The sequence below is a fragment of the Trematomus bernacchii genome, unplaced genomic scaffold, assembly GCF_902827165.1.
Source record: "Trematomus bernacchii unplaced genomic scaffold, fTreBer1.1, whole genome shotgun sequence".
NCBI classification, from domain to species: domain Eukaryota; kingdom Metazoa; phylum Chordata; class Actinopteri; order Perciformes; family Nototheniidae; genus Trematomus; species Trematomus bernacchii.
Genome location: NW_022987910.1, coordinates 1,433 through 145,611, shown reverse-complemented (window position 1 = coordinate 145,611; position 144,179 = coordinate 1,433). Strand labels below are relative to the sequence as shown.

The window sequence follows — 144,179 nt, the reverse complement described above, 5'->3', positions numbered from 1 at the left end:
TGGGGTCAGAGGATTTAGAGTTGTCTAAAGATATAGTTTTTAGGGGAGAGAGAAGCCTAAACAATGATATTTGGTTGTTTAAATGGTTTGAATTTCTGTGGTAGGGTATGAGAATTGACAATGCCTGTTTGCAAAGGTTGTATAACTGGAGAAGATGTTTTATTGTTCCTTCCAAGAATATGAATTCTCCGCAAACGTCCCGCTCTGGTAAGTGGTTGGATTGATTGTATTTCACTATGGGTCGGAGTGCAGCGAGTGAACAACTTTAGACTGGCAGCCAGGCCGGCCTGAAAGGACTAAAAATGGACCAAGGGGTGGGGGTGGTGGGCCGAGCAAGGTTAAAGGAACAAGTAGAATATCTGACTTGAAATAACACTTGCAGTTGCCGTTTATTTAGTCAAGGGGCTGTCAATCAGCTTTAGAAACTATACTTACAGAATGAAAACACATAAAGCAAGGTTGAATTTCAAATATGGTTAGTACATTCTAACTTCATCTGCATTTCAAACCATTGTGAGAGAAAGTATTCGTACTTTAGAATCAATTTAGAGTTTTGCTTTCTTGCTGAACGTTTTTTCATAAAGGCTAGTGGGAAAACAGCTAGTCTATCAAAGGGTCACAACATCTGCCACTGCTAAAGCTGTAGTTAACAAGTTATATCTCACTTTTTAATCCGACAAAAAAATCTAAAAACACGTTATATCAGAGTTATGTGTATCTCTTGGGTGTAAAACCACAAATTGTCTTTTTCTACTCTTTTTTTATGTTCTTATTAAACTAACTAGATATAACATGTCAATCTGTAAATTCAGAGGTGCTGGTAGGGGTTTGTTGATATCTTTGTGACAAGGCTAGGTTAGCTTTTTCCCTCCTTTTCCTTTCTTTCAGCTTAACAAAGCTGACAGGTTGCTGGCTGTAGTGTTGTATTTAATGTGCAAATGGCAAGAGAACGACTAAGAGTATTTCCCAAAATGTCAATCAGTTTCTTATATGTTTTAAACCCTTGCACATAAACAAGGAAATTGTTTGCATACTCTGCATTGTGCATTGCCTTTTTAAGGAAATCAGATCAAAAGTAACAACATATCAAAGGGTAAAAGTCTAATAAAGAGACAAAAGCTAGTTACATAAAATGTTATAATGAGCAGGCCCTGCACGTTTTGTAATAGTTGTTGGTCAAACTAGTGCTCCGTTTTGGTAAACCATCCGGAGGTGCACAGGTTCAAGTTCAGCCCCCTGCCAGGCCCTCACATTTCACCCTCCTCTCTTTCCCTTCTCTGCTTCTTCTCCGTACCGTCGGAAAACTAATAAAAAACTGAAGGAGGGCGGATCGCTTGCTCTTCTATCGAAAAAACTAAGAGAGAGGGCTATTCCTCACAGCTGTGCAGTCCAGAGGACATATCCAAGGAGCCGCCACCTAAGGGGTCAGCCCTGTCGCGGTCTCACCCTGGCCCTTAAATCAATCACATGTCAAGGCTGTGAATAGCAGGCCAATAAGCTCAATTAACACCAAAATACTCTGAATCCGTGCCCTTCTGCCGCCCGTCACCACCTCCAGGGAGACGCCTCTTAGATCTCGGGACATGAGAAGATACCGACCCATCAGAGCTGCCCGCCCCGCCACGGCCTCGCAGCCACGCACAGCCTCTATCAAGCTATAGCCACATAACTTAAGCCGGCACTCACACACAAACAGCTCGGGGCCTATTTATAAATCACATCCTGGCAACGCACATGGGAAAACAAGACCCCTGCACTATCAGTGTATCCAGTGTTGTCTGCCTCTCACTGTTCTGTCCCTGTCTGATTCCGGGGGTTAGAGACACAAGATAGCTGCTCAGGATAGCTGAAAGATGGCTGCTTTAGATAGCTGGAGATACCAAAACAACTTGATTATGTGTTTGGCAGCGGGGAGCAGTTGTTGATATCCCAGACGATGCATTCCCTGCAGGCATTCCTGCGTGTGTAATTGTCTGCAGTGTCGTGATATCAAGTCATTATGAACATGCGTTAGCTTGAATAAAACAGCGGGACGGCATGATTCAACTCTGCCTGCGGTGCTTCATGCTGCACTGGGAAATAAAAGGCACAAATGATTCTTCAACCTCTGTTCTTTATTTGGATCCAACTGATACCTCGATCAAAGAAAGACTTCACGGTAGGGCTGAACAATTAATCGATTTAAAATTGAAATCGCGATTTGAAATGATCAAATCGCAAAGCCTGCGATTCTTTTTTATTTATTTTTTATTTTATTTTTTAAATGTCTCTTGTGTGTCAGTCATCCACACCAATCAGAAGTGCTGTGCTCCACATGTACCAGCCATTGTTAACCAATCAGAAGTGGCCCATGATAAAAGGTGATTGACAGATTGATCTGCCAAGTATTTTTGAAAGTGCCTGCCCTTTCCAAATGGCTTCCAGTGGAGCTTTCCTAGATGGTTTGGTGAAACAAACCACCTGAGTCAGGTTAGTAATGCTCCATCACATGTGTTACATCCATTACAGGGTGAATCTTAAACTGAAGCTTGACTTTAAAGCAACCCAACGGAAGTTTCATGTAAGTTTAGTTATTTCACTCGTAGCTCGGGCTGCGGGGGTGCTAGAGACGGGAGCACGTTGATACAACCTTCCTAGCCGGAGATATGGCCGCATTTTACAATAAACTTCCATTGGGTCGCTTAAAAACAAATATCCCAAATCGAATCGCAATATCTGTCAGAAAAATCGCAATTAGATTATTTCCCCATCGTGCAGCCCTACTTCACGGCACAAATAGACGAGCAACGTGATGAACATGTGATAGGCAACATATCAGGAACACCTCACAGTACGTTGCTGTTCAATTAACAGCAATATTTCTGCAATACATTAAATGTAATCGTTTTTGTTATGGCTGTGTTTGGGCGGATGTATTGGATTATTATACTGTAACATATTCTTTTATTTTGTCCAACCATTCAGGTGTAAAAGTCAAGTCAATTTAGACTTTGTGTCACAATCATGTTTGTGTTATATCAAGATAACATTTCAATAACAAAACAATAAGCTATAAAGACAGAATCTAAGCACCTAAAAAAATATCATATCAGTTTAATTTTCTTTGCTTTACACAAGAACAACAACACCAACACCAAATTACAAACAAAAATGATTTTTGTATAATGAGTATAATCTCTTTAAGCTGTTAATGCGTCCCTGTACTTGTCACTTTATCACCCAAAAATAATAAAGAAAAATGTATGGAAGGCTTTTGAAATAGGTGCTGCAGCAAAACAAAAACCTTTAACAATGACTGAAGCATTTTTTTATGTTGAGCATGGGTTTGCATTTCACCTTGAGAATACTAATTTCACAAAATAACAAAAATAATAATTAATAAGAAATAATTAGTAACACATGTCCTTTGAAGGTATTGTAACTGTGACTTGTCTGTAAATATATATCATGTCTTTTAGGGTTTGTCAATGATCTGAGTGCCACCAGATGACCCAAGGAAGCACATGTTTATCAGTGTGTTGTGCTAACTGTCAGGACTGGCTGTGGGAGATCAAACCCAGGTCAGCAGCCCAGCATGGGTCCTCTTATCTCCATTACTGTTTTATCTCTGTTTTCTTACCAGAAGAAGCATCCGACATGGCACCAGGAAGTGTAATCCTCCAGGCTTGTTTGGTTTTAGAGCACTTCAGAGGTGGATCAACAGTGATCACACAATGTCAGCCAAAACTTATACGCTTATATAAGACAGGGTTTAAAATCAATTTGTTTTTCTCCCCTCACTTAGACTCTGTATTTAATCTATCTGATCTTCTTTAATCTTGTTAATCTGGATATCCCGTTTCTCAGGGACTCTCTGTTGGGAAATGTGCAGTCCAGAAATAAAAATCATAGTTCATATATTAACCTATTAACACATTCTCCTCTCCAGCCAAGTGTGAATATATGTTCAGGGGGGAGGGGTTAGGGGTCCACTATAATTATGATGATGAAGCAGAAATATCTCGGACCATTTGCCATGTGTCTGAGCAGTTAGATTACAAGCTGTCAGCCCAAAGTGAGAGAGAGAGAAGTCTGCAACCCTGATGATGAAGCACAAATACCGCTTGCCATTTGTCATGTTTTCATGTGTTTGACCATTTCAATTACATGCTGTCAGCTGGAGAGGCAGAGAGAAGGAGACAGAGAGAGAGTGCATGAGGGACAGAGTGCATGCCAGAGAGAGTGCGAGTGACACATGTTACACAGACTGAGTGAGGGGGGACACATGGCGAGATAGGGAGGGAGAGAAAGAAAAGACAGTGAGGGCTGAGTTGCATGTGAGAGAAAGCTGGCAGCAGAGAGAAGGGGGGTTATATACAGAGAGAGAGCGGTTAGAGGACAAGCACAGGGATATCAACTATCTTTGACCCTCCATCGCCTTCCAGAGAACCCCACCCCCCCTCCATCTGCCCACCCTGTAAGCCTCCGCACTGGTACGTCAAACAAGTCCTATTTATAACCTGTGGATGGATGAGGGAATCAGGTGGACTCCTATCTGAAAACAGTACACATTTGAAGGGTCGCTGTGTGTGAGTGTATATAGGTGTGAAAATGTAGCGATGTGTGCATGTAAAGGTGTAGGAGGTTAGCATAATGTGTATTTATCTCAATTAGTGAGCAAAGAAATGTGCTAATATATGTTGTCGGGGTCTAATTTTAAGAATTTGTTTTCTTCTTTTTGATTGGTTTGTTGCAGTAGGATCCCTTATGTCCATATCTCAAGGGTCGGTGTGTGTATCCATCTCAATTAGTGAGCACAGAACTGTATTAAGTCTTCCTTTTTATGGATTTGTTGCAGTGGGATCCCTTATCTGTGTCTTTTTTCCTAGGATATTAAAAAGGTGTTTTTATATTAATCAATGCAGTGAACATCATCTACCAATTTCTGTTTTCAGTGCCGATATGTTTTGAGCTGAGACATTCCCAGAGGTAATACACACTATCAAAAGTCAAAATGGATTCAGAAGACAGTAAATAAAATCAAGTCAACATGTCTGAAGATGTATACGTTGACAGTAGATTTGGTATGTGAGGAACATAGATAATAGTAGCAGGGAAGTTGCATTTGTTTTGTTGCTGTCTGGACATTGGTAGCGTGCCTGCTAGTTTGGTTATAAAATCTGCAGCTGTTTGTTTTGGTTGGTGAGAGCTTTGTGATGTGTGTCTTGGGACAACTTGTTGGCTAGTCAGTCTTTGTTTTAGAGGAACCTTGGGTGGTCTGCTTAGTTTAGCACATTATGTGTTCCAGTTTTGGTTGCAGGAATTTTGTAAAGGCCAACCATCTTAATCTATGTTTTGTCTAACTACAGGACAATACGAAAAAGCATAGATCAACATTTTGATGTGTGCTTTGGGTCAGGGGTTGAACCTCATTTCCTGCTGACCATACATAGCAAAAAAACACTGTGTCTCAAGGTAGCCACAGCTTTACACTTTTGGATGCCACAAAAGTTCAGAAACTCTCATCCCATTCGCTCATGCAACAATTTCATTTTGACCCTTAAATTGCTCCCTTGGATACGTTGGATGTTGGGTGGGCATCTAATCAGGTAAAATGGATGTTGGTGGTTGGAGGCATTTGGTTACTATTCATATAGTCATTTATATATGTCTTTCTACACTTTAAATACATGTGATGCTAATGTTTTTTACTTTTGTTGAGGTAAAAGGTTGAATCCAGGTCATTTAGCCAAAGCCAACAGAGGAACATAAATACAGCATATAGGCACTGATAATCCTCAAGTTCATTCAAAATGAACAACTTCTACAAACAGGTAAATGGAAACATGTGTCAGGTGATTTGACCTCTTCTAATGGATTTGATTGTTTCTTCTTTGACTATTTGTATACAGACTAAAAGCAGGTTTGTAGGTGCAGGAGCTACTTTGTGTTCATTTGATTTAAACATGTCCAAAATGTGATCTCCTCATCTCCTCCTCAGATGGTCCTCCCGCCAAAATGAGCGCGTGTGTGTGTCCCCCAAGGCAGAGGTGTAAGGCTAAACCTGAGCTAACACTCGGGAGCTAATAAGCTCATCCATCATGGAGGAAATGAGACAGGCTCTGCCCCGCACTCTCTCCTCTCTCCCCTTCGCTCAGCCAACTCCTGAGCCCAGACATACTTACAGGCAACATTACTGCAAAGTTCTCCACCACCAGGGTATCCTTTCTTTATTATTCTAAGTGAACAAGGGGGCCCTTTATAGTCAATGTAATTCATCCAGTGTCTCATTTCAGAATAAAAAAGCTCCAAAAATGAAGCGAAAATGAGCGAGAAGGTCGTTGTGGTTAGAAACCTCCAAACCTCAGGCCTTCCTGAGCGGCAAGAACATGGAGACGAGGCCAGGGGGTCATGAGGAGGCCTATTCAGTGCTGGCTCTGTTTTGACATGGGCAAAAACACAGATCCATCAGTAGCACCATTAATAAACCCTCGCATTCCTGCACTTTTTTCCCCTGCTTAATAATTTGCTGGACTGTAATTTCAGAATACTTCAGTTTCAAGGCTTTAAAGAGGCTATGACACTAACAACATCTTGAAGATCTTTCATTTTTTTCAACACAGCGAGATGGGAAATAAAGTATATTCCCAAGCATATTCTTTAGGATGACATCAAAAGCTTTTTCACTGAAACTCATGACACTCAACTTTTATTTGGGCTCAAAAGTTTGCGGCGCCTGAGGAAAGGGTCATAAAACACGATGTTTACAAGGGTGTGAGCCTCATGTGGTATACATAACAAAGTTTTGAAGCAACAGATTGTTTGTGTTGTTCAGCCAAATGCAATTAAGTGTACTATCGAATGTTACATTTTTCCGACATCAGTAACTTAAACTGAAAGGAATTTAAGTTTTAGCATGGGCATTCATATTTTGGTTTGTCAGTTCTGGTATTAGAACTGAATTCAAAAATATTGTATGTTATTTCACTTCAAACAATGTACATGCAACTATTATTGTTGTTTGACCACTTACTACGTTTTCTACTATAGACTGTAGGTTTCTACGTTCGCTAGCAACTCTGTGTTAACTCTTCAACCAAAAGTAACATCTTATAGTAATCAGTACTAACATCAGCAAGCTTTCAGACTGGAAGCTCGTTAGCAAAAGCATTTCTTTGTTCCCTCAAGTCAATATCTATGGTGGCCGACAGGTGCAAACCGCAAACCACAACAACACTTATAAGAAATGTGCTGCATCTTCAGAAGCACATGCAAATTAAGAAACATCTCCACCAATTTAAGAACACATGCGCACAATTTAGGAAAAACATTAATGAAGTTGAAGTAACATGCAGAGTGCTTACTCAAGTGCTGCATAAAAAAAACGCTTCAAATAAAAAAAGCTGCAAATGAAAAACACTGCAAGACGCTCAAATACAACAAAGACACTAAAAACTGATGCACACAGCTGGGACATGAGCACTTGTTGACGTTAGGGGATTATAAAGTAGGCCAACTGTCACTGGAAACCTACCCAAAATGTAAAAAAAAATGATTTTCACAATGTGATCACATGATTATTTCCAATTATTACAGATCTGCTTTAAGCTAGCTAGCTAACCTAGCTAACATGTGCTTACAATTACAGCTGGCCAGCTTAATGATGCCCGAACGTAAACAAGCAGATGAGACAACACTAAACAGACAAATCCACTCCCTGCATATAATTGTACATGACATGTCAGTGTACCAGGGTAAGTATCCTAAAGGAGACACACACAGGACTACAACACGCTGCAGTAAGAATGTGATGCCCCTGTGGGTTCATCTGGAGAGGGTGTGGCTGTGCTGCATCCAGCCGCCTTGATTGCAGTAACTCAGGGCACCTGGGTCTGGTGCCCTGCAGCTATTTAAAGCCTCTCTGCTCCCCTCTGCTTTTTCCTGCAGGCACCCAGTTCTGTTGAGTATGCTATTAGTTATTTCAGTTGCTTCACTTTGTGCACCTCAACACCCTCACACATACATGTCCATGCAACCCTCACCCTGCATTTACACTACTGATACCACTGACGTCCACACCTCATGCTTTACTTACTTTGCACTGAATTAATTTGGTTAATTTGATTTACTTGCTTAAATAAACATATTTTGTTAACCGTTGATATGGTGTGTCTCCTCTTTGTTGTGGCCTTTTGAGCCAGGTCATAACAAATGGGGGCTCGTTCTACGGGTTATTTGTAGAAAGTTTGGTTAAAAGTTTGTGTAGTGCTCAGAGCACATGGTGTCGTTGAGCAGCTGATTAGTTGATGTGGTCCAGCTGTGTGCTGGCTTGGCGCTGCTATTGGGGTGACACATCATGTATTTTGTGTTTCAGGAAGCTTTAGTGTTTGACATGGCATCAGGTTTTGTGTGCCAATCAGAAGGTGCTAGAGGTGGAAAAGATGCGACATAGCAGGGAGAAAATGAAATGGGAGGTGGAACATGCTAGATTACGGCTGATTGGAGAGGGCAAGCTTTCTTCGGTGGGGGCTGGTTCTGATAGTTCGGCATCAGATAGTGGCGATGTTATTTCTAACTTGCGGTTAGTGCCAAAGTTTAATGAGCGTGACCCTGACATTTTTTGCACTCTATTTGAATGCGTAGCTGAGGCAAGAAGCTGGTCAGATTCAGACAGAGTGCTGTTACTTCAGTGTGTACTCACTGGGCGAGCACAGGAGGCCTATTCAGCTATTTGTGGCGAAAATGCTTTGGACTATGCTAAAGTAAAATCAGCGGTGTTAAAATCATACGAACTGGTTCCTGAAGCGTGTCGTCAAAGGTTCAGAAGTTGGGTCAAGGGGGATAAACAGACAAATGTGGAGCTTATCCGTGATTTGACTTCTCATTTTCAGCGGTGGTGCGCGGCAGCAAAGGTTACCAGTTTTGACGGTCTTTGTGAAATGATTGTATTGGAACAGTTTAAAGATGCTATCCCTCAGCACGTGGCCGCTTATGTAAATGAGCAGAAGCCTTCCACCGCACTTAGAGCTGCCGAATTAGCAGATGATTTTGTGTTGATGCATAAGGGTAGTTTTATAGAGAAGTGTTCTAGGGGTGATTGGAGACGTGGAGAAGATGGTGGCTATTCCCGTGGTGGTGCATAGGTTTCACCAGGCTCCTCCCGTAGATTTGCAGGTACAGGGCGACCCGAGGGTGCCAGAGTGGGCCTATGTAATTATTGCAGAGGAGAGGGTCATTGGAAGGATCAGTGTCCGTTGCTGGAACCTAAGGGGAAGCATCGTTTTTCATCACATGCTCCAGCCATGTGTTGTTCTGCCGTTTTGGATAAGAAGCCGTTGGGTGTAGGCTCGGGCATGGTGCCTGATAAGAAGCCGGTTTGTGCCGACCCGGATGTTGGTTCTGGTTTTGAGCCGTTCATCACAGAAGCCGTTGTATCATTACTCGGTAGAGACAAGTATGTTCCGATTAAGGTGTTGCGTGACACAGCAGCTAGATACTAATTTATTGTTGAGTCAGTGTTGCCTTTTTCGTCAGAGACAGAGACGGGGGATTTTGTGCTGATGAGGGGCATGGAGTCACGTCATACAATAGTGCTGGATTGTGAGCTGGTGCAAGGAGTTGTGTCTATCGGCGTGCGTCCCGCATTGCCACTTGATGGTTGCCGGCAGAGAAGGTCAGAGACATAGCCCAGGGTTACTTTGTTCAGGGGGACTTGCTGGTGCGTAAGTGGGTGCCCTGTGTTGGTGACGCTGTGGGGGAGGCAATTTTTCAGGTGGTGGTGCCGAGTAGCTTTCGTGATATGGTATTGCAAACTGTGCATGATAGTGGTGGACATTTAGAGATCAAAAAATCCTATGACCGTGTCCTACGCTATTTTTTTCTGGCCTCGGTTAAAGCACGATGTTGCAAGTTATGTTAAAGCATGCCACATATGCCAGCTCACTGGTAAACCAAGTCAGGTGGTTAAGCCTGCTCCCCTCAGTCCCATTCCAGCCCTTGGCCAACCTTTTGAGCATTTTATCATAGATTGTGTGGGGCCGTTGCCTCCATCTAAGTCTGGTTGTGGGTACATGCTTACCATAATGTGCCAGACTACAAGGTATCCTGCAGCGTTTCCCTTGCGCTCCATTTCAGTGAAGCCAGTAGTTAGGGCTCTAACCCAGTTCATCTCCACATTTGGGATCCCACGTGTGATTAAAAGCGACCAGGGTACCAACTTTAATTCCCATCTGTTCAAACAGATCCTGCAGCAGTTGGGGGTGAGGCATAACCGTGCGTCGGCCTACCATGCCCAAAGCCACGGGGTGCTGGAGCGGTTTCATCAAGGGGGGGAGGGACTTCCATGGCTCATGTTGGCGTCCAGGGAAGTCGTTCAGGAAAGTACAGGGTTCAGCCCTAATGATTTGGTCTTTGGGCATACGGTGCGTGGTCCGTTAGCTGTTCTCCAGGATGGGTTGGTTGAGAGTGAGCCACCTAAGAATTTAGTGGACTATGTACAGGGCTTTCGTCGTCGCCTGTATCTGTAGCGGTGGAAATGGCAAGGAAAAATGTAGCTGGTGCTCAGGCTAATATGAAGAGACTCTGACCGTAAAGCAGAGTATCGTGAATTCAGCCCAGGGGATCAGGTGTTGGCTCTAATGCCACTGCAGGTCTCACCATTCAAAGCCAAGTTTGCCGGCCCGTACACTGTTGAAAGTAAAGTGTCAGATCAAAACTACTTGATTGCTACTCCAAATTGGAAGAAGTCGTCTCAACTGTGTCATGTCAATCTTCTTAAACCATACTATGCTCGTGATACCGTTGGGGATAGTTCCATGGCTCAAAAGTTGATTGTTGGCCCCATAATGATGGTTGATTCTGTGCTTTCAGGTCCAGGGTTGGGGTTGGCTGAGGAGTGTGATGTTAAGGCGCCAGATGAACCTGTCATGTGTGGTAGGCTGAATAATTCTGAGTCGTTATGCCAGTTGGACCTCTTGTTGAGTCACTTACTTGCATCACAGAGAGCCGAGTTGGCGGCTCTAATCGGGAAGTTTGTGGTACTGTTCGGCGATACGCCATCGCGCACGACTCTCTTGGAGCATGATATCGACGTGGGGGACAGTCCTCCAATTAAGCAGCGATTTTATCGTTGCCCTGCGGATAAGCGTAGGGTATTGGAGACTGAGGTCCAGTACATGTTGGACAATCAGATTGCAGTACAGTCGTCCTCCAGTTGGGCGTCGCCTAGCCTACTGGTTGGCAAATCAGATGGGTCTCCGCGGTTTTGTAACGACGATGGGGATTGTATTGACTTGGTGGGCTCTGCTAGATTTGTCAGTAAATTTGACTTGTTAAAAGGGTACAGTCAAGTTTGTTTGGTCTGACCAGTGTCAGGTGGCATTTGAGAATGTGAGGACCCTGTTGTGCTGTGCTCCGGTTCTCGCTGGGCCGCGCCTAGATGAGCCGAGGTTGATGCTAGTCATGTTGGGGCGGGTGCAGTTTTGCTGCAGGAGGTGGAGGGGGTTGATAGGTCAGTTTGTTACTTCTCAAAGAAGTTGAATTCCTACCAACTCAACTATTCGACAATCGAAAAGGAGGCATTGGCCTTAATATGGGCCCTCCAGCACTTTGAGGTGTATGTGGGTTTTAGGAGTAGCCCAGTTGTAGTTTATACCGACCATAACCCCCTTACCTTTCTCTGTTCACTTCAGGCGCGTTCACACCAAGTACTTTTCCCACAGTAGTTCATGAGAACTTTAGTTCATGAGAGTTCTTTTAGTTCTGATGAACTAAAGCATATCGCGTTCACACCAAAATGAGTTCCTGGGGGTGGATTAGGCAAATGAGCCGCTGACGTCACTTCTTCTTCTTCTGCTTTGGGTTTACTGGCAGGCCGCAAACAACTTCACGGCGAGTACAGTAGGTGGCGGTATGCACCTTAAAGTTGCAATCCGCCAAAAAACCGAGAGAAAAAGAAGAAGAAAAACCTCCCGCGCCCACTTGCTGTATATGAGGCGTCTGTTTACCTTCCGACCTCAGACATGAGCTTCGTCTGAGTTATTTAAGCAAACACAAATACAGATCGTCGACCAGTCAAATGCAATAGCAATGCTGATTCGGAAGCGAAGGCGGTTAAGAAGGATTGACAAAAGGATTGGACGGCGACATGCACGCGCTACGCTACGTGTGAAATGAATAAACTGTGCCAGGTGTGTCGTATGCACACTAAATAGGCTCAGCAGCTAACACACCTTTATTATATATCCTCCTGAGAACAACTGCATCCGTCTGCCATGAACCCTACAGAAACCTACGTGTTAGTTTTGGCCCATAGTGGCCTCCATTTGTGTCGTGTAAAATGGGGGAAATCAAAAGTTAGCAAATCCCCATGTCATGTTCATAAAAACATTTAGTTTTAGGTCAAATAATTATTACACTGCTCTGAAACTCACTACACTAACTCCTAAGATGTTCCCTTACTATAATTAATTAAAAATATTGAACTCACAACACTGGTAATAACTTAACCATTTCTCTTTCTATAAATAAATAGTGCTTGTGTTGGACGCCATTTTGAAATACAATGAAATTATCTTTTTGAAAGCCACAATAAATAAAGCTTCGCCAGTTTATAACCGATGAAACCTGATGGTATCAGAATAATCACTTACATGTGATGTATCATGCTACACAGGTCACTGTAAAGATAAAGTGTCAGAGGAGAAATAAGCAAGCTTAGTTACATGAAATGTAATGAAAAATGTAAGATACAGGCTCCGTTTAATCGCCATGTAGGTTCTCTTTTATTGCACACTCAAGACAATATCAATAACAGCATCACGCTGTCCCAGGTGTGTCGTATGCATGTAAATAGAAGTTAACATTTTCAATATCAAATAAAGTGTCAGTAGTATCAAAACATATATATATATATATATAATAACAATAGATAGGCTCAGCAGCAGACACACCTTAGTGCAAAGTGAAGTGTCAGTATTAATAACAGTGACATATATATATATAATCACAATAATACAAAATGAACTGTCCCAGATGTAGGCAATTTGGGGTGAAGTGTCTTGCCCAGGGACACAACGACATGCTGACTGCAGTGGGGTTTGAACCTGTGCTCCCCTGATCCGAACACCAACGCACCAGACCACTGCATCACACGCCTCCCAACAAGTCATTGTACAGTTTATCAACGACGACGAGTTTTTCTTTATTTTTTTTATTGAAGGCCTGTTGGATTTAATCAGCTCGCTTAGCACTGCCAGAAGCCCAGCCTGAAAGGTATTTTGTTGCTCCACCTGGCGCGCCGACACCTCCACCTGGCACGCTGCCGAGTCAGCATGGCGCTGCATCACCATGAGCAGCTGGTCGCCCGATTCCTGGGCCTTGTGTGAATGCAGCAGCCGTTCGTCGTGCATCTCCTTGGCACGCAGGTCCTCATTCTCCTTGCTGACCATGGCACGGCAGTCCATCGCCATTATGGTGTCAAGGAAGCTGTCATCCCGTGCACGCTTTCCTAAGGTGAAATAAGCAAGATACAAGATCAGTTTAATCGCAACAACGACACAACATTGTCCAAATACCGGAAGGGGAGCAGCCCATAACAGAGAGCCCCCCACGTCAGAGTCATCACTGTGGGCGATCTCCACCTCTGAGTCTGTCTCTGCAGGCACACAACAGGAGGAACACCTTTGATTTGACTATTAACATTTTAAATGGTGAAGCCACTAGCAATTGGGGGATGGAGGGCTCTCAGGACATGATAGGGAGGCGTGTGGCGCAGTGGATAAGTGCATTGGTGTTCGGATCAGGGGAGCACAGGTTCAAACCCCACTGCAGTCAGCATGCCGTTGTGTCCCCGAGACACTTCACCCCAAAGTGCTCCTGTGGGGATTGCCCACAGTATTGAGTAGGTAAGCTTTGGATAAAAGCGTCTAACAAGTGACATGTAATGATTCAAAAAGCTTTTGGCGGCCATATTGAATAACAAACCAATGTGGTTTACTTGTTATCCACAGTTTAGCTGCTAAATGTTACCTTTACAAAGCTACGCTGAAAACACAGCAAAGTTCATATAACGGTATTAGGTTAGTTGAACCTAATATTTTTATAGTTAAACTCAACACTTTTCTTTGTGCTCCACATATCTAAATGTATAAAGTGTGTTTTCACCTCCGTTCCCTCCTGTTTGCTGCAGTATGGCAGCAGCGGTCAGGATGGGATCCTCTGTGATCAGATAGTAGTCCTGATGGTGTCCGCTGACCGGGCGCAGGGTGTGGAGCTGCCTACTCTCAGCGGGGGGGAACTGAACGTGGAAACTGTGTTTCTCTGAGGGATCCTCCATGTAGTCTGAGAAGCCTTCTGAGGAAACAAGGTCAAACTATTTAGGATAATACTATGACAAGGAACAATGTTTAGGCAGTAAATAGAATTTCAATTACATTTCTACTTAAATGTGCAAAAATATTAGAACATCAGTCTTTGTGGCATGCAGGTAATCAACTGTTTAAGCTTTTACCATTAACATGTAGAATGAATGTTGCTAATTACTTGAAATTATAGCAACTACAATCTATTGTTTACCTCTATGCATTCAGTGTAGCCACAGAGGTAGCATTATGTCCAGCTAGCATGCTAATTGCTAACGTTATATTATCGTTTTATCCCGGAGGGGAAAACTAGTTTCTAATCCTGAGAGAAACACCTCACCTGAAACACACGATTAGTGCCATGAGTTAGTGAAGCAAATTACAGAACATTGCACACTTATTCACAAGTCAAAACGTGTTCATAGCGGGCATGGCTGTTGTTAGCCAGCTTGGACCTGACGTTAGCAAGTTCTAGCATGGCTAGCTCGATCTACTGAGCAAATAAAAGTACATCTAAGACCAGTATTGTGCAGATTAAAACAGTGCAGTGCATGTATTTTATTTTACCTTCGTAGTCGTCCCGACATGACTTTGCCAGGTCTGCTAACTTTGCTGAGCGACGGAAACTGCATTCAGTAGAAGCTTCTGCCGAAGCGAACAAATACAATGGCCGCTTCCAAAAAAAAATTCAGAGTCAAACGGGCGTGGTTTGCATTCCGCACAGCCAATCAGACGTACAAACTACTTTCTCCCACGACAGTCTCTCCCTGCTCTCTAGCAGGGACTGAAAAGCGGGTCTGACGAACTAAGTTGAGCTAATTTAGTTCCTGGGGCTTTTTGGTGTGAACGCAAATATATCGTAGTTCTGATGAACTATTGTGGGAAAAGTACACCAAAGTACTCCGGTGTGAACGCACCTTTTGAGTGACAGTAATTTAGGAACCTGGAGTCCGTACCGGCGGTTGATGAGGTGGGCCCTGTTTCTGCAGTCCTATAGTTTGGACATCTGACACATTAAGGGCAAGGACAACGTTGTGGCGGATGCTCTCTCTCGTGCCCCGGTGGGGTAGTAAGTCTCTCTGGCTCTGGATGTTTTGTGTTTTTTTTTTTTGGGAATGATGTTGGTTAATTTGATTTACTTGCTTAAATAAACATATTTTGTTAACCGTTGATATGGTGTGTCTTCTCTTTGTTGTGGCCTTTTGAGCCAGGTCATGACAAAGAACTACAGAACTTATCAGTTCATCTCCTGGCAACACCATTGTAATAATTGTTGCCGTGGGAAACGTCCACTCTTAAGGCCAAGGCACAGTATTCAAAATATGAAATTCTCTTTCAAATAATATGATACTGTAGCACCTGCAGCATTATATTAGTTTCCTTACAGGAAAAGTGTTATTAAAATGTTAGGTTCACTGAATTGTTTATTATTGTATTATATTATGTTCATACTGCTGATGCAAGCAAGTGCAGGTTACACACACACACACACACACACACACACACACCTTTTGATCATAAAAGACGTCTTTGATTTGGTCCCAAGTGCTGTACCCAAAAGTCTGTATGTTTTCCCAAAAGCAGAAAAATCATAAAAAACTCATACTGTCACTCAAAGAGTTTCTTTCTCCTCTTCTCTCTCTCCCGTCTCCATTCACCTCTCTTCCCGCCAGCCCCGCAGTCTCCGACCCTTTCCTGCCTCCACCAGCAGCAATGGGGGCTTTCTCTTGTTTCCTGGTGCTGGCGCTGCTGGATAAACACAACCTCCCCCTCGTATAAAGGCTCAATTCTTCTCCATCATGTTTAAATATGGATACAAAGAGAAACTTGTATGATAATTTTTGGCATATGGTGGTGGGGGTCAGCGGGTGGGGTGTGTGTGTGTATAAGAGAGGGGGTGGGGGGGAGCAGGCTAGACAGAGTTCTGCCTTGTTCTGATACTTGTCTAAGATTTCGAGGTTTTTTGTTTTATGCAAGACCAGACCAATGCCATCTGACACAGAGTGAGTGGCTGAGCAGCAGTTTGTGTTTGAGCGTGCCTGAAAATGTAAGCTTTAACAAACTCCTGCCAGTCGTATATGATGATATGATAAGTGCTGGCAGGGTATGTTGCAGCATAATGCAGCTCTGTTTTGTAATTTGGGTGGCATGTGAACACACACAAACAAAGTCTTAATTGGAGAATTCAAATGAAGGGGATCACTTCCCCTCTCCGATGTCCTAGTCTGCTATCTTTCATCTTTGATTTTGCGATGGAGTAATGGAAAGGGAGGCAGAATCTGGCTCCTGGGTTGGAACATGCCGGAGATGACACAGATACCCAGGATGATACAGATGGCCTGCTGATAGCTTGCAGATCACCTTACTGCCCCCGTGCCAACAGCAGCACAGGCTTCTGAGGAGAGGGATGATTCCCTCCATGGATGCTTCAGAGGCTGCAACAGCTTCCAGTTATAGAACATACAAAGCTTGTATAATGACCAGTTGCCTCTCAATAACTCACCCTGTGTAACCTTGAATTGTTAAAAAAAAAATTCAATCAATTTAAGTAAATGGGGGCAGCTTTTAACAACAGCAAAACTAGGAGAAGATGAGTACTTTCATTCAGGTCATGCAATATAATCATTGTCGGTAAACACATGTACTGTAACTACTCTTTGCAGTTTCTTGTTGGATGCAAGCTGCATTTCGTTGTTCACGTACAATGACAATAAAGTTGAATCTAATCTCATGTATGCAGTCATATTTTTAATCCTTCGCAAACACATGCATTGAACCTTATGTAATACACTCCAGTTTCTTCCAGATTTGCACAGATGATAAGTCGGCCTACAGAAGCGTGAGAGTGTTTGAGTAAGTATAGTAAGGATTTAGCATCGAGCATTTAACTGAATTGAATAGACTTGGATTCTACACGAGTTGTGTGATATAGTTTTGCTGTCATTTAAGGAGCTCCTTCTAAATAAATCTAGTCCTAAAAGTGCAAAATCACAAAAGCTACTGAGTTCACAAGTCATCAGATCATCAGATCCATCTCTCACAACTGAGCAAAAGGCTCTCTGCTTCGAAAGACACTGAGATATGCTTGGGTCATTTGGAATGTCAACAAAAATACACTAAATTCTGCTGTGTAGCTATGACGTCGATAAAGTATTTGTGTCATATCAACACTGGAAATTAAAGTTAAAGGAAGTTTATCGACCAAAACCATCAGATAGGAGCTGGCTCCAGGATTCTTTCTGCTGCGATCCTGATGATAAAATGGGATCAGCTGGGATTTGCGTCGGATTGGACGTGGGACACTGGGAATAGGTGGAGTGTGGAGATGGTTGAACTCCTAATAAAGAGGTGAAAAAGATGAGGTGTGGATTATTACTGAGAGATAAAATGACAGCGGTGCATGATAACGTGACACAATCCTCTCTGTACAGGGACCTTATTGTTCAGAGTAGTACTGTATTCACTTTATTAGCAACACGTGGAGTACATGTGCAAATGGAACTATATATCTTAATAAATTCTAGGTTTTTGCTGCAGTGTGAGGGATACCTGTAATGATTGGCAGCCCTGTGCAGAGGTAATAAAGCAGTTCATTCTTCTGTCGGTCAGGACATAGAGCGCACATTCACCAGCGGCCAACGGACACAACCTACTCTATAAAGTATGTATAAAAGTCCTGTTTCTTTTGTAATCGTCCCAAAAGCCTATTTGGTACTTTAATCCAATCTCACCTTTCCCCCGTCTCTCAAAAATAATAACTTCCAACAATCTAGAAAGAAATAACATATTAAATAGAAATTTGGCTAAACTCTTTTCCATTTTTACTTTTTCCAATGAGAATGTTATTATTTTTGTGGAAAAAGTAAAAAATCAAATGGCCTATAATTACTTAATCCCGTTTTTAAAAGGGAACCATTAACAATCACAGCTATAGTTGGATTCTTGCACAATATTTCCATCCAGATTTAGCTCCAGAAAACTTTTATTCATCAGAGCAAGCATTTCCATTTACTGAGTCTCGACTGTTGATTTTTACACACAGTGTAAAAAAACTCACTATCTGCCAGTGACCTTGTTACGTTCGTCTTTCATGCTGGTGGAACAAATAACACCAAACATCAGAGAAGAATGTGACACAGATTACAAACAGTACCGCTACACTGAGAGCCTTTTATTTTGTAAATGTGTCCAAAGTAGCAGAAACATCACAGGTGTCTTTATCTAGGGCGGCTTCTCTGAGCAGTGACCCTTTGTAGCATTTTGAATTCATTCACATTTGATCTGGTGATAATTACGTCGGTTTATACATTTTAACTCAACTACGTGAATGTGTGTGTGTGTGTGTGTGTGTGTGTGTGTGTGTGTGTGTGTGTGTGTGTGTGTGTGTGTGTGTGTGTGTGTGTTGGGTCACCTCGTGCCCTCATCAACACTGAGGCACTGTAGGGAGGATGATGTGAGATAAAGCGCCCCTATGCCAAACTGTACCTCAGAAAACTGATCTCTGAGATAATAAAGATCTAAATAACTGATGTTCAGGTTTCCAGTTGTAACTCTGACTCATAACAACCTCCTCAGAGCAGCAGGCATGAAAGAGAAACCTTGTTTCGTTTTGACATGTAGCGGAGGAGATATGGTCAGTGGAAAAGGCAAAAGGTTTTTTCTTCCAGTGAGATATTAAATGTGTCTGTTTTGTGCATAAAAAAATATAGGTCCCTTTTAAAACTATGTTAAAACTAAATCACTGAAGACTTAACTAATGTGTTTTCTTAATCCACATGCTTTGTTCCAAGCGAAATGTTTTAACCAAATGTCAGATTTCTGGCTTGCTTTGTCGTTTGCATTTCACTGTTGTCTGAAAAAGATCAAGTTTGTTTATACCTACAGAGGGATGTAGACAGTTAAATCATTTGGAAATAACTTAAGATACAGCCTTGGATCAAGACCTATCCAACAGTACAGTGTTTGGCTCAATTCACATGTCTAGTGAATAACAGTATTTAAAACAAAAAAGACTATTTCCCAAAGAGAAAGAAAGCGTCCATGTTTTGAGGGGTCAAAGCTAGCTCAGGTACATCTCTACTCCACAAGTTAGACAGCAGAAGCTTACCTTTAAATAAAAGGGAAAATAGCTTTATAGATATGGACGTAACAATTTTACTATAAAACAAACATCGCTACTGCTGAAATGTTGTTCTGCACTGACAAAGTAATGTTTACATTTGGTCAAATGAGCTGTCCAAATCACCAAGGTTTGAACTTGTTAGAGCACCTGCTGTAGTGGATGCTGATTTGTCAGCAATTTTTAATCAAAAGACAGATGAAAGACATGCTGAATGAGAGATTGCATTAAGTTGCAAAAGCTAGAGAAACAAAGCCTGAATGTGACATATTTAGCTTTCTATTCTGGATGTGGCAACATAATCAATATCTTGAGGCTTGTCTTGCTGGAAGGCTTCCCTGTGTTCTGCAACTCTTCTCATCTCTATAAATCGTGCAGGATGAACTCGCAGTTTATTTTATTGGCTGTCTGAATTTAGGACAAAGTTGTTAATATTCACAAAATGGGTTAATTCAGGCCAGAGCAATACAATATTTGCACTCCCTGAAGCGTATGGGGGAATATATCCTCTCTCCACATATATTGTCTCAGCATGTCAGTGTAGCGATATGATTTTGGGAAAGCTGCCACTGTGCAGGGCATTAATCAGCCAGAGCTTAACCTGTCAACATTCAATAATGTACCTCCCTGTGTTCCTGATCCTATAAAGCTCCAGCCAGCATAGCAAACTCTCTCAGCCTCAACGGTTGAATAAAGGATGACCTCGGATACCGATTTCTCTCACTTCTCCACATAAATCCTGTTAACAACAAAGCTTTGTCTATTGCAGCTGTTGGACAGAGAAGAATTTCTGTCTCCTGGATTGAGAAAAACGATAATATTGTATGTTGATATCTAAAGCATTGCCATGTAATCTGAAAGCAACATATTTCAAATTGCAGGGGGGAGGATGTATAAAATGTTGAGTAAGTGCATATAAGGTAATGTAACTTTTAAGTTTGGCTCAAGATTTTCACCCCTGAGTTGAGCCTTCAGATAAAGTGTTTCTCCGCAGGTTAAGCAGACATGAGTTATGATGCATGTTAACCGACAGGAGAGTTTTAGTTCCTCTGCTATGTTGTTGTTCTGGCCTGTTGATTTACAGAACGTGTCTAAATGGTTTGGCTTGCAGATTTACAGCACGTGTCTGAGTGCGACCTGGCCCATAGCTGGAGGTCTCTCGGCCAATCAGAGGTTAGAGAGGTCCGCTTCACGCTGGGCGACGTGGTTCCATGGGGAAGCATACTGAAGTCTAATAAAGCTCCAGCGTGTCTGAGGAGAGAGGCCCCAATCCATAGGGGGGACTCAATCTGTCATGGCCCATCAGTGAAGCCCTAAAGCAATGGCTATATTCCTAACAACTCACTAGGGCAGGTCTGAGCTGCTACTGCCTCTGCTGCTGTCTCCACAGCCCATCCCACATATATAGATGCAGTATAAAGACCAATACGCCTGCTATGTGATGGCTGACATGGCTTAGCCTCAAATTGTATGAGACAACTGATGTTGACAGACAAACACCGTGCATTGCAGCGCAAGGGCAGCAGCAGAAAGTAGCACATACTGTACAGTAGAACAATACATTTCACACGAACATAAAGTTATTGGACAACAAAATGATGACTTAAAGGTAGGGTAGGTAATTCACTTCAGAAACACTTTTTGTTATATTCCATGGAATGCTCTTAACATCCCGATAACAATGAATAAATAAATACAAATATTTCATCTGTGGAAGCCGTAGCGCTGTAAAAAGCAAGTCCAATGATCTGCCTCAGCCCGCGGCAGATAATTGGATGTCCTACCTGCCTGTCAGCCTTCCATCTCGTGCACAAACTTATTTCGTGCCCTCATTGGTCATGTGCGCGTTCGTGTGTGTTGGAGGAGGGGCTCTGTAAGGAAGTCTGAAGGAAGGAGCAGATTTTTTTCGGTTGTGTACTTTCAAATTCTAGTGCACTCGAGCTGGTTTCTCCATTCTTACCTACCTTACCTTTAAAGGATAAGGCAATCAAAATGTAAACGTTTTTATAATGTCAACAAATACCATTTAAAGGTGGGGTAGGTAAGTTTGAGAAACCGGCTCGAGATACACTTTTTGTTATATTCCATGGAATGCTTTTAACATCCCGATAGCAATGAATATCTTAAGTGCTTTGACAAAAAATCCATAAAAAAACGTCATCTGTGGAAGCCGTAGTACTGTAAAAAGCACAACCAATCATTTTAGCCGGCCCGGCTAAAATAACTGGATGGCCTACCTGCCTGTCAGCCTTCCATCTGTGCACAAACTTATCTCGTGCCCTCATTGGTCATGTGCGCGTTCGTGTGTGTTGGAGGAGGGGCTCCATAAGGAAGTGGCAGATTTTCTCCGGTTGTGTATTTTCAAATTCTAGCGATCTCGAGCCGGTTTCTCAAACTTACCTACCCCACCTTTAAAGTCCCCTCTTTATACTTTATGCTAATTCTCCTATCAAGACTTTTTATGGGAAAGGCTCAATAATTCAATAAATTCTAAAACAGCTGGAAATCAACATTTCCCAACCCGGAGGACATACTGTAGGCTATTTGATGGTGCCTATTTGAGTCAAAATAAACTACAGTGACTATTTTAATCTCAGTGAAGTTACATGTCATAGTGCAATAATGTGTCTCATTTATATGAATGTTTACTTCACAAAAGGAAAAAAATAAAACAAATTCTTAAAAGCTGTAACAAACAATTGTTTAGCATCTTGACTTAAAACAAATATTGAATGACTAATAACAAATTGTTTCTGCTCTTGAGGTTGGTCAGTCCTCAATCTCCTGAAGGATTTTAATGTTCAGCCTTAGCCTTTAGATAATTTAGTCTGAATTAAGCGGCATCTTGAATGCACACTGCTGTTGTGTTTCAATAATCAGAAGCCATATGTCCCAACACCAACAACAGTCTGATAGCTTTGCAGCCCTGAGAAGCTTAATTTAAACGACCACTTGACTGATTTGAACCTCTTTATAAGTCTTAGCGGTAGCAGGTCTGTATATTCCACACTACTTAACAATGTTCTCTGCAGCCAGCTGAAGCAGCCAAGTCTCTTCTGTCATCTCCTAATGAGCTTTGACTTCAATGAATGGTGTACAGAGAGAGTTTGGCTCAGATGTGATTTTTGTTTTCTCTGCCAGGGTCGTCACTACAGCTCTGAGTTGAAAAAGGCATCTTGATCCGCTAAAAAATGACACCCTGCTTCACATTTCCTAGCTTGTTGTGTTCATATGAATGCATGACCTGCAGCCCAGTAGAAAAACAGACACAGGCTGGCACTGCTTTTTCCGGGAAACGGCACCACGATAAGGCCTCCAGGAGCTGACAGGTAGTGTTTGTGCTCCAGCTGCTCACCAGTGCCAACCCAAACCAGGTCACTGTGCTGCAATTTGAAGTAGCCAACAGAAACAAATAGAAAGTAAGGTGAGAGACTGTTTTTCCTGACTAATGCTGGGTTGCTTTATCAGATGCATTTATCTTCTTCAGTTTTTAATTTCTCTCTGAAGCCTATTGTTTAAGATGTATTTTTTTTAAATGTAATATAAATAAAGTCACTTGACTTGACTATTAATCAGTCTGAAATTAAATGCTAGATGTGGCCAGAGTTGATTTACCTTTCCCTTTCTGATCACACTGAGTCATTGTTTGATTGTGTGTACATTGTACATATAAAACGTGTGTGTTTGCTCACTGTTCCAGTAAACGGACACACAGTATCAGCAGGTGTGATAAGGGACTTGTGTAACAGTCAGATAAACAACCCATGAGGTTTATGCTCCTCGCTTTGTACACAATGTCTGCTGTGGACTGTGAGCCGAACAACTTGTAATTCAGTACAATTTAGTGTGTACATTATATAATGCTAATGTATATACAATTGTCATTCTTGCTTCTTCTTTATATTGTAATTCTACCAATGTCACTTTTCCTTCTCTGTTGCCTTTGCTAAGGCGTTTTACTGGTGGGATTTTTTATAATGCAAAGCAAGGTAATTAGACCCCAAAATGTGTTTTGTTTCACATAATTAGCTCAAGTGTCCCTTTGTTTGTCAGTTAATCTTTCTATGTTTATGTTATATACACCATAGAAAACTCACTCCAGCTGCTTTTTCTCAACACTTTCTTTTGGTTTAGATATACAGCTGAACTGGCACTCATTTATTTTTCAGGACCTCCAGCTTAACTGACACATCCAGGTCAGATTTCACCTACAATTCGACTGACATTGAAACTGCTTTCAGTGCTTGAAGTTCATCTAAATCTTCAGTACTTCACTCAGGTCTGTAATTGACACTCAAACTTCACCCAGACACCTTAACGAACACTTCCCCTTCTTTCAAACCTCCACTTCAACTTCTTTCTGTATTTCAACTAATTCAAGTGAAACACTGAAAGAAGTTGAAGTGAAAAAACATTTATAAATTGATGTTGAGATTTCTGCTATATATCGCATTGGATTCGACCAGCTATTAGGAATTTAAAAAATATAAATTAACAATGGTTTGCTCCCAATAATATAACTGTGCTCTACTGTTTTCTTTCACCTCTAACACAAACTGAAACAGATAGATACAAATGTTATCTTCGTTTTTAAGTGAAGGTGAAACCAAGTTCATTTAAATGTTTCCTTAAATTGTCAGAAAACTGATTTTCATGATGTTTACTTCAAATGTATTTGCTTCAGAAACATCACATGGAATGTAAACTGTTATTATGAATGATAAAAAATAGGAAATATTCTGCTCATTTTCAGGTTCATCTTATTATTTTGTTCCTCTACTGTGACGTGTTTAGACGCTTTAATGTTCAAAAAGGTCTTTATTTTTCTGTAACAGCCTGTTCTGCAGCACCTCTTTTCACCCTCTGTCTGAAACCAGAGCCCAGTCTGCTCTGATTGGTTAGCTGGCCGCCTCTGATGTGATTGGTTAATTACTTAGAGATGCCCCGCCACTTAGCCTGTCACGCACAATTTGTAGGAGTGCTAGCCAAAAGAAGAGTTACATAGTGATGTCACTATGTCATGTAAGTAAACCAAGGAGTCCAATGGAGAAGTTTCAGGCAGCGGGGGAGTGTGTGGGAGAGAAACTCCCTCTGGAGGGAACTTTGGGATTTTAGCCTTTGCAGAGCATTTACATGCACACAAACCTATATAACACAATTCAGGAAAAAAACGCTATAGGTCCCCTTTAATATAACTGTAATTTAGGGTAAATGTCTCTCTCTTTAACACAAACAGGTCACTGTCCACTATGTTTTCAATGTAAGGAGGAACTATAGTTTGGCTTCCCTACATCTCACAGAGGACTTCCCTTCCAGTCATAAAGGCCATTTATACAGCTGTACATCTGTGACCCAGCTTGTGGAAATGTCACATTGGGCTGTGTGCGACCTCTGTGCTGGGACACACGCACTGCTGTTACACCCTCTCACCCACATGCCAGTCAAGGATGACCGGGCCTCACTAATACATGCTAATGCATTCAGAATGGAACATGTGCTGCCAACCACACATTTTTCTGGAGCTGAATTCATCCTGTACATCAATACTAATGTTTAAAACATTTGACCTCCAAGTCTTGATATTGGTGCAAAGCAAAACGAGTTAAATCTGGCCTTGGTCGCTGTGACTGGTCAAGTGACGAGACCTCTGCAGCACATGTGCGCAGCGCCAACACGGAGCGTATTTGCGAGGGATTACCTCGATGATCTGTGATAAAGTGCTCAACTGTTTTCCACACACTGCTCGCATGGCCACAAGGGCATTGGAGGCGGATAGAGACAGAGAGCGCGAGGGAAAAGAGGGGAGGGAGACAGAAATAGTAAGCGAGCTAGATGGATGCAGAGACAAAGAGTGACAGAGAGACATTGAGAGGTAGAAACAGAGGAAGACAGAAGGCCGGGCAGAGGGAGAAATGAGAAGTGGCAGAAGTGACAGACTGCGAGTATGAGATGGCAGAGAGGGAGAGTGAGTGAAAGAGGGGAACAAAGAGCATATTGTCAGTGCTGGGCGCTAATCGTCCCCTCTTAGGCTGCCAGAGACAACAGGTGAGAGCAGTTTGACTCCCTGCAGGCTCCATGAAGCTTTCAGGGCTGTGTGTGTGTGTGTGTGTGTGTGTGTGTGTGTGTGTGTGTGTGTGTGTGTGTGTGTGTGTGTGTGTGTGTGTGTGTGTGTGTGTGTGTGTGTGTGTGTGTGTGGTGTGTGTGTGTGTGTGTGTGTGTGTGTGTGTGTGTGTGTGTGTGTGGTGTGTGTGTGTGTGTGTGTGTGTGTGTGTGTGTGTGTGTGTGTGTGTGTGTGTGTGTGTGTGTGTGTGTGGTGTGTGTGTGTGTGTGTGTGTGAGTGAGTGTGTGTGTGACGTGGACCTCAGGAGAACTCTGCCAATGCCAACTCAAACGGCAAATGAGGAGTGAGGGCCGCACCATCAAAGGGCTCTTTTCAGACATGCTTTGGCTGTATATATGTGTGTGTGTGTGAGTGTGTTTTAAGTGCGTATGTGTATTATGTGTGTGTGTGTACCCACATCTTCTAAGAAATGTTCCTCACACCAGCAGAGTAACAATGGTATATGTGTTCAAAGCAACAACAGAGGGGACATTGCATCGACAGTGGAAAAGAATAAAATCGTCACACTTTGATGTTTACAAGAGTGTGTGCGCTTATTATGTGTTAACAATCTCACAAAGCATGTGACCCAGAGCAGCTGTTTGTAGAACTCTCACCTTTGGAGCAAGGAAGTGAATTTCAAACAGGGGAGATTAACAAAGAAACACGAGGAGAGAAGTTGTTATTGATATCATTTTAATAGCAAAATACATTTCTGAAGGTATAGAGGGAGTCTTTTAAGTCTGTATGTTAGACCCCATTGTTAATTAACCTTACCACGATGCCAGAGTGGGGCTATAGTCAATCTGGAGACTTTGGTGAGTAAGAGAACCTTCTTTTGGAGATAAAATTAGATCTACTACAAAGATGGTTAAAGCATGTCAGTCAGGCTCATAAACAGACGATTGTGCAGGCCCACCTTTTAAAAAATAAAAGGTGTAACAGATGTAATTTTATTGTACAATTGTAATTCTAACGTTACCAATAGAACAGGTGCCCCAAAAATAAAACCCAAGTTATAATAAACCACACTAATTACACATGTCTGAGTTGTATCGCAATTTAATTTGCATAGTGGATTTTGTGTAAGCAAGAAGGAACAGATGTACACTGGATTAATACTTTTTTTCAACAAAAATGAAAGCAAAACCTTGAAAATATCCAACATATTAAATTGAGTACAATTGAAGGTAAAATTGATTTGTGATGAATAATTGTTATTCAGTGGTAGATTGGACTGTCAATGTGATTGATAGAGTCATGAGATGCAGGACAGTTGTAATGCTTTTTTATCTAATTTGAATATATATACTTTATTGTAGGACTAGTGAAGTAAGTAATACAAAAAACACCTGTGAGAAAGAGGCTTAAACATACACATAGAGTATAATAAATACCAAGTACACAACAGCACTAGTAAATGTTCCTTTTGATGGCACTTTTGCCACAGCACGTCTGTTAAAGCAGTCATTTAGAAATGCGATGGTTCCCTGGTGGTGTTTCAGGCCAGAGAGCAGATGTGTGACAAGTGACAGGTCAGTGTCACCCTTTAGCAAAGTATTGTGATTTCAGTCTGATTATATGTCTTCCAATTATGATTTTGTATCATTGTGTGCAAGAAAAAGGAGTGATCACTGGTAATAAAGGTGCACTGATTAATATTTCTATCCATTGTGTTATTGTGGTGGACTTGTAAAAGAGTGAGTGGAAAAGAGTTGCAGTGGAAACGTGCATCGCTCTGTTGTTCAGGGGATGGAGAGTTAACTACGCATGCAGAGATAAACAAATGTCCTGGCGTCACAGTGGACCATGTCAAGAAACATCTGGTGGCAGTGTGTGAATGTTTTATGCTGGAAAATGTGTGTGTGCGCCACCACATCCTCATGATCATCACAAGATAAAGCCCATTAATCCATCGTGAGTATTAAACGCCATTCGCTGCAGATAAAAATAAGGAATATAAGGTTACAGTGTGGAGTTTATAGATTTGAGGCGTGTTACCCCTGAAAGCATTCTCAACAGTTAAGTTATGGCCGCCGTTACTTGAGCTCAGTTGGGTTTTAAATGCCAAGAGATGGCCTGCAACGTGAAACAGCCAGAAGTAGTACTGCCTGTCAAAATAAGACGTAGTATCGCTGAGGAAGCCACGTCCAGAGAGTGTTTAAACCGTATTATCTATCTTGGAACCAACATTTAAAATCTTTTCTCATAAACACACATAGTTTTAAGCTTATTAGATACAAGTTTTACCCAGTGTTTAATTAGACTGCAGTACTTGAAGTATGTGTAGCACTGCAGAGCATTGGATCATTGTCATTTGGACCTGATAACATTATCAATATTCTTCAATTCATTTATTGTTGGTGGCAACACATTGTTTGATTTTAGCCATGTAACACTTATTCGATGACACCCTCCAGTTGCAGCAAAGGAGTTTAAATGACGCTCATCTGCCTCTGACTCTCCTCTCTGCTCCATTTACAGAGATACATCAATCTTTCCCTTCCCGTCGGTGTCCAGAGCCTTTGGGAACAGCAGTACTGATACTGCAGGGAAGTGCAACTGACCTAATCGGGGAAAAGACATATTTTCCTTTTTGTAGCTCACAGGCTCAAAACTTCAGGGGATGAGTTCTCTAAGATGTGAGTGTGAATCCACCCTGAGATTAGGATCCGCTCCTGATTTTAGTTGGTTCTTCCTGGCTCATGCTACAGATACACCCTGCACCAAGTTTCATAAAAATCAAACCGGAAGACTTTCCAGTGTCAAACAGACACTCGAATAAAACAAATTGAGAAACAAACTTCCTTGTTGGGGTTTATAATTTGCAAAGAGATTATAAAGTGTTCCCTAACTTTTGTTTTTAACAGTTTTATGTGTCATTGCCTTTGTAAATCACTTTGAATGGCCTTGTGTCTGAATTGTGCTATATAAATAAAGTCACCTTAGCTGCCACGCATTTTCTATAAATATCTCCAAATCTAAAATCTTTTCATTTGTGAGCCAACCAATTGCAACAATTATACTTGTTTTTATACCTATAACATACAACCATTCTTGCATTTCTGCAAACCAGCCCTAGACGTTGATACTACTAGATCCTTTATCAGCAATGGCCTTGTGAGTTCTACCAGGATTATCTTCTTGTTTTCTTCTGTGGAGCACACCATAATGTCTGGAGATATTTGACATAACAAAATGTGAGGTACTGTACCTACATTTCGACACTTGGGGCAGCGGCTTCTCGCCTCAAGTGGGGCACATTTTCCGGCTTGTGAAACCAGGATAATGACATCATCTGAAAAAAGCGGAGATGCCAGGCTGAAAACTCTCCAGACCTTCTGCTAAAAACTGATATTTGGTCCATAATAAATGTAAAAGGGGGCAAGGTGTGTACTTTTTGCCATATGAGTCATTGGTGTGCAGAGTACCTGTGAGGAAATACCACATAGTTTGGTCAGAGTGTGAAGAGAAGTTTTATTTTCTCGTTGCCTACTTCAAACCCAACTTTACTCAATAACAGATTTGTCTGTAATATTTCATCCATTAGCAGCTGTATAGAAACACCCCAGATATCCAGGGATGGTTTGGATTTGGGACACACACACACACACACACACACACACACACACACACACACACACACACACACACACATCTTATGTAGAAGCAGGCATGGGGCTTTAGAGATCAAAGCAGGACAGGGTGTAATTTGGTATCTGCGTTTGTTACATGCCCATGCTCTGGATTCACATCAAAGGCATGTGCCACACTTCAGCACAGCCCTGGCATCCTCAGGATGGTATCACACCAGCAATATCGCTGCTTTTCCCCTTTTTTGGCTGTGAATGTGTGTCTGTATTTGCAAGTAGTGTGTCTGATATGATCTAAACATGAAAATTGATTTGTGTCTATTTGTGTGTGCACAAGGGTGTGTCTGTGAGAGTGTGAGCATTTAGGATAGGTGAGAAAATGGTTAAACAGTCGGAACAGAGAGGCCATTGTGTACTGAGGGAAAGTGAGAGCCAGCCATGTGGGAGAGAGATTGAAGGAGGAAGAGGAGGGTTGTTCCACGCTGTCTCATACCCACTGCTAATGTGTTTTCTTTGTGTTTATAATACGTTTTCAAATTATTTAAATAGTGTTCATTTGCATGCCATTTTATGACACAAAAATTTAGATATATTAGAAGTAAGAAGAGCGATGTTTTACTTAGCTACCAGCGTGACCCCACGACCGCTCAGGAAGTGTTTAGTTTTTGGTTAACGTTCAGTTTTTAAGCTTCATTGCTTGAATTCTTAACATTTCCACAAATAAGTGAATTCCTGCAGAGCCATCCAACAGAAACAGAGTGTGTGTGTGTGTGTGTGTGTGTGTGTGTGTGTGTGTGTGTGTGTGTGTGTGTATGATTTTCTTCCCCACCGAGGCCCAATGGGCAGTTTCCATGGCAGTCAGACCTCAGACCCTTTCCACTGCCAGGGGCTGGACAACGTCATGGATAGAGCCTGATCTCACACACACACACACACACACGCACGCACGCACGCACGCACGCACGCACGCACGCCCGCACGCACGCACGCACGCACGCACACACGCACACACACACACACACACACACACACACACACACACACACACACACACACACACACACACACAAACACATCCATACCTGCATACACAGTACCACAATCTTCGCCCTTGTCGTATCACTGAACCATGTTTTGGTCGCTGCAAAAGTCATTTGTCTATGTCATTCAATCGCATGTTCCGACTTTAATATTTATTTTTCTTTCAACTAAGGAAAGCTGCCAATGAGCCCAAATAGGGAATATATTTCCCTGTACTGTGTAAACCAACTGGGTTTAGGGCTACGAAGGATAACTACACTCCATAAAAAAATAGCACAATATCAACTAAGACAGTCTTATTGCCTTTGTGTTTTGGAGAGAAACTGTGTAAAAATATGGTTTTAAATCTAAATTATATCACTTTATGTTAATTCCATAAAGGTTTCCATAACTGTTCAATGTGCTGTACCAAAATGACACAGAAAAACTAGGGGCAGGTACAATTATTACAGCATACTGAAACCATCATAAGAAATGATAAGCCACCACATGGAGGTAAATAGAAGCACAAAGATATATTTTGGTGCCAATTTCAGCCATTTGTCCATTATTTGTTGGCTAGACTGACTTACTCACTGGACTATTACCTTTTTTAAATTAGTTAAATCACTTTAAAATCTTTCCACATATTCCCTGGCAACTATACACATTGGGACTACACCAAACTTTTAAAACTACCATCCTACTTCCTAACTTTCAGTTTAGCCATTTCCGTGATCAGCACTCTGTCAAATCTCTCCGGTCACCTGTCACAAGAAATAAGATTCTCCCCCACAAGTTGAAAATCCCATGGAAACAGCTTAAAGTTCAAAAAGTTACAGCATCCTGAAACCCGAGTTTGCCGGAGTGTAAAGCTTTCTGATGTTCCTCACCCCTCCACTGCAGGGTGATTGAAGATCAGCACATCAAACGAAGGGAGAGGGATATAATGATACAGAATACTGTATGAGGGAAACTCTCTAAAACCTCTCATCCTGAAGGGAAAAAAACTGTTGTGGTGAATGTGTTAATGTACTTTAATTACAGTACAACATGTTGCCTAAGGGGTGACTGACCGAGCGGGTTTTGGCATCTGGGATTGTGTGGACATCTGCGTGTGTGTGTTTGTATGTCAGTGAATGAGAGAAGTGCTTTAGAAGTCAGTACTAAAGCAAATTATTCCACAGTGTGACACGGAAACTGAAATATAAGCTGTGGGGTGGTGTTAGTTTCTAAGAGTGTACCCAGTTTGATTTAATTAGCTGTTACTTATGGCATTCTTTGTTAGCGGTGTAATATGACTGACAGTTGGCACGGCAGCCCGTCTGGACTGAATCCAAGTCCATATCAGCTCCAAGACTCTGTAACCTGTCCCTTATAGTCTGTCACTACTTTCAAACTCTTGATCTGATCTGAAGTGTGTGTGTGTGTGTGTGTGTGTGTGTGTGTGTGTGTGTGTGTGTGTGTGTGTGTGTGTGTGTGTGTGTGTGTGTGTGTTGCATAGTAGCTCATGCACTCTGTGAATTGGAGGGCAGCAGTTACAGCGTTGACTCTTGGGGAACTAATCCCTGGAAGAGGCTTGTAGGCACCTGGTAAAAACATGTTCCTGGAGACCTTCTCCCGAGTTTGTCTTGTCGTCACGTCGTCCGCAGTGGACTCCCCACTCTGCCTCTCGCAGCCGCCGATGATCAGGTTGCGTCTTGGATTTCCATCTGAACCACCCTCTAATCTCATGACAGTTGAGCGTGAACGGAACCACTTCTCAGCCCTGTAAGGTCACCCCTCGCAGGAATTAGCACAACACATGTTTATGTGTCCCTCATTACTTCAATGTGTCTGAGGTTTTGGATACACTGAGTGACGAATGATGCACTCTGAATCAAATAATGAGGTGGCATTATGTTGTAAATATAAATGTAATGGTTACTATAAGACACTGTTTGGATACATGATGAGAGATGACATGTGTGCCTTGAGATAAGCAACAAGAGGATCAAAATAACTGCATATCTTTGAAAATATCATCCTTTTAAAGACTTATTTGCAACAAAAGTAAAAAAAAAGATTAGAAAGAAATTTGCTTAGTTTTTTTGTCATCACAAATCATGAGAATTGCTGTCAACCTGCTTGAATGTCTAATCAAATGAAGCATGAAACATTGCTAGAAAAACACATGCATGGCTTTAAAAGGTATATAATCATTATTTGACAAAAGGTCACAGAATATTAGAACATTTCAAGTCATCGTTTTAAAATCACAACTAAATATTACAAACTACAATTGGCACTGTTATGCACTGACACGGTACAGCTTCATATAAGACTCAAGGACCGGAACGAAGTAAAACAGAGGTAAAATGTCAAATATACTGTAATTCAGAAAAAGACACCTTGGGCATCCTGGTAGCAGAAGGTCTAGGATATGATATTGAATATGTCCCGCATATTGAGGATTGCCAGGGGATTTAGTCACCCTTTATTTCCTCTCTACGCTCACTATCAAATAAAGGCAAACATACCTGAAAAAACACCTAAAAGTAATATCCTGAGTTTCTCATGTAATCATCAAGGGATTAATACTTTAACAATTAACATCAACATGGAACGAGAAGCTCGCCATGTAGTTGGAAAAACAGTCCACATCACCTACAAGAACTTAGCATGTGTAAAAGCAAAATAAATGTTGTTGCTATGTTTTATGAAGTACGTGTAAACATCTATTTTTCTTAGGTTGTGTGTACTGTAGCTTGTAAACACAGGCTGGGTTTGGGGGGTAATAACGGGGGTTGGTATTGCCTTGTAAAAGACAAAAAATGCAGTGTATTTTTCTGGAGGAAAACAACGACAATGTGTCTCCCTGCATCCCCTTGTAAAAGCTGAACAAGTCATGCAGTGCTTGTAAATACCTCAGCAGCACAGGCAGAATAATGGGGATGATGAACAGTCCCACTTGATGGGTGTCTAGCGGCTCTTAGTGGTGAACTTCTGCAACGGAGAGACTTCACTGAGGTTGCATTACACCGTCCACTCACATGAGCAAAAAGGCATTCATGGAATTTATGTCCGTGTAATATATCTGGCACATTACTGCAAATACTGATAATAATCCTACTGCTATTCAGTGACCAACAACCACTATAAAGCTTGTTTACAGACACATGTAAACACTTAGGACCTGCCAAAATGGCTGAGTGATGTAATGGAAACTATGCATGCACTGCTGACTCATCAAAATAGAGAGCAAATTATAAAGCAGCAGTACAATGTCAGCGTGTGTTTGCATCTGGGCATGAACACAAGAACTGTGGTTTTATTTGACCCATGCAACAGAGGTCCCATCAGGTTTGGCTGTGGCTTCAAAATAACTCCTCTTTAGGAAGAAGAACACAGATTTGTGAAAAAGGCAAGTGTCTGTTATACCTGAGCTACTTTATTTGGTATTAAACCAGGCACTTTGGATTTTTTAAATAAATAAAACTAAAGGACATTTGTGTTTTATAAATATGCTCAGTTGATCAAATTCTCACAAAATATTGCACATGCTGGACTCGTTGTTATAGTCATTACAGTTATTTTCTTTGTCGTTCAGATGATCAAACACACCACTGTTGATCATTTCCTTCTGCCATTGGATGGAGACTGCTCCTGTGCTGAACATCTTGAAGAATTCCTCATCCCTTTGCTCAAACTGAATGTCTTCGACGACGGAGGATTCCAGTAAACGATTTGTGTCCTTGGCGTAGACCACGTTGGATTTTGGCACCCATGGCGGATCAACCAGCCCGGCCTCCAGACGGCTGAAATTGATGCTCTTGAAAAACACATGGTCCCGTGGATCGTCATTGCCATTGCTTAAAAGAAAGAAAAGAAATGTAATGATTAGAGTGGGGAAAGAAGGTTATAAAAGCAGTAGGAAGGCGAAGGTATTAACCTGGGCAATAAAAGTGTTTGGATAGTTCATTTAAAGTGAACAAAACTGCATTATAGAACAATAACATACAGCTTAATATACTGTACATGTCTCTTTTAATTTATTTATACATTTCCATTCTTAACAGAGTTGCAGGACAGACAAATCCACTTAAAACAAACTAGAAAAGAACAATAGAATACAGATTCTAAAAGAGAAGCATTTACTTGGTCAAATACGACATTCTCTGCACTATTAAGCCTATTGCTTTATTTATTTCTGACATGTACACAGTTTACATCATCTGCATTTCTTGCAACATAATCTGTACTATTTTTATTTTTTAATTAGTTTTATTGTTTTATGTCCTATATATATGTTATGTTGCATTGTTGGAGGAGCTCGGGACCTAAGATTTGAATTGCCATTTCTACACTGTTGCATCTGTGCATATGACAATAAAGCCTTTGAATCCTTACCACCCAAGTTACAACCCCACAGGTGTTTTTACTTAACTGGCTTGATTAGACCCTCACTCTAGTCTACTGTTAGTTTAATTAGTTTATTTGTTGCACCTGTTGGATTAGGACAACCTTATACAGGCAGCCCTCAGTCAGACTGGGTGGCCAAAGGGCAAAACAACATCCTGCTAGAAGGGGAAAACTACAAGATGAAACTACGTAAGTATAACAAAATAATATCTTCTTAAATTAAAGGCAGTTCGATTTAACGTTGATGAATACACATAATTACTGAAGAACCAGTGGTACATGGAAATTGACATGTGCCTGATTTCCACACAGTATTCGTAGTAAAGCCTGAAGGCAAGCAATAGCTTCACGATTGGTGGAAATTCTGATTTGTTGGCAAATAAAAAAATAATGAGTATTTTTTGGAAACTATGAGCTTGTTTTTATGTAGCGTACACTTTCTGTGTTTGTATTACAAATTGTTTTATTTAACGAAACATTTTGTTTTTTTATTTACACAGAAAATTAATAAAAGATGATTAATTGTCAATAACTTTTTCATGTTTTACTTAAACGTCCAACATTATAGAAGTGCATTGGCTGCTACGAATCACCTTTTGGTGCCTGGAAGCCAGTTGTTTTTATGAACCTCAACAACACAATAGTTTTCTCTTTTTTCAAGCTTTTTCAGTCTGTAAAAAATATAATTTGCACAGTCAAAAGCACAAAAGCATTTCTAAGCAAACTTAACACTTCAGCTTTCTGAACTGTACAACTTAATTTTTTGATGTCATTTTGAAAACAAAATTCTCCATAAATGTAGAGAAGGGGATATGGGGCTTGTTGTTGTCTGTGCTCTGGCTGCAGTGGTTTGAACTGAGGTACATTCATTTCCTTCTGTATGTTTATTTGTTTCCCTTTTGAATTCATCCAGGGTTGTGACTTGGAGGTTATTACTAGCAATAGGCTACTCTTATTTATTCAAAGACTGTATTGAACCAACAGCGTATGTTTTTACTGCTGCCGAAGAAGTGACATTTTGAATTTCCTTGACTGATGATTTGTTCCATGGCGCCTTATCCAACCTAATATGATAATAAACTAGGGCTTTAGAAATGTGAAGCTTTCACTGACCGGCACCCAAGGCGATGCACCGGCTTCTTCTTAAGAAAGCATCTGATGAGATCTTTGGAGGAATCATTAAAGTTTTTGTGTTCGAACTTGCAGTCATCCTCCAGAGTGCGTCGAGTCACCTCCTCATTCTGCACCTTTTCCCTAAAGTCTTTAAAAGGCAAACGGGCAGCCAGCATCTCATAGATGGTGCAGCCCAGAGACCACCAGTCCACAGATGTGCGATAGGCCTCCCTCTTTAGGATCTCAGGGGCCATGTAACCAGTCGTACCAGCCTGAGAACACAAACAGGGGGGAGAGAAAGTAGGATGAGGGAGATCTCATAAACATAAACCTTTGTTTTCGGGGCGCTGGGGCCTACAGAACATATTTCTACTTGGACTTTTATGTAATCTTTGCATTTTTATTCAAACCTTAAATATTATTTGAAGATAAAACTGGTGATGAGGAGTCTCAGGCAAACTGAGGAACAACTGCTATGACCTGTAGCATTGTATGCACACTGAAAGAGAAATATTTAACAACAGGTTACACAAGTGCCGTGTGCAGATGAAAATTAGCTTTAAAGCTAACTGCGATCCAACACATCAGACGGTAACATTTACATCTGTTTTAGTGACTTTAAAATATGTATCACTCTCCTGCAAAGACATTTTTTGTATTATTCTGTGTAGAGTTTTAGTTTGGAAACAAAACATACAGACAGAATCATACAATGTGAAACAATAAGACACTGTTGCATTAAAAAATGTTGCATAACAGCATCAATCAGATCAGTGGGCATTATTGTTCACTCTGTATCTCCTCTGTTGTGAGTGAAGCCTGCTGAGAATCTCCTGACTCATCTCCTTAGACAGACACGTGGAAGCCATATCTGGTACTAGTAGAGCACAGATTAACCAGCTAATTCTAACAGGCTCTGCTCAGTCCTCCATACATTTGCTGTGATCAGCCAGTGTAGCGTCCAACTGGGAGGAGGTCAGGCCCTTTTAATCAGATTAGGTTGAGTCATGCTGTCTGTCAGACGTCAGAGCAGGAATAGGAATAATCATATCTATTTCCGGTAAACTGCTTGTATTGGTGGGGGAACAATTATGCAGTGAAGTAGTATAGCAAATATTGATAAACGAATGAGAAAACCAAGCAAATATTCTATATATTAACAGTTTGATTAGGATGGAGATTATGTTGTGTCGCACAAACCTAATAAAGGCTTTGTACAGGGCACTACAGTGTCAATGTATGATGGTGAGCACTGCAGGTTAATCTGGGACACGTCACCACACCTACCTTCTGGCAAACCTTTTTGTTCTTTGGTAGCTCCATAGCCAATCCCAGGTCTGACAGCCGACACTGTCCTTTGGCATCCAGAAGCACGTTCTCAGGCTTCATGTCCCGGTACACTATGTCCAAAGTGTGCAGGTGAAGAATCCCAGTGGTTATCTGGGCGACGTAGTAAACAACACGCTCCATACACATACCCCGCTCCCCAAGCTCGTATATGTGGAAATGTAGGTCTCCTCCATTCATAAGGTCCATGACCAGGCACAGGTGGTTCTTGTTGTCGTAGGCGTAAACTAGGTTCACAATGAAGAGGCTGTTGACCTGTTCCAGGATCCGCTTCTCCAGAAGGGCAAGCCTCTCGCAACCTTTCTTCTTCAAGCACCTCTTATCCAGCTTCTTGCAGGCGTACATCTGGCCTGTGTGTTTGACCTGCACTGCACACACCTGCAAGACAGAGGCACATTCAATGTTATAACTGTTACTGTGGCATCCTTAAATTTGTTTCTGATAATTTTACTGGGATTTAAAAAAGTAAGACAATGCAACTTTGACTTAACAATGGCCATTCTATATACATGTTCAAAAATAAGATGCTTGGATTTGTTGAACTTACCTCACCAAAACCACCTTTTCCCAAAGTCCTAAACTCATAAAAGTATCTGTCATTGATTTTCTGCTTCTCGTACTCCTTCCACTGCAAGAACTTATAAAAAAAAGGGCTATCCAGATACTCCACGAACGGTTTGCCCCTCAGCAAGTCTCTTGTGGCTTCTCGTAACTTGTCCAACATCACCTCATCAAATTTTTGGATTGATAAGCCCTTGCATATTCCAGCTGCCTCTCCTGTAAAGTATGAGAGAAAACTCCTGGACCCGGGCTGAAAAAACTTAGCAAGGATTCTCTGTTTGACCTTCTCTCTGGCTTCTTTTTCAGCAAAGCTCCAGTCACTAAGCTCCTGCAGGAACTCAGTGGCGACCATGTACTGCGAGTTAGAGGCCAGGAGAAACTGCTGGAACAACTTCTTCCCAATGGGCTGTTGCTCACACAGTGACTCGTAATTCCTCCCCACTGAAGCCTGGAGATCGGAGGACATCTTTAGTTTGGGCAGCGACAGAGATATCCACTGATCTCTGAGCTTATCATGATTGATATTCTGAGCCTTCAGGTAGGCCGTGTTGGCCACCAAGTTGTCCAGTCCAGGCAGGGTATCCATTTTGGATTGTATGCTGTCACATAGCCTACATGATCAACTACACATGCAGCTCAATCATCTGCAGGTTCCAGGCACAACTAAGCACCTGAAGCACCTTCATGCTGAACATCCTCTACCGCTTGTGCCTATCCTCTTGTAGCATTAAAAGTAGTACTATTCTTGGGGATTTGCCATCAGCTGAGTGTCTTTGCATGCGTATTTGTAGACGCCACTAAGAGAAAGCAACTTATCTGGTCTGAACTTAAGAGGCTTTAGGCCTGTCTATTTTTAGGAGATCCAAAGTAACTGTGTGCAGTAATTGGGCTGCCAGCATGACACGCTGATGTGGCAGATCCTGACCGTAACAAATAATGAGTGATTTTAGCTTGTTATGAGATAAAGAAGCCACTGAGATGAGTATAATATGTGAAGTATGCTCACTTCTTCGCTTATTATAGGTGAAAGGGTGGGGGATTACGGATACTGAATTAGTCCTAATTAGTTAAGTAAGCAGCCTAAGATATTAATTTTCCTCACAGACTTTTAATGTAGCTCTCATGGGAGTGAAAGCTGTACAGCTCTGATGCTCAAAATAACAAATCTTTTCAGCATCAGCAGCATGAAAGGTACACCTTTTTATTTTCCCTCCGCATTCAGCCACATCACTGGCATACACCGCAATTGAATGATGCACTCATCAAGATTTATTGTAGTCATTTTATGTTTAAGATAATTACAAATGACACTATTCTTTCTGTTTCTAACACACTACCGCCTACAGAGGATTTGGACAAAATAACATGAACACCTGCACAAATGGTTGGACATTACAATTGCAAAGCTGACATTTTTCAAGGTTTTCTAAGGTTGTGTCAAATAATGCATTATATGGTCAAATCTACCTCTGCATGCATTCGTCTTATCAATAATTAAATCCACACCTCACAGATTTAGTATTATTTTATATTATGCACTTTAGGAAAGTAGTTATGTAGTGTTTATTGCATAATCAAGCGATTATGGCTGAGTACTTTATTTCTGTTGTATTAAAGCAATGTGTCAATACTAATTACAGCATTTAGTGAATAATTGATTGGTCAATCGTCAGAAAGATAATAAATATGTTTCCTTGTCTAACATTATAGGTAATCATATATATTAGCAGAGGTTTTTAGGTACACCCCCTTGGGCTTTAAGAAATGGTTTTCCTAAGTTTAATAGACTGAGACATTATATAATAAATGGCAGAATATATAATAATGAAAATAATCATTAGTTGCAGCCATAGTACTTTTTGTCAAATCACAATAAGGGTCCTTTATGTGGCATTTTGACAGAAGATGAAAGCGAAGGGAGTGCTTATTTTTCACTTCCTCGAATGATGGTTGTTTGTGGCAATGACCTTCCCCTCATTAGGCTCATGTCTAAGTGAATTATCCTGTTCAGTCTCCCTGTCTAACAATGTTCCTTGACACTGCAACTGCAGAGGGAACACTGATATGTTCCGCATGAGTGTGACTGCAGAAAACAAAACATTTTATCATGTTTGTTTATCATGTGTTTTTGTATTTGCTCAAATAAATATGTAAAATCCTGGCTGGACTTTACAACTGCTTTGTAGTGATGGAAGAGGTATTCATATATATTACTCAAGGAAAACGTTTTTTTTAAAAAGCATGACAAAATATGTTACAAGTTGGCCATTCAAATACACTTGAGGTCAATTGTGCTTGATCGAAGAAATGTGGTAAATGACTCCATTCAAAGTGTTACTTATTATATATAATTTGTATTGCTGATTCATCACCATCTAAGCCGAAAAGTACTTGACTGTCTACGGGAGTTGAGCCTGACTGGAACAAGGCCAACCTCCTTATACATGTTTAACAAGTGTTAGAGTTAGCATGGCCGCCTTCCAGGTAGCTCACTCAGACTGCCAAGGTACTTATAGCAATAAAGGGTTACTTAGGGATTGTATAATCCATTCTTTAACTAGACATTAATGTTTGGGGAATGCTAAATCATTGTGAACTCCAAAGATAATGTTTAAGATATTCATACTTTTAAAGGCCGATTGTTTTATAGCATTGGCACATTTAAATCTAGGTCTGATGGGTCTATAGCTCCAGCACATCAGCTGAGTCTAATATTTTTTTGTGACTGATCATTTGAATCATTCAAGAATATAAATATGTTTTCAATAAGAGGCAAACCATCTAAAATAATAAATGCTTTCTAAAGACAAGCAGTGTTAAATTATCAATAATAATAAATGTAAACTACCATTTACCATGTTTCCACTTGTTTATAGGAATTATTTACCAATCCTGAATTACTGGATGAACAAATACATGTTTACAGCTATACACAGTTATTTTATTTTTTTAAAGTCACATGTTCAGGATGTGCTCGACACCACCACAGACAATAACATAAAGCTAACATGTGACCAAACACTGAAACAAGGTTCATCCACCTCTTCATGATTCCTCCAGCCACATCCACCAATCAGTGACCAAAGAGTCTGCACCATTTTATTTTGTCCATCGTCCTCCTTAGACACTGGGACAACTGGAACATGCATTGATAGGTAGGAGGACAGTCACCAGGGTCAGTGGCTTTCTGCACAGGACGCTGCAGTGATCATTGTCAAGTCTCAAACCACTTTTAGGTGCACACAGGTGTCTCCAGAAGATCCAGACAGCCTGGAGTTATTTGCCAATTCTCTGAACCACCCAGTCCTGCTGGCAGAGGGGACAGCGATTGTTCTGCTTCACCCAAAGGGACATGCAACAGTTATGGAAGGAGTGGTTGCACTCTCCCCATACAACTGAGAGATGAAGAAGATAGAAGAAATTGGGAAAGACAATTAATGAGTTAGTCACACAGAATATAAAAGTACAACTTTTTTATTTATTTAATAGTGAATGGTGAAAACTAACTTCCTTTCAAAGTGCAGGTGCTTACATTTGTGTTTTATCTCAATCTCTTCACAAAAAGGCACAATCTTTGGCATCTAGGTGATGCTTCAGTACAATCAAACAAGTGAACATGACACTAATTAATGGTATATCAATGGTGTATTAATATAGATGTACACTAGTCAATAAGAAAGCATATTAACTGCATTCCTGTGTAGATATAGTTTATTCATTTTCAATAACATCTTACATCTTTGGTTTATACCTTAATTGAACTTGTACTGTTTATTTTCAAATGTTTAGATCTTTGTTTCCTCTTCGTATTAACATATTCAATTATTATAACTATAAATTACAATGATATTAACTGGTCAGCAAATGCTTTTGTAATGTGTGTGCATCTTACATATAGATCTTGAGTTAAATATCTGTTGGCAATATGCCTACTATTATTAACTATATAATGTGCGTCACCCAAACAAAACAATGATAATATATGCAAATTTAGGGTAATGTCAATCATTGAAATGACATGAAACGACCAGCTGCTTTAGTATGTTATTTTTGACAGCTCCGACCAACTAGCTAATGTTAGCTTGTTGGATCGACCTGCCATCTATGGATTTGTTTGGTGATTAAAACACAGCTGTAACATATTTTAAAGCCTATAGTCTTACCAACACAGTCCTCTTGTTTGTTTTCCGCCTGACATCGGAGACAAGCGTCTGTAAACAAAGAAAAAACATGTTACAGAGGCGCTGGTCCTGTTACTTCGGGTACTAATGCTGATATTAGCCACGTTAGCTCCACCAGCCCGGTGTTCGAGGCTAGGCTAGCCGACCAACAGCGTCGGTTCCTCGTACTCACCCATCACTTGTACCCGGCAAATGGCACACGTATCACACTCAACGTCCCAGCTCCACATTGCCACAGCATTCCACTTCTTTAGGGAAAACATTTTGTCCCCTCCCGACTTAGAGCTTAAAGAAGTGTTGTGAGAGAGGACAATCGGCGGCTCGTCACCGTCATCCATCTCTGCTGCACAGTTAAGCTAAACAAGCTAAGCTAAACAAAATGGACGTAACAGTTATAAGCAATGCTAATGCTAGCTGGTCTTCTCTCCATAGCAACAAACGATGGCGCTGTTCTTCCAGTGTGTGAATTACATGGATTTATTTACAGCTTCTCAGTCAACACACAGCAGGTATTGGGGATATTTTAAATGTGTAGCCTTTTTTGTTTTATCCACACTGTTAGACATTATTATTATTATTATTATTATTATTATTATTTTCAGCCTACCTATTTACAGTACCTTAACTTCAATATTACAGTGAATTTGCTTTACAGTAGCCTACGCTATACTGCTCTACTGTAATCTTGGTTTCCAGTAGGCCTATGTTACATTGTTTAATGGTTGATGATTTAATATGTTTGGAAGTATGAAAGCCTACTGTAAACTTTGTACTATACTCTCTCATACAACAAAGTATCATTTACTGTAATAAATATTAGCCTTATGCAAATTCAAACACAGGTTTACTGGATTTAATGGCTCTAAGAATATATAGCATTTAATTTAATCAAAAAGGTAACACTCTGCACAGTGTAAATAGCATGTATTAATGTTAAAAATAGCATTGACTAATTAACATTTTGTGTCTCATTAAATTACAGTAACCAATTATTGTTTGTTAATGCAGTTCATTAAAAAAAAGGTGAAAAAAAGCATTGTTAGTTGACAAATGCCCATATGAACTCAGTTTATAAATAGTGATCATACTTAGAAGCTTGGCACAAATGTGTTTCCCACACACACACTTAGTTTCTTCTAATTTCAGCTAGTAAAAATGACAGAAAATGAGGGGAATTTCTTTGTTTTAACTTAACAAACTAAAGGAGATGGAGATGTAAAGGTTATTAAAGTTTCTCGTCAGAAGCTTCTTTTGGTATTACAAGGATGACCGACTGTCAATGACATCTCTTTTATAATGCTACACTCAGTAGGGCTTTGACTAAACCGCATTAAGACAACTGTTTATACAGTAATAAAGCTTCTCTAAGTATACAGTGGTGATAAACAGCCCCAATAACCTCTTCTGGCTTTGCATGCAACTTCTGTGTAAACCACTCTGGATTATTTACAACTATAGTTGAATACTTACCATATTGGTAAAATCAGTTCTGCTGATGAAGAGCGGTTTGAGCTTCTTGTAACATGAATAACTTAATGGCAAAGGGTGCATATTTCCGACTTCCAAATAAGCTTGATAGTAAAATCCTCTGCTGGGACTGAGCACAGCAGTAACAGTAACAGTAGGTGGTCTCATGAATAATTTACTATGGCTCAGCTACAATGTTTTTGCTTGTCTAGCGCCACCCTGTGTATAAACAGGGCACTGTTTAACTATGTAAATGTATCCTGTAAATATAATGTATGATGTCCTTTATTGTTTTATGTTTCATGTGGAACCTATATGCTGCAGGTCTCCCTTGAAAAAGAGATCTATGATCTCAATGGGACCAATCTGGTTAAATAAAGGTTTGAAATGAAATGAAATGACTGCAGCATCGACCCAAGAACCTTTTCATGCTACTACAACTATACTAGCCGTAGCCTATATCCTGAATTGTTTTGTATTTCATCGTAATAAATGCACATCATTTACTAATATACAATATACTGCAATGCATGCATGTAAATAATGTATGTATTATATGTGAATGGCTCATGCATCATAATACTGCAAAGTATTTATTGAACATAAAAGGCTTCAAGATTTGTAAAAATAAAAAACATAAATTAGTATAGCTATAGAAAAATAATTTTAAACAATAAACACAATAAGCTTAAATGTTGTTATTAAAATATCTGACAATTGACACGCTTTTAACAAAAGCACCACTCCAGTTTACTTTAAGCATATGTAAATATAACAATATCTGACTGTATTTAAGCAAATATAATCAATCCTTTTTTAATCAGTGATTTAATCAGTGATTAAAAACGGTAAGTGTCTTGCAGCATCCATTTATTCTAGATAAAAAGAGCTGTCATAACCATAAAAAGACAAAACCTCCCCCAGGACTGTGGCAGAAAGTGAGCATGTAACAAACAGTAACACCATGTTCTTGTTTCTACCTCCACTCCCTCACATCCCAGTCTTTGTACAGATGCCTGTAGAGAAAACTGGTGGTTTTGTCATCACTGTTTGAATGTGTCTTGTTCAAACTAACGCTTCATGATGGATTTTTCCACAGCGAGGTAGGAAACCTCTCACAGTGATTACAGTGCTGACATGTGGAGCAACATTTTTACTTTAGCAGCACAAGAGTCACTCAGTCAAAAACTCTGCTTGTCTTCACCAGCACCACTACCACTTTGTTAACTTTCAATATGCACGCTCTCTAGTACAACAACAGTTTCACGCTCAATCAGTTTTACAGCATGCTGCATTTTAAAGTGTGGCTGCTCTACAGTGAAACAATGAGCACTGAGTGGATATGTGCTGGAGTAAAAAAGCATATGAGCTACCTCAAAGCCAACTACCAATAAAAGGAAGTTATATTTTCATTGTTACCTTTACCGGTATGTCCTTCATTCAAAAGTGATTTACTCTGAAGTATGCTATATTCTGGATAAGAAGCATCTTAATGCAGATTCTACTGGCCCTCCGCTGTCTGTTCTGTCCACATTGACCCTATGTCAGGCTCAAGTCATATTAGGCTTGCATAATAGGTTTGTGCTGGAAATGAGGGCTACTTCATGGGCATTAGTCAGCGATTCATTAGAGCACTGGACATTAGGCACCATGAACTTTAGATGACATTGAACTGGAGGTTGTTGGAGAGAAAAATAAGATATGTGGACATCTGTATGAACCGGCTACTTGCTATACTGTGCATAGCAGCTTCACTGTTCATTAGGTAGAGTTAGCAACACAGGTTAAGGTATAAGGATGCTTTTTGAGACAGTACATCACTTACTCTAATATTGCTTGAGAATTATGAATTTGAAAGAAAAAAGCTTAGACAGCACCATAGAGTAGACTATAGGGTAAAAATGACTCCAAGTAAATATACTACAAATTCTATATGACATACAAAATAACCTTTGATTACCTTCTTTATTAAATACTTTTATGACTTACTTTACTTTGATATTTTGTTATCACATACTATGCTATTTCCTTTTAATAGCATACACATCTACACATTTTAGGGCCACTGTGTGTTTAGCATATCCTGAATATGTGACATTTAGTTTTACACCACTATGACATGTTCTTATGACATAAGGGGTTTTGTTATTGCTACATTGTCTTTGTTTTGACATCCATTCACTTTTGCAAAAACGTGTAATACCCATTCAAAGAAATAAAGCATCACTAATATGGAGTGATTATAGAGAAAGGCAGTAATGGAGGGAATACATTTATAGAGACAACGTTTTCCTTTGTTCTTTTTATTTGAACAAGCCTGATTTAAGAAGAAAGAAAATCAAGATTGTCAATTTCACTGAAAAAACATTTTTCAAATTGATTGATTATTTCTGGACAATGAGAAATAGCATTCATTCAGAATGTTAAAACTGAGTCCCTCAGTCCCTTTGACAGAAAGTGTATAATTCCTTAGATGCATAAGTGGGTCTTTTTTGACCCGGTGAGGTGGTTTTCTTGAAGTATCTTTGTAATTACATTTTTTTTATCATTTCATATTCCAGCTATTCCTCAAAAAACATGTTTTGGATATCATGCCATTCACATTTTAAATTTACATTTTAAGAAATTGTAGTTTTTGTATTAGTACCCCAAGCTTCCATAAGTGGGTCAAAACTGACCCGCATGCATTTTCTATGGAATCCTATGAGAAAACGTTTTTTTTCAAAATGTAAAAAAAATTTCTAGAATTATAATTATTTCTAGTGTGAACCAAAATATAATACTAAATATTATACAAGTGATTTTTCTTAACCAAAATGACAAAAATGGCATAAAAACACATTATTCTAATACGGGTCCTTTTTGACCCACTTATGGAAGAGTGTAGGGTCCAGTCACTCGTGCATCTAAGGGTTAACAATAATTGTCCAGTCTAGTGCAGGTGCATTCATTAAATATTACTTTCTGAAGCGTTATTACTGTAGCTCAAAAGAGTGCCGTCATTTTTATAAAGACCTCAGAAAAGCCAATCTATCAGTAAACAGGTATGTCCATACATTGGAATGTCTTTAATGTGCTACAAAGTTTATTTTCCTATCAATTTCACCATATTGTAAATACAATTAAGTCAGATGAGCGAGGCTCTGGATTACATTGCCCTGCAATTAGGCACAAATAATCTCATTACACCTTGCACATATGAAGGAAACCCCTAAAACAGACATCAGGGGCTATAGAAATGGGAATCAAGCTTCCCATGAAGGCACACACTGCTGTAGCTCGTGTTCTCTCTACAGTATGTTTTCTCTCTTTCTGTCCAGAGTGTTACAGGCATACACAGAGCTCTCTTTTTCCAACAGTCTTGTTCTCTTTTATACCCCAAAGAGAGAAAGACATGAGAAGAGAAGGATCAGCAGGAGGATAAAACCCCCCCACACTTTCTCTACCTTTCTGAGGGCTTTGCAGGGATGATACAATATATTGAGATGAGGCTGTAGACAGGTTAAGAACCCCTCTAAATAAAAAAAAATGTCTCTCTTAAAATCCCAGTGCATCTTATTTACTTGTTTACAAATTGGTCAAATTGAGAATGGGTTGTGTGCTGTAGGGCTGTGCAAAAAACAAATAAATGAAGGAAGACTACACATGATAACAGCAAAGAGTTCTAGCTCTGCAGAATGGAGAAGAGTTGTATGTCCTTATATCCTACATTTCCAAGAATCACACGTCCAGCTTTCCATTTGGTTTAATGATAGCTAGACTGCTGCAGTAGGGCTATAGAGAAGTTGATCGATGTTGTGCCTCTGGACTGCTGCAGAATCAGTAGATAGAGGAAGGCATATTAGATGGGAAGCTGATCCCGGGCCAGCACTGATAAAACACAAGGGGACCATTTTAAGCTTTGTCTCTCTTCACGCATTAAAACAAGGCTTATTGCAGTTCTGCCGTTTAGTGCTTCATACTCAATCCTCCTTGTTCTCTGGGAGCAGCAGTGCCACGATTCACAGTGTTCTTCGTGGATCATCTGAGGAAGCTCTCCAGGTTAAAAAAGCTCACAGACTGTCCTTGCGGGCGTGGCAGCCTTCACACACTCTGACCGGGTGGTCCCAGCCTCGGGAGGGCACAGGCTTGATGTGTGTGGAGCAGGGGCCGCACACACCCTGCCCACAGGCCCTGCAGTGGTGCTTGGATATGGCCGGAGTAAAGGGTTTGGAGCACTGGTGGCACTGGGTGATGTCCGCATCTGGCACCCAGTAATCCGGCCGAGCCACATCTTTCATAAAACCTAAGGGGAGTGGAAGGAACAATAAATATTTAATTTAAGATTTTGATAATGGCATAAATATCCATATTTGAACAGACAACTCGTGAAAACTGCCTACTATACACTAGGGCTGATACATTGCTCATGGAGCTTTAATAATGTTTATGTAGTGAATGTCCAGCTGCTATCAAATAACTTATGATGTATGGATAGCTTCTAGACCAGTGGTTCTAAACTGGTCAGGCGTCGGGACCCATTTTTTTCCTTTGTCAATAAATCGCGACCCAACATTTTGAACCACTCAAATCTATTCAACAAAAAATCGTGCTGTAATATATACGCTTTTCAGCATACAATATGAATTAAAGTGAAGTACAGTGCATATATCCCTTCACAGAACTAAAGTATGCTTTTAAAATAAAAACAAAAAGGCAGACTTGCAATCCTGCAAATTCACCACACATGAAAAATGTGACATGCTGAAAACCCAACCCCAGAAGGGGGGTCTGGGGGTATTCTCTGAGATTTTTGAAATACTAACATATAAACTACGCATTCTGGTACAACACTCTGAGAAGAAAATAAATAAATACTATTACTATATTAATCATATTTTATGCCATTGTTTGTTTTTTACTTTGTTCTGACAGCTGAACTTACTGCTCCAGACAGAGAGAAGAGTAAAGAGGAGAGAGTCTGTTAATCATCAAACCGGGGGTCATATTTCATTATGTGTTCATTTTGATCTGAAGTTGTACCCATGGATGTATAAAGAATAGTTCTCCGTGGGGACTTCCGGCAACAATCTTGATTCTGATTGGCCAGAAGACTCGAAAAAACATCAGCAAAGATGTTTTATTGAGAAGATGATCACTAGGTGACAGAAGTTTTCAAAACCGTTTATGGTCTCCGGTACTTCCAGTCCAACGCCTACTGCATGCACAGCGTTAGAAAATCGGGCCTTCAAAATAAAAGTTTGACCTTTTCCAAAAAATAAATAAATTGAAAGAATTTTTTATTTTTTATTTATTTATTTTTTCTTCACTCACACATCTGCGACCCACTCGAAAAGGGTCCGCGACCCACTTTTGTGTCGCGACCCACCAGTTGAGAACCACTGTTCTAGACCATCATATTTGTATTTATGCAAAATATTCATTGCAAGGACCAGGGCCCAGTACATACACATATATATATATACATATCAGTGTTGTAGTCAAGTCACCAATTCACGAGTCCAAGTCACTCTCGAGTCACCACTCTTCGAGTCCGAGTCCAAGTCCGAGTCACCAAGGGAGAGTCGTAGTCGAGTCCGAGTCCAAGTCCGAGTCAGCCAAGGAATGTCCGAGTCGAGTCCGAGTCCGAGTCATCATTACCTGTGTTCGAGTCCGAGTCCAAGTCCGAGTCGAGTCCGAGTCCGAGTCATCATTACCTGCGTTCGAGTCCGAGTCCAAGTCCAAGTCAAGTCCGAGTCACAAGTCTTCATGTATTAATCTTCGTGGATATATGTGTTGAAATGTAGCTGCTCCTCTACATTGCTTTTATCCTGTCATGTTATACTAATCTGTCTATTGAACTGCTGTGAAGCCAGTTTGGCTACAAGTCTTGTAATAGGTGCTATACAAATATAAAGCTTATTACTAATATTAATATCATTATTATTATATATAAATAAACTATATTTAAAATGAGTTACCTTTTAGAGAAGTGATTATATTTGTATGCCAATATTTTCCTATGGTAAAGTTTTCGTTTTGCACTTTTATTTTGATAGTAATAAGATCGGGACTCTTATTTTGAAGGAACTTTTACCGGTTAAATCGGTTTACTGATAAAGATTTAGCCCCAGAAAGCACATGGCTACTTAGCATGCAAAATGACTTCATTCTGCATGTTAAGTAGCCATGTGTTTTCGTGTGGCTGAATCTTTATTTATTGATTAGATCACGTTACTCTGATGATAGTGTTCAAGACAGCCTATATGTCTGAACTCGATCCTTAGAGTAATGTGTTACAGAGCCTTCTCTTCAATATTGTTTCCACATAGAGCATTTTGCGCTGCTCTTTTCCAATGTGGAAGCAGAATGTGTGAAAGCATACAGCACGATGCGGGGTGTGTCTCTAGACATCTTTAGACTGGAATAGCGGGGCCCAGTACATGAACTCGCCTCGCAGCCGGTGCACACGCCAGGATAGAGGACATCAGACTCCATAGAAAACTTGCTCGAGTCCGAGTCCGAGTCCAAGTCGGAGCGTCAATGTACAAGTCGAGTCCGAGTCATCATGGGGGGAAAAATTCACGAGACCGAGTCCGAGTCCAAGTCAGCGTACGCGATAATTCACGAGTCCGAGTCCGAGTCCAAGTCATCGTGCGCCAGAATTCACGAGTCCAAGTCTGAGTCGCGTCAATCAGTGCGCGAGTCCGAGTCGAGTCACGAGTCCCGAAAATCGGCACTCGACTCCGAGTCCAGGACTCGAGTACTCCATCTCTGATACATATACATATACATACAGCTCTTTCTTTCCAGAATTGGGATATTTAAGTAGCCAGTCCTTAAATATATTGCAATTTACTTCCATATTCGTCTATCTAACATTATTTAATTTCAATGTATTTATTGATTGTTTTTATTTTAGTTGTGAAATGCAGCTGCACTCACAGATAGGGTAGTCCACAGCTGTGGTGACCATGTCCAGTGTAGACTGCGCCACCTCCGTCACCCTGCGAGCGATCAGACCACGAGGCTCCACCTTACACACTGACGGAAAGACATGTATGAACAGTACACAAAACTAGCAATAACAATATTTATGAAAGCAGCTAGCACATATACAAAGCATATCTTTAACATTACATTCTAAAAAGTAGATTTTATTATATAAGGTGAATGTAATATCCATTTCAAGAGTCAAGGTATGACAACAAATATATACATTTTTAAGAAATAATCTTTGTGAAAAGCTTATTTTTATCGGAATTGCTTGAATTTTTGTTTTGAATCCCTTTAATAATAATATTTAATATCCATATTTAATAATAAAACACATTGTGATTATGTGACTTCAACTGCTATATGCTGTCAGCAAATCAATTAAACACAACTTACAAATAAAGGTGAAGTTAACCTCCATGAGCAGAACAAAGATGCTGGTAAACTAAATGCTGAGTCATGATCATTTTCTTACCCTGGCTGTTGGTGTCAGCCGGCCCTCCCTGCTGGTAGCACTTCTTACAGACCCGGACCGGCCCACTGCCCCAGCCCCTCTCCGGCACCGGCATCCTCTGGCTGGAGCAGGGATGGCAGAAACCCTCGCCACACGATCGGCAGTGGTGCTTCCTCTCCGCCTCCTCAAACACCTTCCTGCAGCCATGACACGCCTGAGGGGCAGAGGAAGATTCAATGAGGACAGACATTTGCAGGGATATAATGAAAAATATCTTCAACAATTTCTTCTTTCTGTTAATCTGTCATAAAGGAAAGATTTCATAACACCTGGGCTTTTTTCGTACAACTTTATCCCTTGTTATATGAATTGTTATTCAGTGTGTCTCATCTCTAGCTGTTCACACTCACAGTGATCTCTGTGTTGGGTCTCCAGTACGGGGGGGCCACCTGGTCAGTGACCCAGGCTGCCACAGCTTTGGTGGGCCCGGTGCTGTACTCCGACACTGACTGGATCACGTAGTTCATCCCGTCCAGGACCCTCTGGGCAGCGTTCTGGTGGGTCGTCAGAAAAGTGTCCGACTGAAAGAAGAGAGAGGGATAAATGAAGGTGGAGAAAAGAAGATTGATCGGAAAAGGTCGGTGAATGATGACGGTACCAATATATATTCATCCCTACTGAAACAATGATAAGGGCTTCAAATGTATCACCTACAGGATCTTCTTTTGAGCAGAAACAGCAAACTTCATGCAAGGTGTTGCCATTATGATGTTGTTATAATAGCAAATGTTATATGTAATTTAAATAAAGTTTATTGATCCCCCAAGACAATCAAATATCATGTGATTAGGTTTCTTAATGTTGTGGTCTGGCCTTGGTGAATGGTGAGTATTAATGATCCCATCTATCAAATGCCTAATCAATAATCTGCAGTTAATTTGTATTGAAACGGAGTAAAAGTGGAGCAAAAGAAGAAAGCTGGAGTGCTCACCCCCTCCCAGACGTGCTTGACCTCGGACCGCACCACGCCGCTCTCAGGGTCCTGGTTCCCCACCCAGTACTGTCTGCTGCGGTAGATTACACCACAGCTAGCACACTCCAACACATAGCTAATGGGAGGCAGGGAGATACAATGAGATAATTGCAGAGAGGCAATACAAATGCTGTGTGTGTGTGTGTGTGTGTGTGTGTGTGTGTGTGTGTGTATATTTACGTACCCTGACCACGCATACTTGGCCAATCCAAACCATGGGTTATCAGAGGAAGCCGACGTCTTGGGCAAAACGATCACCTCTCTGCCTCCCTCATAACACCTCTGGAGACATAAGACAATCAAAAACTGAAATTAATATAGAAGACATATAAACAGTTATATTGTGTGTTATTTTTTGTAAGATAGGATCAAAAATGATTTGAAAAGGGGCCTGGAATTTGGCGCAGCATGCGACATCCAGTACAAAATCTAAATAGCTGACACCACATAGAGAACTAGGTCCCAGTTGGTGCCTGGTCAGTCTTACCTTGCAGATAAGGACTTTGTTGTTGTACTGGTGAACATACTGGCACAGTCCATCTGCCAAGTGGGGGACCCTGTCTCTCAGATGGTTCATTCCATTTCTACAGCGAATGCTAGAGAGGAACAGAAAACCAATAGTTTCAGAACAACATGAAAGACATCAACAGTGCAAACAGGTTTGAGGAAGTCCAATAGTCCAGAACTGAAACCTCATATCTCACACTCAACTTTCCATGAAGAAGGAAACACAAAGAGTAGGGGACTCTCAATTACTTTTTCTCTCTCTTCCAAAAAAGATGGGAAAGACATTACATGTAATGTGTACCACTGGGAAGTCAGTTAGCATGCACAAGAACAACAACAGATTTCTGCTTTTAGGGAAAACATTCAAATTCTGTGAATAAGCCAGCAGCACCTGACACACTTCTGTTTGTGTGTCTGTTTATTTTTCCATCTGGTAATAAGAGCCTTAAACCGGCTGTGTGAAAATACTGAGGAAGATGTGTGTTCTCTAATTCATTTAAAAAGATTTGGAACTGATAACTACATGAAAATACTCGGAATTATACATTTTGTCTGATATCGTTTTTGCAGAAAAAAGTTAAATTTACTGATTCAAATCGACTTTGTTTTACCGGTACAATTCGAAACATTGGAACAATTCTGTTGAACTGAAAAGTGTATGTGGTGGAATGATGCAAAGGATCGATGCTCAGATGTCTGAAACCAAACATAAGGGCCAGACTTCATCAATAACAGAGGGTAAGCAAGGTGATACAGCCATCCCTTTCATTCTTAAATATCTATAATAATGCTTGATAAAAGGTCACAGAATTAGCAAAATAACTATACACTGAACAAAGTAAAAGAAGTGATGCCAACTTTAAATGTGCTCAGGTTTAGAAGATTAGCTCAAAGACTTCATTTAGACCAGGCTTTGAGTCAAAATACTTCCCAGATTTTGTTCGAGTCAAATGTTCCAGCGCAGTTTAATCTCTTGAAATGTTTGTTGATGACTCACTTGCAGCTGAGGCAGACAGCAGAGCAGGTGAAGTACTCGTCTGGGAAGAAGGAGTACGGGATCATCTTGTCGTCTGACAGTTCTCCACAGAAACGCTCACTCAGGGCCTAAGGAAAAGCAATAAAAAAAAAGGTGAAGAGGGACAGGAGAGAGGAATTATGGAAGCAAAATAAGATAAGAGTCACGACTATGAGACAACATATCTTCATCCCTCTGTTAAATGTCTATACATCGAACTTTAAGTTAACAACAAAGGTAATGGTCCACCACTTACCTCCAGAGCGTGAAACATTATCCCGGGCTGGCGGGGGGAGCGTGTGTGAGTGTTCTTCACTTGCTGCTTGACGGCCTCCAGCAGCCGGCTGTAGTCAGTGGGGGGTGTGATGGTCTGGGTGCCAACATACTGCACGGAGCTGAAGGCCTCCGTACCCAGGCCCAGTTCGTGAAAACGCTTCTGGAGCAGCGTGTCGGCATGACCGGACAACTTAGCATCTGCAGCAGAAACAATGAGGCATAAATACTGAGAGTCTTTCTTATATAATTGCTAAGAAGTTAATTGCAATCCCCTGGATGAGGCTGCAGCCCCCCCACAGTGACACAATGGGGGGGACAACGTTAAGATGTTACATGGAAAACGTAACCGCACGATAACAAATTAACAACAGATGCATTCCCGACTAAATAGTACCCAATTATTTTCTTTACCAGGGAGTTGTGTTTAGTCTTGTGTGTGTGTGTGTGTGTATGTGTGTGTGTGCATGTGTGTGTATGTGTGTGTATGTGTGTGTGACATCTCTGTCTTTGTCTCCGGCTAATCTCGCAGACCTCACTACAAACATCAGTGTAATGTTTTGGTGCTCATTTATGAATCTATGCTCAAGGATCTCTCATGGTTGCTGTAATTCACAAGATTTTAATTGTATTCACTGATTGTTATACCATCATTTCTGACTCCTGACTCCTCTCTTCATTTACTTTAGATTTTTTTGACTAAAACAGCAGGTTGTTTTTTAAATAATAACATGGTGCCTCCAAAGAACTTAAACTGTTCAGCCGGGGTTCTCAGCAGGTAAACAGAACACCAAAGAGCTTAACACCCCCCAAAGATATCCTGTTAAAGAGCAAAAGGGTTGCTATCTGATCACATACAGCATTTGCATCAAGTACATTTCCCTCCCCTACCATGAGCGAGCAGCTGGGTGTGCGTAGTCTCCTGGAAGATGATCACAGCAGGCCCAAGAGACGACAGAGGCACATCTAGACCGCAGCGGCTGGAGAGGGCCCGGAGCTCCGGGGTGAAGTGCTTCAGGTAGGCCCCCGACGCGTTGCTCAGGAACTGGAACATGTCGTTGTGGAGGCGCTCTGCCCGTGTACGATAGACCACTATATCAGACACTGCCAGCACCTGGAAGGAAAGGTAGTAGATGTTTAAAATATTGTTTATAGTGCCAGGAAGATAATTAAAATAAAAGGATTGGAAATAAACCTCACATTCTCCTCTTTTAACAGCCAACTACATTGACAGTGACACACACTTGATTTGTTTCCATATCCTTCTCTTGAATCCAGCTATCACAACAACAAGAAGCACTCTCCCATCTGTGTGATACTACCAGCACCGCCCTGTAGCAACACTGAGCTGGGCCAGAAAAAACTGGGAACCTGGAGAAGCTATAATGCAATTTGGGATCTGTCAATAAATAAAAGGAGCTCGCAAATGATTAGCTCCATATCAACAAAAATGGCTAAACACACATTTTCTCCACCTTATATCCAACAAATGCATAAATAAAACTTAAATACATTGGGTGTAGGAGTGAGCAATACATTTAATATACTCAATGTATTGATTTAAAGTGACATTTACATTTCAATTGTGTGCATAATTGGTTAGAATTGTAAATAAAGAATACATTTGCAAAGACTAATTTGACTTTAAAATGACAGAACAGCACCTAATAGTGCTTAGATTTGAATACTAGAATATTCACGCTTGTGATTTTCATACGCATTAAACTAAAATAATGAAACCATTTTGTAATTTCATAGAAAATATCGATATGCATGTTCAAATATCAAATCACTATCTGTAAGGCATATTGCCTAGCTCTAATTGAATAATATAGAGATCAACACTTTTTTTTTTAGTTGTTGCTATAAATACATCCAGTTATTAAGTATTTTCAACAAACCAACCAGTGATCACTAAACGCACCTTTAGCAGCAGCCGCATTCTCTGGTTCTGATTGGCCGCGGCCCCCAACAGGCCTTCAGTATCCAGGGCGACCAGGCCGAGGGTGGGGTCATACGCAGCCCACACTCCCACCGTACAGGAGCTGGGGGACTTGGAGGTGTAGAACACACTCTCCCCGCTGAAGAGGATGTGGTTGAGGGTGTGGGACTTGCCATCGCCGGTGTTTCCAAAGATGGAGAGGACCTTGACTCCTGCCACGTCCCCACAGCCCAGCCTGTCCACAAACTCAGTCTCATCACGGACCTGCAGGGGGGGGGGGGGGGGTAAGGAGAGCACAACGCCAAAAGTCATTTAAGGACGGAGGATGGATTGCAGGGCGGTCTTAACATGATATCATAGGCTCCCCTGCTGACTTAATTGAATCAATGGAAAAAGGTTATTCAATTTGTACAATTCAGTCGTGGTGGATGACAAGAAGTCTAAGACACATCAAGAACAATAACTTCAGTGTTCTCCACTAATGTTACCAACATTGGTGCCCGCAAGAGAGCATCGTAATGTAGGGCTAACAAATGTGATGTGTTCAATGTTAATTTTTCTGATGCAGTAATGATTGGTTTGATTGTTAAAATAAAAATAATGATGGTGTGAGTTAGGAGATTTTTTATTTTACATCAAGCAGAAGGACACACTAACAGGAAGCTATTAATGGTGACTGTATTGCAGTTGTAAAACAATTGCCTAGACACTGATGAAAAACTGTCATGCCGCATAATGGACATTTTAGAAGTGGACAGGTTGGTTATTTCTTAACATTTATTTCTGAAGATTTCTACAACTTTCTGCTTTATTGGCTAGTATTTTCACTGTCTGTAGTTAGAGAGAACAAACTTAGAGTACTAACATTGGGAATATGTCTAGCAAGATTGCAAGACGACAACCACAAGTGTGACACTGCTTTGTGAGTGGTAGATAATATAAGATACACCTTTATTAATCCATGTGGAGAGGGAAATCCTCAGTGAAATGTGAGACACTTTCTATGGTGATATTTGAGTTGTTATCAACCTTTGCTGACTAATTAAGCACAGAGATCATTTCTAGCTGGGTGACATGAATTTGTAAGTACTTAATTCTCAAATCTTGATGTTGTCTGAGGAGAACTTTGTTGACAAGCCTTCAATTGTTTTGTCTTTTTGTGATTGTACCTGTCTGATAAGCTCCCACCTACAAATAGAGAAATAGTTTCTGAATTAACAAATGAACAAACTTTCTAAAAATAAAGAACTTGGTGATCTATAATTCTACTATCGTTGAGAATATATACATACAGTCCAGAATTATGGCCGTATTCATTCAAAAAAGTCCAGCTTGGTTGTAGCTTATACATCTCAGACTGTTAGGATAAATGAACCCGTTATCAATATGCCCTGCACTTTGTACTGCTTTAACAACAATACAGTGAGGGAGCGTCCTGTAGGTCAGCTGCACTCCATGACTCACCAGGGACTTTCCCAATAAGAAACACGTTAGCTGCTCTGCCTCCCTTTTTTGAAGGTAACACAATATATGTATTTGCTTAAAAAACAAACGTCACGGGTAAAGGCTATTCATATAATAGAGAAAGGGAGAGAAAGCTCCTTAAATTGAGATAAAACAATAACATGATGACTTTAGCTCGGTGTTTTGTAAGCCGACATGAGTCATTCATCAGCACTGTAACTGTTAGCATAAGTGACAGTGGCTGGCTTTTATAATAATATGCGTTGTTGTTCTCCTCTTTTTAGCTTTAGCAGCTACATGTTAGCATCCGCTAGCTCAGTTGCTAACTTTACCTGCAGGTTTTCCTGTTCATCCACCAGCAGGAAGCTCCGAGCACCGTCTGGACACTCTTCAGGCTTCGTCGGACTGATCGAGATGCTCTCCATTTCCTTCATCAGTATGTCGGACATAGTTGTTTACTTACTTAAAAACATATTTGTGACGGCCGAAAAGCAAACTGAAAGTTAACATGACTCCCTTCTGTCAATCACAACAACAGCGCGTGTGAGCTGACGCTGCGGGAGGAGCAGCACGCAGCGAGTGACGTCAGACGCATTATGTGTGTTTAAAAAAACAAAACTTTTTTAATGAATGATCATAAAAGGATATACAAAAAATAATTGCAACAACAATAGTAACACGAAGAGGAAAATGTGGCATTGTAGATGGCCATCCTGAAGGCTTTCTTATTTGTTGTTCAGTCCAGAATAATTGGACGATGAAGTGAATTAAATACCGGTAGGTTATCGTTTCAGACCATTTCTATTTTTGGATATTATATCTTTTTTTAAATGGCATAATTTCTTTCCAGATCAGTTTCATGATTAAGAATCTCTTTCTTCGTGAATCCCATAAAACTGTTAAATACATGTTCTACATAACTCGAGAATGATTACACATAAATGTAATCAATTGGTTTGTTTGGTAGATTTTATGTAGACATACAATGTATTAATGACCAAATAAATGTTATAGTAAGTCCACATATTACGCACTGTGTGTTGGTCCGGTCATCGTCTTGTCTGAGTCATTAGCGCCACCCTGTGGACAAAAGGATGAATTACACAGGACCTGCCTATCAACAAAACTTCAAAAATATAAACAGCATACAATTAAATGATATGATGTCTTCAAATAACTTCACGTTTTCTGTGAGATGATTACCAGATTTTTTAATTTCCGAAGATGAATTACGCAAACGAAAAAAATTCAAGTCCATTTATTTGTTTCACTATTTAAAGCTGGGAAATAGCTTACACATCTTTTAAACCAATTCCAAATTACAGCTAGACACATGGGATGAAAGTTTCTATTTCAATGGCAGAGAGTGTTTTATTGGAGCAGTGCTGCCATGTTAGAGCTGCTTGCTAATGTTCATTAAATATTTGTTAGCACAGATCTATAAATATCACATGTCACCGAATGGCTTCAGAGCGGCGCCACTGCTGCCTACAGGACATGGAGAAAGAAATTCCAGCATTGCTACTCCAACAGACCTGGCTGATATCCATCGGACCTTCCTTTTCCTTCTTTCCTTACTGCCTTCCTCGTCCCCTTGCTTCCTTGCTTTCCCCCAAACAAATGGAAAAGCATATACAGATGTAAATAAGGAACGAGAAAGGAAATAATAAAGGAGAGAGGGGTGAGGAGATTGGAGGGGGTCCCAATTTTTTCTCCGGGCTCAACCATGAGAGACAAATGTCTGAAACAATCAATTATGGGCCTACTCCCAACCCATCGCCCCTGATTAATGAATAATTAAAGCTGCTCAGTGCTGGGCTACCTAGCATAGATAATATAAGATTAAGCATGGGTCTAACAGCATGCCACCACTAATGTAAGGTTATGAAGACACAACGTCTCTTAATTTGACTTTAAATAGAGAGAATAAACTTGCCACTGAAGGTTAAGATTCTAATTGAATATATTCTGCAACTTTTCTTTAGGAGAATAGAGTTGACTTCCTTTATAATATCGACTGTATGTATTAAGAAAATGAAATAGCTTTCAACATTTTTTTTTTCTTACAAAATATACAATTTTTGTGTTCTTTTAAATGTGTTCTTTATAATGAGCAATTCAGGTGATAGAAGGCTTAAACCTCACTACCAATATGTGTAGGGACAGATTGGTAGTGAGGTTTAGGCCATGTATGAAAAATATATATAATTGTGTTTTCCTTGCATATATTGCAAAGAAAACACAATTATATAGTTTTTCTTAATATCTTCCCTTCTATATTTAGTGTGAAATGTAGGCCTATCCATCAAGTTGCAACTGACGTGATGCAATTTTGGGACAGTGCAACCTCACCCACCATCACCATCCAGACAAGGCAACAATGCAGGAGAGAATCTGGCATCCTCAGACTGACAGACAGCCCTGCAACCCAACCTTGACATAACTGTAGACGTTTTTTTATTTTTTTTAAATAAATTCGGAACTGGGGGATGGCTTTGCACTTACAAGTCCGAGGCGGGACTGTGGTCCACTTAAGCCGCTATCCCCGCTGGTAAATGTAGTGCAACCCCCCTCAGCATGTTCCATGTTGACATGAGTAAAAACTACACTTCCCCAAAGCTGTCACACAGCGCTCCCGCCTCCCATTGGCTGCTCTCTCCAGCCGCAGCCCCAGAGAATGAATGAAATTGAAATAGCTGCTACATTACATGTACAATACCGGGCTCTGCAGTGTTGCATTCTATCATACTATATCAAAATGGCCACAGCGGTACAGAACCCTCTCAAATCGTAAGTACAACACATTTTCTCAGCGTTTGGGCTTTTGTTTATTTGTGCATGCTGTCAGTGCAATTTTAGAGCCCTTTAATTCCTAGATATTTTTCAGCACGATTACCATCAGATCTATAAATGCAATGCATACAGCAAAGAGATATTTTCAACGGTGGCGAACCAGCCCTAAAGAAAAGTTACATTTGAAGCTGACGGGGGGTTTCTGTTTTTTGGCACCATGGGGTTATTGTGAGCTACGCTGCAATTCATACAATAATTTCCATGAGCGAACAGCAGCGTGTGTACAGGGATATGGAGGAATGCTGGAGGTAGATTTGGGTGACCCGGTGTGTCCCTTGCCACTGTAGCCAGCCAAGATCGCGGTCAAAGCCAGGCTGGAGAGGGAGGCTGACCGGGAGCTTAGCTGGCTTTACCGTACCTGTGTGCACATTTTTGGGCACAGAGGGGGTAAACAGGTAGGCAGAATGGAGATCACTACCCGGTTTTTTGGGCTTCAGCGTTACCTTTACTGCCGGACCTCTCGGCAATAGGCTACATAAGCCGAGGTAAATACGCTGTTGTACGGCTGCAACTCCGAGACTCGCATTCATCTTTAGCGCCTATAATAAAGCCTATAATAACATCTAGCGTTTTACACGTGCATCTTAACCGGCATTTCATTCCACTGATGGGTCTTTAGCCGGGAGGATTTTCCGTGAAGTTTCCGATGTGCTCCCCTTTGTGGGTTTTTTGGGGGTCTTTTTTTTGTTTTTCTGAGACTGGTTTCAGCGGAATGCAGACGCCTCCTGCCCGCCTGGGCTCCCGGCCAAAAACGTAGCTGATGTGCGTCTGTCAACGGGTACTTAAAAAATTGTACCTGTCCTAAAAAATCCCACAACAATAGCTCTAATATAAACATACAACTGAGGAGTGTTTGAGCACACAGCAGATATAGCTTATGCAGTTTGAAACAAAGAAAAGTCGTATATGCAGAAGCAGGGGCTCACATCGGATGCTGCACAGGTTTCACCTGAGCATGGCTATGGGATAAAGACTGCCTGCCAGTGCCTGCCTGCCTGTCTGTCTGTCTGTCTGTCTGTCTGTCTGTCTGTCTGTCTGTCTGTCTGTCTGTCTGTCTGTCTGTCTGTCTCTCTCAGCCTCTCTGAGATGCAGACACAGGCGACATTCTGTGCAATTCCATGAACGACTGCCTTGTACGTGCCTGTTTTGAAGAGCACTTCAGCAGAGAGCGAACTGGAATTGGGCAACTGGGTGCTGCCATGATTGAATGTGATGGTATTTCGCCAGATGTATTTCACTCAAAGTACATACCTCAATTATAGTAAATTAAATATGAAAGATGAATAATTCCAATGTTTAATTATGTTGTAATCAGCTGGTATCCACTTATGTGATGATGGGACGGGAATGGACAGGTGGACTGCATGGAGGCAGTAATGTGGGACCTATGAGCTCCGAGCTTCCTCTCCCCTCCTTTCTAATATGGGATGCTCAGAGAAAGTGTGGACAGATTGCTCCCAGAGGCCCCCACTGACACCATGTAAAGGGGATTACATTGAATGATTTGCATGGAATATATACCAATGTGGTACCAGGATGAGGTTGGTGTCAGAAAGAGAATAGGAAAGAGTGAAAGTAGAAAGACTGACTAATAAACAAAGTTTCAGTTTTCATTGATTGTCTTATAAATTGATTTTAAACCCACAGAAAAGAGGAATAATAAGCTAGAGATCAAAGCAGCAAAGTTGTCAGGCAGCTGTAGACCTGCAGGGATGCTGGCACACTGCTCCACTACAGCATTTGTCTCTATGTGCAATAATAAAGCTGAATGTATTTATAACACAAGGCCACAGCAATCAACACTGCCTTAACACCTCTCCGACTGTATAAATGCCATCGTTACGCAGTATGGGTTTAACTGCGTTCCAGTTACCACACTGCGATCAGCTTTTAAACAAGCCCTAGTAATTAACATGTCTACAAACAAACTTGCTATTAAGAGTCTTATAAATGAAAGGCTTATCCAGCAAAATGGGGAAAACAACTAGCAACATTTGGTTCAATGTCAGTACTAACGGGGTGGCTGGCTGTGGGCCGGAGACCATGCCATGTTGTGTCCCTAAATGTCCTTAAACTTTGTTGAATCTCTGGAATAATTAATTCAGTGGATGTAAATTCTGCAGGAAGTGTTCATCCATGTGTGAATGAAGTATGCATGCAGGGGTAGCCATGTGTGTGTGTGTGGAAGTACAGTGGAGGGTTCATTTGTGTGTGAAGGCAAATCAGTGGAGGAGAGCAGCTCCAATATACTGGGCATTTCCCCACCAGCCCCCTCTCTGTCTATCTCTCTGCTGGATTAGAGACTCTTTTAATCTCCCTTTCTCTCCTCTTCCTCTCCATCTCTCTGCCTCTCGTTCCCTCCCTGTCCTCTTATCACCCCTGCTACCCCCTTCCTTCCACGTCCCCTTCCTCCTTCTTCATCACTCTCTTTCCATCCATCACTCTTTTTTCGGCCATCTCCCTTTTGTTCAGCCATTTCCCCTCTCTCTGTCTTGCTGGCTCTCTCTTTTCCATTTTCATTCTTTTTCGGCCTCAAACCATCTGATTCCTCCAAGTCGCTTCCCCTCCACCCCCACCCGCCACCATGGTGCTTTACATTGTGAACCAAGGCATGTCACTATGTTAATATTCAGCAAAAAGGACTGAAGGAAAATTCTTTCAGCATTTTGTCGGATCCCTTTAAATCTTACTGGCTTCCTTTTTGGAGTTCCTTTAGAGGGATTTACAGTGGATTTGGACTATCTACTCGCAAAAAGTGTTTATAGTCCAATGTTTATACCCAATTCAACAATCTTTTCGTATCACTGTGTTATGTTGGTCAGAATGAAATACATTTAGCAGTAGAACATTGATTTTACAGCAATCATTGCAGTGTCACAGGTGTCCAAAACTAACAAATGATATTTCAGCAATATTGCTTCTTTGTGCTGGTTAGAGGGGGAGATGCAGATAATAGTGTGTGGGGTATTGGCTGTGTTTGTGGCAGGGCCTATGTAATATTATTTCTGCCCTGCCTGACTGAGCCGAGCTAAATGAGTTCCATGTAATAACCGGCTCTGTGTACAAACAGCCCCGCGTGATGACTGAAACCACAGCCTGAGCATCCATTTCTAGATCTTTCTTTCTCTTTCAATCTCTCCCTTTCATTCCCTCACTTGCTCATTTGTGCGGTATCACCCGTGTGGATGGAGACACACACACTCACATACATGCACACACACATACACACACACACAAAATGGGAAACACACACACAGTTGCAATCTCTCATTCCCTTTCTTGCTCTCAGTTTTTTCTACATTCGTATAGGAGTAAGCCTGAGGTCTGATGTTTTTAAGGGTATTTCTTTTTCAGAGTTATTCCTTTCATCATCCCCTTATTTAGACTTTCTATCTGTTTGACTTTGTGTTTTTTACACAGGATAGGGAGAGACTAAGAGATACAGATAGAAAGAGAGAGACATAGATAAGTATTTTTAGCTCTATGACCTATTTCTCCAGTGCTACCTAACTGACTGTCAGTCAGCTTCACTGCTTTGGGACCCTGTGTGATTTCCAGCCAGGCAATTTGGAATTTGTAGTTTTGTCTTGTTGCAATTTGTAGGCTAAATGCAGAAGGTGTGGTGTGAGGAGGAGATCATTATTCAGGCCAAATCTCTCTTCTCTTCTCTTCTCTCCTCTCATCTCATCTCCTCTCCTCTCCTCTCCTCTCCTTTCCTCTCATCAGCATTATTTCTTCTCTCTTGTCATTCCCAATTTATATTATTCCCAGCCTGTGCGTGTCCAGTGGATCCCTATCAGGAGTTGTTGAGGGTGGAGTCAACACAAACCAATGGCTGCTATACCCACTGCAGCACTTTAATAAGGATACAGACTCATGGGGGGGGGGCTACGAAAACACACACAAAAACGCACACACACATGCACACCAAGATACAGAGGTAGGGAATCCATCGCCATAATAAGAGGCCAAGTGCAGTGGTGATAAATCTCACCTGAAGGAGCTGTTCAGAGGCAGATTGCCTTACCCTGATGTAGTGCCCTCAATACACCACAGCTAGCTACAGGCTATATGTCCACACAGATTATAGAGAATGCATGCAAACACATATACAAATGCTCAGCATGCAGAAATAGATATGCACGACTGAGAATGTGCATGCATATGTGGACTGAAACACGCAAATCCACGACCGGGAAAGGTGCACAGAGACAGGGTCCATGATTCACAGTTTTATAGTGACTCCAAGAGAACCACACCCAGTGGACAACCAGGGAGATACACACAGGAAATGAAATGCAACTCTTCATTAAAATCACACAAAGCAGGTAACACAAACCTCTGACAAAAATGACATGATCTGGTCCGTGGCTCTGTCTCTGACTACCTTTTTGTCTGTCAAATCTCTCGTCATGTTTAAATATGCAAACAGTCAGTTGCAGACACACACACACACACACACACACACACACACACACACACACACACACACACACACACACACACACACACACACACACACACACACACACACACACACACACACACACACACACACACACACACACACACACATGCAGTGCTGTGACAGCAATTTGAGCAGACTGACGTTTTCCAGCTGGTAGTGTGGCAGACGTCCACTTGCACATACACTGCCACACACACATTTACACACCCACTGTCACTTTTAAACCAAGTGTGTGGCCTCTTTGTCTTTGTGACTGACATGCACTCTGTCAATGCACACACACACACACACACACACACACACACACACACACACACACACACACACACACACACACACACACACACACACACACACACACACACACACACACACACACACACACACACACACACACACACACACATATCCTAATGTTTAATTTCCTATATTTTGGTAGAACTACATTTTTTAGACAGCTCTTCTTCCTACTGCATTAGTTTGTATGTGTGTGTATGTGCATGTGCAATCTTAAATATATTTTTGTACTTCAGCTTACATATATTAATATATATCTCCTTGCACTGCAGCCAAGCAATCTTCAGAAGAACAGGAAAATGTGTTCACGCGCACATGCACACACACAGATTGGGAGAAGAGAGAAAAAAGACAAATCTTTTCTCTGAGTGAGAGAGTGAGAGAGTGAGAGAGAGAGGACGAGAAGAAATTGAATTGAGGGTGGTGAGGATGGGGGGAGGTGGAGAGGGAGGAGGGGTGAATTGGTAAGGGTTATATTGCATAGTTTAATCTGTTGAGTTCAGCCATGGAGGCTGGATTGGGGGGAGGGGAGAAACAGTACAGTAGTAGGCCGCCTGATATTAGTTCTCTACCACACACACACACACACACACACACACACACACACACACACACACACACACACACACACACACACACACACACACACACACACACACACACACACACACAGCTCTGTCAGCCAGACAGCATCAATGTGTGTGAGAGTAACTGCACAGATGGACAACGGTGGATGGGACAGGTGTGTGGACCAGGTTTACAGACTTCAGTATAGGCACAAGTGTTTCACAGGCTTAAAGCTAACCCCCACACACACACACACACACACACACACACACACACACACACACACACACACACACACACACACACACACACACACACACAGCTAGAAGCCATAGCTTGGCAGCATTTGCTTAAGTGCAAATCACTCCCATACAATCTGCCCTCAGCCCTCATGAAGCCATTTACATGTGGACTACTTCATTTCCTCCCAGTTTAATCACCTCCTTACACCCAGTTGGAAACCACCGTTGAGATGGAATCCTTTGTTGGTGTTGACGTTTTTTGGAATTGTGGAATCATTTTCATGATTTCCTCATTTTTCTCATCGGCAATGATGTGATTTCCCCTCTAGGGGGAGCCCTCTGTTTCTCTATTGGTTGAGGAACCAGCTAATTGGTACAGCTAATTGCACTGTAACCACAGAAAGCTAACAGTGTGTGTGCGTTTGTGTGTGTTTTGCAACACTGGACTGGGACACAGTATTTGCTGAAGTGCACTGTATGGGACTTGAGGGATCACCCAGAGATTCAGACAATAGCTAACCCAGGGTGGGCCTGGTGGGTGGCTGTGCTTTTTAAGAAGGCTGTATGTCTACCGCCTGTCAGTAGCACAAGTGTTGTTGTGTGTGTGCGCTCCCAGTGATACCAGTTTCTTTAGTGTTTTCTTTCTCTCCCTCCCTGCTGTTTACTTAGCGCAGGCTGAGGTAGACAGCTCTGGATTCACACACACACACACACACACACACACACACACACACACACACACACACACACACACACACACACACACACACACACACACACACACACACACACACACACACACACACACACACACACACACACACACACACACACACACACACACACACACACACGCTCCAGGCACTCTCATTCTCTTTCTTCATCTAATCTTGATTTGGTTTGTGTGTTGGTCTGTGGTTAGAGGTTCATAATATTTTCTATATTGTGTGTGCCTTTGTGCCAGGGTATATGCAGACTTTAAATGGGGGAGCGAGAGAGACAAGGGTATGACAAGCAGCAAAGGTTCTATGCCTAAAATCTATGTATAGTGTATGTGCATTTTTAACTTCATGTACTTGTGCATGACGGACTGTCTATGTGTGTGTATGTGTGCACATGCATGCACATGTACAGGTGTCCTTTGTGTTGTTTTTGTGCCCTTGCACAGTGTGAGTGTCATTTCCGTCATGTCTGCCTGGACTGTTGGTAGTCAGCTCCAGTTTTGTCGGAGAGTTGGCACACTGCCAGTTAATTCCTAAAGCTGCTGGTATTTCTCTCTGTGCGTGTGAGTCTGTGTGCATCCATTAGTGTAAAATATAGCTGTAATGAACCTGAAATAGATGTTGAGGATATTGCAAAAATGGAAATTGGAATTGTAAAATTAGTTTTCATGCACAATGAGGCGTAAACCCACAGTTTGTCGGTGTGTGTGTGTGTGTGTGTGTGTGTGTGTGTGTGTGTGTGTGTGTTCTGAATCAGGTTTCAGCTTACCTTCATCGGCAGTGTGGTTAGATGATGGGCAGCTTGGTTTCTCAGTGCCTCTTCCTGTGGTTTGTTTTTTCAGAAACCACTTGGTCTGTAGGACCTCAGTGGTGTGTTGGAGCTTCGAGAGTTAATCTCCTCATGTGGAAGATAATCTACTCTTTTCTAAATAGTAGCTGAGCCATTCTTTTTTGTATACCTTGAAGAAATAGTTACTTACATTGTTTCTGGGAATAAAATAGAAAGATGTATTGCACTCTCATGTCTGTATGATGAACCTACATTTGTAAAAAGGAGCTGTTTTTCCCTGCTCCTGGTATTTGTGGTAAGCTAAGCTAACAGCTAGTTTCATATTTACCATACAGACAAGAGCGTAGTATTAATGTTCTCATCTGTTACTCAGCAGATAAACTCATATGTGGGTTCCCTACTATGTAAACCAACTAATGTTTTCAGATCTACAATTCACCAGCTAATGCTTAAAGTTAACGTGTTAACATGTTGACAGGACACATAGCTACTGATGAATCTGAGTAAAAAACGTCACATAACAGTTATTATTTTACCATTGGTGTTTATTTTTTAAATCACTCAATTTGTTCCACTTAAGGATAACAAGGGAGTAACAGGATGCTCAATTAAGAATAGGTTTGGTGCTTTGCTTTTTAGTTCATTTTACATACAGTAGCATGCTGGCCAGCAAAATGCGAGATAGCATTGGAGATGATGTTTTCTGATCACGCTCTGTCTGCTGTTGCCACCCCCTCATTGTGGGTTTCAAATCTAAGAGCTGAATTATTTTACAGATTGATGTTGAGAGACAGATTTACTTATTGTCAGCTGAATTAAGGGTTTCATAGTCCAGAAAAACTGCACCTGCAGCACTCTTCAAACGAGAGACGGCTGTGAAGTATGTGTTATTAGTGAGCCATGTCTTTTCACAAGTCACTCTGCTCTGTTACTGCAGAGTTTTTACTTGGTTCAAAGTCTTGGTCTTAGCCTACTTTTTGTCCCTTTCTCTCCTTATGCTGTATTTCTGCCTCTCCTTCAGTGGATGTCACATTCTCATTTCCTCTCCTCTGCCCATCTCATTTCCCCGTCTCTCTTTATTCAGGTGTTTTCTTCAAACTTTCTCTTTGCCTATCTTCCTCTCAGCCTCCACTCGAAGTGCCTCAGCTCTCATCCCGTACAAGCCTCCAAACAGACTAACAGTCATGCAGCTCTCCTATCTCAATATAATGAGATTGGGAGCGCCCAAATTGAAAGAAGCCATTTTCTACAGCTGTCAACTTATTATCGGGAGGGGACCGACTCATTCGCTCAGGGAGTGGAGGAGAGAGGAGGTGATGGAGTGATGGAAGAGAGCAGGTTTGAAGTGAGAGGGGAGAAGTCAAGGGGGGAGGGGGCTCAGGGGTGAGCTGTTTTACATTTTGAAACATTTTTTCCTTCTCTTTGTTAGATTATTTCAGTTTGGTCATTAGTGGAGCCTTGAAGTCCAATTCTTTTATTAGTGCGAATGCTGTTTACAGCATTACACTATAGTTCTTCTTTTCTTTATTTCAACAAAAGGTTTGGTTCTCAATAACTTCAGCATACTTTCAGCTACAGAAACCATTCAAATATCAAAATATTCAGCCTTTTCAGGACATGATGGGAAACTTTCAACTTTTTCAAAATATTTTATACTTTTTGAAATATTCAGCTTTTTAAACTCACTCTTTTTTTAACATGTAACTCAATAGAGTGCCACAGTGACGCGTCCTAAAACCCGGAAGTAAGTTAGCATTTTACCACTTCCGGTTCCTTCGACAAAAACCAATGCAATTTCTCCATAGGATTTTGTAAAATAGCTCGAAATAAGGTCTGTGATTGACACAACTTGAAGAGACAGATCACGTTTTGTTCAGCCGGATAATTTATGATTACTTCCGGGTTTTCGGACGCGTCACTGTGGCACTCTATGGGAGGAACCTTCCTCATTTAGCTACACCGTGCGCCAAATGCTACTCCTTCCACATACATTCAGCTAGAGACTTCATTCAAACTTTTAAATGATCACAAGACATTCAGCTATTGAAATTGTATTCATCTTCATTCTACACTTTTTGAGATATTTAACTTAGTTTGGAGCTTAGTAAAGAGGCCTTCTTCAGATTTTAACATTGGTGTGTATTGCGCCGCTAAGTGCTCTGATCTCAAAACAGAGTGGAGGAGAGCTTGAAATTCGCCCCAAAAAATGTTTTAAAACTGCCATAACTCTCAAACCCTACACTCCTTGGACATCATTTTTCATGAAAAACGTAGGAAAACCTCTCCTACGTTGAAAAATTAAAAATAAATTAAGCAAAAAAATTTAACAAAATGATTAGATTAGGTGCTCAGCACAGAAACAAACACAGACAAACAAACTGGAGTTTAACAGACTGTCTCAGCCTATTCTTTTCTGTCTGATGGAGACTTCATACTGACTTCAACATGTTCCACATAATTATTTTATACATTATTGGTGACATATGGTTTTAGTCAAAAAGTTTGCAGTTAAAATATTCTGCTGCTTTCCCAAGCCTTTTTACTTTCTTTTCTCTTCTCTCTGGCTTTCTAGTTAGAGCGGAGCACGACTCCTGACTTTTCCGTGTGTTTTTATTTTTATTTTGTTTTTTAGATATATCTGTTGTAATTTATTGTCGTTTATTGTGATTGTAGTAATGTGTTTTTATTACATGTACAGCACTTTGGCTCGACCAAAAATCGCTTTTAAATGTGCTATATAAATAAAACCTGATTTGATTTGATTTGATTTGATTTAATACCTTCAGCCTACTTTCAGCTACAGAAACCATTCAACTATTAAATTATTCAGCTATTTCAGGACATTGAGGCTATTCATGTTGTTGTTTATACCTTTTTTAAACCTTTTCTTTTAAATATTAAGCTTCTTCACTATTTTTCCTACTCTTCCAGTTTAACATTTCACTTTCAAGTTTTCAACAAAGTCATTGCAATGCATTTGAGCTGTAACAATTTTGATTCAAATCATTTCACTTTTCTACATTTCTCCGCTAAGTTCAGCAACACACTTACTTGGTTTTTGTTGCTAACTGCAGCTACAGAGACCATTCAAATACAAATATTCAGCTTTTTCTGCATTTTCAGCTAAATTCAGCAACAAATGTACACAGTTTACAGCATTCACACGCATTTTCAGCAGGAAATGCATTTTCTAGTTCATTATGTTCCTCTTAATATTCAAAATCCAGCATGAAGAGCTTTGTGGACATGAGTGTTCATTCTCCCTCCACACAACTATTTACTGCTTTAAAATAGGGGATATATGGTGTTGCTTTTATCCGCAGTGCCTTGTAATGGGTGAGCAGTATCTAACTGGCTGGTTGGATGTATCCTGCTATTTTGTCGACAGGCATCCATTATGCGCTTTGTCATTCCTATACAACAAGGGAGGTCAATGGAACTGCACTTGAGCAAAGTGAAAAGAGCTAAGGAAAGGTTCTGATGACGCACTTCCAACTTAACAATAAAACTCAAAAAAGAAAATTGGTTATATAGCCGAACGCAGGCAGTAAGATGCACAGAAACATCTGAAGCATAAGGCCAACACTAAAAGATTTAAGCACAGCACATATTGACGCCCCAAACAAATTCTTTAATTGTCACTTGTCCAGTAATGGCCCGCAAGGTTGTAGAACTTGTTTAGGAGATAGAATTTGTCCTCATTTTCAATCAGGACGGTCAGCTTTAATCAAGTCCAGTCAATACTTTTGTTTGAGAGGCTTGTTAAAAAGACATCTTTTTAAACAAGATCACTCTGATCAAAGACGATTATGTGCTCTGTTTGTATGTTTTTACAGAGCGCTTCAGTTTGTTGTTGTGACAGATTTCATTAGAAACCTAAGCCGAGGAGGCTTTGGTTTCCTGTTAACGATATCCCAAAAACAACTTCAGTTACATTTGTTCCAAATGTAAGGCTTGGGCCCAGGGACTGATTAGATTTGATGCAGATAACACTAATACACAATCAGTTTCTTTTAACCATTTTGTGCCTGTAAAAGAAAACAATTTTCCTCATTTCTAATATTATAAACAATCCATCAGTATAAATCTTCAATTTTAAAAGATTGCAAAACAGATTTTTACAGCAACGCATTTAATTAAATCATGAAAAACTGTTATTAAACTATTTTGATCACGTTCACCATTCAATTTAATTTCTGGTGATAGAGATTGGAAAAAGCACTTTGTGGATCCACTGAGCTTTGTGAAGTCTCATAAACGTTGTCAAGTGATGTCAATTTAAGTCAGCATCTGTTGGGGCTGAATGCTACAGGTTTGAAAAATGTTCTGGGGTTTGGAACTAGAAAGAAGTAAGATTCCCAGACCTCGATGCCTGATCCTCATTCCTGCGGGATGACCAAGGCTACCATAACACAATAAAATGTACAACTGAACTGTCAGCAATCAAGTTTATTTGTGGGTAGTTTAGGCACAGGGTTTGGACAGGGAAGAAGAACAAAATGTGACGATATCTTTGGTTCTGCTGTTTGATTTGGACCTTTTCCTATTTTTAAACTGTCCATTGAGAGTCTGACAATCGGCTGCACTGTTTTTGTGAGGTTGCTGTTGTCCCAGCACGGTAGTTCTATGCATGCATGTGTGTGTGTGTGTGTGTGTGTGTGTGTGTGTGTGTGTGTGTGTGTGTGTGTGTGTGTGTGTGTGTGTGTGTGTGTGTGTGTGTGTGTGTGTGTGTGTGTGTGTGTGTGTGTGTGTGTGTGTGTGTGTGTGTGTGTGTGTGTGTGTGTGTGTGTGTGTGTGTGTGTGTGTGTGTTTGTGTGTGCGTGTGTATAGTCATAGTTTTGTGTGTCGTGTATCTACCTTCTGTACAGCAGAGTGACCTTGATTCTGCACTCAGCAGGAAGACACTAGAGGAGTGATTAACAGGAAAGAGACAAAGAGATGAAAGAGAAGTGCGAAGAAGGAGGAACATTTACAAAAAAAGTGTAGCAAGACATGAACAGAGTGTGAAAGTTAAACATGCAACAACAACTGAACAGACCGAGAGAGTGAAGGAAAGATTTTGAGAAATACTGTGAAGAGAGAGGAAGTAGTGTGGAGTGGAGGAGTGACTCACCACACATCTATTGTTTTTGTTCTGCTTCTCCCTACAGGCAATCTGGAGGTGCAGTCATCAAGAACAGGTAAGAGGGGGGGAGAGAAATGAGAGGGAGGATGGGGGGGCTGGAGTTGAGGGAGGGAGGAACAAAGACAAGAATATTACACTGAATATTAATCAAACTCTCACTTGTACAGGTGAGAAGACACAGTCCTTGCATTGTCATCGGTGAAGAATGTGTTACTGTACTGCATGTGTGTGTGTGTGACTGTGTGGGGTTTTAACAGTGTGTCAGCTCATCTGCTGTGACCCAGGTTAATAGGACTGCACCATCACGCACGCACACTCAATCACACACACACACACACCAAAACGACCCACGACTGACCGCTCAATGCCCCTTTGGACTTACACACATGCACGTACCCCAAGAGACAACCTCTGTCTCTGTAAAGTGAAGCGAATGCGGAGGTGAATGAATCATAGGTTCTTTCTAATGCTCAACAGGGGGAAACTCCACTGGAAAAAATAAGTCTATGAGAAAAGACTCACTTCTCACTTGATTTATTACCTTAGAAAACATTTGACAAATACATTTATCGGCCAACTCGCTACTTTCAAGTCCTCTTAAGTACAGCATGATGTTAATTTACTAAATTATAGTCCCATTCAGAGTAAAATAGGCAATACAACATGATATGACTTGGGGTGTGGTTACCTTGTGATTGACAGGCCTCCAGATGGAGTTGTATGTGTTATTGTCTCAGAACTTTAACCCTTGCTGTCTGGCATTATAACTTTAACTTCATTCAAACTATGTTTTCAGTTTATAAAAGTATAATTGTAGCATTTTAGCGCTTCCTTCTTGTATCACTTCTGATTCAAAAAATAAATAAATGGCAACAGCCAAACTATGATGAAGATGGTCTAGACACTGAACTCGAGGCTTCAAACCATAGTCTAAATAAAACACAAGCATGCCTTGCTGTTGGCATCCTGTTGTATTCCCTCTTTGTTATTCACCTTTGCTACCTCTGTCTATCCCTCTGCTATTCTCCCTTCACCTCCCCTTCCCCTGTTTTCTCTCTCAGTCTTGGTGAGGAGTTTTATAAGGAGGCCATTGAACACTGTCGCAGCTACAATGCCCGTCTGTGCGCCGAGCGCTCGATGCGTCTCCCCTTCCTGGACTCCCAGACCGGCGTGGCCCAGAGCAACTGCTACATCTGGATGGAGAAGAATCACCGTGGACCAGGTGTGTGTCTCTTTGTGTGTGAGGCTGTGAAGTGTGTTCTTAATATCTTGTCAGAATAAAGTGGCATTTGTTGCTCGCTGAAGCTCTTCATAGCCCTCGTCTTTGTTGGTGTGTTGTGTTCACCAGCTGTTGTGCCACACAAATGATTTTTTCTGCCGTTTGTCCCGTGGCTGACTTCCTTCCTCTGCTCTGCTTGTTTCTGTCTAGTTTTACCTCCTCTCCCCTTTCCCTCATTTCCTCTCCCTCTTTTCCAGGCCTCTTACCTACTTCAACTTTTTTTTTTACTTTCCCCAACGGGTGTTTCCTCATCGCTTTTTCTTTCTCTGTAACATCAGTGTGTTTTGGCATGGAATCAGACACCCCTGTAGGCAATGATACGCCGCTGGCATCAACTATTCCAGAGAGAATGCAGTGTGTGTGTGTGTGTGTGTGTGTGTGTGTGTGTGTGTGTGTGTGTGTGTGTGTGTGTGTGTGTGTGTGTGTGTGTGTGTGTGTGTGTGTGTGTGTGTGTGTGTGTGTGTGTGTGTGTGTGTGTGTGTGTGTGTGTGTGTGTGTGTGTGTGTGTGTGTGTGTGTGTGTGTGTGTGTGTGTGTGTGTGTGTGTGCACACTTGTGCAAGAGCTTTTTCACAAATTTAGTTTGTAGTTTTTGCCTGGTGTCTGTCATTACAAATACTTTTGTTTGTTACTTCATTCGTTTTCATCTTTAATATGTTCTAAACAATGAAGTTTTGTTGATTTTTTTTTATAGCTGAGTATTCTCCAAAACCATCCAAAAATTGGTTGTACTTGAAAACACAATCACACATTTTTGTTATGAAAACATTTACAGCACCAGAACAGACAATCTTTTGCACCACAGTCATGAGAGTCCAGACTTAAAGCAATCAACAACTATTAGATATATTAAGGTCAAATGTTGTCCAATTTTGATTTTGCACTGACCAAAATGTCTGGACAACTATTAGATGCACTTCATTGTTATTAGTTTCAGAATGGTTCCTCTGAGGATAAATTATGATAACATTGGTGAATAAATACCTGAAAACTACTAACTCTGTTAGCATTAGGCTCAAAGCTATTCTGTGCCTTAAGTAGATGCACTTGAGGCTAATAATAGCACACCTAACTGTCTATATTTATTTTTGTTCATGCATGAATTAATGTATGAACCATGACAGTTTGTCCTATAACCGAGCTGTGTGTTCCTCTGTGTTTCAGGTCACGCTCCAGGTCAGTTGTATACATATCCCGCTCGCTGCTGGCGCAAGAAGAGACGGCTAAACATCCTGGAGGACCCGCGGCTCGTACCGATCGAGTTCAAGATCGGTAATTAAAGATTTTGATATATGTGTATTTTTAAGATCTGTGTATACACCAGGTCCATTTTGCCGATTGTACAATTGTTCTGGCAAAGTCAGCATTTGTTCCACATTTTCTGTCAGTATTCCAAACAGCATGCTGTATATTCCGTATCCTATTATTCAAGTTATATTTTTTCAGAAACCTTCAGTAATTTGGTGCTAATTGTAAACCTGGGGATTGGTCTTGTTTATTTAAAGTGGGATTTAAACTAAAGTTCTTAGGATTTGAGCAATGTTTGGCTGCAAACCATGATTTCATAAGAACTAGCCCATAAGAGAAGTTTGGTTTAGATGTATTTTGCTCCTCTAATTTCAAGAAGACAGAATATGTCACAAACTTCCCTTTACGACCACATTTAGCACTTAATAGTGTTTGCTATGTCTATAAAAGAACGTTTTATGTGTAGTCATCATTTCTAGTTAAACTCAAATTAAATTATCATATGCTGCTTATTTACTGACACTCAGGTTGTTATATAAATAGACACCATCTATAAATACAGTTGACACTTTGCACGAGCAAAACCCAGTGATATTTGAGACAAATGGCAGATAGACTCAGCCAGGGGCGGACTGGGACTAAAAATCTGCCCGGGACTCTCGACCGGCCCACTTCGGTCCCACTAGTAAATTGTCAAGGGGGGGGGGTGCTAGTGACTTATCCGACCGGCCCACATCGGTACCGGCCCACATCCCGATGGCCAGTCCGCCACTGGACTCAGCATCTGTACACTGCCGAAGCTGAAGTCGTTGTGCCATCACAAACTAGATAAATTCTGTTTCCTCGGGGCACTGTCAGCTCAACTGAGCATGTCAGCATGAATGTGAGATCTCTGCTGTTTTCTGATTGTAATTGTCTCATCCTCCAGACTACGAGGCTTCTCTAAAGAAGGAGGGGGGTATACCAGATGGTCCCGTGTTGGAGTCGCTGCTCGCCGGGGAAACCCTGGACAAGAAGGTAGAAACCAAGGAAGAAGAGCCAATGAGCGAGTGTCAGGTGAGACTCTCGTTTCTCTTTCTTCCCCCTCTCACCTTCTCTCTTCCTCTCCTCCGTACTTTGTTGTTCTTTGTCATGTTCTTATGTGTCTCCAACTATCTGTCTGTTTTACCCTCTGTGTTGATGTCTGTCTCTGCCTTTGTCTCTTTTGGAGAGTGTGTTTGGCGGTGACACAGGCTCTGACAACTCCCAGGCACAGTGTGTGTGTGTGCCTGAATGTTATTGTGTTGCACTGCAGTCCATTTTGGGGTTTTACCGGGATTTCGTTTAAGTATTTTACAGGCAAACAGCTATTGTGTGGATTTTTTGTCAATCCATCTCTTTGCGTTTTAAGCAGCATGTGGCACTTTTAGGTAACTTCTGATCAAAAAGTTCACTCTGGCTGAACTATTTCACTAGTCTGAGGCAGTTTCTCTTCAGATGGACAGCTAATCAATCAGCAGTTGAGTGAATGGCCCTGAAAGTGGGCCTATGAGAGATTGAGAAGTTTTAAGGGCCTTAAATCCACGGCTTTCCATGACTCCAGCGCAGCTTGGGGCTTTCCTAGGCAGGCATTACTTCCATGCTGCCCAATCATAGCTCCATGTGCACTCTTAACTCTCCCCTTATTACTTTTGACTCAGTTTCACAGATGATATTGTTATGTATTCTGTTCTCTTTGCAATAAGCACAATTGCATGATGTTACGTTTATTTCTCATAAGGATAGTAGATGGCCGTGGTCTGTTCCATAAATAAGATTTACAGTGTTGCAGTATGGGATTCAGTGGTTTTACATCTTGACCAACATTAGGGATTAAAAATCAGGATATCTTGGCTCTTGTTGCGTAATTATTTTTCTTAATGAACCTCTTGTGAGCCCCTCCACTTTTTAAAGTGCGATACTAAAGTGCACAGTGTACCCTTTTAATTAAAGAAGTCTTAAAATTAATCGTTTATTGCAATGAAATGGTGACACATTTGGCTATATTTAGTGGTAATCGTTAATGGTTACGGTTGTTTCCTGCACAGGCATTATGAGAATACTTTCAAAATCAGCTGGAAGTGTGCAATTTCCTGCAATTTCATGACCACCCATGGTTCAATGTGGAGCAGAGCAGAAGCAAGAGGGGAAAGGCAAAAAAAGAGAGGAAAAGTTAAGGTAAAAAAGTAAAGGAAAATAACTAACCTCTCTGACAGTCCATCTGTCTCTCTCTCTCTCTCATTTGTAGAAGCTGCTGGTCGGGGATTTCCCTCATGATTTGGAGGTGGATGAGATGGAGGAAGACGTTCCTAAACGCAAGAACCGTACCAAAGCACGGGTGAGAAATGAATGACATTTCATGATTATTCTCTACTTTTCCTGCTCAATTTATACTGAGTATACAAGCCATAAAACAATTTGTTTTGATGTCGTTGTAGAAAAAGTGAAGCTAGGGAAACACAAGTCAGTCTCCAGCAAAAGCTCAAAGTCTTGCCTGTCCGACACAGAGAATAAGGACTTTTTATTTCTATTACACTGGAAAAAGTTCCTCTTAATTAGACTTAAATGGAATCTGCTGTATTTGCACAAGCATAGTAGAAGACGCCTATGTTTCGGTGTCAAATGAATATTAAAAGGATTAAATTATAACTAACATTCCAATATTAACATAAATAAATTGTACTAAATTAATCTTCAGAATTAGCATTTTGTTCTCAGTACTGGTCTTTGAGGGTTATGATTTAATTAATTGTATCTCATATTGAGTTTGACTGAAGAAGAAAATGTCACAAACCACAAGTTTTTACAGAGAAAAAATGCAATTGGATCCAGAGATTTAATCATGCTGAGACAACCGTTTTTTTTTTACAACTTTGATTAGATCAGACAGGTTCTTTTCCCACTCTTTTTGGGCATCACATGGGAAGATAATCAAGTGTTAACAATGTATTCTGAAAATCATCACACACACACATGCTCACACACAGACACCAGGGTTGCTAATTGGAGCTGTTGCTCCCCTGCTAGGTGTCATCAGCCCCCTCCTGCTGGAAGTGGAGCTTTACACTGAGAGCAGATGATTAGAATACAAATGTGTGTGTGTGTGTGTGTGTGTGTGTGTGTGTGTGTGTGTGTGTGTGTGTGTGTGTGTGTGTGTGTGTGTGTGTGTGTGTGTGTGTGTGTGTGTGTGTGTGTGTGTGTGTGTGTGTGTGTGTGTGTGTGTGTGTGTGTGTGTGTGTGTGTGTGTGTGTGTGTAATGTGCTGTTACGCTCTTTTTATTCTGTGTGGAACTGTGGAAGTTCAAACTTTTTGTTTTCAATCCAATGTGTGATTCTGCATGTGTTTTTCTGAGTTTTTACAAGTGTGTGTGTGTTTGTGTGTGTGGTTTCTGCAGGCCTGCGGTGTCGGGGGAATGAGGAAGAGACAAGAGCCGGCTGCCATTGAAGATAGAGACAAGCCTTACGTCTGTGACAGTGAGCGTTACAACTTTATTTCTTTATTGTTTCTTCACTGCTTTTCCTTAGACAGACTTACACAGACAGAAAACTAATTGTATATACTGTGTGTGTGTCTGTCTGTGTGTGTTACAGTCTGTGGAAAGCGCTATAAAAATCGCCCAGGGCTGAGTTACCATTATACTCACACACACCTGGCAGATGAGGAGGGCGAAGAAGACTCGGAGCGACACACACTACCCTTCCAGCGCAAGAACAACCACAAGCGTAAGTCTGTCAAATATCCAATATTTACTTTATGTGTGCTTTGGTTACAGCAGTTTCAAAGTCATTCCAACATATCGTACAAGAATAGGTTGGGTTTACTATCGATTACTGACCAAAACACAATCTTATGAAGGACAAATGCATACTCTTGTCATTCAAATGAGTGCTCAAAAATGAACAAAACACTCAGTCAGAAGAAAACACGGGACAAAAAAAACACACTGAGAGAAACAGAAGCTAAGAAATGTACTACTGTGGATGAGGGCAGCGGCAAAACATATTTTGAACACCTACAAGAGGGCCAAATGCAATAATACATACTGCATTATTACAGCCTAACCTTGCCGTTAGACTGCCCTTTCCGTTAGCGAACTAAGGCCATTAACAATGCTGCCTTTAAAGCCACTGGACAGTAATTTCACCTTGCTAGGGTTGCTAGTCTCTCGCTGCCTTGCATGATTTGTTTGTGTTATTCTATGACTTTGGTGATTACAAACTAACTCTCACTAACAAAAGTCACGCAATAACATAATCAAACCAACAAATTGAGGCAGCAGTGACCGGCAAATCCCGATTTAACTGAGGTATCTGTTTTTGTCAAAGGTGGCTGTGAAGAGAGCATAGATAATGGCTTCCTTTTGGAGAGAAACGTCTAAATGTAGCATCAATTTAAACTGATATTTAATGATTTTAGTTGAGACTTTTTTTTAGGTGACTAAAAATATGTTTTGCTGCTGCCCAGTCCACAACCGTATTATTTTCTGTTTCTTCTTACTGAGGACTTTCTTCGATAGGTACTACACTGTCTATGGAAAATAACCTTATTCAACCCCACTCTAAAAAACAACAACATTCCCTTTAATAATCAGAATATTATCAGGAACTATTGATCGTCCTGGAGTCCTCCTGCATTATAGACAGATACAGTGCTGACTGGGCCTATTCCAAAGTGTGTACTTGTGTGGATAAAAGATACGATTTCTCCCAGTGGAGTGCTGAGTTTAGCTGACTTCTTCAGCTCTCACTTACTCCCTTTTCAGCCTGACGCAGTGACGCAGGTTAAAACTCTGCTCAAAATGGGTCAACAAGATCTATCCCACTTTCCAACATAACTCTTGACCTGTGGTAAACAATGGTCAAATGCCGGCTTTGGTCAACAGGCTAAAAAACGAAAAATGAGTGATAAAAAGTAATTAGTTAATGTCCTAATGCAATTTTGTGTATTTCTATTGATTCGGCAATGTGTTTATGCAGATACAGTTGCATGAGGAAGTGTCAACAAGAATTTACCCGAATATTAATGTGGACAAACAAGGCTTAAACAAGCATCTTATGCTTCCTGTATTCAAATTTGTTTTACTAATTTAGACACTAATTGTCACACTTCTGCTTTTTGATCCATGTTGATAGCTAGAATATGCCCTAAGGCTAAGCCCAAGGGTAATTTTATATTCTATATATAGTATTTTTATTTTAACAATGTTGCATTTAACCTTTCGCTCTAAGGGCTGCTGTAGCCCAGAGCTAAAGTCACTGTCAGACCTCCATTGTTAAACTAACAGGAACAAATATAGACCATAGGTATTCAACAGGGGGTCCTCAGAATTACTGCAGCTGGGCACCATATGTTTGTTGGATAATGAAAACAATATTATTATTTAATTTTCTAAGTAGGCTATTGTTGCATCATTAAAAAAAACTAAAAAGACGCGCTTCACATTATTATAGACCCATTTAAATATGCTACTCAATTGCAAAGATTCCTTATTTAAACATTAGCATTGATAATAATACAAAGAAAGGGTTGAAAATAGATTTACATGCGGTAGAAGAACAGGTGATGGCGGCAAGCATACTTTATAGTAAAATACTAAATGTAAAGGAATTAGTCAGAAAACCTTTACAAATAACACTTTAGACAGTTTCACCATCTGCTGCAAAGACACATCATCTCAATGAGGGAACAAAAAGCTCTTCAATCAAAACTCATCGGCTATAAATAACTGTCAGAGAAAAAACACCAGTCACACACTCTGGGAAATTACCATCACACTCTTCTACTGTATGTTCAACTTACAGCTCACAGTATCGCTGCTGCTATCAACGGCTTAATGACTGTCCATTAATGCACTGGCTCAGAATATCATGTGGTAGTAATGAAGACCCATGGTATTATTGCTAATGTCTTTTTTTCAGACGGGGCAGGCATTTGCATAAAGGCAGGGGCACAGATGCTTCTGGAATGGAGTGGCACTTCATATCTTAATACCATTAAACTATTCATAAGCAATGCTAGCATTAGCTTTATGAAAGGCAACATTAGCTTGCTCCAGACTGAAATAGCTATAACATAGATTTTAATGAAATTCTGTACAGCCATTCATTGTCCTCAGAATGTAAGTCCTAATGACCATTTATTGCCATCATAAAGTTCCAATTTATGGTTTTGAGTTAAATGTCTTCACAACTGTTGGTTTGGCTTTGCTGGATGAACTGGAATACAATTTTGTACAAAAGTTAAACTCCCAAATGTGTTTTTATTTTCAAAACGTTTCTCGACAAATACTGATAACATGAATGACATTCTGATCAACCTCAGCAGCACTTTCTGTTTATTGCTAATTAGCAGAAGAAAGCATGGTACATCATCTCAATGAAGGAACAAACAGCTTCAATCATCGCTCATCAGTTCTAAATCAGCGTCAGCGAATAAACACTCTCGGAAATTACCATTACACTCTACATTTATAATTCAGATGTATACATGTATGCTTCACAGAGTTGCTAGCATAGCATTACACTCTTTAATAAATCTTTATCATGGATGATTACTTAATGCAGTATAGGCACTGTCATAGGAAGTTTCCCATTAGTTTAGCTCATCCTAAGAGCACATTCAGTTTCAATATATTTGTTGTGCGTACTAAATCAAGCCAGGCAGAGAGTAAGGCTATTGAAAATGGGATGTAGCATGTTCGATTTTCATCCAGGAGACATTTTTGTTTGTCTTTTTATGAAAGTGCATCCTTTCTGTAGCGTTAACATGTTTCTGTTCCTTAAACCTAACCACACTTTTAACATCTTCACCTGACTTTAAAGATACTGCAATCGCCGTGTGCAGCTATTGAAGAAAGCAGAAAACATTTGCATTCAATGTGATCATCCAACAATGACATTCTCTGGCGATGGGGTTTAAAGGTCCCACAAGGTGCATTAAGAACACCATCTTCTTTAGAAGGATAGGAACAATCTGCAGAGCTATTATTTCATACAAGTTAAACATTTTTAGGTTTAGCTTTCGTTTATTGATGATGGCTCCATTCCAATGGGTGCTCCAATAAGCATATATCAACCATGTCTTGGCACTACAAGGAACAATTTAATGGAATGTGTCCACTGTAATTGTTATTACTTATACCTGCGATGGGGAAGTTATTATGACCATCATGAAAAATGTCTCATGTACATCTGGCTCAGGGACATTTACTCTCACTCAATTTTTTGTCACATCATTCCCTCTGGGACTTTTGGCTCTTATTTAATAAGATGAACTGCAGGACGTAAGAGTTATTGGGTTTTGGCCATCTTCCTAAAGCTGTAAAAGGGCCAACTGCGAAATCTGATTCATTTAAATGGTAGAGCACAATTGTCCAAAACCACATGTGCAGTAAAAAGTATTAAATGGGAGTGTACACTGTACATAACAGCACTGCGCGCCTCCTGAGAATGCACTTAGCGCTAGGCGGCAAAGGATCTGCTGAATCTATCTAGGGTATCATAAGAAAGCAATAAATGTCAGTGAACAACAAGTAAAGCAAATATTTAGGTTTCTATTGAAGAGGTCATGAATCAACCCTCAAACCTCCCCTCCTGTCAGCGGCAGCATCCACACTAACCAAATTGCTTGTCGTCTTTGTTTCTTGTGGCTATTTATTTTCACCCTCAGGGCCACTTTTCTATCAGTGTGTGGTTTTGGTCTCGTGTTTTCTTCTGTCTGCGTGTTCTGTTAATTTCTGAGCACTTATTTGAAGGACAATACCAGGCATTTATCCTGCAGGAGATTGTGTTTTGGTCAGTAATCGTTAGTAAAATGGCTACAGTTATTCTCACAAAAAAACAAAAAAATTGCTGTTGACATTTGAAAAGGGAGCGCAGACAATTCCTCCACTCCTTTTATTCTTCACAGTCTTAAAACAAGCAATTTGTTCAGAATAGAGTGCAGATAAACACTCAAAAAACATACATATCCACATTATCTGTGTTTGCTGCACTACAACAATGTCCACACTGAAACTATGCTGCCTGTCAGTTAATTGGCAGTGTGTGGTTTTAAATTGGACCGTACAACGATAAGTCTAGCCCGGTTTGTTTGTGTGTGTGTGTGTGTGTGTGTGTGTGTGTATTTGTGTGTCTGTGGCCATGCTGCAGTCTTAGGTCTTTCCAGTGGAGGAGAGCAAGAGAGACAGCATTTGAATCGTTTAATATCCCCCATCACTCCCTCCCAAACAGTCAGTAATCACACACACACACATACACACACACACACGCACACACACACACACACACAGCCCCAGAAAATGCAATCTTCTCTGCTGAAATGAAAAAGGGAGCTTAGCCTTTTGGCTTGGCATGTATGTGTGTGTGTATCCACATGCACATGCATTTGCAAGGCACTGTGAGTGTGTTCATATGTGTGAGTGTGCATAAATTAATGTGTGTGTACACCATTATAGCTTTCCCCAATTTGCTGAGTGTCATGGAGGAGACTCCACCACCCTCCACCCGTTGCCACATATGTAATAATATTAACATAGGGCCCCGGAATGAGAGCAACCCTGCATGCATAATTCATGGTAACTTCTGCCTCAAAAAGCTGTCTAGACGCTATAGTATGTACATATACATCCACAACACAAGTGTGAGCTGAAACCTATCACCCCAACTACGAAACTCCATCTTTCCTGAACCTTATCCAGCTCCCTTCTCTCTCCCTGTTTTTCCATCAGTGTGATAAATGAGAGATTATTCCACCAGGAGATGAGATTTTCCTTCCCTCTCTTTCACTCCGTCCATCTTTCACCACTGCCCTCTTCTGCGTTAGCTCTGCATCCTCAGCTAACCCTCCTCTCCCATCCCTCTCCGCTTCTCTTCTCTCCTGCTTTGCCTCATCAATCATCCAGCTTTGGGTTTCCCTTTCATTTATTTTTTGTTTAGAGTCTGCACTCCCTCTGATCATCACCACCAGAATCAACCCCCAATACTAAACCTCCCCATATACCCAGAGCCCAGCTGATATACTATTTACTTAAAAAGAGCAGTGCCATTAAAATTCATGACTGCGCCACATACTATGTTTTTTTTACTCTCTTCCAAACAGAAGGTTGGAGGTGGAGAGGGAAGGCAGGAGGGAGAGTTGGATATGGGGTGGGGGCTCCTTTGGCATTGATGTGATGGTGGGAGGGATGGGGGGAAATGAAGAAGAGGAGGAGGAGGAGAAGTGGATGAATAAGGGGGATGTTTACTTTAGAGGTCGGCCCTGCAGTGTCCACCTGAAAATTGGTTTTGTTGGTATGGAGAGAAAAAGAGAGAAAAGGGGTAAGTTGAGGTAAAGGTAAATGAGATCGAAAGAGAGGGAAATAATGAAATAGCAGTGACAAGATAAATAGATCGCAACAAGGACACAAACTGAGAGAAAAGCTCTGAATGAATGACAGAAAAAAGAGAAAGAGGGAGAGTGGCAGAGGGAAAGTGAGAGGGGGAATGGAGGGTGGGGGATGTCATTAAATCCCCCCTCTCAAATCAGAACTGAGATTCAGAGGCCACTTTATCTGGACGGACAGACGGTCCTACAGTGTGGAGCAGCAGGGACGCTCCGAGTGTGTGTGCTTGTATGTGTGTGTTAAAAAAATGCCCACACTACACACATGTATGTGCATTTCTTTTGGTGTGTGTGTCTGTTTGTGCCATTGAGCTGTGTGAATGCGCTGTATTGGCAATCATGCCCAACTTTGAGTGTGTATGTGTGTGTGTGACATGTAATTGAGCCCTTTGAAGGTCAGCGTCCCTCTGTTCCTACCCACCATTGTTGGTTGTTGTGTTTTTTTTTTTCCCTCTCCAGTTTTTTGCCTTGTGTCACAAAATGGCCTCCATGTCCTCCTCCCGCTGTCTGCAGACAGAGTAGTGAAGGACACATTTTGATCAACCAACATCAATATAAAACAACGCTGAGAATATAAAATGGCCTCTCCTCCGTGTCTATTGTCACTCCATTCGCGCACCACTGCCTCCAGTTTTCTCCCTCTCTACATCTAATTGTCTTTCTCTTGATTTGAAGTGTGGTAAGATTTCACATCTTTTGTTTATTGCCTTATTGCATTGTCATTGAAGCAGTGTCACTGGGAAGATACAGATATCTTTCTATACTGCGGATTTCTTTGTCATCTAAATGGGTCTTTGAAAATGTCACGTCTCTTCATCTAATGCTATCTGCCACCCAAACTTTCCAAACCACCAATTCGGCAGGGATTTTTGAGGAAAAAGTAATGCATTTTAAATTGGTTTGTGTGATATATTGTTGAACGCAAGTCGACTTATTTAAATGCTCTGATGATTTTTTTGCTCCATACTTGCTCTGAAATGTATTATTAAAAATCAAATTCAAAGTATGATGAAAGTCAAAGCTGGCAAAATTGCACAAAATGTACACACTTATCGAGCCCTCTTTTTACACTTGTTGGATGGTGTGTGCACATAAATGAAGTTTTATGTATTTAATTGTATTTTTTTTGTCTTCTCGTGCAAAATACCACATTTTTGGTTGATTCTATGTTCATTTATGTCATATTTATTCCACATTAAGACAGCACATTTGCGAGTAGAGAGCATCAGAGCTTTCTTTCGGATGTCTTCTGAACTTTTCCTGTACACCGGCATTCCTCCAAAGCTTTTGATTGGTTGATTGTTGCCGCTGCTGCACGGCACAGGAAAGGAAGGGAGAATCGGCTGTTGCCTAGCAATCTGGTTGCCATAGATACCGCCAGGGCTCCCTCCTAAAGAGTACACTGTTATGTACATTGAAAAGAGAGAAAGAGAAAGAGAGGTATGGAGAGAAAAGAAAAGGGAGGAAGAGAGGAGACGGAAAGAGTGAAGAATAATGGAGGAAGTTAAACTATAGGAGAGAGATGGAGGTGAGTGTGCACAGAGGAGTTCATTAGGTATAACATAAGGAATAGCATGATGGAGAGAACACAGACAAAGGCAGAAGCAGAGCGAAAAGCAGAGAGTTATTCCAACACAAAAAATCTCTTCATGATTCATCATATAGATTCCCCCAGACGGTTGGAGTGGTGAAGGCAGAGTAATATCGGAGTCTGCTTCATTTGGTATTCTGTCTTAACATGTGGTGCTGAGGCTTGCTGGCTGGTTGTTTTGTGTTACTCGCTCATCTTGGCTATGTTTGGATAAGCTCCAACAGCACCACAAGCCTCCCATGCACCACCAATACCACTCCACACCCCAAATCCACCCTCATCCTCCATCCATCTCTGTCTGTCTACTTGTTATCTGTTTTAACGTCTGTGACTTTAAAACCCAGAGAGGAGAAGTGGACATGAAAATGCAACAGTTTCATTGATGCCGGATTCATTAAAAAAATGACTCCAAAAGACATATGTGAAAACACAGATTACAATGCCAACCTTGGGGAACATCCTCTTGTGCACAAAATGATCCCTCTTACAATTGAGGTTTGTTTGAAAAGAATGCTAATTAGTGGTTAGCACAAGCAGCGATAGCCACCGCATGACTGAACACACAAAGGAAACCGCACCACCTACGGAAACTCAAACTCCCCATTTCAGTTGAAAGTGCCCAAACGATCTCATGCCGATTTCCACTCAAAACATTTTTTTGCAAAATGTTCCTTTTTATGCTCTTTTTCGGCCACCTAGTAATTTTGAACATGTGACGGTATATGGCTGACACATTGTGGGTCGATTTGGCACAATTCAAACAGGATTTCACAGTCACATTCTCAGCCGGTTCTCTCAATGAAACAAGCTAGGATTCATTATTTGCATTTTGACTCCTCATTGACATGGACACTATCTCACATTGGCTGATTTTAAGTGTGTGCAAAGTATGCTTACACATAGGAGTAGGCTGTGTGTGATTCTTTTTAAATGCATTGAATCTGGGGGAGTAAGTGTGTGTGTGTGTGTGTGTGTGTGTGTGTGTGTGTGTGTGTGTGTGTGTGTGTGTGTGTGTGTGTGTGTGCTGTGTGTTGGCTTACATGTCCATTGGCTAAATGTGCACATATCTGCAGAGCCTGACGTGCTGTGTGTGTGTGTGTGTGTGTGTGTGTGTGTGTGTGTGTGTGTGTGAGTGTGTGTGTGTGTCTCTCTCTGTTTCTGCGGGTCAGTGTGATTACAAAGCAGCCATAGATCAAGTTTTATTATGCACCAAAACTGCCTCTGTCCTCTTTACTTTGCAATGTCATCCCAGCACACAGGCTCACATTACACACACACACACACACACACACACACACACACACACACACACACACACACACACACACACACACACACACACACACACACACACACACACACACACACACACACACACACACACACACACACATACACACACATGCATCCAGACCCACAATGCACTGGGAGTTACGCAACCTGCTGACTGGACATGAGTGAAAGTAGTACTTGTGTGTGTGTATGTGTGTAAGGGTAAGGGGTGGGGTAGGGTAGGCTTTGAGTGTGCAGGGATGGAAAAGGAGCAGAAATGGGGGAAAATAGAGCATAGCTGTGTTGCAGGCATTCGTGTGACAACAGATATATTGCAGGAAAGTGTTCAAATTTCCTCTTTGAGAGTAAGGAAGAGGATAGGAAAAAAAATCTGAACCAAATAAGGAAAAAGAAGTGAAAAGATGAAGCACAATGAAGCGCAGAGAAGAGATCGAATCAGAGGCAGAGAGAGCAGCAGCAATAATGAGAACGCATGAAAGTGCAAAGAGGAAGAGGATGGGAGAAAGAGTGAGAGGAGGAAGATGGAGAGAGAGAGAGAGGGAGAGAGAGAGAGAAAGAGAGAGAGAAAGGAAGCTGGTGACTTTTCATCTGTGACTGACGGTTTCCATCTGACTGCATCTCTGTCTCCTTGTCTGCATAAAAAAATCCTGAAGATGTTTCCTTGAGCATTTGGGCTTTTGTGTCTGTGTGAATGTACATGTATGTGTTAACTATACGTCTTTCTCCTCTCTTGTTTAAATATAATTCAATTTGTCAAACTGTAATTATGTGTGTGAGTGTGGCTGGACGAGGGTTACAGGGACTCTCATTCATCACGTTAAAGAGAGCAAGTGGGGGATGGGACTAAAACTGGATAGCAAAAGTTATTATGCAAAGGCATGGCTGTAAATCTTTGAGTGTATGTGTGTGTGTGTGTGTGTGTGTGTGTGTGTGTGTGTGTGTGTGTGTGTGTGTGTGTGTGTGTGTGGGTGTGCACTCTAGGCTACTGTATGTGTGTGGTTGTGGGTGTTTTCATCTGTGTGTGTGTGAGTGTGTGTGTATGTGTGTGAGTGTGTGTGCTCTCATTGTGTGTGTGTGTGTGTGTGTGTGTGTGTGTGTGTGTGTGTGTGTGTGTGTGTGTGTGTGTGTGTGTGTGTGTGTGTGTGTGTGTGTGTGTGTGTGTGTGTGTGTGTGTGTGTGTGTGTGTGTGTGTGTGTGTGTGTGTGTGACTCCTGAGAGGCTCTCCTCATTAAGCAGTGAGGCGACAGGAGTGCAGAGTGTGTGTTTTCACACACCGCTGCTCCGATACAACGGGAGCCACTTTTTTTATTCTCTTCCTTCTCTCGCCTTTGTGCTTCCTCATCTTTCTCTTCTTCCTCTCTTTTTCTCTCTCCCCTTTTGCCTCATTCATTCCTGAAATATTTTCCCGCTCCCTCCTCATTTGCTTCTTTCCCCACTTTGGCATCCCCTCATCCTCACCTCTTCCTCACATCTACAACTGCAGTACTGTTTTTGTTGCTATCGACAGTTATGAAGAACCGAAAGTAAAAACATGAATAGTCTCTTGTTGTTCCAAAACTCAGCCTTGTTCAATCATGTTTTTTTGTGATAATAAGTATCCACGTGTAAATGTTTTTCTTGTTAATGGCTGAAGTCACTTTTATGTAACAACAGAACAAATATAAATGAAGAAATCACCTAAATCAGTTCAACGAATGTCATGCAAATAGTTGTGATGCTCTTATACGCTATCAAATCAAGTAGCAGGCAGAGAGATGGGGAGATGAGAACATATTTAAAAAAATGATTGGTCGTGCTTTTTACAGTATTACGGCTTCCACAGATGACATTTTTGTATGGATTTTTTGTCAAAGCACTTAAGATATTCATTGCTATCGGGATGTTAAGAGCATTCCATGGAATATAACAAAAAGTGTATCTCGAGCCGGTTTCTCAAACTTACCTACCCCACCTTTAAATCACCTAAATCAGTTCAAGCGAATGTCATGCAAATAGTTGTGATGCTCTTATACGCTATCAAATCAAGTAGCAGGCAGAGAGATGGGGAGATGAGAAAATATTTTTAAGATATAAAAAGTGAGTTTGAAGAGAGAGTGAGACAAGTCAACAGGTAGGCCTATTTGTTTATGTGTGGGTGGTGGCAGAGGTAATTCCTCTTGGATTTGAAGCACTGAGTTGATGAGGCTTCCACAGCAGCCGGCCAGAGGATGAGATTATCGACCAGCCAGAGTCCGTCTGTGGTATTGATCCCAGGTCAAAGTCTGGGGGGAGACTGAGGGAAGAGAGGAAGAGGAGGTAGAATAGTAGGATACAGGAGGAAGATACTTTGGGACATTGCCAGGATGAGGATAAAGACAACTAGTCATAACTTATTCTCCTGTACTTTCTCACAGTGATACTATTTTGTCTTGTTGCTTTTCATGATGACACACCGTACGTACGCAATAGTTTTCTTACCATTAGTCACTCAATCTGTAAATAAAATATTCTCTCAAGGGGTTAAGATCAGATTCATGTATTTAATTTAACTTATTTCAGTTTCATTCTTTTGGAAACTACTCTGCTTAATTGTTGAATGCTAATCACTTCCATCTTTCTGCAGTGCAAATCGAGTAAATGACCATGTATCCAAACTTGTATGCATTTTTCTTAAACACACAAAACACTAAATGAATCCCATTTTGGCCAGCATGTTATCTTTTCTTAAATAATAGCTTCCCATTTCATGAAAATATAAATAACAAATACAACCAGATACATTAAAGTAATCATTGCAATGCAATACAATTATTTTGTGAAAAGAGAGACTTCAATTACAATAGGAGCCGGGCAAGAGGCAGTTCAGAGAGCGAAATAACAACGCTCTGTTACGAAGAGCAGCATGTAGGAGGAAGGGAGAGAAAATGAGGCAGGGGGAGAGAGAATTATAAGCAGAGAGGGAGGAAGGATGGGGAAGGGTAGGTGTTGGGTAGGGGGGGGGGGGGGGGGTGAGGAGCATTTGAGGATTCATCTCTTGCTGGATAATTCCCAGGAGGATCTCTCTCCAACACTTGAAAGCTGTGAAGTGTGCGGTTCTGCTCATACTCCTCCTGGTAATTGGAAGAGGAGCGAAGCGGAGGGGAGGGTGGGAGGGAGAGTGGAGGAGGAGGAGGAGGAGAGGAGGGTCAGGTAAAGGAGGGAGACTTGGAGGTAAGAAAAGAGAAGGATTGGAGCAGGGTGGCTGAAAGAGGTAAGGATTTAAAGAGAGGAAAAGCAGGAGAGGTTAAACTAACGAGGGGGAGAAAAAAAGACTGGTGCCATTTTCTTCTGGTTTTCTCTCCACCTGCCTTATATCTGTTTTATGTTTGCTCATTAGCTCTTTCCTCTGTCTCTCTATCATTTTCCTCTCCCCTCCCTCCCTTTGCTGGCGATGGCGTGTCTGTGGTTTCAGGCGGCTTCTGTAACATGGCCGCAGGCGTTTAATCATTGATGGAGTTTTTTTTCTCCGTGCAGGCAGGCCAGCGGGCAGCCCCAACTCACTCACATGCGTCAGGACCTGCTGATTCACTCTCTGGGGCCTCCAAACCCACACACACACACACACACACACACACACACACACACACACACACACACACACACACACAAAGACGCAGGCACACACATGCACACAGGAACGACTACAAAGGCAAACACAGATGCACACACCAACAGTGAAACGGTAGCACACAGATAAAACGTAGCCCGAATGTGTGTGGCTATCCACATGTGTGCCTGTCTAGTTTATTCCACCGGGGATTGTGAGGCCCAATCAGCAGCAGCGAGCCAAAATAAAAGCAGCAAAGATAAAAGCAATTTATTTGACCAGAACAAGAAGACAAAACGTGTTTACGTTGGCTCCAGGGCTGCACGCCGCATCTGTCTCTACAGCTTTATACGTCCTTCTGCTAGACTCAGTAAACATCTGGCTATGTTGTTCTTAAACAAGTAAATACAGATATAGTGTATATATAAGTCTTTATACTGTATCCTCTCGACATTCATTTGGAGTAGGACTTCTTCATACAGTTTGCACATAGGGTTAAATACTGTATCTCTTGAAATGGTCAGTCGGTCTACCTCTGTTAAATAGAGTGCAATGTAATTTAATAACTAACCCTACCCCCAAGCAGAATGAATCTCTCTGAATCTAATGATTACACTTTGTAATTATTTTTGAGCAAATACCTGTAAAACTACAGGTAGCCTAGAGCTGTACTTTGTTTGTGCCATTTAGCAATATTAGCATGCTAACAAGCTAACTTAAAGGGTGAACATGGTGACTCCCTGCACTCAATCACTAATCCCTAGACAGTCAACTGTGAGCAGCAAGTGACAAGCTATGTGCCAAAAAAAGTAAAAAGACTGTGGGTGCGACTGGTTGCAAAAAGAAAGCCGATTATATAAAAGTCTATGTGGAAATGACGCTACTTCTTATCTCCGGCAACATTGCCCTGACAAGTTTGTGGTCTCAGTCGCTACTTCAGGTCTTATTTAATACAACATGACGTTCAATTTGTAAATGTTGGTCCCATTTAGGGAATAATAAACTATGAAAAAGCTCAGAGAATTGATTGTTAAACTAAAATGATAGGGACTACATGATGGGAATCACTCATAAGTATTTTGGTTAAGTTAAATTAAGCACAATTTCAATGGAACTGGGCCTATACTTTGATAGTTTGATAGACATGAGAATGTGAAGCAAATATTAGAATAGAATATGCCTTTTGTACATTTCCACCATCATGTATCCGTATAGCCTACTACTGCCCTTCTGCTACTTAAATGTTACAATTATTACTATCTTTCTATAATGTGCTTTGGCAAAATTCAATACCATCGTATCATCTCAGCAATACTGTATGATATTAAAAACGACCCTGACTTCCTGATAATTTGTTAATAAAGGGGGGGGGGGGGGGGGGAAAGGACTAGGAAATATCTGCCTAACCCTCGCCAGCACATAGGTCTGATGATGTGCAGGTGTTATTTCCATAATGAAACTCTCAATTTTGAAAAGCTGACACCAGCAAGATCTCATATAATAAGCCGAAGAGGAGATTACTGAGAATTATGAGGATGGGGCCATCTGTGTTTGAAAAATAAATAGTGAATTCTCAGTGTTTTTCTGCAGCCATCGTCAAGATAACCCTCCTAGTTTTAGTATATCGAACTATACAAATACAATTTAATCGAACATATACTGTTAATCTGGTGCCCTGAGAATCCTTGTTGACAGAGAAATTAGTAATTGCATTTGGTTATGTTTCTATTGATGCTGATACAGTTTCTCCAGCTTGTTTTTCATCATTGCACCCCATATAAGAGTGCACAGCCCAGCAGTAAAGTCCTATGCAGTTTCATTCTCACTACAGATGACAGCCTCTTGCTTTTTTTCTTTTTGCTCAGCGCACTCCTGTTGAATTCTGCAGTAGCAGGTACAGCTTATTATTTCCCTCCCCTCCCCTGTTTTCTGTCAGTCTTTCTGTCTGTCTCTCCACATGATCAGAGAGTTTCTTTTATTATTTTATTTCTCTGAGGATTAAAGCCAGTGTGGAGTAGAAACCCAATCTCTCTCACTCCTCCTTCCCATCTCACCCTCTTTTCCATCACCCTGTACTCACCCCCTCCCCTTTGGGCCAAATAAGACCCCACCCTGAAATGGATGGATTAATGGCCTCTCTCAGTCTCTCATATGGCCAGGCACAAAAATAACACCTGCAGCGCTGTCTGTCTGCGCGCCTGTGTGTGCGTATCTTTTGTCTTTCTGGACGTCTCTCTGTGCATGCCTACAGTATATGTATGGTGTACCTGAGTGAAATCCACTCTATTGTATTCACTGTTGCTCTGACCTGCCTGGTGACTCATCGTGAAGGACCCATCCAGGGCTTTACATCTTAGAGGAGAAAGCGCACATACAAAATAGTCTGCAGTGGTTATGTGATTGCTTCCATTAAAGCGATTATGCAATCAACAGCAGTAAGACTGGCAGGAGGCAGACAGATAGACAGACTAACAGACAGAAGAATGGAGGGAGGGGGGGTAGATGTGGTATGCTTACCCACAGCACTCGACAGGCAGGGGGAATTTCTCTCTTGTTAATAATCATTATGAAATGGCTTCACGTGGAGCACTTGCCTCTCCGCTCAGCATGACGGCAGGTCTCTCCCAGCACAATCCTCACACACACACTCACACTTGTTCTGTCTTTCTTCAGTTCCCCCTCTTTTTTTCCCTCCTTCTCTTCCTCCTGAAAATATTAACCAGACACCAGAGGCTTCCAGTAGGCGTCCCTCTCTGTGCCTCCCCATCTCCCACTCTGGTGAGCCAGGGTTTGGTGAGTCCCAGGCTCCAGCGCAGGCACACACCGGTGCTTGTTTTTTACCATAGCAAACAGATGGAAAAGGAGAGAGAGGTAGACAGAGCGATGGGCCCGGCTGGGATGGTGCGAGAGTCTGGCAACAGGGACTTAGTTACACATCTCCTCTCTTCTTCTTTGTTTTACATCACGTTCTACCTCTTATCACTCACTGTCAGTACAATGCTCTGTCAGCAGGCAGGCCCACGCAACTTTTGGACATCTTTTTATGTATTATAGCCTGAATTGTGTATTTTTTTATCCCAAAATGTGTACTTTCAACGAGCCAAACACTCACCGTCACTCATTCCCACTGACTGCTGCGATGCAATTTAACGTTTACAGTTGTCTTGGGAACCATGGAAAGCACTGTTTGTTGTGTATAGAAGTGGTGAAGGTGATTGATGGACAGACAGACAAAACACGTTTTCTTAGTTAAGTTTCTAAACCTTCCTGCGTTTCGTGGATGCAAAGAGAGAGAAAGAGTAATAGAAGCGGCTGTTTCTATGGACCTCCCTCTATTTTGACTTTAAACTCTCATGTTTAACAGTCTCATGCAAGTGCTCTGATTAATGAATGTATTCTATTATTTTGAATATGGTTGTTACCTAGCCTTTCCGACACTGATTGAATGATTAAATCAATAATTTTACTCTTAATTTTTCATATTGGCTCCTGGCCTGGGTGTTGTACTAAAAAAGTGATTTAACTACTCAGTACTCATACATCAGTCAAAGGGGGCTATGTCAGTTTTACTGCCCCCCCCACCCCCTCCGCGGGCCTTGGACTTGTGGCCTTCCTTCTGCAGTCCTTGACTCTGTCGACGATGTTTCTCTTTCTCAGCACACCTTGCTGAAAGCTTCTCTGTATATCTTACTTTTATATTCTTCCCCTCTCCACTGTCTAGAGACTGATACAGCTCTTTCACTCCAGGGCAGCATTTCACAACACTGACTTATGAGTTTACACTCTGCTCCTCATCCCCCTTTTCTAAAAGCCCAGACAGAAGCAAACTGAAGCCCCATTTTTCTTACCTGCTTCTCTTTTCTTTTTGTTCTTCCAGCCAAGAAAGCACCTGACGGCTCAGTGATCGCCAACGGCTACTGCGACTTCTGCCTCGGAGGCTCAAAGAAGACGGGCTGTCCTGAAGACCTTATCTCGTGTGCAGACTGTGGACGCTCAGGTAGGGCACCGCTGAAGGGGATGGTTGGCAGGAGGAAGGCCGTACTCTGTTGATGCACAAATGTGTGTTATATTTACTCAGTGTAGATTTCGTATTTACAATATAAATAAATGCAAGTTTCAAATCCTGTTACGCTTAAAAATGAACGGACCATACCAGTGTTTTTTGTTTTAGCTCATCTACTACAAATCAGTGCACAGTATACTTAACCTTTTTAATAGACGTTTGCTGTTATGTTTTAGATTTCCAAGTTACTTTGTTACTTTCCAAGCAGTTACTGGCTTACACTTTCGAGAGAATTTGAAAACCAATTTGCAGAGACTGAGCCATTCTGCCATTTGTTTGATTTCTTTTTACAATAAAATCTCACAAATGTTACCTAACATGGTAGCATCACCTTGCACTGTATTTTCAGCAATTAACTGAACACCAACATAGGTATCTGGTAAAATGTGTAAATAAACATTTTATTAATGGGGACTTACTGTTCTTTAAGGCCACCGTACATAACAATTCAATTCATTTGTGTTAAATGCAGGTTCAAAAGGTCGAAATGTATAGAAACTAGTGGCTGCTTGAAAAGTAAATACTTTAAATATTCCTAAACGATATGAAATGCTTTGAAAGACAGTGGCTTTAATGTAAAGTGTACTAAAATCTTCTCTGCAAAATTGACTCATTTTTTAAACACGCTTCTGTTGCTGCTTGTTTAAGTGCCAGGAATATAAATCCACTTTAAAACCTAAAGTGCTATTTAATATAAAATTACACATAACAATCAGTTTCATGAGTGATAACATTATAGACATGGATTATTAATTTTGTAATAGTCTGTACAATACTAAGAATATCAAATAGATAAATCACTTGAGATACAATTTAAGTAATTTAACAATTTAACTTCAAGTATATGCAATTAATATGATATGTACGCTCAATAAAATGTAATATCAGTGACCTTGCCTGACCAAAAAAGACAAAATTGCTTCGAATGTCTGCAAAAAAATAAATAAAAAATGGGCTGCATATCTTTCAATCCTGGCATGTTGTACAACAACAACATACTTTACAATTGTGATATCTTAAACCCATTGTCTTTTTCTTCTTTTTGAGACCATGTTGCTTGTGCTGCAAGAAGCTTATGAGTTTGTGAGAGAATGGACTTTATATATTGTGAAGGGCCGACAGTACATTTGATCAGAGTAGAGTTCAAGTATGATTTTTTAAATATGGTTGTATTATTATTTTCCCATTATATCTCCCTTTGTTTTCATTTGTGGGCTGTGCTTGTATATCCTGGTTATATGTTTGCAGAGATTGGTTTATGGTGAAGAATGTGTGTATCACTTGATTGCATGTACTGTATATATATTTTTTTTTCTCCACATGTTTTTTTCATCTGGAAATAAAATAAAACAGAACTTAAAAATAAGTATGTGACTTGTAGTGAATGGGCTGCAGCAAGCATAAATATGGTATGGTCCTCTTCTTTATAACCACTCACATCAAGGAGCGGGGATGACATAACATTAGTACCAGGAAAAACTTATAATTATGGTAGTGCAATACATTCTAAACAGCAGAGAAGTTAAGTACAATGGAAAATAAATAAATGTTCATGTTAGATATTTAATTAGTTAAAGGGGTCCTACTATGCTCATTTCCAGGTTCATATTAGTATTCTGTGATATGTTAACATGCTTTAATGTTCAATAAGGTCTTTATTTTTCTCATGCCTGTTCTGCAGCACCTCTTTTCACCCTCTGTCTGAAACCAGAGATGTCCTGCCCCTTAGCCATATCAGGTACAATGTGTTGTAGCCAAAAGAAGTACGAGTGTTACGTAGTGATGTCACTATGTTGCTGAAGTAAACAAAGAAATCCAATGTAGGCATTTCAGACAGGGGGGGAATGTGTGGGAGAGAAACTTCGGGATTTTAGCCTTTGCAGACCATTAACACGAATAAAAAGCCATATATCACACTACAGGAAAGGGAAAACCCTAAAAAGCATAATAGGGCCCCTTGGAGACTATTGTATAAATTCCAACATCGTTTGTATCTAAAGTAAGCCAACGGTATAGTCATTTCTCAAAAACCTCAGATGCTTTATGTAAATATAGGATGCAAAGTTTTCCAAAAAATCTTTAAGCTATCTCAAATTATGTCATGTTCACAATTGTAACACACCACGGTTGGATTCCTCCTAAAATATAAATACTTATAATTAATTCGTCCGTATGGAGCAAGCTAACTGACGGAGAGATGGAAAAGGTAGATGATTGATGACTGTCCTCATAATACAGAAAGCAATGGTGAAAAAAAATGTTGTGTGGGCGTGTGCTTGTGTGTGTGTGTGTGTGTGTGTGCGTGTGCGTGCATGTGCATACTGTATGCCAATGTGAGAGTACTGTACTTTGTGTAAATGTGTGTGTGTGTGTGTGTGTGTGTGTGTGTGCGTGTGTGTGCGTGTGTGTGTGTGTGTGCACTCAGGCCACCCGTCCTGTCTGCAGTTCACAGTGAACATGACGGCTGCGGTGAGGACTTATCGCTGGCAGTGCATCGAGTGCAAGTCCTGCAGTCTGTGTGGCACCTCTGAGAACGATGTAAGATCTCACTTTTTATTATGTTGACTCTAAACACATGTGGCACACACACACATTACATACTGTACATACATAGTGTAGAACATACTACTGTTTGACTATGAGTTTAGGTTTTATAAATAGAGCGAATTTAGGGAATACACATTTCTATACTTGAAGGAATCCATTTTTTGCTCACCGATTTTTTGATCCCTCTGGCTGGAAGTTGACCACTGTGATATTCTGTTGTCTAATTGGTCCCACTGGGCTGACACCATTTTAAACCCATAAGGGATTTGCAAAGACACATATATATACACAACTAGAATAAAGGCTGTCTTTTTAATCTTTAATGAATAATAACATAAACTGTAGCGTGGACTATAAGGTCACAGAGCATGTTGATTTTTGTTGGTTGCCTTAAACAACTTTTTCTGTGGAGGCAAGTTTTCAAAATTCTACCACCCTAATAACAGTAGTTAACAGCGTTTCTAGATAATTGGATTCTCAATTTAAAAACAAGAAAAAGCTCATGTATATCAAACCTCAGCCCTTTGAATCATATTCCTTAAAACTACTATACATATAAAATCATGCTTTTGTGTGCTATAAAATCTGTCCCCACATAATAACTCCTGTTTGTGTGAATATCCTGCTCTGTTTCAGGACCAGCTGTTGTTCTGTGATGATTGTGACCGAGGATACCACATGTACTGTCTGAGCCCTCCTATGTCTGAACCACCAGAGGGTATGTACAACAATAAGAAGGAAGCATGTGTTCAATAATCAAGAGATACTGCAGAACTGAAGCTCTTCAAGGGACTGAGAACATTTTTGTTTAATTTAACCTTCTGTGCTGTAGGTGGGGAGACAATAGCAGTGAGGAGCGTGAAACCCAGAACAGCCAGATTGTGCTGACTTTTAGATATAAAAATGTTTACTTTCAGGAGTCATGTAATATGTATTTACCTTGTTTATTTATGAAAACATGTACGATAAAAGTTTGCTTACTATTCATTTAATTTATTCATTTATACATCTTAATCTAATTGTCCTGATAGTGTGTCTATCTCAACATGAATAACCATGGTAAATAAACACATTTGCCTACTACACATACAAGATGGCAGCCTTAGGATGTTTGAAGTTGTTGTCATGGAAATGAGAAGAAGCAGAGATAATCTGTTTCCATGGTAAAAGTGTCACTTGGCTGAACATACAGTAGCAGTGGCACTTGTGTTCAACACTCACTAACAGTGTCATGCTCTGCCCACACATGTAACACTTTGGATTTACAAGAAACATTTTTTAAATTCAGCAATAGTCTGTTAACTTAGGTTTACTCTCCAGGAAAGACCTGCGGAGCTCTCACATGGATGATAAACATATCTTTTTAAACATACTGTGCTGTGATGAATGCTCACGGGATCCCTTTAGTCTGATTAAAGCATGGTGTTTGTACACTAAGAGTTGGGTTTTAGCATCTATCTCAAGTTGATGTTTAATTAATGTCACAAATCCTATGCTCAAATCCACAGGAAACTAGTTGTCAAATCCCCTTCATCTGCAATCCACAGGCACACAGCATGTGGTGTTTCAACATGGAGCTTTAATTTACAGTATTACTTAACGCTCCGTCGAAAATGAAGGATTAATCCATAAGGCTTTACAATAGCAGTGATTGAACTTCAGATCTGTGTGTGTGTGTGTGTGTGTGTGTGTTGTACAGGGAGCTGGAGCTGTCATCTGTGTCTGAGACATCTGAAGGAGAAGGCCTCAGCCTACATCACCCTCACTTAATCCGCGGAGCTGCACCTCATCCTCTCGGCCCTTCATCCTCCCTCTCCCAAATCACCTCTTCGTCGTCCCCTCTCTGTGCCTCAGCTGCCCCCTCCTTCTCCTCTGATCCAGTCGCCGCCACTTTGTCTACAATCCGTCCCAGTGACCTCTGACACGACTGAGCACACAGCATCCACAGCGTTCCTGAACGTCTCTCCAGCGGCAAACCGACCTCCGTCCTTTAGTGTCACTCACATTCCCCGACGCTTGACCTGAAACCCCCCTCCCTGCCTTTTTTCTGCTCTGCTCAACAGAGGAATTCATCAGCTATCAATAAGTTAGCTAGCAAGACACACACTCCAGCCTGCCAAGGGCACTTCAGAGGCATACTGCTCCACAGAAACGCTCTTAAGGGCCCTCGGATGAGCCCTAATGATCTTCAGCTGCAACTCAGTCAAGGAGTGAGAGAGAATTAATAAAATGGATAGGTGTTAGGTCAAGGACAGGGCTTGGAAGACCCTGGATAACCATGGACCAGTAGGTTCCATTGCTGTGAAATATACACCTAACCAAAATGTATTTTCCTCCCGATGTCCCATTCCATTCACAGCAGAGCTGAGGCGTTGAACTCCGCACCGCTATTTGTCGGCAGGGCTGGCTGCCCTGTGCAGTTTCAAAGGGAGGGGAATTGTACAGAATTCTGACTGGTTCTCCATCTTCACACTTTTCAAAACTCCCCTCACTGAAAAACAATGAGCATCAGGTCAGGAACTCGAACCATCTTTGACCTCACCGCATCTTCTCTCTTTGCATGGGGTTTCCTCAAATTAATGATGCATTTTGGGATTGACACTGAAGGTTTTTATTGTGTTAGGATGTTATCCTCAGATGAGAGGAGGGATGGATTTTTTTCTCAAATCAGCTATCTCTGATCAAACAGTATATTTAAAAATGACAATTTAGGCTAAGCATCTCTCACAAATCCCTGACTTGACCTTTAATCACCCTTCCCTTCTATGAAACCATGACTGTGAAGCCAACGCGAGACTGAAACACTCCTGGTGCTTGGTGTGTATTATCTGTGTGTTAAGAATGTAGGATTGATGTGTGGACAATGCAGAACTTCGGCTTAAAACATATTTTTTACGATTCCTTTTTTATTTATTGTTTTCATCTGCATGTCGTTATTTCCAATTGCTTTAAATACTTTAAATTGAAATTGAAAAGAAAGCACACTTAATTCGCAATAATGTGTTTGTGATATGAACTATTTTGGCCAAACTGTGTCGGTTTTAAACTCAGTGTGTGTGTGCCTGTGTGTCTGTTTGTATGAGTTTATCTGAGCAGAAGAGTAATTGTAGCCAGTTTCATGCTAGGTGGCATCTGTGAGGGTATTTGGGTAGCACGGACGTACTATGAATAGGGAAAACCCAGCATTAACATGTTCTGAAAGATGTGGGAAAAAGTAATAGTTAAGTCAGCACTGATGTCCTGAGTCAAGACCAGCAAGTGTTGAGGACTTCACTTGTTTGGATACCAAAATCACAATTCAAAAGACATGTTAAAGTTTTACGGCCACACTATTACTTGGCAGAAACTCACGAAGGCCCCTGTGCCCGCCGGAAAAAAGTCCAACATTAAACTCCTCGTTAACAATCCTTAATTGTCGCCTTTCCCTTTGTTTTCTACAGATTAATCAAATTAGATATATTTCAGAGACTATAAGAAGGGCTGGTAGATTGATTTTGTTATCATCGGACAGAGTCAGTCTAGCAGTTTTCGCTGCTTCCAGTCTTAGAGCTAATGCCTATGAACACCTGGCCAAAATGTTACGCCATCTGAAATCATTAACATCATATGCTTTTGATTTATTCCTATGAATACTTCTTAAATGTAAATCTCTTTTCGTCCTTTCTCTTTCACAACCCTCTTAATTGTACTACATCGCATTTAGTTCAACAAGTCTTTGATTAATACAAAATCATCACACTGTGTCCAGTGTCCAAAAATTCGGCCATCTGCTACGTTAGAATCTAGTATAATAAATCAGCGTTTGAAGGTCAAGCTTAAGTGTTAAGGCTGAGTTGCCATAATGGGATTTATCAGGTAAACCAGCCAGCATGTCAATATATGAGGAACATCATTTTCTTCTAAGTGTTATCCTCAACTAGTTACCTGGTCTTCTCAAGGCAACTTTAATGGGCACAAATAATGCTGAAGTGAAAGTGCTGATTTGGGAGTATGTTTGCAACATTTCTGAACTGTTTGATAGGGAAGGTTTCCATCCAATGATGTGTTAGCTTTAAGATTGGAACAATGTAAATAGGGCAACTAAGGCAACTAATCGCCATTTCATACAGTATTTCATATTCTTGTGTACATAAAGAAAGTATGAAAATTCAGTTGTTTTGAATGAACATTTCATTTTAATGCTGCATCACGTCTCTAAATGGAAACTAGCAAGATCAGATGGCTTGTGGGAATCTACCTGACCTGTAATTGTGTTTGCCCTCTGATACAGAAAGACGTTAGGTGCAAATACTGTGCTACGCCCAAACTTAAAGGTAGGGTAGGTAAGAATGGAGAAACCAGCTCGAGTGCGCTAGAATTTGAAAGTACGCAGCCGAAAAAAATCTGCCCTTCCTTCAGACTTCCTTACAGAGCCCCTCCTCCAACACACACAAACGTGCACATGACCAATGAGGGCACGAGATAAGTTTGTGCACGAGATGGAAGGCTGACAGGCCATCCAGTTATTTTAGCCGGGCTGGCTAAAATAATTGGTCGTGCTTTTTACAGCGCCACGGCTTCCACAGATGGAATTCTTTTAATGTATTTATTTATTGTCAAAGCATTTAATATATTCATTGCCATCGGGATGTTAAGAGCATTCCATGGAATATAACAAAAAGTGTTTCTGAAGTGAATTACCTACCCCACCTTTAATGTGACTTCACTGATGCATGAATGACACCTGAAATGTTTCTGATTTTATATTTTGATATTGTCAGAATTGCTTTTTTAAATTATGATGAAAATGAACCTTCAACTTATTTTAATTTCCTGTTTGTTTGCTTTGTCATATGTGTCTATTCACATTTTGCACAGTGTGGCTGCATTGTCTCCCTAAGTGTTTTTATGCCTCTGCGTGTGTGTGTGTGTGTGTGTGTGTGTGTGTGTGTGTGTGTGTGTGTGTGTGTGTGTGTGTGTGTGTGTGTGTGTGTGTGTGTGTGTGTGTGTGTGTGTGTGTGTGTGTGTGTGTGTGTGTGTGTGTGTGTGTGTGTGTGTGTGTGTGTGTGTGTATAACCACTTATGATTACTGGAAGGTCAGAGAAAAGCAAACCAAACCAAAATAGTGAATTATTATTATTTTGTAGACATTTTGTTTGTCTCAGTGGAACCACTTGCATGGCCCAGTACTGCTTGAGGATTTAAATGCCGTGTACAGATGGCAACAACAGAGTACTTAAGTGTGCACATTTTACACAAGGCACTTGGATAAGCAAGAATGCTGATAGCCATTATACAGTGTGTTTAGTCAGTGCTATAAAACCAGTAGTATCCAATCAAAAAATGTTTATTTCCATTAACCAATCAAAGCATCTAGACTTGAAGTGTGTTTGAGTGGAAACAGTTTGGTGATGAAATGTTTATGATGATCTTCAATCGATAATAGAAATGTTTGTGTGGTATTTGGTGATGATGTTGATGGTGACAGAAAAGCCTTTAATTGGGAGCTTTCCATGCACTTAATAGGAAAAGCTTGGTGGAGTCAAACTCATTTTGATTGTACTATCTGGGGAAGGGAGGGGAAGCCATGGTGTTTCTTTGGAAGGGTGAGTAACAGTGTGGTCATTAAATGAAACTTGAGCCTTTCCTTTGTACAAATGGAAGGTGTTGGTGATGATGGGGGTGTCAGGGTTCAAACAAAGCAGCCCCAAAAACCTCCATGACTCGATTTTACGCCATTACCCCAACCTCCCCCCGTTGCAGGCTGTAGGTGTGGCTCGAATAGAAGGTTGGGACACTCTAGGCCTCTCTTGTATATTGTCGTCGTGTGATCTTGCTTGCACTTTTATGTTTCATTTCCCAAAAATAAGAAACTAATTGTAAGTATGTATGTGTGTGAGTGCGGGTGCACTTTTTTATTTTTGATCTTTACATTTTTTCAACGTGATTGTCTATTGTAACAACACTGGATAAAGATGAGTTTTTAATTTTAATTTTTTACCTTGAGAGGAACATTTTGAGAGGAACATTTTCTAGCCCCCACCCCGCCCCCCCTCTCTCTCTCTTTCTCTGTCTGGAACCTGGGAATGCTTTGAAATGTGGACTGTGACCGCATTGCTGTCATCACTGCTGTCAATCATTCTCTGTGAATTAATCCGACTTTCTCAATTTACCCAGTTTTTTTTCTCTCTTCCCTTGACTCATTTTTTTTCAATTAAAAAGATGAGATTGAAAAATGTGTTGATGCTATTGTTGTTATTTTGTGTGAGTGTGTATATTTGTGTTTGTTCAAGTGTGTTTCTGTTGTATAAATTACTCAATATTTATGTGATTTTGGAGAGTAAATTTGTCCGTCTAGTCGTCTGCATTGTTGCCAACCGGGGCATCTAACTATTCTGTTTAACCTTTTTATTCCAGGTAAGGAAGACTTTGCAGCCAAGGCCAAAACAGCATTTTTCCTCTTTACATTCTAAAGATAATAATCTATCAAAGCAGTGCGTTTAGGACAGTAACTCTTAATAACTCATTATCATTTCCAATTACCTCTTGTGGCTTAAATCAATTCACTAGAATCCTTCATTTTCTTTTGTGCGACGCACTCCACACATATTCTAACCCTTTCATGTGTTTGAAAAAGGGACAAATTGGCTCTGAATTGACAAAAGAATAAGGTACAGCATTGTTTTCCTTCTTTAGCTGGCCTGAAAAGCTGCGGAAGGGGGACAAAAGAGCCCCATAGTCCACAATTGTTTTCGAACAACACTGCAGAAGAGAATACACTTTGCTATTCAGGGCAGGTACAGTTTTGCTATTTGTGATGTATTCCTGGAGATGAGACATTCATCATAGCTGCTATGTTGGCCAGACCTGGCTGAGCAACAGCAGCAGGGTGAAGTCAAGCTGATCAACAATTCCATTTTTCCCCCTCTCTTGCCTGCTTCCTCTCAGAAGCCAGAAAACCAAAAAATAGTGCACACTCGGTTCCTTGGGGGAATATAGGTATTTTTAACAATATACTCCGAAAAACCAATTCCTCCATCCATCCTTTGGCAGAGCTCCAACCTTATCCAAAATCCTGCACTACTCCCCCAACCGCCGCCCTCCTGTGCATACAGAAACCCACACACACAAAAGCCCTGTGCCACACACACTCAAACATGCGTGCACACACAAACACACACAAAACCACACACACACACAGAGCCTAGAGCCCCCATCTTCTTATGAGCTTCATTACTCTGACCCCAGTCTCCCTTTCATATCTCAGAGGATGTTTATGCACTGTGTGTGTGTGTGTGTGTGTGTGTGTGTGTGTGTGTGTGTGTGTGTGTGTGTGTTTCACTTAATACAATGTGTATGAATATTTAGGCCCAGAGAAAGCACAGGTGTGTTTATGTGTGCGTCATGTGCGTGCATGTGCATACTGTATGCCAATGTGAGAGTACTGTACTTTGTGTAAATGTGTGTGTGTGTGTGTGTGTGTGTGTGTGTGTGTGTGTGTGTGTGTGTGTGTGTGTGTGTGTGTGTGTGTGTGTGTGTGTGTGTGTGTAGGACTTCCCAGCCAATTACCACATCTCCCAGACAGACTGAGACTGCCTGGGCCCTGCCAGCCAATCAGAGAGGGGCTGCGCACTGTCGGGCCGGAGGTGGTTGCTATGGTAACCACAAGGCCTGTTTGCATGGTGGCTGATGGAAGAGTGATGGATTACAGTAATGGGATGGAGGGAGAGAGAGAGGGAGGGAAGGGGGGAGATAGGGAAGAAAGGCGGAAGACAGAAGGAGGTAAGACAAGAAAGGGGTGAGGATAGGAGAAGGGTAAAGAAAGAGAGAGAAAGGGGAGAGGGAAGGAAGGGGCATTGGGTGGCGGTGGTGAGGAGGAGGAAGAGGAAGAGGGAAGGGGGGGGGACTCATACATAAAGATATTGGAAATGTATGAATGCATCTGAAATGAAGCGACTTCAAAAGATGAAAAAAGAATGAGAGAAAAATGATAAAGGGGGAGTAGTGACGGGGGGCAAACTACAGTATTGGGAAAATCGGGTTGAGGGTGCTGGAGGGTTGTAGTGTGTGATTGAATTCCCCTCTCCCCTTCTTCTGTCTGGGATAAAATGTGTGTCTGGCCATCTGTCCTTGGAGCAGACAGACAGGTAAGTGTGTGGAGAGATGCAGTCTCACCTTTCTGCCTCCACCGCAGAAAGAACTTCTCACAGTGTTTCCTCCCAATCCCCCCATGTGCTCTTACTGAAACTATAACATGAAACCCCAGATAATGTTCTTTAATAAGTCACGGAATATTATAACTGTACACGTTTTCCCAAATGCCATCTGAAGCTGTGTTGCTGTTATAAGCAAAATAAAGAAATGTAATAATTCACTGCTGTTAAATCGCTTTACAGGGGGATTATGTCCAAACAAATCCAACAAGAAAATGTGTTCCACACTTTGATGACACACACACACAAACTACCAAGGTAAAAATGTTCACTGCTGTTGCCGCTGGTAATATGCATTTATTTACAAAAAAACATATTAAAGTCACCTTGAAACACTGTATTAAACATATAATGCTTGCACATTTGATGAAAGTGTTAGAATGCAGCTATTACCATAAATAATTGTATTCACATCAAACAAGGATTTCTTTACCATCAGCATTGTGACTCTGGTATTGTTTTCAACTGTGTGTGTCATGGCAAAATATGTTCAGGCATTTATTTCTCTCTGTAGACAGGTTTAGTCACGATGATAGTGTCCCAACCTTGCAAGAAACAGTCAGGAAACTTTATAAATCTCTAGCTGTAATCAAAAAGATGGCCAAATGTTTTTATTTGGATGTGGTCAGAACAAGGGGCATCCGTCTTAGTCCCCTGGCCCTGATTTTGTGCGCCAGGTGATGATCTTATCACAGGATGCTCTCTAGATAATGATGTTACATGAACACACATCTTCCTTCGTCTATCCAAAAAGAACATACTATCAACAAAAAGCTAATATGTACAGGACTTTGATAATGCATTGTATTCAACCAGCTTTTAAAACTCTGAGACCCAAACAGGGTTTAAAAATCCTTTGCTAGGACATACCACTGAAAAATATTTAATTCAAAATCTTTTGTTATGACTCTTCTCATAAAAAATATAAAATCACAGAATATCAAGCAAATATAGCCAAGTCAAACATGTTTTTTTTTCTTGTGGTATATGCCTGTGGTTCTTGCTGTATGAGCCCAAAGGAAACCATTAGGGTTAAAGTGAATAACCAAGTGTTTTTGACCACATCCAGTGACAAATTAAAAAGCTGATTACTTTGCAAATTCAACCGATAACAATAATCCTCACGACGCATATTGGATCGTTCGCCAGAGCAAGCAATTAACAGTCAAAGTGGTTTTTTAAGAGTCTAAATATAGCTAATCAATCAAGTGAGCAGGATCAATGCAAATCAAAGAATGTGGTTTCCCTGCTCAAACTGTAAGAGGCTTGTATCGAAAGGTGAGTTTGGTATATTGCTCAGGAGTGCAGCCTTTAAGACGTGATTTCCTCTCACACACAGTACTGTATTTTCCTGTTGAACCACAACGAGTTCCCTCTCATTGACGAATAGCAAATGATTTTGATTCAAGGATAAGACTAAATTATGGGAACCCAGATCCCTGTGATCTTTTAAAGCGACAAAGCACTAATCAAGTTAATTTAAGATGCAGTCCATTCAAATTAACTTCTGGCCCAAATCAAAAACATGAAAGACGTTACTAAAATCCATCATAGTGGCACTTTAATATGTTCTCTTGTCATTCAAAGTGTCATCCTTCATGATTATCTGCCACAATCCTCACTTTTGTTGCTTTGAAGGTATCAATTCAAACAAAACAGTAATTTATTTGTGTTGATCGTTTGAATCACAGTCTATGAATCAGTTTGCAGCAATGATTATTTGCCAGGTGAATAAACACTGGGAGAGTCTGCATTCAAATAGAGAGAACAAATACATAGAATTAAAAGGTGAATTTGAAATCATAACTCAACACTGCGACCTAGAGGCAGACTTAAGCAACAACATCTGCCTTTTAAGCAATACAAATACAAAAAGTAATACCTGAATTATCTGGGAAACATCGGTAACTTATTCAAATACATACAAAAGGGAAAACAAGAGTTCCATAATCCATAAATAAATAAAAATACAGAAAGAAAAGAAACGACGACAGACAAAAGCATAGTTGCAGGACAGAATTAAAAATGATTCCTTTGATTGTATTTCTTTTTATTTCTGCTCTCTGTTCTATCAACTCAGATAATTAAGTCTTGTACATGAAATGCTTTCTATTTTGTTCACCATTTTTGTTTATTATCCAAGTCTTTAGTTTGCATTTGATTGATTCCCTCTCTCTCGAGGTTTACACTACTTACATCTAAAATTAGATAGACAACGAATTGTATGGATCATAAATTATATGTTAATTGTATTTCCCTTAATAAGAAAGCAATTACCCTGAGCAAACACAGTTACAACATCGTGTATTGCCGTTCACTGTCTTGCAGTCGTGTACTGTGAGATGTACACTGATTGGTAAATGTGAAAAATGAACGTCAGCAGAGTAATGGGAAAATACAAGGCTGATTAAATAAAGCCCCACTCTCTTTATCTTATCCCTAAGGTTCTGTGTGTTTTTGCTGGCATCAACCAGCCTCTGTGGCTTTTATTCAAGTTCAATATTATTCAACCTTCAGTGGGCCGCTTTTTATCTAAAACTATTTTGAAGGCTAGCAATCACCTGTTGACCCACAGCTCAGCATCCTTAACCTGCAGCTCCAAAATTACAGTTATACCCCAAATGTAGACCTGAACAGAGATGTAAACCCAGGATCATTCTTTTGCATGTAATGACTTTATATTATGATGTTTTTTTTAACAGCATGTAGCTGGTGAGTTGAATGTGTCTGTTGTTCTTTATACTATAAGTGTGGTGCTGGAGTTTTTACTTCTTTAAATGTTCATGTAAAACATATCCTAACAAAACTAAACAAGTATTTCACTAAAGAGACAGAAGTTCCTGAACAAATAAAAGCGTTCATGCAACACATTCGTTTGTAAAAGTTTAAAAAGTAAAAGTTGCATCGCGATTGGGCTTAGAGAAGATCCTCCATAGGACGGAGAAGGCGTTCTTGATTTCAAAACGGGGAACTTAAGTCCAAAGATAGCAACTGTTTGAGGAACTAGACTTTAAGCCATCTTTTGTCCTCTATAATAACTGTTTCTTCTCAAGGAGTATCTTTGGAAGTTTAGTAGATTACGTTTGGATGTGTTATGGTCAGTATAAGGAGATTTTACCTAGCTGTGTTTGTAAAGAAAAAAAGGTTGAGTGGCTTTGTATTGAAAACACATGATATTCAATATTTTTAATAAATGATGGTTGGGATTAAATATGAAGCACATTTTAATCTGTTGGTTGTGTTATAGTGTGTTTTGTATTTAGAGGCATTTATATTCCTGTAAATTCTATATGTATGCTGGTCAACTAACAAGTTAAAGGAGTGAGCCACTTTGTATAGGTTAACCTGACCTCCTGACCTCAGTGGGCACTTGAAGTGAGATAACTATAGAAACTTTTCTCAACTTTAGAGCATTTTTGTATTTGGCAAAAATAGGCTTGTATGAATCCATATGCGAGATTCGCACATGTGTTGTGATCGTGGGAAAAACAGCACATGAACAGATATCATGGTTACATAACCTTGCTGGCTATGAGGGATTGTAAATTGCCAAATGCACATCAATGTTTCAATATTCTAGGAGGTGAACCTAATATCAAATAGACATTTATGTTATGGATATGTGCTTTATTTCCTACAAAATTAAACAATACTGACTACAAAGTCAGGTTTTAAAAAACAGTGGTGGAAGAAAAGGTGGAACTATTAACGTAAGTAAAAATACATGATGGCACTCAAAACGGCACTTGGGATTGTTAGCATACTGTAGATCATATCATTAGGTATCAGTAGGTACTACTGCTCATGCATAAATGTAATGGATTACATGTTTAACTAAAGTAAAAGTAGTAATATCACATAGTAGAACAAACAAATTACTATAAAGGAAAACTTGATGGATTCCAAATGAAATTTAGAAAATGTAGAAAGGTATCATAATCAAAATATACTCGAAATACCAAAAGTTAAAATATGTATTATTCAGAAGGGTCTATTTCTGAATGTTATTTATCATATCATTGGATTATAATTATTGATGTATTAAGTTGTTCATTACTTTAATGTTGCAGTTACAGTTTATACTGCTGGGAGGCCAGTGAATTCTTTGTGAAACAAAGACTTAATTTATTGTAGCCGATAGTAATGCCACATAATTGATATTGATGATTATATTTTTGTTCTCAATCTTAAAATGTATCAATAGCTGAAATATATATATAAAAAAATATAGGTGGATATCAGACCTTTGCAGTGCTATTGGGATTGTCTATGTTGTTTTTTAATTCTTACACACTCTCTCATCAACATCTACACCTTGTGGTGGCCAAATTTTGGCTCATCACACACAAATGTCACGTGGTAACAGGAGTTCAGATAAGTTAAGGACACACAAGGTGAAAGGTGACGGAAAGTCATACATAAAAGCCAGTTTCTGCTCAGCGTGGACAGTGGCAGCAGGCAGGTGCACCAGCGGGTGAGTTAAAAATACACATACAACAAACTGATCCTCTTTCATTTGCAGGCCCAACAAGCCTTTTTTAGTTGCTGCGTTCATAACTGCCATGTTGAAATAAAATATTTTATCATTAGGGAAAAACTGAATATATATATTGTATTAATATTGTGTTATGCGACTATAGATAATGTGATATACTAAGGAACAAGTTTTTTTTTTTTCCTGTTTCGAAGGCTGCATTACAGTGATGTCATTCTGTAATGTTTATTATTTGTCTTTACCTACTAAGTTGCTATATCCACATTACCGATGATTATTTCTTCAGAAATCATGTGTAAATATGTAATGGAAGCACCAATAGTCAACTGTATATTTCTCGATTTTAGTGAAAGATATTGTGATATTTGATATACGTCTACTGTATATCAACCAGCCCTAATTCACATGCTTATCTTCTGTTTTATTCAACTCTATAGGCTAATCAAGACTCCCAAATACTAGAGGTTATTTCCAGGATGCAAACTTTTGCCCCTTTGTGCGCTCTTCTCTGGCTCCTCTTTTCTGTTAATGCCGATCTTGTTGAACGTTTTGAGGTTTGTGACCTTATAGTTCAGTCAAAATTGTTAAGGAACATTTTATCTGTGTGTTGGTAAGTGGCTCAGTAAGTGATTTTGTCCCAGGATGTGCCAGAATGCGTGACGTACTTCTATAAGGACAAGGTGCCAGACTGGGGGGCTTCTACACCTGGTGCTGCCCGTCTCTGTCAGCGCTTCAACAACAGGTAGGGAAGGGCAGAAAGTAGAATTTAGAAATTCTTTGAGCACTCAATGTTTCTTACACTTTTCCCTTGCAACATTCCTGATCTCTCAATCCGTTATTCTTAATCTTTTGCACCACCAGGTACCACTTTGCCACCCTGTATGACACCAACAACCGTATTGCCGTCTACTCAGCCTATCATTTCCAGCCCAGCAATGGAGGTGGCAGGGAGAAAAGGTGGTTTGTGGAGCCTCAGGTTGGTGGCACATTTGTGTTTGTGTAGTATATGCAAATCCACTGTACTAAATTGATGAACAAATAAATAAAAATGTAAGACATAATGATCAAGTATGGAGAATGTGGTTTGTAAGTAATCCACCAGGTGCATAATGCATCGATATCCTGCAATATTATGATACTATATGAGGCCTAGTGACATCATCTGTATCCTCAAAATGATAAGAGTTTTTGTTTTACAGTTAGTAAACATGTCCTGGCAAGCAGAAATGAAGGATGGCTACTGGCTAGGGAAAGACCACCCTGGGGTCTACCAAGGAGAAAGACAGGCTCTGAATGAGGACTACACACATTCTGGGTTTGACCGAGGTCACCTCAACCCCAACGGACACCATCCCGGTAAGGGAGCATGAACTTTGATTTCAGTTTAATCCAAAAGGGGGATGTACCATATCAGATTAGGCCAAATCACAATGTATTACATGTATGCTAGTATTTAACCAACTACCTTACTTACTAAGGTTATTACAACACATCTACTCAAGTAGCCTTGAGACACTTAGACACATTCATACATGCCATTTAAGTTGTTTTGTTTATTACATTATATTAAAAAAAATGCTTTTTCAAAGAATATCCTAATGGGAACATTTCTCCGTCTTTGGTTGATAACTCTAATGTGCTCATTTAGTTGGAGATGGGTAGTTAGAGTGCACACAATAGTTAATAGCCTAGTGTTTTACTGAGATCTAAAGATAGCAAAGCTACACCACTTCACTCTTTCCGTGTTTACCTTTCACAATAAAAGACCAACTTGAATTACTCGGCACTTTTTTATAGATTAAACGCAACAAAACCGCTTACAATTGCGTTAGCCAACACGAATACTCACTAATCGGCCATTTGGCCTCCCGGCCCTGTTGGTGTTGGTTGTATTTCCCAGTTTGGGGTCCCGAGTTCTTGAGCACACCTGACCTGAGTCCACTTGGGAATACAATGTCCATGCATAGTAAGCCTAAATCCGACACAAGCTCAGCGTCAGCGAGGGCATCCAACAAAAACTGCACCACTCTGACATTGCATACAATAATTCCGTTTTTGCACAATTTAAGCAAAGGTAGCAAAAGTGTTTTCACACTGAGCTTCTGGAGGGTCTGATCATTTCCGCTCTGCAGCAGCCTCGGCTCAGCAGTGCCAGGCGCATTTCTCTAGATATGACAATAGTCGGCCAAAAGAATGTAAAATGTATCCTTGCCAATTTCGGCACTAATTTTGGGATGCCTTTTTGGCTTTCGAAATCGCAAATAGTTTGCAATGTAAGCCAGGAGAAGGAAGTTATGTTGTCGTTTCTTTAAACTTTATTGAGATAAAAACGTACACAGTTTTGTTTATAAACGGAGCCCGCCCCCTGGCTAACTAGCGGAAGTAGGTTTTTGTTCTGGCTTTCACAAATAATCAAGGACTGAATGGCAGTTGCCAAACTGGAATTAGATAAGTAGATATGTTGCATTCTTCATGTATTTTCATATATTATAGCTCTTCAGTCATATAATGTTCAACATTTTTGGAAGATTTGGGTATTTGTAACAATATTATTTATAAAATAAATCGTTGAAAGTAAACTTTGAGTTGTAGTGCCGAGAGAAGGGAGACGGAGGCGGTGCATCGGAGGTGCAAATCTCACTTTATTGGGGAGCAGAAACTGACATGCTGTCGGGTCGAAGCCGCAGAAGAGAAGAGAAAGTGCAAGACACAGTAGGTACCCCGGAGGTACCGTCAAGATATGTGTCCGTGCGAAACAATACCCCCAACCTGTAGTTCCTGGATTGAATTATGTAACCCCAGTGTATGAATCAGTGATCACTACACAAGCCCCCCCAGAATTCAACCATGGACACAATCCTCGCGTCCGGGAGGAAGCACCACAGGGGCCGAGGAGGGCGGGCCATGGAACGGGGCCGCAGGAGAGGGTAGGGGCCCCAACGAGGGCGAGGGCATCCCCACCGGAGGGCGGGGGTCGAGCCGTCGTCAGGGGGCCGCAGAAGAGGGTAGGAAGGAGCCGTGTCCCCGGGAGGAGGGAGACGTGGACAGGGGAGAGGCCAGACGGGGCGCCGTCGAGGCGAACCGTGAGCCGCGGTCAGAGGAGAGGCCAGGCAGGGTCCCGAAGCGCGCCACCCGCGGGCCGATGAAGGCACGGGTGACGTTCGAAACCGCCGAGGCGAGGGAAGAGGCGAGACGGGGTCCAGAAGCGCGTCACCCACGGGCCGAAGCAGGAGTGTGTGACGTCCGAAACCGCCGTCGAGGTGGTGAAACAGCGAGAGGGTCCACACGAGGCCGACCAGACATGGTCGAACCTCCTCTCAGGCACCAGAAAAAGCTCAAAAATGGTCGTCCCGTCCACGAACAAAAACAGGTGGGCGAAATAGCGAGAGGATCCACGCGAGGCCGACCAGACTTGATCGAACCTCCTCTCAGGCACCACAAAAAACAAAAACAAAAAAAAAACAGTCGGATGTCGATAGCCGCTGGTAGCTGCTAGTCATCGTCAGCCGTTGCTAGCAGTCGTCGCTAGCCGTTGGTAGCAGCTAGCCGTTAGCTGTCGTGGCTAGCTGTCGTTAGCAGTCGAGGCTAGCCACTCTCGACGGCCGGTAGTCGCTGTCGTCGTCGTCGGCCCCGGAGCCTCTGCTAGGCGGCGAGCCCCCACCCGGGAAGGTGCTGCAGCGTGCAGTGGCAAGCACCTCAGGGGTAAATCGCGGGGCGGCCAGGAGGAACCGGCCAGCATCTTCGGCCAAAGCGCGGGGCTCAACACTAGCCGAGTGAGCTAGCGCAGCCCGGACACGCAGCCGCATGTCCCGAAGAACCAGCTCCACGAGGCAGAAGTCGGGTCCCTCCATACCTAGCAGGTCGCGCATCGTCTCCTCGTAGCAGGAAGGCTTGCTGCCCTCCAGCGCCGAGACGAAACGGGAATGGCGAGCGACGTCCTCCGCCAACCCGCTGGGCCGCACCGAGCCTCAGTCCGTGCGCACGAGGCAGCAACGGACGTCTCCAAGAATCTCCGGCATTCCGAGAAAAGCTGCGCTTTTTGCCGTGTTCGATTCAGTCCCGGATCCTTCGCGAGACTTATGTCAGGGTCACCAATGTAGTGCCGAGAGAAGGGAGACGGAGGCGGTGCATCGGAGGTGCAAATCTCACTTTATTGGGGAACAGAAACTGACATGCTGTCGGGTCGAAGCCGCAGAAGAGAAGAGAAAGTGCAAGAGACACACACACAGTAGGTACCCCGGAGGTACCGTCAAGATATGTGTCCGTGCGAAACAATACCCCCAACCTGTAGTTCCTGGATTGAATTATGTAACCCCAGTGTATGAATCAGTGATCACTACAGAGTAAACATTCAACATGAGCAGACCACCTGGTAACGTGTATCGTTATCAATTGTTATTTAAAATTAGTGTATTTAGTGTATTTTCATCAAATGTAAAGGTGCAGTTAACTTTCATTTTCCGTAGGTTCTTATTATTCCAATGTCACCAGAAAAATGCTTATAAATAAGACTTATTGTTGAGGAACTATTGCCGATCCATTTTGGGTATGTCATTTTGAGTGTTTTTTGTAGGTCAGGGCCTTATTAGTTAGCGAATCCCTGGTTAATGTTGAGGAAAGGCACTTGTATGGTTGCCTTAATCTTATTCAGCTGCTGTTGCCTTGGATTTGGACCTTCCCCACAAAACCTGCCTCCAGCTAATACCCTAACAATTTTGAGGAATAATGGGTGCATTTTGAACTTGTAGATGTAGACTAACAATTATCCAGCTGCTGTTGGACACATCTCTGTATCTTTCCTTCTCCCTCTAACCACATATACACAGCTTTATTTCTCCAGAACCACAAACTAACTTTATATCTTGCATAATTTACTGTAACTATCCATTCCTCTCTCTCTTACAGTCCCTGGCCGCAATGCCACTTTCACCCTGACCAATGTGGTTCCTCAGAACCCCAAAATGAACCAGAACGCCTGGAGGATCCACGAGACCCAGCTCACAGACCTTTTCCGGGACAAGTGCTCTAAGGCCTTTGTGCTTGTTGGTGCAGTTCCTTCTGTGGACAACTGGATTGTGAAAAACAATGTGAAGCGGGTCAACATCCCAGACTACCTGTGGAATGCCTACTGCTGTGTGGACAACAATGGCAGACCCATTCAGAGTGGTGCTGCCACAGCGAGGAACACGGAGGAAAACTGGGTGGAGAAGCTCTCTCTAGAACAACTGGGAGATTTCCTCCAGCTGTTCTCCAATCAGCCAGTAGGGGAGCTGTTTGACAACAACTGCAAAGCATAAAAGATAATAAAGGGACGATAAAAAAAAAAGCAGGTGCCATTGCCCTTTATTTTTGCATTACATTTATATCACCACAAAATAAAACAGTGAGAAAACAAATACGTTTCACACTAAATATCAATTGTGCACATTTTGAAAATACAATGAGTTTCTGACGTCATAAACTATACTTTTTTGTATGAATGATTAAATTATCTTAATTTCCTTGTCAAGAAATATGACATCCCTTCAGGGTTATAGTGAAACCTCATCCAATAATCAATCACATGAATAATACATAGGTATATTGTACTATCTTTAACATCCTAAAAGCAAACGATCTATCAGAAAAGTAACAAGAAGACATACTGATCAACTGATTACTGATCAACAAAACACCTGACACCTTAATATCTGTAAAAGTATTAGACTTATATGACCCTGAAAGAAAACCCTACTGTAGATTAACCCTAAAAAAGAACCACAATTACATATTTTATTATTTTACTCTGAAGCTAATGACAACATTACCAACTATAGTAAACTGCTACAGCTCCACCTCAGCACTAAAAGGTGTAGAGTTGTATGTCAAAGGAGAACCTAGATAACACACTTTTTTACTTTGATGGCTTATATAACAGTGTTGCAAAGCTGATGCAATGGTTTTTTCTGCTGAAAAAGATCTTAGGCTACTATGATCATCATTTGTATATTTACAGAGGAACACATTATGGTGCGTTTTTCAAAAGAGTTGCTCTTAGAAATGAACCCTAAGTTAAAGATCATCGGACTCTTTGTGACATCTTAGTGTAACTTAAAGCCCAACCACAAGTTTTATACAGCTTCAGCTGCACATTGACTTATAGGGGAATTGTGATTAGATAGAAGTGCAATCTAAACTTTTTTAGTTTGTTAAAAGGCAAATTATGTTTCTACTTTGACATATTGATAAGCTGACACTGATCTCTCTGAAATGTATTAAGCTGTAGTCAGAAGTTTAGTCATATTTGAGCATGGGGTGGTCGATCCAGGGAGGCAGGGGGGTGAGTTTCTCCTCAGTGGCTCTGTCGATGGGCCAGCCCCAGGACTTAAAGAACGCAGACAGGTTCATCCCCACAGTCTGGGAGAAGGTCTCAGCATACAGGTTCATCTTTCCACTGTTGTCACTGGGGTAGTTGCTTATCTTGTGGTAGGCAGCAAATACCCTTTTAAAGGCATCCCAGCCAAATGTTCCTTGGATCTACATGGAGAGACATCATTTCGTAAGATTTAACAAATTAACTGCAGTAAACTAGAAAAGTCTTAAGGGGCAATTCTAGCCACACAACAATAGAGTAGTACAAATATATTGTTGCACGGTCCATAAGTCCATCACCTAGTCTAGAGTGAAATATCTCAACATTTATTGGATAGATAGCAATGCAACTTGTTAAAGACATTGAGCTCCTGGGGGGATTAGTTATAACTTTTCAAAATGTTTACTTGTCCAATGCTAAGGAGATTTAATTCTTCATAAGATGTGAGTTGACCTCTTGGACCGGGGTGTTAGTGAGATTTTTGGCGTGAGCCTTACCCCATCTTTGTTAAGAGTCTGATTTACACTTATGAACCACATTATTCCTAACATGGAGTTATTTATTCTCCATGTCCCCAAAACCAGTCCAAAGTCTTTCCACCTTTAAAGTGCTGGACCATTGGCCAAACCGTTATGTTACCTCCATAATCATACGTTCTACAACAGTCGAGGGATATTAGCAGGGCAATTAACTTTCAGCCTTACTTTTTCCTTATTTTTTAGCCTGTGTAGGTTTCCATTTCTGTTTAAATGTCAACTGTGATACCCAGGCATACGTATTTTCTCCACATAATGTAAAACACATTAACTCTCTTTCACCTGCAGGTATGTCTCCAGGGCCGTCCACACATTCCAGTCGCTGAGATTCTTGCCTCCCTTAACATACTTATCTACAGTATTCTTCCGATTTGTCAAGATCATCGATGGATGAGCCTGTATTGAACACAGTCAAGTCATTTTATTACAAGTAGGAAATAACAAGAGAGATTGAACTCTAATTAGGGCTGCACGATATATCGTGTCGTGATGATAATCGCGATATGCGCATGCGCGATATTCACATCGCAGGACGTGCGATTTAAAAAAAAAAAAATTTGCAATATTAAGTAGGCAAATTAACTCAAACACGTCATGTTACAATTATTTTGCTGCTTGCTACAAAAGGAAAACTTGCGCGGCTCTCATGTCAGGAGTACTTGAGTGAGTGACATGCAGGCTCTGCATGCACAGCAAACCACCAATCACAATCAAATCTCCAAAGCAAATGGACCCGGTGATTAAAGGTAAAAACACTGAATAAAGTAGTTTCATGAGTTTCTCAAGGCAGTTCGGCGCTGCTAACCGAGCTAGCTCAGCTTGTTGTTGTTACAAAATGCACTTTTGTACGTCTTTTATACATGAATATGTGTCCCCGGTGTGTCAGGGAACTCACCAAGTGTCAGAAAACACAACCCTCTCTCTTTTCCTCCATGCCCAAATCTCTAAAAACGGGGCTGCAACGGAGCTGATTTGAATTGTTCTGACGACAGAAAAGGGGTGCTCCGCCTATATGGGCAACTCTCCACCTATCAGGGGAATGGGGGGTTGAGCACGGCCACAGCCATTGCCGCGCGAAACCGCTGGAGACGCTGTAGTACATATGCCAGGCCTGTAAGTGGCGCTGTAGTCTGCCACAAAAGCAGCGAAGAAGACTTCCCGCGCATGGTTGCCATGGTTGCCCTTCTGTTTATTCTCCGCTGTGGACGCTCTGGCTCTTTTTCTCCCTCCCCGAGGCAAGCGTTTGCTCCTGCTTCTGTAATTCAATGCAATCCCTCCCTCGCTGTAATTCTCTCCGGTAGTCCACCAGCAGATGACAAACACCCACCTCTCTGCTTCTTCCAAGGAACGAGGGGACCGTGCGGCAGAGTTTCAGTTAGATTTTTTTTCGACGGTCAACATGTCCGTTAAAGTTTAAATCTTCCGTACAAAATCAGAAAAGTGCCAAAAGTGTCAAAGGTCTTCTTTGTTATTTATTGAGCTTTAAAACAAATGAATAACGACTCTATATAATCATATATAAGAATAAAACACGGAGGACGCTGTTTTATATCCTCTCTTTTCCTCCCCCTCTTCTGAGAGCCCAGCAGCTGATCAGAGCCCGCTCCCCTCTCCTGCAGGGGGGCGTGGTCAGCTGCAGCTCATTTGCATTAAAGCTACGTCACAGAATCAGCCCTTGCAAAAACAGGGCCGGAAAAGAGCAAATAGAGCGAAATGAGGCATGGCTAAAATGCATGATCTGTTTGGTATTTTGAAAAAAAAACTTCACAGACATGTTTTATATAGGTATGGCCCTACAATATATTTGTCAAATATAGCATGATAGGTCCACTTTAAGATCCAGACGTCCGTGACTAAAATCCTTCATCCGGTTAAATATAGTTAAAAAAATACCAATTGTATAGCATTAAAGTTCAAGAAAGGATGGTTTGCGGGGAGAAAAACTGTATTTTCTTCAATTCCTGTATGTTTTCATATCGCAATATATATCGCAGGGGGGGACATCGCAATGTCAGTTTTTTCCAATATTGTGCAGCCCTAACTCTAATATGAAAATGTCTCTCAATACAATAATACTCTTAGCGATGTAGCTTTATTGGGCCTTTGGTCATACGTTTGAAAATACTGATATATGATATCCTTCTTCATACCTTTTCTCTTTTGAGCCCCAGCACCTCTTCATGCACATACACTGACCACAGGTTGCATGTGCACTCTGTGGTGTGTGGTCTGAACTCCCAGCAGCTTCTCTGTTGGTTGTGTCCCAGTTCATGAACTTCTCCCCACAGGCCTTCAGACCTGGCAGCATCTGGTCTGAAAAGCTCAGCAGCTGAATCTGTGTGTATCATGATTGGATAGCCTGCATGCATCCAACCTGAATCAAGAGGAATAATTACCACACATTTTACAGGAATGCTTCTTTATAGTTTCATTTTATATATCTATTTCATGAGCTCAACATTTGAGAATGAGTTAAAACATACATTAAGCCTTTGAGCTGCAAACAAATGATCTCTATCAACCAATGCAGATCTTGGAATAACAAAGCAAGTGTAATCTGGGACTAAGACAGAAAATCTTTCCAAACTTGTTAACAGTTTTTTGAATATCTGAGAATGTGAAAGCAAAACACACTTACCGGCAGAAATCTGCTCATCTGCTACCATACGTTCTTTGCGGGAGAATTTGTGTGGTATGACAGCCAGATCTGCAATGCCCTTCATGATGTCGTTCCACAGCGCTGCCACCTCATCAGGGCGCTCCAACTTTCTAACAACATCCGATGGTACGGTAAGGATGATGTTGTCAAACTCAAACTCTGCCCAGGGTGCTGGAGCTGTGCGCAGCAACAACCAATCAGCTGCTGTTGTCACACCTGAAATAAACACAAGACGGGTGTTGAGGTGAAATCAAAGCAGGGATTTGAATTATTGTAGTAACATTTCACTGTAAAACATTATAGCCCTGCGGCCTAAAGTAATATTAAGGTATGCCTGATAAGCAGATACACACACTCACCAGACTTGTAGTAAGGAGCACGCACAGCCATCTGCACCATGACCTCTGCCCCCTCCACCTTTGTGTTGCGTGGAGCCACCAGGTAGATGAGTCCCCCCCACAGGTTCCACACCTGCATCTTCTCTGCTGTGACAGGAAATCGCTCACGAACAGACCTCGCTCTCTTCAACTCATCATGTTTCAGATAGTCTGTTTGGCAACCTATCTGGATCTGAGGGAGATATAGAAAATGTTGCTGCTTTGAAAACCTGTTTATAAAGTCTGCTGTGCTGTAGTTTGATTTTTCAGTTGAAGCATACATTGGACACATAATCGGCCATTTTAGCATGAATCAATGGCAGCATGGCAGGAAAGTATGTGAGAGAGAGAGAAGAGAAATATCTGTTTTCATTGGTTTTATAACATAAACATTAACCTTGTATTCTCAACAAACTACAGCGGCAACTTCTCCTTATCAAGGCCGCAAAATATCGTGTTAACCTGATACTAATGAATAAATGGCCTTGATATTTTGCAAGTGTTGATTGTCCAACATAAATATATATTATTGATACATTTTACTCAATATAAATATTTAGAGAGTGTCGTTATTTTACAGATTATATCTCTGATTTGGGGCATAATTGATAAGAGTGGACCTGAATTGGTGTTCTAAATGTGCATCAAACACATGAAAAATATGATTTTGTACTGTACCGTCCAGTTCTTGTTGACGATGTTTGCTGGTAGGATCATCTCTGTCTTCATACCAGGAGACAGGTACAGACCTGTACTGATCCACTCATTCTCATCTGACACACAAACACAGAGCAGCAAAAATGTTAGGCACAGGTGTGCATGAAACGCAGAAGAGACCTTTTATCTTCTTCATGTGTTCATTACAGGTCTGAATCATTATTTCATAATCATTTTACACATTTGTTCACAACAATGTGGTCTGACCTGCTGTGTTAACAGTAATCCTGATCCTATGGTCTTTGACAACTGGCAACACAGGAATATCTTTGATGAGGTACGGCAGGAGAGCATCAGGATCCAGGGACGCCTGATAAACCTCTGTCCCCACACTGAGGAGTAGGTGGTCTTTCGGATTCTTCACAGGATTCTTCACACTCACCTTCAAATAAATGAATTTGAATAATTAAAAAAACTGATCCCACTCCCTCATTGTGATAACTTCATAGCCAACCTTGTTGTGACAAAGTGAGGGCAAAAATAATAATGGCTTGAAAAACTAAATTTGAATGCGAAAAGCACACTGTATTGTCAGCAAACAATCAAGGTATTGCCTTATAATGCTTAAGCCTACTGTATGACCACAGAAAAATCCCATTCAACAGTTTGGATGAAACAAATGTGGAGGTCTGATATCAGTGGTAAAGATTTAGGTGGTTATTGTGGTTGTTAAACAATGGTACTATGCTACTATTGTTTTGCAATTACTTGTTATACTGTAGACAGTAGTTATTACTGTACATTGCAGCTTTTCCATAAACAGAATTCAATTCATAAAATGTAATAGAACTAATAATTCTCTACCCACCTGTGGCATGCCGAGCTTCTTCAATATGTCAATGAGGATGGAGAGCACATGTGTGTAGGAGTGGCTGCCATAAGCCTTCATCATCAAGAAGTTGGTACACTCCATTTCTAGTTTTTCAAGTTGTTTCTCCTCATGCGTGGGGAGTTCTTCGCCCTTGGTAACACGACCAGCAAAGCGAGAGAGGACATGGCGGAAGTGGTTGTTGTCCTCCTCAGTTTCGGTTGGCACAGGAACTTTGTAGGAACCTTCACCAATTGTTGCTGGCAAAACACTCAAGCCCATTCTGTTCAGGATCTTGTTTCCTGAAACACAGATCAGAAAATATCATTTAATCTACAGGATAATTTTGAATCCATTCTCCATCCTTGATGATTAGGGTTTGATGGATTGGATCCAATTTACTTTGGTACCCCATTAAAAAAGTATCCTGTCCATATTCAACTATAACTCAATTCATATTTTAAAACCTAAATTTGATTCAAGTTTATCAAGGTCTGTTACATTTTGAGTATAAAGCAGTAGCCTGTTGATAAGGATCATTAGGGTTAGAGTTGAGGTATCCAAGAGAAAATATCATTATGTGTCCAAAATGATGGACCCAATCTGAAAAGGATACATTGGAAATATGACTCAAATCTGGCATTCATGAAAATATAAAAAACACAAGACAAAAACAGGGTCCTAATAAACCTGAAGATGATTAGACCAAATCCAAAACCCCCAAATCAGACCATTGAGAGAGAACAACTACAATGGCGACATCATGTAATTGCATCCCAAAAGAATGGCCACACAACATCAAAACCGTCTGCAGCCAAGTGGGCAAAAGATAGACAGAAAATACACTTCTAATATATATTATTATGTGAATCAATTTGATAACTAAAGATGACAATCTTTGTGCTTGTTTTTAAAGTCTCATTTATTTATGTGTGTTGTTCTGTCATTCTCAACTCGCCCTCATGGTGTCATCAGTGTTGTGCACAAACAGACTGACTGACTTTCTCACTGGCTGCAGCAATGTAACCACTACATTTCTGGGAAAAAAGATGTGGGGCTGTAATCACACATTTATGCATGATGAATGCAAAAGTTCAGAGTAACATCAAATGGATATTCTGATGATTATCCTACCTGAGAAATCTGTGAATGGGTTTAGCCCAAAGTTTTTGTGTGCCCAGTTCCACACATGCCCACCAATCAGCAGGCCTCCTCCCTCTGCTACAAAGTCTTGGATCTCCTCCACATGATCGTCCTTCCACACTGTGCACACGAATACACTCAGGTCTTTCCTGAACGCTGCCTCCTCGTACTTTAACCCTGATTTGCTGAGAAGTTTGAGGTTAGGCTCTACACCAACAACTCCCTTCCGGCCTTGGTCCAACCAATCGATGGCATTTTTCCAAAAAGAAAGTAGTTTCTGTAATGACAGGGGGTTATTTCAAAAGAGATAGTAGTTTATCATGTAAAATGGTTTGGCATTAAATATCTAACATCATTTAGCATATTGAAGATATCCCACTTTTGGTGGCCTAATGACATAGTATATTTCATAACTGAAACTCAAATCACGAGCAGATTTTTCACAATGCGTTCAAAAGCTTTCAAAACAGATTTCCGTTCATTTAAAAGCATTCTAATATTTTTCATTAATTCCGACTGTACCTCTGTTTTAAGAGGATATTCATGTGTGATCACAACGACCCGCCCCCGTCCATAGTAGCTTCCGGCCAGGAATGCCCGCCCATCCTCAGTGGTACCAATGGGGAAGGCTAACGGGCCATGGATTAGTGCCTCAGAAGCTACTATACCATCGGTGAGGTCAAACTCTGAAACCCCCTGGAGTAAGATCTCCAGGTCATCTTTAAAATCTTTACCAACACTGTAATAGTGGACAGAGAAGAGAGAGACACACACAGGGGGAGATGAAAAATACAGCAGACGGAACTTTAAACTCCTTATTATAAAAGAAAAGTCACAAATATGAGATGGAGGAGGAGTCTACTCTTACCGTAAAGTCATCCATGAGGATGGGATCTGAGGGTAGACAGGCAGGATCTCTACCTTCCCACAATGCGCAGTAAAGTAGATCCCTGCCACACCAGACACTTTATTCCCTGGGAATTGTAGCAGTGTGTTCTCTTTTGGCTTGGTTGAAGCCCAGTGCCATGCCTGACCTGCTATCAGCACTCCTCCTCCAGCTTTCAGAAATGCCACCAGGTCTTTTGCGTATGCTTCCACGCTGTAGGCATCTGTCACATAGACACCAACTTCCCTACTGTCACTAAAGGACCCAACAGCTTTAACTTTGAGGCCAGATTTGATGAGGTTATCAGCGACAGCTTTCACTTTATTGTTGACCCCCACAGTGAGGTTGTGAGATCCTTCTCCTCTCAGCCAGGTCACAGCGTTCTCTACCAGAGCAGGAAAAGCGGTCAGGTAGCCCTCATGACCGAGGACCACAATCCTTCCTCTGCCGTACCGAGAGGCTGCCATCAAGACCTGGCCTTGGCTGTTGATTGCTAAAGGAAAGGCATGGTCTCCATTCAGCACCAGGTCACAGGGAACACATGGGCCATTGAGGTCCAGCTCTTTCAAGCCTTTCATCAGGGACAGGTAGGCTCCTCCATGATAGGACTTTGTGGTTTGGGTGCTCATGGTGTTGTGTTGGTGTTGTACAGTTATTCAAAGAGAGCGATTTGTTGTTTTGAGTCAGGCTGTTCTGTGGGAATAAAATAGAATTAACAGAGCTTAAAATAAGATCCTTTACACAACAGCACACTTATAAACTTTGACCAAGACCTTTATTTTACATCACCTACAAGTCCTTGATTTAGCTAAATAAAATAAAAACCCTTTCTCAAAAACCTGTCAAATATGCTTTTTTATAGGATCACACACATGTACATTATGTATTGTCAAGTTCTAAATTCAAAGATTAAAAAGAATGAAAGTCATCTCACCTTCCTCTAAGACCACATTACTTGTCTACTTGACAAGAGTTATATCCCCCTCTTTATACATCAAAACAACCCCCTCCCTTCATTGGATCGTTAAAAGACAAGTTATAACACGAATCATAGAAATATTTGGGGAAGTTGAGGAGCATGGTGTTCAGTACCACGCTATTAACATGTTGCTGCATGCAATCAGCTTGTGTATTGTGGCACGTAATGTCCACAGCAGCACACATTGAAATACTTGAGTTATGTATTTTTCGTAATATTTGTAATCTGAGCAATGTAGCCTTTAATTCATGAAGAGGAAACCCATATATATTTAAGGATATTTTTTCAAAAACCTATCAAGATTGCTTTTTTAGAAGAAACACGAGTGTAGAGAGAGACGGCATTCATCCTACTCTGGAAGGTGCAGATCTCATTTCGGCAAACATTTCAGAGCTTTGTGGACTTAATCCATGACAAACTAGAGTTGAGACCAGGAGGAGGAGTCACAGTTGTACACGCTTCTCTGCGCTCTCTCCAATAAAATACCCAATATTAACGGTGTGTGTGTCTGCCCAAGGACAATTTAAAGTAAAACCTAATAGAGGTGTCATACAGTACATAATAACCTAATAAAAGTAAATGTAACAACTACTACAGTGCAACAAAACAGGAAGATTAAATGTGGACTCTTAAACATATAGCATCTAAAGCAATATTGGTAAATGATTTAATATCAGATTATAATATTGATATATGCTGTCTCACTGAAACTTGGTTGAGACATAAAGAATATGTCAGCATAAATGAAGCCACTCCACCCAGCCATATCAATACTCATATTGCTCGAGGCACAGGCCGAGGAGGTGGAGTTGCAGAAATCTTTGACTCAAGTTTAAATTATACCTCCTTTGAAAGCCTTGTTTTTAGTCTTACGCATCCGACCTGGAAAACTTTGCAGCCAATCTTATTTGTTACAGTGCACCCTGCACCAGGTCCATATACAGAATTTGTATCAGAATTCTCTGAGTTTTTATCAACTTTGGTCCTTAAAACAGATAAAGTAATTATCGTAGGTGACTTTAATATTCATGTTGACGACGATAAAAATAGCCTTACTGTTGCATTTAACTCTATATTAGATTATATTGGTTTCCATCAGAGTGTACATAAACCAACCCACTGTTATAATCACACTCTCGACCTTGTTCTGACTTATGGTATTGAAATTGAGCAACTATTAGTCGAACCGCATAATCCTGCTTTACCATTTTTTGATAACTTTTGAAGTACTGTTACTAGACTACAAACCATTAGTCAAAAGTTCCTGCAGCAGAAACCTATCTGTTAGTGCTATAGCCACATTTAAGAAAGAGATTCCATCAATACTCAACTCGATAGCATGTCTGCATGTAAGGGAGGAAACTTATAATTAATGTACACCACCCCAAATTGATCATGTTGTTGATAGTGCTACAGATGCCCTGCGAATAAAACTAGACTCTGTTAATAAATAAAACAACATACTGTAGACTAGCTCCATGGCATAATGCCAAAACCCGCAAAATAAAGCAAAAGTCGAGACAACTTGAAAGGATATGGCGTTCCACTAAACTTGAAGAATCGCGTTTAATTTGGCATATTACTCTCAATGAATATAAGAAAGCACTACGTAAAGCGAGAGCAGCTTACTACTCTTCATTAATAGATGAGAATAAGAATAATGCAAGATTTCTTTTCAGCACTGTAGCCAGGCTGACAGAGAGCCACAGATCTATTGAGCCTTCTATTCCCATAGTACTCAGTAGTAATGATTTTATGTGCTTTTTTAATGATAAAATTGTTACTCTTAGAAATAAAATCAATGACCTCTTGCCTTTGACCAGTATAGTGTTATCAACAGCTCCCGGAAACATAAGTTCTAATATTACACTAGATAGTAAATTAGAATGATTTTCAGCCATAAACCTTGAACAATTGAATTCAAAGATTCTTTCTTCTAAACCATCAACGTGTATCTTAGACCCGATTCCAACTAAGCTGTTGAAGGAAGTTTTTCCATTCATTAACACTTCTTTATTAAATATTATGAATATGTCTTTATTATCAGGCTATGTTCCACAATCATTTAGAGTAGCAGTGATAAAACCTCTTCTTAAAAAGCACAACCTCGATCCAGAGGTTTTAGCCAATTATAGACCTATTTCTAATTTTCCGTTCCTCTCAAAAATTCTTGAAAAAGCAGTCGCAAAACAGTTGTGTGATTACTTAAAAAACAATGATTTATTTGAAGATGTTCAGTCTGGCTTTAGAACACATCATATCACAGAGACAGCTCTGGTTAAAGTCACAAATGACCTTCTAATAGCCTCAGACAAAGGACTTGTCTCTATTCTTGTTTTGCTCGATCTCAGTGCTGCATTTGATACTATCGACCATGATATCCTATTGCAAAGACTAGAGCACTTAGTTGGCATAAAGGGAACTGCTTTAGGCTGGTTTAGGTCCTATCTATCTGAACGCTCTCAGTTTGTGTGTGTCAACGATGAATCTTCCATGCAAACCAAAGTGAGCCATGGAGTGCCACAGGGCTCAGTGCTTGGACCTATTTTGTTCACATTATATATGCTTCCGTTAGGCAATATTATAAGGAATCATTCTGTACATTTCCATTGTTATGCGGATGATACTCAACTATATTTATCCATCAAGCCTGATGAAACCAATCATCTAAATAAAAATCAAGACTGCCTCAAGGATTTAAAAATGTGGATGACCTTAAACTTTTTGATGTTAAACACGGCCAAAACTGAAGTTATTGTACTCGGCCCAAAGAATCTACGAAACAAACTATCTAAAGATATATTAACTATGGATGGCATTCATTTGGCCTCCAGTGAGACTGTAAGGAATCTTGGTGTTATATTTGATCAGGATTTATCTTTTAACGCACACATAAAATCAATCTCAAGGACCGCCTTCTTTCATCTACGTAACATTGCAACAATCAGGCATATCTTGCCTCAAAACGATGCAGAAAAACTAGTCCATGCATTTGCTACTTCAAGGCTGGATTATTGTAACACTTTATTATCAGGGTGTACCAAAAAGTCAGTTAAGTCGCTTCAGCTAATTAAAAATGCTGCAGCACGTGTACTAACTAGAGTTCGGAAAAGGGACCACATTACTCCAGTTTTGGCTGCCTTACACTGGCTCCCTATAGAACACAGGATATAATTTAATATTCTTCTTCTAGCCTACAAAGCCCTTAATGGGCAAGCGCCATCTTACCTTAAATAACTCATTATACCCTACTGTCCAACTAGGGCATTGCGTTCCAAGAATGCACGGTTGTTGGTTGTTCCTAGAGTCTCTAAAAGTACAATGGGAGCCAGAGCCTTTTCTTATCAAGCTCCACTTTTGTGGAATCAGCTTCCAGTTTGTGTTCGGGCAGCAGACAGCCTATCCGTTTTTAAGAGTATGCTTAAGACCTTCCTTTTTGATAAAGCTTAAAGTTGATAAAATAATCTAATAAGAGTGCATTGACGTAGACACGTTGTGCCTCTTCACCTATACATTTTAGTTCTTACTCTTTTTCCTTACTGATGGTATGTCATTTGGTTGTGTGTGTAGACGGTGGAAGCAGGGAGAGGCATATACGTGCCTTGATCCCTGCCGAGTCGACGCACAACTGTTGATTGGTGTCAGTGCCAGAAACACTTTTTAGGAGCAATGCGCTCATGCTATAGATGTAATTTGGTTGTGTGTGTAGTGTTAGAAATTAAAATCAATATTCAATGACGTAATTTAGGTTAAATGCACAGTAGGCTTTGTCGTAGCAGTTTTGAAATCAGCTGGGGTCTAGAGAGAATAATCGGTTGGGTGACAAATGTACAGCAACACAATGTTCGTACCCCCTCTGGCACTGTATGCAAAGCCATCTCACCCTACAAGACAGTGAGATATACACAGACACAGTATGCAAAACCTCACCCCCTAAACGCGTCTGTTGATCACACATACATTTAAGATTCACTCTCAGAGAGATGACCTAATCAGAGAAACTAAGACAATGAGAAAGAGGAGGGAAGTTCCCTCCCTACGTGACCGCCCACCATTGATGAGGAGGAGTCACCACTGAGATATAGAGAGAGGTGAGGGGGCTCTGGACAGCACTTATTTTTCTTCACCACTGGACTTCACCACTTCACCCCGGCGAGGCAACAGCTGCTCTGTCTCTCCTCTTACCCTCTGCTTGTTGTATCATCGTGCCATTTAATTAAACTCAACCAATTTGAACCTTTTCGGAGACTCCATTAGTCTCTTCATTCTAAGCTCCTCTCCTGGGCGCGAGAACAACGAATACTTCTAACAATTGGCAACCACGGCAGGACCTCGTCAACCCGGGAGAGAACTAACCAAGCCAGCTGTTCAACGGATCCGCGGCCCTCCGTCAGACAACAAGAGCTCACACACAGTGGTAAGAAGAACCGGTTAAATCAAATCTTCACTAGCTTATGCAGGAAACTTTAGGTTTGTGTGTTTGATGGCGGCCAGCGGATCCGGAGAATAACTGTGCATTTAATGTTAAACAAGCTAAATTAAGAAGCATAGACAAAACGTGGCGCTATTTTAGGGCAAGCAGGGGTGAGTCTATTTTTCCTTTCTTTGTTCATTCACTAACACTGCATGCTTTTAACAAAACTTTGAAAACGCTTTGGGCGTTAAAATTGCTTCGGGTAATACTTTGAAAACACTTTGGGCGTTAAAATTGCTTCGGCAATAAAATTGCTTAGGGCAATACATTTGAAAACGCTGCGGCTGTTAAAATTGCTTCGGCCAATAAAGTCGTTTCGGACGGCAGAGTGATTATACTATTGTGTGTTTTTACCAGACATTGCGGGTGGATTACGACAGGAAGTGCGACATTCGTGCGTTGGATGACGATATTCTAATAGTGTTTGGATAGCGTCCCATTTTGTCCCATTATATAGCGTGTTTAAACAGCAACAGATAATCACCAGACTATAAAGTCAAATATTACGTCATTGGCCGATGACGTAAGGGCTCCTCATGTTAAAATAGGATATCTCTAGGATAAAGCCCATATTCATAGTAAACTAGATAGAAATGTTATTATTTTGTGTATAAAGTGTAGTTTTGTGTTGTATTTTTAAACTTTGCCCTACCACACCAGTGTTTCCATTTTGTCCATTTAAAGATCACCCGCCATTATTTAATCTCATCAGTGAGAACCACATGGTGTACTTTCAACATCTCTTTGTTCTGGGGGTCAGAGTTCGAAATAATCAGTAGCCATCTTGTTTTGACCTAATTTCAAACAAAACACAGGGCAGTCGCCATTTCGTGAAATGCAAATTCAACGGACTCCTTAGTTCTTTGTAATCCATGTGGTTTCACTCCCATGAGGCCAAGTCCTTTATCTGACCTCCATCTTGTGAAGAACAAACCATTCTTCTTGTCTCAGTTGGATTTAGTCTTTTGCTAAATCAGGTTATCTATACATATTGTTGTTGGATTTTGGTGGTTGTGAACAAGGATTATTATATTTCCTCAGCAGTGTTTTCTCAGATTGGATTTTAAGCCTTCCAATCTGATTTTTGAAATATTTGTGCTTGCAAATGTGTTTTGGCTTGTTTATGCTTTACTGTTTAAATCATATTGGGTTTTTCCTTCCCATTTGATTTTTGAAATATTTGTGCTTGCAAATGTGTTTTGGCTGGTTTATGCTTTACGGTTCAAATCATATTGTTTTTCCTTCCCATTTCAAAGGTATTTTTTAGAAAAATAAGCTTCTTCTTGTTACATAGAAGTCAGTTTTAGAACAGCTACCTCTGCTGGCAGAAGCTGAAAACTACAACAGCGCACTCTGGTGGTTGTACAGAATTGTTGCAGAATTACAATTATATACTGAAGTTTATTTCTCACGTGTTATAGATAAACACATACTTCATCACACACAGATAGAATTACAGGTGGTTCCTGATTTTAAGATAAGAAACCTTACATAATAGTCTTTCAACCTAGACTGTAGAATATTCAACCACCATATTATTGAAGTAAACATAGTTTATGACATTTGCATAATCTCATGCACATACATTTTTATTTTTTACATTTTATAATTTTAATTATTAATTTACTTTATTAATTAAAAAAAAAAAAAACAGATTTAAGGTTAAGTACTGTTAACTACTGAAGACATAGGATACTTTTATAAAGGAATACAAAGGTACTATTCAGAGGATTAGTAATACATCTTTGATAATTTAGTAATTTCATCCTAGTATTTGAGAAACATGTCACCAAAAGACACCAAGTTAGGAGCACTCGCAGTGCCAGGCTCAACTGCAGATATCAAGGAAAGGGTAAAAGTCAGGTCAGATGTCACAACAAATCCAAATGATAGACAGAAGAGCTGGAAACAACTACAGGAATTGTTGACACAGTGGCAAACAAGAGGCTTGATTCCAGCAGATGGTCAACCTGGACCAACTAAAGTCCATAGACAAGCTGTGGTTGAATATGAGAATAAAGAATACCTACAACAGCAAGAAGCCTGGGAAAAAGCCGGACAACCCCCTTGGTATGGACCTGCTAAAAACGCAATGAAAAAAGCGGAAAAAAGACAAGCAACAGCTATATGTCTGCTGCACCATCTGAAATATGTCACCCAAGCATCGACAAGCGTATGAGCTTCAAGACGCCGAACTGACAGCAACGGAAGACACCACAAAGACAATAGAAGAAGCTCCACTTATCCAAACGTCAAAGCTCTATCCAAGCTTGTCTGAAGCACCTCCTCCCTACATAACAGAAAAAAAACCTTTCCCCCACCCCTCCATACAAGCCCCAACTTTCGGCATTTTAGGCGGAATATTGAATTTGGAGGGAGTCCCCACAGAAAGAACTGTCAAAGACTTGGATTATGAAGTAAGGATGATACACAGTAAATCTAACCTGCTGCGGGAGGAACACAAACGCCTCATCGAAATGCAAGACTTGAGAAACATGCCTACAGACTACCCACTTCCGCAAGACAGATTACAAACACCCATGTCATTCCAGCCCCCCAAACAATCACACGGGGCAGATCCATTACCAATGGCAACTCATGCAAGTGCAGCCGAGCCTGCCTTCTCTCTTCAATCACAAACAGCAGAGAGACAAGAAACGTTCAGAGAACAACAAGAACACAGAAAAGCTACAGACGGCAGATACGCTGAAGAAAGACGGAAAGCAGATGAAGCATACAATGAAATTCTGACAGAAAGGCATAGGGAAGAAGATAAATACCAACAACGTCTGGCGCAAAGAGAAGAGGACAGATTCCAAGACATACTGGCAGATAGACAACGGAGAGAAAGAAGAGAACAAGAAGAACAAAGATGGGACGAACTACAAAGAACACACCAAACTAACTACTCTCCTGACACAGACTACTATGACAATAACAGTACACATTCTGTAACCAGCAGACACTCAGTATACCCGGCACACTCACAGCAACAACTGACTCCTACGCCACCCACAGTAAACAAGAGAGGAGACGAAAACCACCAACAAAACACTGGGACAGGGCCCATAGCTGGAAGACTCAGGGGAACTGCACATAGCATCATGCCGTTGATGGCAGCTGGAAACGGAAGATTTCAATACCAACCATGGACTCACAGGGACATGGAAGATTTAGTGAGAAAGCTACCTCCACTCACCAAAGGAGGTCAGAAGTGGGTGCATCTACTGGAGAAATACACTGTCCAAGACCACCTGTGCTTGGGAGACATGAGGGCACTGATCAGACGGATAGAAGGAAGACTAGAGGCCAAAGCAATAGATTCCAAGGCCCAATGCACGCACGACCCAGATGACACTTCATTCAACTACATCAGGTCGAACTATTGGGCTGCTATTCGACACATCTACCCGACAACACGCAGTTTACATGCCCTCACCAGCCTAAAAAAAAACATGGGGGAAGACATGCATGCCTTCTTGAAGAGATGTGAAGGAGTGTGGGAGGACAGCACGGGAGAACGACATGATCTTTCTCCAGCTGTTGAAATGTTGTGGAAGAACGCTGTCATTAAAGCCCTTCCCCCATCAGTGCAGGCACGCCTAGAAGAAGTGGTGGGATTAGACACTAAACCCGCTGAAGAATGGAGACAAAATCTCATTCACCACGATATCAAATACCAGACAACACTGATGACTAATGATGACGAAGACAAAACACTAGCCCGAAGACTTTTGAAGATACAAATAGCTGAGAAAGATACCGAAGCAACCAAAAACAAGAAAGTGGCAAGGCAGATGGCAGCTATAACAGTGAATGCCATGCAGACACCGCCTACAGTTCAAACTCAGGTAGTGCCAGAGAATCAGATTCAGAACCAACAAAGAGGTGGAGGAAGTTTCCGGGGAAGAGGCAGAGGAAAAGTTGTCCGGTTCGATGGATGTTACATATGCAGTCAGAGGGGCCATTGGGCCAAAGATTGTCCTCAGCAACACATGCAATACCCACCACACGTATTGGAATATACTACTACACAATTTCAGCAGCCCCAGACACAACAGTGTTATCCCCAATTTCAACACCAGCAAACGCCTGTGTATGTTCCCACCCAATCACAGCCACCAGCGCCTGTGTACAAACCAGTACAGTATCAACGGAGGGGAGGTCCCAATGGAGGAAGTGGATTCCAGGGACAACCCAGAGAAGGAGGGGTGCCAAATATGAATCAAATGCCACCGACAGCCTGGTATCATCCACAACAATGAGGAAGCTCAGAGGGCCAGACCACCAGGTGATGCATCTCCAGCCCAGAAGGACATTTTGAAATCCAGCCACATAGAGCCATATCTGTCACCACAGGGAGAAGAGGTGGAATGTTATTCAAAAAATCATGACTAGCATATTGCATTTCAATATAAAACATCCACAGATTAGTAGAAGAACATTAAAACATAGTAGAACATTTAACAGACTATTTTTGTAACTATGAGAAGGAAATACATTACGAGTGACGTTGTTCCCCCACACAGAAAACTATTGTGTCCACACAGCTAGTGAGGTCAAGACGATGGGTTTTTCACCCAAAACATGAAGAGGAAAAACCTAGCACTCGCCCAAGACGGAGGGTCCTTACCAAGTCCTCCTGTTTACACCGACTGCAGTTCAAGGGGCGAAGATACACCTGACCTGGAGCTGTTGAGACCTGAAAACAGAAACTTGATTCTGCTGTGGTGAAGTCTGGCTACAAAGGGAGGTGTTTCGATAGGAACCACTTGTCTCAAACTGACACGAAGGGCTCTTTAAGAACTCAGATGCTCGATTCCGTTGCTTTGTAATATTCTTTATTTATAAAGATCACAAAGCTTTTCAAGTCTTCTAGGATCTACTAGGACATTCCAAAGAATCCTTAGGTTCGACTAGGTATATACAACAGGTCTCTGGTAACAGGCATGGATCTCATGAAGAGACAAGACGAACCAACACAAGACAAAGGGAGAGAAGGACTATATATACACACACACACACATTAGGTAATGAGGCACAGGTGGACACAATCAGGGGCGGGAACAACAATCAGTCTGACCGGTGACACACAAAGACAGGAAGTGCAGACACCTGGAAAGATAGAGCAGAGTCATGTCACAATAAGACAGATAGACAAACACTAAAACCTTACAGTACCCCCCCCTTTTACGGACGACTCCAGACGTCCCTGAAACCTGAGACCGTAGTCTGTCAAAATCCGTGATCAGAGTCTTGTCGACAATGAAGCTGCCCGGGATCCAGCATCTTTCCTCTAGTCCATACCCTACCCAGTCGACCAGGAACTGTCTCCCTCTACCCCGCTTTCTTTCTGACAGTATCTTTTCCACTGTATAGACGATACCTCCGTCGATGACCCGAGGAGGTGGAGGTGGTGTGGAGGAGGGAACCAGTCTACTTTCTAAAACTGGTTTCAGCTTGCTGACATGGAACGTGGGGTGGACCTTGAGAGACTTTGGGAGACATAGGCGAACAGCAACAGGATTAATAACCTTTGAAATGGGAAATGGACCAACGAACCGGGGGGCCAGTTTCCTGGAGGCGACATGAAGAGGAAGGTCCTTGGTGGACAACCACACTCGTTGTCCGACCTTGTATCTAGGAGATGGACGTCGTTTTCGGTCGGCCAAACTCTTCATGCAGGTCGCACTTCTCTGCAGCATCTGGCGAACACCCTTCCATACCCGGCGACAGCGGCGAACCAGAGCATGTGCTGATGGTACGGTAACTTCTTGCTCGAGCTCCGGGAACAATGGAGGCTGGTATCCATGGACACATTGGAAAGGAGAGATTCCGGTGGCTGATGTGGGTAAGGTATTGTGTGCATACTCAACCCAGATCAGATGTTTGCTCCAGGTGGTAGGCTTCTGGGACACCAGGCATCTCAGACATGTCTCCATTTCCTGATTCATCCTCTCCGCTTGGCCGTTTGACTGGGGATGGTATCCGGATGTCAGGCTCACAGTGGCTTGGATCAGGCGACAAAACTCCTTCCAGAAACGTGAAACGAATTGTGGGCCTCGGTCTGAAACGACATCACTTGGGAAACCATGTATTCGAAAAACATGGGATAACATGGCCTGTGCAGTTTCTTTGGCAGTAGGTAATTTGGACATGGGGATGAGATGTACCATCTTGGAAAAACGATCAATGACTGTGAGTACTGTGGTATTACCTGCCGAAGGTGGAAATCCTGTCACAAAGTCCAACGCAATGTGCGACCATGGTCTGTGGGGAATGGGCAGAGGTTGAAGAAGACCTGCCGCAGCTTGACGAGATGTCTTGTTTCTAGCACACACAGGACAAGCTGCCACATACTCTGCAACATCCTTCCACATAGCAGGCCACCAGAATCTGTGTTTCACCATAAAAAGGGTCCTCTTGGTTCCAGGATGACATGAAAGGACAGATGTATGGGCCCAATGAATCACCTGAGAACGAAGTGTCCTAGGAACAAACAGGCGATTCTGAGGACAACCTTTATGGACAGGATTCTCTCCATTAGCCTGTTTTACTTTGGCTTCAATGGGCCAGGTCACACTCCCGATCACCCGGTCTGACCGCAGAATGGGTTCTGGAGTCTTGGGAACTGGCTCCGGATCAAAAACTCTGGAGAGAGCGTCCGGTTTCCCGTTCTTAGAACCAGGTCGATAAGACAGAGTGAAGCTAAATCTGTTAAAGAATAAAGCCCACCTGGCTTGTCTGGAGTTCAAGCGCTTTACCCTCCTGATGTACTGCAAGTTCTTATGATCTGTCCATACCAGGAAATCCTGCTCCGCTCCCTCCAACCAGTGCCGCCACTCCTCCAAAGCAATCTTCACAGCCAAGAGTTCCCGATTTCCCACGTCGTAATTCCTCTCAGCAGAAGATAGCTTACGGGAGAGATAGGCACACGGATGAAGTTTATTGTCCCCCGCTGACATCTGAGACAGTATAGCTCCAACGCCATCGTTAGAGGCGTCTACTTCCACCACAAACTGTCGGTTGCGATCAGGTACAGTCAGGATAGGAGCTGTGGTGAACCTCCTCTTCAGATCCATGAAGGATTTCTCTGCCTGTGGATTCCACACAAACTGAACATGGGGAGAGGTAAGGGAATGGAGAGGAGAGGCAATAGCACTGAAATTGCGTATGAAACGTCTGTAAAAGTTAGCAAACCCCAAGAATTGCTGAACTTTCTTTCTGGAGTTTGGCGTAGGCCAATTTGCCACATCACTGACCTTTGCTGGGTCCATTTCCATCTTGTTAGGGGAAATCACAAAGCCCAAAAATGATACTGAGTTGACATGAAACTCACATTTTTCGGCTTTCACAAACAAATGATTAGCCAGGAGTCTTTGAAGAACAAGATGAACATGGTTAACATGAGTATTCTCATCTGGAGAAAAGATGAGAATATCATCGAGGTACACAAAACAGAAAACATTCAGGAAATCTCTTAACACATCGTTAATGAGAGCTTGGAAAACAGCAGGTGCATTACAAAGTCCAAAAGGCATCACCAAATATTCGTAATGTCCCGTAGGTGTATTGAAACCTGTTTTCCACTCATCCCCCTCCCGGATGCGCACAAGGTGATAAGCATTCCTTAGGTCAAGCTTGGTAAATATCTTAGCTCCCTGTAATAGTTCAAATGCCGTAGAGATGAGTGGAAGGGGATATCTGTTCTTGACCGTGATCTGATTTAGCGGACTATAATCAATACAGGGCCTCAATGTCCCGTCCTTTTTTCCCACAAAAAAGAAACCTGCCGCTGCTGGGGATGAAGATGTCCGAATCAACCCAGTCTTGAGTGAAGAATCGATATATGCCTTCATGGCCTCCCTTTCTGGCCCAGAAAGAGAGTACAGCCGTCCCTTGGGAATAGTAGAGCCCGACAGAAGTTCTATGGGACAATCGTACGGTCTATGGGGAGGCAATGAAGTAGCTCGTGTTTTGTTAAACACCTCCTTAATGTCTGAATAGCAACCAGGAACTTTAGACAAGTCAGGAAAGTCAGAAGGTTTAGAACAAATGTCACTGCTATTACCTGACCCCTGCTTAAAGTTACTAGGTCTGCTACTCAACCCTGTTTCACTGGTTAAACATGAACGAGAGCACTCAACCCCCCACCCTTTCACCTTTCCTGTCTGCCAGTCAACGTGAGGGTTGTGTTTAACAAGCCATGGGTACCCCAAAATGAGAGGATGTTGAGCAGAGTTAAATAAGTGAAAACTAATTTGCTCTCGATGTTCCTGATCTACGACTAATACCATGGGCTCAGTGCGATGAGTAACTGTACATAAAAGGCGGCCGTCCAAAGCACTAGCCTCTAAGGGCTGATCTAAAAGTACAACCTTTAAATTCAAACTCTTAGCCAGCTCCCAGTCTAACAAACTCTCATCAGCCCCAGAATCGACTAATGCATCCTGAGTCACAGTCTTATCCCCAAGCTTGATTCGTACCTGCATTAATTTTCTGACTGGAGAGTCGAAGGAAGTCACTCGGCTCACCAGCGTCTTCCTTCCTGCTGATGAGCCTGATCTTTTGCCGAACAGGCTGCCGAAACATGACCCTGCTGGCCGCAGTAGAAGCACCGCCGCTCCCGTAGACGGCGCTGACGCTCCTCCGGCGTGAGTTTGGCTCTTCCGAGCTGCATCTGTTTCTCCGCGGCGATAGGAGGCGCTGGTCGTTCTGGAGATGAAGTCTGGGAATTCCTCTGCCAAGTGTAGTATTCCCTCGGTAACTCCCGTCTGAAAGGTGGAGTGGATACTGCATTCCTTCCCTTTTCCCGCTGTCTATCAGCTAGACGTTGATCAACCCGGATAGCCATGGCGATGAGCGAGTCCAAATCTTCAGGCAGCTGTAATGGAGCTAACTGATCCTTTATGGGATCCGCTAACCCATGTAGGAAAGCATCAAAGAGAGCCGCCGAGTTCCACCCACTCTCCGCTGCCAGAGTACGGAAATCAATTGCGTAATCCGCCACTCTCCTCTGCCGCTGTTTAATGTTCACCAGGGCTCTCGCTGACTCTCTCCCGGGGTGATATCTGATCAAAGATCTTGCTCATGGTATCCAAGAACAGTTCCAATGACTGACAAACAGGCGAGCACCGGGACCACTCCGCTGTTGCCCAGGCTTCCGCTCTACCCGTCAGATGAGAGACAATAAAAGCTACTTTAGCTTGATCGGTGGGAAATGCTGCGGGCTGGTGTTTGAAGTGGAGACCGCACTGTACCAGGAAGGGACGACAGTTTCCAGAGTCTCCGGAGAATCTCTCCGGCGAAGCGAGACGGATCGTAGGTGACTGCATGGGTACTTGAACGGGGATATCAGCAGACCCGACCCCCGCTGAACCGGAAAACTCTGCCGCAGGAACACCAGGGTTTGCCACGAGGTGAGTCAGTATGTCCCGCATCTTTTCAGCCAGTAGATTTATTTCTGTCGTCACCGTAGCTTGAAAGTTGTCTTGACGAGCATGTAAATCCTGGACCCCTTGGTTGATTGCTGACAGCTGTCCCTCATGTTGATGAAGGCGTGTACCCTGCGCCTGCAGGGCCGTTCTTACTGTAGTGGAATCGGCTGAGTCCATCTTGTTTGGTTGGTTCGTTCTGACACGAAGGGCTCTTTAAGAACTCAGATGCTCGATTCCGTTGCTTTGTAATATTCTTTATTTATAAAGATCACAAAGCTTTTCAAGTCTTCTAGGATCTACTAGGACATTCCAAAGAATCCTTAGGTTCGACTAGGTATATACAACAGGTCTCTGGTAACAGGCATGGATCTCATGAAGAGACAAGACGAACCAACACAAGACAAAGGGAGAGAAGGACTATATATACACACACACACACATTAGGTAATGAGGCACAGGTGGACACAATCAGGGGCGGGAACAACAATCAGTCTGACCGGTGACACACAAAGACAGGAAGTGCAGACACCTGGAAAGATAGAGCAGAGTCATGTCACAATAAGACAGATAGACAAACACTAAAACCTTACACAAACCAGTGAAGAAGTCAACAAGAACCCAGCAGAACTAGAGAGTGACTGTTGGCGGGAGAACAGTGACAGGGCGACAGAAACTGGCACAACATAGATAGACCCTGTCAGAAGACCGGGGCTGTGTTTAAAGGGGAACTTCATTCATTGTTAGTTGAAGTATAGTTTTTTTAGTCAAACAATTATGTGATATATGGAGTAAGATTACATTTTCTGATAAACACATTTCTATAATCGGTCTGAAGTGTCTGTTTTAAGGCATGAGATGCAAACTAAATAACATAACACTGAGCTTGGATGAATAACTTGTAGGGTTTTTACAACAGTTTCAAGAATCAGTCTTTATTTATTTATTAAGTGAATTTGCTGATTTATAAAGTAGTGCAAAAGGCAATATCTCATTTTCAGTGAGGGGCACCAGCTCTTCATGTTCTTCTGCGTGTAACCCTCTGTGAGAATATTTCGTATTTTCCCTCTAGTTTAAAAAATATTATTTTGCCATGATATCTTTGTTCAGCAGTGTCAGCCAAGCCTCTAATCCTAGAGCTATTGAGACGATTTAGCAACACCAAGGGTGTTGTTTTTTTTCGCAGCAACAATGATACAGAATACCATGACAAAAGCCATTATAGAACTAACAACAAGTAACCTATTTTTGTGCTAATGGCAGATTGTTAGTGAATATGCATTTATAACATAGGAAGACGATACATCACACAACATCTTTGTACGCCTTGTGGGGTACACGGAGAATTTATATGTATTTACTACAACGTTATGGGTTTTCCATGTCCTATTCATAATAGGGTAATCACTGCAATATTAATTGAGCATTTTATGCTCAAAGGAGGGAGCGTCATGATTATACAGACATGTTGATTTCGGTGACGTTGTAGTTAATAAATAACATGTTGTCAAGAATGGGTCTCATAACAACAAGAGGTATACCAAAGCTTGGGCCTCCTCCAAGGAGGGAGTGGCAGTTTTAGATATTAGACAAATAGAAGTGGATGAATATGTCAGAGCTCTGAGTAATATTATCCAAGTTTTGTCTACACAGGCTAGGAAAACCAACAGACACACCAGAAGAGACACCAGAAGAGACTCCTGTTCGGCCAGGTGATTGGGTGAGGGTGAAAGTTCACAAAAGACAGTGGACTGATCCCCGGTGGTCGGAACCGTGACAAGTTGTAACAAACTTCACACACGCTCCGGTTTAAAGGTAAAGAAAAAGGAGCAAATTGACACCACCTCACACATTGTCCCCCTTCACTGGCAACTTCCAGAGAATGATTGGAAGCTAGGACTGATTTGGCAGAGCTGGAACAAAACAATAAATAGAAATACGATTAAGATAGCAACAGCTCAAAAGACGAATTGTCTTTAGATTTTTATAGATTGTACACTAAAGTGAAAACATATTTTGTTTTTTCACCTGAAAAAGAACCACGTTCTGTTCTTATTTTTGTATACTGTACGTTATTTTTGTACTCATTATTTACATTTTATAACTGACAAAACCATGGATAAAATAGAGATTATGTCAAGAACAAAGCCAAAGCAATTGTGGGGTCTCCTAGGGATAAGAGTCAGAATAGCATTGTTGATTGTGCTCATTACACTTGGCACCTTTCTGGTTGGATGGGGAGTACAATATCATGAAAGACATGGATCCATTAGTTCACTCATAGAAAATGCCCACATCACTAACAAAACACCAGCTGTGTTTCAGAGACTTTCACTTATCCCCAGAGCCAAAAGATCAGCTGAGCAACAAGAGGAGTTAGAAATACTCGTTCCCAAAGATGAGGAGGTTACGATCAAGATGATTCACCCCCCCTATATGCAGTTCTTGTATCAAATGATGAGATGGGTTTAAGTGATCGAGATATGTAAGTGATGGGGATTTACAAATTAGGGGAATCTCCAAATACACTGGATCCATGTTTTAGTCTGTACCAGAAACACCCCCTGTTAAGACTATGGACAACCGACTGGTGACCTGAGCACAATTATTGAAAAGTTATTACAGTAGAAACAGGGTACCAACCCACGAGGAAAACTGTATGAAAAAACTCTATGAACAAAATTCCCCATCAGATTGTGGCGACATTACACAGATGTATCCAGACACAAAAGTTACTATTGCTCTAAGTAATAGTGAGATTTAAAATATTGGAGAATATATGGGGACGTCCTTTTATAGTGTGCGAAATATGTGGTGCTTGAAACATGTAAGTATTTCAATTTATAGAAGAAAATGGTTTCCTGAAAGAGTTATTTGGAGTAGACGTGTTACAGTGGGTGAAAACAATGTTTAGGGATATAGTAAAATTATTAGTAGACATTAATTGTGTTTAGATGGCATTTAACAACTAAAACAGATAGTATGATTAGAAAATAGAGTGGAGAAGGTTGGATTTATTTGACCTCAGTGTGTTAGAATTTCTATAGGTAATGCGTCCCGAGACCTGGACTCTCTCTCTCTCTCTGCCTGTCAGACTGCTACGACCCCTATCAGACAAAAGACCTCACTACAGGAGACTCCTCCTCCTGCTCCATCGAACAGACAGAACCAAAGCTGAACCAACAACGACAATACCGCATCCAGAACCATCTCCACCTGAGGCATCCAGAACCAGAACAGCATGCTGACATAAATAGGCATACTCTCATCAGTCCCTCAGACAGGACATGAAGTTCCAAGCTGAGCCACGAGATTTGGCACAAGAGCAGAGTGTGGGACATGAGAGCAGAATACGCCCTCCATACAACAGCGAAGAGACTGTAAAGAAGGAGATGAAATGCAAAGCAGTTGGGCCACTGAAAAGAGTAACAGCGGAAGGATTCAAGAGCTGATGGACTGAGGAGAGGATGGAACCAGAGGAGAAGACAGAATCAGAGGAGTTGGCAATGGTCTAACAGAATGTGAGGGGGTCGTGGCTTGAGACAACAAGAGGAGGAGAAAAGGGAATGAGTGAGTTTATACATAAACACACTTATTCACAAACAAACTTGAATTGACTTGATAAATACGTAAAGACAAAAAGATTTATGAGCCATGAATTAATAAATTGGTAAATTAAAATAGTAATAATGAGGAAATAATCCTAAAACACACTGAGGGTACTGTGAGATAAAGGGGCGGACATGATGGAAATATTCACTACACTTTACACTTTAAGCAGTGAGTGTTTTGGGACTTAGGAGTACAGAGTAGAACATATTCTTCAATCTTTTCATCATGTAAACGAATTATTCCCTAAGAGATTCTTATTCATGGGTGAATTTGGTAGAGATCTAATGTGTTACAATTAGGGCTGTCAAGTTAACGCGTTATTAACGCGTTAACGCAAAAAAAAAATTAACGCCACTAATTATTTTAACGCGATTAACGCATGTGTATTTTTTGTACTCGGCCGCCGTAGTTTCAGAGCGCATCGAGTTTAAAATACCATCTACAAGCTGATGCTGACAGCCCCGCTCGTGCTGCCCGCTTGTGGCAGATCACACTTCCACGCTCACCGGCAGGCCCGGACTGGCCATCGGGAGGACCGGGAGGGTGTGTGTATGTGTGGCGCGAGCGAAGCACACCTTACGTGTTGTTGTTAGCATCTGGTGCTAGCTAGCTGAGCTAACGGATATAAGGAGCTGTTTCAATGAAAACAGAGGAGTGACATTTCGCCGACAACTGCGCCGAGCACTTGACTTTATGCAGGTAGCCAGACAGCACACTCAGCACGGATAGTGCGCGCAACACAGCTCATACACACAGGCATATATGCCTTGAGCTGCACATAGCTCCAACGATCCATCACAGTGTCTCCACATTCTCTCACACACACACACACACACACACACACACACACACACACACACAACACACACACACACACACACACACACACACACACACACAGTATTGTATTATTGTATGAGAGAGGTTCTAGGTTGAATTGAGGCGAATATTTGTAATGTTCAGAGGTTGTTGTGTTTAATATTCATGAGAATATTTGTCATTGTTCAAATGATAATAAACAAACATATAAAGCATAGTTGTCCACTCGTATGTTGATAAGAGTATTAAAAACTTGAAAAATATCCCTCTAAGGTACATTTAGAACAGATAAAAAATGTGCGATTAATTTGCGATTAATCGCGATTAACTATGGACAATCATGCGATTAATCGCGATTAAATATTTTAATCGACTGACAGCCCTAGTTACAATATTGATCTACAGTTAAAGGGATAGTTTTAGTGACCACTCTATAAGAGCAGACAAATCTGTGTTTGTTGGAAAATGTTAAAGGGGGACTTAGTACCAAGCCAAATATAGTATCCCAATCTAAAGTATTGTTTTCGCCATTGTAGCATAGTTATTATCATAGGAGAACTGTTTGTCTCCAAGATGGAGAGTTGGAAAAGACACTGGGCAAAGAGCGATTGCAAATTTAAATTTGGAAAAAGCAATATCACTGGGAGTAATACATGCGGGGCCTTGGATCACTCATTGCAATGGTGCATATTATTGACAACCCATATCGTTTAGGGAGAAGGGGTCACTCAACCCACCCAGCAGTTGTTTTAAATCTTACTTGCAGCTTCACAGGGAGCGCACAGCACCAAATTATGAGTTTAAAAGACAAGCGTCACCACCTCCTAATGGTCATCCATTTAATCAGTGATGACCTGAAATTTAGAGATGTTATTTAACGTAGAAACATATCCGCCATAAGTGAAAATTCCTAAATTGAACTACAAACCATTGATGAAATAAAATCCTTGATAAAGGAGGGAGTAATTGTTGCATGTTCGGACACCCCGGGTTCCACACACTGTTAAAGGGGTTAGCATAGTTATTTAAGCAGACCAGAATTGAAGATAAATTAGTATAATGAGTTATTGATATTCCACCGGTTTTCACACCATTTAAGGAACTTTATCACTGCATTAGAACAGACCACCCAAAGGTACTGAAGTGGGAATTTTTTAAGTGATGAAATTCTCCAACTGTTGTAACTGACCAAAATCTTCTCCCAGAAATGACTGTCTAAAATGCAGTATCCCAGAGTAGATGTTTGATGGTATCATGGAACTAAAACCTTGTACCCAGTCTTGCTACAGGATTGGACGGGGACCTGTGCACTTGTACAGCCAGTGATGTTTTTTATACAGTACCAATGACAGCGGGTCAGTTAATCAACATGGCGAAACACCCCAAAACCAGTAGGGCTAAGAGACCAGTCAAAGGAGGGAGTTTAGGCTCCACAGTGTACAAGGATAGCATAGGGGTGCCCAGGGGAGTCCTAGATGTTGTAGTTGCATTCCATGTACCCGCACCCTAACGTACCGATTGATCACCACGGCCCTTTCTAGAGAACATATTACTTTCATACTTTAAAAGGTATGAAAGGAGGGAGGATACATTTCTCATAAGGGAACAGTTTCAATTGCTAGCAGAACAAGACGACCCAACCTATATACAAATAATAGGAATGTTCAATGATGAGATCGTTCAAAGAATGTCCAAATGGTGTGATATTTCAAATGATGAAATCATTTGAATGAAGAACCAGCTAC

General features: G+C 41.2%; 6 protein-coding genes across 8 annotated transcripts; 2 read left to right on the top strand and 4 right to left on the bottom strand.

Moving 5' to 3' along the window:
• Positions 1-33,694: 33,694 nt before the first annotated feature.
• On the bottom strand, positions 33,695-38,179 carry grk7b (G protein-coupled receptor kinase 7b). The gene is made up of 4 exons (XM_034115370.1): positions 37,580-38,179; positions 36,973-37,410; positions 35,686-35,957; positions 33,695-34,022 (listed from the first exon to the last, which is right to left on the bottom strand). The coding sequence occupies exons 1-4, from the start codon at positions 38,177-38,179 to the stop codon at positions 33,695-33,697; spliced, it is 1,638 nt and encodes a 545-aa protein (XP_033971261.1).
• Positions 38,180-40,512: 2,333 nt separating this feature from the next.
• rnf7 (ring finger protein 7) lies at positions 40,513-42,152 on the bottom strand. The gene is made up of 3 exons (XM_034114930.1): positions 41,947-42,152; positions 41,757-41,804; positions 40,513-40,988 (listed from the first exon to the last, which is right to left on the bottom strand). The coding sequence occupies exons 1-3, from the start codon at positions 42,110-42,112 to the stop codon at positions 40,870-40,872; spliced, it is 333 nt and encodes a 110-aa protein (XP_033970821.1). The 5' UTR covers positions 42,113-42,152; the 3' UTR covers positions 40,513-40,869.
• Positions 42,153-46,272: 4,120 nt separating this feature from the next.
• Positions 46,273-57,461, bottom strand: si:ch211-11n16.2 (zinc finger FYVE domain-containing protein 1). Its single transcript, XM_034115181.1, has 12 exons — positions 57,237-57,461; positions 55,423-55,704; positions 54,390-54,612; positions 53,482-53,699; positions 53,208-53,314; positions 52,191-52,299; positions 51,888-51,985; positions 51,662-51,779; positions 51,081-51,251; positions 50,692-50,884; positions 50,166-50,264; positions 46,273-47,526 (listed from the first exon to the last, which is right to left on the bottom strand). Exons 1-12 carry the CDS (start codon positions 57,351-57,353, stop codon positions 47,294-47,296), a joined length of 1,968 nt encoding a protein of 655 aa, XP_033971072.1. The 5' UTR covers positions 57,354-57,461; the 3' UTR covers positions 46,273-47,293.
• Positions 57,462-59,581: 2,120 nt separating this feature from the next.
• dpf1 (D4, zinc and double PHD fingers family 1) lies at positions 59,582-101,345 on the top strand. Its single transcript, XM_034114983.1, has 12 exons — positions 59,582-59,694; positions 71,994-72,023; positions 73,030-73,190; positions 74,410-74,517; positions 75,422-75,549; positions 76,760-76,849; positions 77,906-77,984; positions 78,102-78,233; positions 94,219-94,338; positions 96,830-96,942; positions 97,588-97,669; positions 98,651-101,345. The coding sequence occupies exons 1-12, from the start codon at positions 59,582-59,584 to the stop codon at positions 98,719-98,721; spliced, it is 1,227 nt and encodes a 408-aa protein (XP_033970874.1). The 3' UTR covers positions 98,722-101,345.
• Positions 101,346-109,573: 8,228 nt separating this feature from the next.
• si:dkey-243k1.3 (endonuclease domain-containing 1 protein) lies at positions 109,574-114,961 on the top strand. The gene is made up of 6 exons (XM_034115240.1): positions 109,574-109,617; positions 110,076-110,192; positions 110,280-110,380; positions 110,500-110,614; positions 110,838-110,994; positions 114,544-114,961. The coding sequence occupies exons 2-6, from the start codon at positions 110,115-110,117 to the stop codon at positions 114,933-114,935; spliced, it is 843 nt and encodes a 280-aa protein (XP_033971131.1). The 5' UTR covers positions 109,574-109,617; positions 110,076-110,114; the 3' UTR covers positions 114,936-114,961.
• A 3-nt stretch (positions 114,962-114,964) lies between these two features.
• LOC117470459 (TRPM8 channel-associated factor homolog) lies at positions 114,965-133,258 on the bottom strand. 3 transcript variants are annotated; one of them, XM_034115239.1, is made up of 12 exons: positions 133,203-133,258; positions 123,099-123,809; positions 122,753-122,969; positions 122,222-122,507; positions 121,088-121,389; positions 120,487-120,661; positions 120,241-120,335; positions 119,545-119,755; positions 119,165-119,401; positions 118,677-118,900; positions 116,809-116,922; positions 114,965-116,154 (listed from the first exon to the last, which is right to left on the bottom strand). In XM_034115239.1, the coding sequence occupies exons 2-12, from the start codon at positions 123,743-123,745 to the stop codon at positions 115,912-115,914; spliced, it is 2,751 nt and encodes a 916-aa protein (XP_033971130.1). In that variant the 5' UTR covers positions 123,746-123,809; positions 133,203-133,258; the 3' UTR covers positions 114,965-115,911. The 3 variants fall into 3 exon arrangements, with proteins under 3 accessions (XP_033971130.1, XP_033971128.1, XP_033971129.1); XM_034115237.1 differs by lacking the exon at positions 133,203-133,258 and adding an exon at positions 132,710-132,891; XM_034115238.1 differs by lacking the exon at positions 133,203-133,258 and adding an exon at positions 124,051-124,187.
• Between the last annotated feature and the right edge of the window lie 10,921 nt (positions 133,259-144,179).

Excerpts from the sequence above, each read along its gene's own strand:
- grk7b (XM_034115370.1), bottom strand. The coding sequence starts at position 38,179 with ATGGATACCCTGCCTGGACTGGACAACTTGGTGGCCAACACGGCCTAC. Across the intron at positions 35,958-36,972 it reads ACAAAAAGGTTTGCCAGAAG|GCTGGTACGACTGGTTACAT; the intron begins GTAGGTGTGGTG and ends TTGTGTTCTCAG. Across the intron at positions 34,023-35,685 it reads GTGCATCGCCTTGGGTGCCG|CAATGGCAATGACGATCCAC; the intron begins GTCAGTGAAAGC and ends CTTTCTTTTAAG.
- rnf7 (XM_034114930.1), bottom strand. The coding sequence starts at position 42,112 with ATGGATGACGGTGACGAGCCGCCGATTGTCCTCTCTCACAACACTTCT. Across the intron at positions 41,805-41,946 it reads TTGCCGGGTACAAGTGATGG|ACGCTTGTCTCCGATGTCAG; the intron begins GTGAGTACGAGG and ends CTTTGTTTACAG. Across the intron at positions 40,989-41,756 it reads CAAACAAGAGGACTGTGTTG|TTGTATGGGGAGAGTGCAAC; the intron begins GTAAGACTATAG and ends TTCATCTCTCAG.
- si:ch211-11n16.2 (XM_034115181.1), bottom strand. The coding sequence starts at position 57,353 with ATGTCCGACATACTGATGAAGGAAATGGAGAGCATCTCGATCAGTCCG. Across the intron at positions 51,780-51,887 it reads GCCAAGTATGCGTGGTCAGG|CTATGTGTTGGAGTGTGCTA; the intron begins GTACGTAAATAT and ends GCCTCCCATTAG. Across the intron at positions 50,265-50,691 it reads GGCTGACACCAACAGCCAGG|TGTGTAAGGTGGAGCCTCGT; the intron begins GTAAGAAAATGA and ends TCTTTCCGTCAG.
- dpf1 (XM_034114983.1), top strand. The coding sequence starts at position 59,582 with ATGAATGAAATTGAAATAGCTGCTACATTACATGTACAATACCGGGCT. Across the intron at positions 73,191-74,409 it reads GAAGAATCACCGTGGACCAG|GTCACGCTCCAGGTCAGTTG; the intron begins GTGTGTGTCTCT and ends TCTGTGTTTCAG. Across the intron at positions 94,339-96,829 it reads TGCAGACTGTGGACGCTCAG|GCCACCCGTCCTGTCTGCAG; the intron begins GTAGGGCACCGC and ends GTGTGCACTCAG.
- si:dkey-243k1.3 (XM_034115240.1), top strand. The coding sequence starts at position 110,115 with ATGCAAACTTTTGCCCCTTTGTGCGCTCTTCTCTGGCTCCTCTTTTCT. Across the intron at positions 110,193-110,279 it reads ATCTTGTTGAACGTTTTGAG|GATGTGCCAGAATGCGTGAC; the intron begins GTTTGTGACCTT and ends ATTTTGTCCCAG. Across the intron at positions 110,381-110,499 it reads TGTCAGCGCTTCAACAACAG|GTACCACTTTGCCACCCTGT; the intron begins GTAGGGAAGGGC and ends TTGCACCACCAG.
- LOC117470459 (XM_034115239.1), bottom strand. The coding sequence starts at position 123,745 with ATGAGCACCCAAACCACAAAGTCCTATCATGGAGGAGCCTACCTGTCC. Across the intron at positions 120,662-121,087 it reads AGAAGCTCGGCATGCCACAG|GTGAGTGTGAAGAATCCTGT; the intron begins GTGGGTAGAGAA and ends ATTTATTTGAAG. Across the intron at positions 120,336-120,486 it reads GATTACTGTTAACACAGCAG|ATGAGAATGAGTGGATCAGT; the intron begins GTCAGACCACAT and ends TTTGTGTGTCAG.